General features: G+C 52.1%; 1 protein-coding gene and 1 long non-coding RNA gene across 11 annotated transcripts, besides 6 other annotated features; one reads left to right on the forward strand and one right to left on the reverse strand.

Moving 5' to 3' along the window:
• Nucleotides 48,596-48,915: a silencer, noted in NCBI's record as "silent region_264". NCBI's record gives its function as "represses an Ori minimal core promoter by ATAC-STARR-seq in GM12878 lymphoblastoid cells {active_cell/tissue: GM12878}" and the evidence as "EXISTENCE:reporter gene assay evidence [ECO:0000049][PMID:35858748]".
• DISP3 (dispatched RND transporter family member 3) lies at nt 49,009-107,405 on the forward strand. Of its 10 annotated transcripts, NM_020780.2 has the most exons (21): nt 49,009-49,226; nt 70,844-71,942; nt 72,532-72,751; nt 84,244-84,380; nt 85,223-85,357; nt 85,855-86,015; nt 87,317-87,456; nt 89,209-89,357; nt 89,573-89,734; nt 90,541-90,702; nt 93,796-93,909; nt 95,030-95,166; nt 96,505-96,689; nt 99,410-99,540; nt 99,641-99,813; nt 100,761-100,887; nt 101,419-101,564; nt 104,235-104,394; nt 104,865-104,978; nt 105,332-105,498; nt 106,178-107,405. In NM_020780.2, the coding sequence occupies exons 2-21, from the start codon at nt 70,847-70,849 to the stop codon at nt 106,538-106,540; spliced, it is 4,179 nt and encodes a 1,392-aa protein (NP_065831.1). In that variant the 5' UTR covers nt 49,009-49,226; nt 70,844-70,846; the 3' UTR covers nt 106,541-107,405. The 10 variants fall into 10 exon arrangements, with proteins under 10 accessions (NP_065831.1, XP_047282091.1, XP_011540132.1 ...); XM_011541828.4 differs by lacking the exon at nt 49,009-49,226 and having other exon boundaries at nt 70,770-71,942; XM_011541829.2 differs by lacking the exons at nt 49,009-49,226; nt 70,844-71,942 and adding an exon at nt 71,949-72,157.
• Nucleotides 49,560-50,161: an enhancer, noted in NCBI's record as "H3K27ac-H3K4me1 hESC enhancer chr1:11539763-11540364 (GRCh37/hg19 assembly coordinates)". NCBI's record gives its function as "activates a minimal SCP1, AML or CMV promoter by ChIP-STARR-seq in primed H9 embryonic stem cells {active_cell/tissue: H9 hESC(primed)}" and the evidence as "EXISTENCE:reporter gene assay evidence [ECO:0000049][PMID:30033119]".
• LOC124903842 (uncharacterized) lies at nt 65,802-69,328 on the reverse strand. The gene is made up of 2 exons (XR_007065460.1): nt 69,241-69,328; nt 65,802-68,548 (listed from the first exon to the last, which is right to left on the reverse strand). It is a non-coding gene; the product is annotated as an uncharacterized LOC124903842 (long non-coding RNA).
• Nucleotides 71,301-71,868: an enhancer, noted in NCBI's record as "H3K27ac-H3K4me1 hESC enhancer chr1:11561504-11562071 (GRCh37/hg19 assembly coordinates)". NCBI's record gives its function as "activates a minimal SCP1, AML or CMV promoter by ChIP-STARR-seq in primed H9 embryonic stem cells {active_cell/tissue: H9 hESC(primed)}" and the evidence as "EXISTENCE:reporter gene assay evidence [ECO:0000049][PMID:30033119]".
• Nucleotides 85,092-85,719: an enhancer, noted in NCBI's record as "H3K27ac-H3K4me1 hESC enhancer chr1:11575295-11575922 (GRCh37/hg19 assembly coordinates)". NCBI's record gives its function as "activates a minimal SCP1, AML or CMV promoter by ChIP-STARR-seq in primed H9 embryonic stem cells {active_cell/tissue: H9 hESC(primed)}" and the evidence as "EXISTENCE:reporter gene assay evidence [ECO:0000049][PMID:30033119]".
• Nucleotides 129,324-129,825: an enhancer, noted in NCBI's record as "H3K4me1 hESC enhancer chr1:11619527-11620028 (GRCh37/hg19 assembly coordinates)". NCBI's record gives its function as "activates a minimal SCP1, AML or CMV promoter by ChIP-STARR-seq in naive H9 embryonic stem cells {active_cell/tissue: H9 hESC(naive)}" and the evidence as "EXISTENCE:reporter gene assay evidence [ECO:0000049][PMID:30033119]".
• Nucleotides 137,486-137,780: a silencer, noted in NCBI's record as "tiled region #3841; K562 Repressive non-DNase unmatched - State 20:ReprD". NCBI's record gives its function as "represses a minimal TATA promoter and a strong SV40 promoter by Sharpr-MPRA in K562 cells {active_cell/tissue: K562}" and the evidence as "EXISTENCE:reporter gene assay evidence [ECO:0000049][PMID:27701403]".

A 140,780-nucleotide genomic window follows, 5' to 3' on the forward strand; every position in this document is an offset into this window, starting at 1 on the left:
AGCAAGCCTCAGTTTCTCCATCTGCAAAATGGGGATAACACTATCTACCGTCTATCATTCTAATGAGGATGAAAAGGGAAAAATGCATAGAAAGCGCTTAGCAAGGTGCTGGGGCCATGCATGTTCCTGGAACGTTGTAAACAATCCCTGCGCTCTATGTTGTGAGTAGCCACCTGACCACTTGTCAGTCCCTTCATGCAAACAACCTGGTAGCTTGCAGTTCCTGCTCCATGCTCTGCCCTGGGCAATGAGCTGTGGAAGGCAGGGACCAGGTCCTGGGGGCATTTTGTGTCCCCCACAGTGCCTACCCCATGCTCTGCTTCAACACTCGATACCGACTCATCAGATGCTTGTCTGGATTCCTGAAGTTGCCTCCCGACCCTTCTCCTGCTCCTCCGACCTTCCTCCCCGCAGCTGGACAGGACACAGCAGCCGGGGACCTCTTGGTAAAACACACATCGGCTCACGACTTCCCTCTGCTCGAAACCTCCTGCGCATTCCCATCTCCGAGTGAAAGTTCCAGCCGTGCTATGGCCTCTGTAGGAGACGTGGTGGCTTCAAACAACAGAATGTATCCTCTCCCAGTTTTGGAGCCCAGAGGTCCAAAATCAAGGTGTCAGTGAGGTAGGTTAGATAGGTAGTGTGGTCACAGCCCCCGTTAGAGGGGAACAAACTTGCCAAAGAGATGGAGAGAACAAACTGCCCAACAGTGCATCAGCTGTATCCTGGGCTCGTGGTTAGGACATCCTGAGGCAAGGAAGGAGAGGAGCAGCGGGGGAAATCCTCACATTCACACAAGCCCAGAAACCCATGATTAGTGTCCTTGGGCTGACCTGTGCTCATGTTTTTTTTTTTTTTTTTTTTTTTTTTTTTGAGACAGAGTTTCACTCTGTCACCCAGGCTAGAGTGCAGTGGCGCGATCTCGGCTCACTGCAAACTCTGCCTCCCGGGTTCAAGTGATTCTCCTGCCTCAGTCTCCCAAGTAGCTGGGACTACAGGCACCTGCCACCTCGCCAGCTAATTTTTGTATATTTAGTAGAAATGGGGTTTCACCATGTTGGCCACGCTGGTCTCGAACTCCTGGATTCAAGTGATCCACCCACCTCAGCCTCCCAAAGTGCTGAGATTACAGGCGTGAGCTGCCGCGCCTGGCCCCTATGCTCATTTTAATAGCAAAAAGCACACACCTGGATGGAGTTGTTTTCTTTCTTTCTTTTTTTTTTTTTTTTTGAGATGGATTTTCCCTCTGTGGCCCAGGCTAGAGTGCAATGGTGCAATCTCGGTTCACTGCTGCAACCTCCACCTCCTGGGTTCAAGCAATTCTGCTACCTCAGCCTCCTGAGTAGCTGGGATTACAGGTGCCCACCACCACGCCTGGCTAATTTTTGTATTTTTAATAGAGACGGGGTTTCATCACATTAGCCAGGCTGGTCTCAAACTCCTGCCCTCAGGTGATCCACCCACCTCAGCCTCCCAAAGTGCTGAGATTACAGGCATGAACCACCGCGCCTGGCCCCTGTGCTCATTTTAATAGCAAAAAGCACACCGCTGGATGGAGTTGTTTTCTTTCTTTCTTTCTTTCTTTCTTTCTTTCTTTCTTTCTTTCTTTCTTTCTTTCTTTCTTTCTTTCTTTCTTTTTTTTTGAGATGGATTCTCCCTCTGTGGCCCAGGCTAGAGTGCAATGGTGCAATCTCGGCTCACTGCTGCAACCTCCACCTCCTGGGTTCAAGCAATTCTGCTACCTCAGCCTCCTGAGTAGCTGGGATTACAGATGCCCGCCACCACACCTGGCTAATTTTTGTATTTTTAATAGAGACAGGGTTTCACCACATTATCCAGGCTGGTCTTGAACTCCTGCCCTCAGGTGATCCGCCCGCCTCGGCCTCCCAAAGTGCTGAGATTACAGGCGTGAGTCACTGTGCCCGGCCCTGGATGGAGATTTAAGATGTGAATGAGACATGCCGTGTATGTGCTAGCATGCATATCAGTAGGGCATGCGCCTCCAGGGGTCACCCAGAACGTGCCTAACAGCAAAGCCCGTTCCCGCTGCTTCAGGAATAATCACGTAAGACTCCCATAAAAGGACTTTCTCCAGTGTCACCAGGGCTGTCTTGCTCCCCAGCAGCCCACTCTCACCCAGCTCTGAGTGCACTTTCACTTTACAATAAACTTTTCCCACTTACTTTCTTCTCTTTTCCTTTTTTCTTTTCTTTTCTTTTTTTTTTTTTTTTTTTGAGACGGGGTCTCGTTCTGTCACCCAGGCTGGAGTGCAGTGGCATGAGGTGTGATCATGGCGTGACGTCAAGTGATCCTCCCACCTCAGCCTCCCTAGTTGCTGGGACTACATTCATGCACCCCCGCACCCAGCTAATTTTTGTATTTTTTGTAGAGACAGGGTTTTGCCATGTTGCCCAGGCTGGTCTCGAACTCCTGGGCCCAAGCAATCTGCCTGCCTCGGCCTCTCAAAGTGCTGGGATTACAGGCATGAGCCACTGCCTACTTTTATTTTGGACTTGCTCTCAAATGAAGTCAGGAGCCTGAATGGGCCCTTGGCATCAGCAGGGCTGCACCCTCTCCATAGGGGAGGATCCTTCCTGGCCTCCTCCCACTCCTGGTAGCTGTTGTGCTCCTGGGCTTGTGGCTGCATCATGCTCTCTGTGCTCACATGGCTGTCCCCTCGGTGCGCCTGTGCCTTCTCTTTATTCTACCTCTGATCTCCCTCTGCCTCTCTCTGTTAAGGACCTTTGTCATTGGGCTTAGGGCCCACTCAGGTCATCCAGGATGATCTCATCTTAGAATCCTTAATTTAATCACACTTGCAAAGACTCTTTTTCCCAATAAGGTCACAGTAATTGGTTCTGAGGATGAGGACCTGGACATATCATTTGGGAGCCACTGTTCAGCCCACTACAGCCTGGTAGAAGTTCCGCCCCTTCCCACCTCCTTTCTCCCCCTTGTGCGCTCCAGCCAAAGTAGTCTCCATGCAGTTCCCTAAACAATACCACCTCAGGGTGCCTTCAGATAAACCCATAGCCCATGTCCTTATTTCTTTCGAGTATTTGCTCCTATATCACCTGTCCAGTGAGGACTTCTTAGCCACCCTACTGAACTCCATGGAACACCCGATTGCAACTCCTCTTCCTTTCCTGCTTTATTTTTCTCCACAGCATCTACTGCCTTTAACATCTATCATTTTACTTATTGCTTTTTATTTATGTCTTTTTTTGAGACAGGGTCTCACTCTGTCACCCAGGCTGGAGCGCAGTGGCGCGGATCTCGGCTCACTGCAGCCTCGACATCCCGGGCTCAAGCGATTTTCTCACCTCAGCCTCCTAAGTAGCTGGGATTTAGGAGTAGTAGGTGCACACCGCCATGCTTGGCTAGTTTTTGTACTTTTTTGTAGAGACAGAGTCTTTCCATGTTGCCCAGGATGGTCTCAAACTCCTGAGCTCAAGCTATCTGCCCACCTCAGCTTCCCAAAGTGCTGGGACTTATAAGCGTGAACCATTGTGCTCAGCCCATTTTACTTATGTGTTTATCATTGCCCACCAAAAATGAACCTCCATGCAGGCAGGGACTTTGTTTTGTTCATTGGTCTATTATCCCCTGCGTCTAAAATTGTGCCTAATACAGTAGGTGCTCAAAATCCACTTGCTGACTACACGAGTAAATGGGCAAAGCACTGTGCTATGCTGGGAATAGAGCAGTGGCCAACTGAATGCACCCCCTGCACCCTCAGAACTTACCTGGTTGGGAGGCAGTTGGAATCTCGATGTCTGCCTTGCTGTCCTCTCCTTCAGAGGAGATGATCAATGGAGAAGGCCATGCATTGGCCGAGGCCAGGGAGATGAGTTTCCGTCATCTTGAGCAAGAACTATTGGGAGCACCTCCTGTGTGCCAGGCCGGAAGCCAGCAGGTAAATGAGATGGGACCCAGGAGGGCCACTGTCCTGTCTGCCTTGCTCCTCATTGTAGCCCTAGCACCCAGTGCATCTTAGGTGCTCAGCAGAGATGTCTTGAATGAATGAGTCACTTCTGCCCTAAATATGAGACGATGCATGGGATAAATCAAGGTAAGTGCCCAGTACTGGCCCAGAATTGAAGTCCTCGGTCTGTAACAAGAGTGTGCTGCACAAAGGGGTCCCTCGCCTAGGTACGAGGTGACACACAGGGACACCATCAATGTGTCTCAGCAGCAAACCCTCCTGAGAAGCAGCTGTTCCACCAGCTGATGTTGCCCCCTTGGCTTTGCGGACCCCTGGGCCAGTATCCCAGGCTGCTGTGGAGGGGCCCTCTGGCTGGCGGTGGGCCTCCCCCTGAGGGAGGCCTTAGAACTCTCCGGTGGAGGGAGCAATTCTCCGCTCATGATCACCGGGATGCTGAGCCTAGAACAACGGACTGAAGGGCATGTCACCCATTAAGGGCTGAACCTCTCACCCAGGAAATCACAAATCACTGCCTCATCTGTTGTCCCCTCTGCCACCTGCAGTTCCAACCTGGCCCTGCTGCTGGCTGCCAGCTGCACCCAGCTCCCCAGGGGCTGTCTTCAGCAGCTCATAGAGGCTGCTCGGAGCCTGTTCCAGCCTGTAAGGGAGAAGAGAGCAGGTGGCTGGGGCCTGGCCATGGTGTTCCCAAGGCTGCTTGCAGAACACACTTTCTCTGTCCTCTTCCAGGCCCATGCCTGACATCAGTGCCCACGAAGAGTGACACAGGCCCATTCACCTGCAGCACCTGGGACCAGAGATCTAGAGCCAGGCCAGGCTCCCACTCCTGGGGGACAACTGGGCAGGGGATCCCAGTCAGCTATTTGCTCTCACACACCCTCAGGCTTGGAGTCTGTCTGGGGAAAGAAAGCTGACATCCGCATCTGGCTTCTTAGCAGCAGGTAGGGCCCGGGCCTCACAGGCAGCTTCCCCGCCACTGTCTCCCATCGTCTGTCCTACCCAAGGGAGGCCAGGCTCCGTGTCTCCCACAGGCAGGATGTGAAGGACAAGCTGCCCGCCTGCCCGCTGCAGCCTGGCAGGCTTGTCAAAGGCAGTAATTGTCGGGAGAAATTTGCCAGTGGAGTGAAATAAAGAGTCTTGAAGGCATAAAGCATCGGAGCCGCCGATAAGAAGCTGTTTTATATACACTTTCTTTCCCTGGGGTGGAACCAGAACACAGGGACTTTTTTTTCTGGTCATTTGAGCCAATGCTTTTATGCCCGAAGAAGGCCAGTTTGGGTGTGAGGGAGATTAATGGTGGAACAGCCAGCCACCACGGAAGCCTTGTGGGTGTGGGGGGTGTCTGTCTGCCCAGGGCCCCCATGGTGGCCGGAGGGTTTCCTGCCCTCTTTGCCTGCCTCTGAGAGCACCCTCAGAGCTACCCGAAGCCCGGAGCCCTCTGGTCCCCAGCTTCCCTGCTGCACCATTTCCTGTGATCATCTCCACCCACCCAGCTCCAGAACTAGGGGCTGGGCCAGGCAGGTCCAGGGGCTTCACTTCTGCTTCCCCTAGTAGGGTACGAGGGAAGATGAATGGATTCCCTACTGCGCCCTGTAGTTCCCCATCTTTTCCACCTTGAGGGCCCCTCTCCTTTTATATAATTTGGTTTAGGTGATGCAGGTTCATGGTGGAATTATTATTATTATTTTTTTTTGAGATGGAGTCTCGCTCTGTAGCCCAGGCCGGAGTGCAGTGGCACAATCTCGGCTCACTGCAAACTCCGCTTCCCAGGTTCAAGTGATTCTCCTGCCTTAGCCTCCTGAGTAGCTGAGATTACAGGTGCCTGCCACCACACCTGGCTAATTTTTGTATTTTTAGTAGACATGGGGTTTTGCCATATTGGCCAGGCTAGTCTTGAACTCCTGACCTTCAGGGATCTGCCTGTCTCGGCTTCCCAAAGTGCTGGGATTACAGGTGTGAGCCACTGTGCCCGGCCCATGGTGGAATATTGAGAAAAGGTATGAGCACAAAGGAAAAAAATTAAAATTGCTATAAACCTTTTCACTATTGTGGGCTGTGGTTTTCCTGGGCTTTCTTCCTATATCTTTACAAACACGGGCTTTGCTATACCTGTTTCTTTGTGAGCTGCTCCTGCCCACCGCCTAACACGATGATGAGCATCGTCTGTGAAGCCTCCTCCATTCGGCGTCCATCTGGTCCATGGGGCCCCACATGACATTAGCTGTGCTTTCTCATTCATTGATTGAGAACATTCAATATGATGGCAGCGACTATGAATCCAGCCAACATGCATACATCAACTTTCCCTTCGTGAATCACAACAGCATCTTAATGCCCTTGAAAATGCTCTTATGTAGATGAGCGAGGCACATTATTTATTTCATCTGTAGGCAATCGTGACTGTGTGTGTAGTAGACCCCTTGTAATCAGTTGGTCACCTCTTGGGCTCCGTGGACACCCTGGGTTGAGAGGAGCTGGAGAAAGTGCCCAGTGTGTGTGGTGGGGTTTGGGAAGGGATGGGCTTGGACCTGCAGAGTGGCCCACATATAGATGGGTTCACTTGAAACGCGATTTGTGGTTTGCTGTTATTTGCTTCCAAATTCCCTCTTCTCCTAGTCTGAGTTCCTTGGGGGAAGGTGGTGTTTCTGGACCTCTCTCCCAGCCCCCTTCCTCTCCACTCCAGGAATGACCTGGGGCAGGTAACCTACTAACCAACTCCTGGTGATCCACTCCCTTCAACATCAGCATAGACAGCTGGCTGGACAGTCAGGGAGGGAGACGCAAGACAGGGCAGTTTGGTGGGTGAGAGAGTTGAAAAGGCTGTGGGCATGGAGGACCTAGGAGGGTCGGCTAGGTGGGGCACTACAGGGGGGGCCAGAGGACAGCCTTCGAAATGGAAGGAGGAGAATCCCCAGGTAGAAATTTCCAGAAGTGGAGGTGGGAAGACACTGAGATCCAGCCTTTTTCAGGGTTTGACCAGTAGCCAGCAAGAATATAGAATCTCCACGCTGGGCTCAGAAACTCCTTAACTCCTCCCTAGGGAAAGAAGTCTCCTCTGTCAGGCCCACAGCAGAGAGTGATCCAGCTGCTGCTGAAGATCTTTCTAGAACAAATCAGACCCCACCACTCCCCTCCAATGGCTTCCATTGCTCCTAGACTCAAATAAACTCCTAATGACAGTTCATGGGACCCAACAGATTCGGCCCCTGCCTGCCTCTTCCACCTTACTCTGTATCTCTTCTCCTCCCCTATATCCCAGCCCCAGGGACCTCTTTGCTGTCCCTCAAACCCTCGAACCCTGAGCCCTGTCCTGCCCCAGGCCCATTGCACCAGCTGTTCAAACCTCTGTCAAGAACACTCTTTCTGGCCAGGCATGGTGGCTTACTCCTGTAATCACAGCAATTTGGGAGGCCTAGGCGGGTGGATCACTTGAGGTCAGATGTTCAATACCAGCCTGGCCAACATGGTGAAGCCCCATCTCTACTAAAAATACAAAAATTAACTGGGTGCAGTGGTGCGTGCCTGTAATCCCAGCTACTCAGGAGGCTGAGGCACAAGAATTGCTTGAGCCTGGAAGGCAGAGGTTGCAGTGAGCTGAAATCGCGCCACTGCACTCCTGCCTGTGTGACAGAGAAAGATTCTTCCCCTTCAAAAAAAGAATGCTCTTTCCCTAGACCTCTGGGTGACCACTTCCTTCTCATTTTTGGGATACCTCCTTATACGCCACTTCCTTGTGTTTAGGCCGGTCCTGTCCACCATGGTAGAGCAGCCAGCCTGTCCTTTCTTCTCAGCTCACTCTACTTTCACTGTCTGTGCCACTATTTATTAAAAACCATTTGGTTTTTAACTTGTTTACACATTGATCATACATCTCTTTCTCTACTATAAGATCCACAAGAACTGCTGGAGCCATAGCACAGTGTCCAGAATATAGTAGGTGCTGAATAAATACCTGTGGAATGAATGGATAAACATGTGAGGCAGCCCATTGTGCTTTGGGAAACTTGTTTGTTGGAACAGACATAGATGGGAGGGAGAGGTGTCATTTCAAGTGCTGGGGCCACTTGATTGGTAGGGGCTGCCTAGAGCACTAGGCTGAAAAAGGGTTTGAGGTCACAGTTGGCCTCTGTGAGAGAGAGGACTGTGATCAATTAGTAATGCCTGCCATGGGCATACAGTCAGGAACAATGGCACATGTGCCACATATCTGACACATCAGGATTAGACTGGAAGCCCCCTGGAAAGAAAGTACAGCCTTCTTATTCTTCTTTGTGGCACCCTAGCAGCGGGCATGAGCTAGGTGCTTGGCCATGACTGAGGCTGGCTGATTGGCCAACTGAGACTTACTCAACTTTGAGGCCTGGGCTCCTGAAGAGACAGGAGAAAACATCTAAGCCAGTGGTTTTCAATTTTTAAAAAAACCTGCAGTGTTCTTTCTTCAAAGGACATTTTACATGAAGCTCAAGATATTAGCAGATGAAAGCAAAGCTACTCTGGCTGAAGCTGGGTTTGGGGCCCAGAGCCCTGCCTGCTTGCTCCACCCCTGCCCAAACAAAGCCATCTCTGAGATACCTTCAAGGAACCTGATGGCTTCCCAGAGCCCAGTCTGAGAACCACGGATGAGGAAACCAAGATCCAGAGCGGGGAAATGACTAACCCAAGGTCACACTGCAACTAGAACTGAAAATTGAGTGGCTTTTCCAGACTCCCAGCTTAGTGCTCTTTCTACCACATCTCCGGGGTCTCACCCAGGGCAGGTGGCCTCAGCTGTGGGCTGGGCTTTGGGGCCAAGAAAGGACATCCCCCACCTCCTTGGGGCTCGGTAGTCACCTGGCCAGCCATCTCTCCCCAGACCCTGAGACAGAGAGCACCTGCCCCTCCCAGCACGGCCCCAGCCGGGGTGGTGGGCATCTGCTTTTTTGATCTTGCTCCCGGAGCCCTGGGGTGTGTTGGAAAACAGCTCTCTCTCCCCGACAGTGCTTTATTAATTAAAGCATTTCCCCTCTTTGGTAGCAGCTGCTTCAAAAGAGATCAGTGAATGTTTAATTCATTGGTTCCGAGCTGCTCCCCCAAACTCCCCCCAACACCTCCTTCCTTCAAAGTGCTTTCATGGGAAACCCTCCCAGCACGAGGGCTGTTTCCCTGCTTTTCCGCAGAGCTGCCAAGCTGCCTCTCCCGCCACGCTCCTCCTCAGCTAGCTGAAAATGATTTGTTATTCAGCTCAAGAAATCTATAAGGAACAAGCAAGGCTGGGTGCAAGCCCAGGTTCCCCTCCTTGAGATAGTTTAAAAGGCTGTGATTTGTCAAATTACTACATGAGTATTTAACGATCATCTTCCTTGGCCACTTAGAGGCAAAAAATGAGGCCATTGATTACCAACGATTCTGATTAGAGGCTGTGGCTCTCCAAGGTGTGTGTGTGTGTGGGGCGGGTGCTGCCGGCATGAGGGCATCTCTGGGAGGGAACCTCCATCCTCTCACAGCTGTGGCCAGCAGAATAGAAGGGCCCTGTTACCCTGGGCCAAGCTGTGGGCTCATCTCCAGCAGGGTCGCATGGGGCCAGTGAAGGGGTGATCACTTTCTGTGGGAGCTTGCAGACCACACTGGGTTTGTCTGCACACCTGTACACACGCTGGGGTTCCCATCCCCACCTCAACTTCGTGAGCTCTTGAAAGATCCAGTTTGAGTTGGGTGGCTGGGTGTGCAGAAACCCTGTCAAGACTGGGACACGTGAGCCCATTTTCTACTGCCTATGTGAGCTCTGCTGCGTAAACTTGAGGATGGGGAGAGACCCGGTCCATAGGAGCCACGTTCAGCCCTTCCCACCTTTTGATCCTCCTTGGACACCCCTACCCCCAATTCATGGTGTTCCCTTGAACTATGCCTTCCATGGGTATGTCCCAGGATTATGTCCAATTCCTCTTTCTCTACCGCCCATTGTGGAATGTGTACAGTAGTGACACCGTAATGTCAACCAACTTTATAACCAGAAGCAAATCCCATGCAACTCTAACCCTAACAACCCTAACCCTAACCCTAACCCCAACAACCCTAACCCTAACCCTAACCCTAAGTTTAGGGTTACCATGGGCAGACCACCAGGGGCATACCTCACCATGGATGGGGACAAAACAGGGGCCTCAACCCTGGGGTTGGGACCCACTGAATCAGTTGGGGGAGCTCCATGGTCCCACCACATGGACTCCTCAGTCAGTACATTCCATCTACCCACTGGCCTGGTCATCCCACCAAGCAGAAAACCCGGTCGGTGGCCCTGCCACACCCAAAACCTTGGAAGGTATTCATGAGAATCTTAGAAAAGGTAGCAAGAGGAACCAGTATCCACTGGGCACTTAGCATATGTAGTTGCTGTGCACAGCGGGTGACAGTCATTAGCTCACTGAGTCCTTGCCCAACCCTGGGAGGCAGGTGCCACTTGGTGGCTGAGTGAACTCAGGCAGGTTGAGACTTTGTAACTGCTCAGCCACTCAGGATAGGGAGGCAAGCCTGGATTGGCACCCACGTCTGTCTGACCCCACGCAGGGCTGCTAACAAGGATTGCTTCATCAGACCTGGCAGGGCAGCTTCATGCCAACACCAGCCACACAGGGTGGGACGCAAGCTTGTCATTCTGGGCAGCATCAGGCTGGGTAAGGGCACAGTTCCGGGATCAGGCAGATTGGGTTCAGATCCTGGGCCCGACACCTAACAACAGCCGTGTGGCCCTGTGCCAGTTACTAAACTGCTTTCTGCCTCAGTTTCCTCCACTGTCAAAGATACCGCCAGGGCTCACCGCCTAAGGTCACCATGAAGATTCCTTTACTCAGGCAATACATATTCAGCAAGTGCCCAATATGTTCTAGAAGGATCCCTGCCTTGGCCTGGTGGTGGGAGGTGAACAACATGCATATTAAGTAAGTGGACGATGAGATGGGTTAAAAGGGAGAGCAGAAGAGGGCAGAACTAGGATTCCGAATGCTGGAGGCAGGGCAGGGTCATGTGTGTGTGTGTGTGTGCGCACGCACACGCGGGCGTGTGCTTGTCCTGTTCACTGGGGATGGAGCAGCCATGTCCCAGAATCAAAGCAGGGAGGTCAGGCCACAGGGAGAAGGAGAGAGCCAGCCCAGTGGGTCAAGCAGACATCCGTGGAAAGAGTGGCCCAGCCAGAGGGAACAGCCAGTGCAAAGCCTGAAGGAGCATGCCCCGGGTGTTTGAGGTCAGCGTGGCTGGAGCAGAGAGCGTGAGAGCATCCCATGAAATAAGCAAACCAGGGAACATCAGGGGTCTTTGTAAGGACCTTGGCTTTACTCTGAGTGGAACTGAGGCGACGAGCCTAGGTGAAGTGCTGCGTGCAGCGCCTGGCACAAGGAGTGCTGGTAAATATTAGTTACTCTTTATTAATCCTTTTCAGTAATTCTCTTTTGTGTAAAGGGACTGGGTGAGATGCCAGTGCAGCCTTGCAGAGAAGTTCCCCTCTTGCTCCTGGAAGCAAATCGACCAATTAGAGGCTTGTCCCATTGTGTGGGAGTTTATTTTCCTGTTCTTGGAATAGAGAGTGGCTTCTTGGTTCAGCTTCCCACTGACAACAAGTGGATTTAATAAAGTGAGGGCTCTCCGCACTGGGCAGGAGAGGTGGGTGAGCAAGGAGGAGGAGGGAAGGGGGAAGGAGAGGAGGAGAAGAAGGAAGGAGATGAGGAGAAGGGAGGAGAGGAGAAAGAGGGAAGAAAGAGGCAGAGGAAGAGAAAGAGGAAGAGAGGAGACAGGAGGAGAGAGGAGGAGGAAGATGAGGGAGGAGGAGGAAAATGAGGGAGGAGGAGAGGGAAGGAGGAGTGGGGAAGGGAGAAGAGGAAACGCCATAGAAGAGCTGAGATGTCACGCAGCCCCCTCAGCTTGGGGATCCCCACATGGCTCCCTCCCTGTGGGGCTCTGCATGAGTTTCAAAGAGGTGGTTATTTTGGGTGGCAGCGTGATTGGGAGCTTGGAAAGCAGGAAATTGAGTGGTGATTAAGGTTGTAATAAGTTGACAACACCAAATATCATTACTCTGAGAACATGCAAATGATCACGTCTTTACTCGGGATTTGCCATGCAAATACCAATTAACTGGGAATGTATTTGCCTTGATATGGGGAGGCTGGTTCTCCTTCCAATGCCCCCCTACTGTCCCCACAAGAGAGTAAACAAACAGAAGGGGCATCGTGGCAGCATGGAGGAAGGGGGCCACAGTGAATGTCACCAGCAGAGGAGAATGAAGAGCCAGGGGCCCCACCTAGCCAGGGTCGGGTGACTGCTGGCCTTATGGAAGGCTGCCAGAAACTCTGGCCTAGAAGTCCCCTGTCCCAGGCTCTGCCTTCCACGCTGGTCTCTGGGGCTGATAGGAGCCCCTGGAGCTTCTTGTCTCTGTCCCAGGCCATGTCCCTGCTGCATGCCAACCTGTGTGGCTTTTGTAGCCGAGCTCACTTTCTGCAGCTTGGAGGCACGTAGCTGATGATGCCCCATGGAGGAGGAATCTGGAATGAGACACGTGGCAGTTCTGAGCCATGGCCTAAGGGTCCTCACACTACTATGTCTTGGGGACCCTCTGAAAGGTCCTGGACAAATGGCAGGGAGGCCGTGGACAGGAGCCCCGACATTTCCTTCTCCTGGCCAGAGATTTGCCACTGCTTCTGCTCCCCACAAACCTTGCACAAAGAAGCACCATTGCCTATACTGCGATGGATATGGCATGCTGCCTGCCCTCAGGAGCTTCCAGTCTCATTTGTTAAGCAGAAGTAACAGTGGCCGGGGACAGCAGATGATAGGTGTGAGCTGAGTGGTGCCCACAGGAATGGCCTAGGCTGCTGGAGGGATGAACTTGCTTTTTGCTCTGGTTGCATAAGGTGGTACAAGAGTTTGGCTGAGCCCTGAGTGGGGAGTGAGAAAAAGGGAGAGGTGGAGGGAGGGGGCTCTCAGTGGGAAGAATGGCAAAGGCAAGATTTGGAGGTTAGGGAATTCATGCTGTGCTCTAGGGCCAATGAGTCCCACATCCATTCATCCTATCCAACCACCCAGCTATCCAGTCCTAATCTACCCAAACCAACACACCAACCCCTTTACCCAACCACCTTCCCACATACCACCCAACCCACCCATCCAAGCCACCAGCCTAACCCAACCCCACATCTGTCATCAACCCACCAGCTCACCTCACCAGCATGAGCCAGCTCTTCCACCCACCACCCAACCCACCAGCCCAGGGGAAGAGCATGAACTCCGGGGTAGATGGCTGGGGTTCAATTCTTGACTCTGTCACTTTCTGCTGTGGAGTCTTAGGCAACTTTCTTAACATTTCTGTGTCTCAGAGTTGTTGTCTTTGAAATGAGGGTGATGATCATATGTGAGTTATTGTAAGGAGCTGATGGCATCTTGGGCCAACGCACAGCATCCCAGGCACAGCATCTGGGAGGTAGCGAGTACTCACTCTACAGTCGCACTTGCTGTGTAGCTTGATGTGATTTATTTCAAAGCTGGTGGGGCCCATTAGGGAGGGGAGCACTGGGGCTGAAGCTGAGCTGGAGAAAGTTAAGCCATAGGGAACTTTAAAAAGGTTAAGCAGAAGGATCAGATGCCTGGGCTGGGGGCCCACCAGGCCATTTGTCTGGGCCCAAATCTGGTAGCGGGGAGATGGATACCTGGAGGCTCTCCCATCATCCCACCCCTCCTGGTGGGCCTCCTTGGGAAGCTGGGCATCCGGCGTTTGTCAGCCAGGAACTCATTCTCATATCTAAACCTCTCCCTTGTATCTAAACATTTTGCTGATGGGCACAGCCCCAGCCAACCAGCCTGGGCAGGGCAGCGGGGAGCAGCCCCGCTCAAGTCTGTAGATCTTTCTTCCCTCTCTGAGACCCCAGCTGGCCCAACCCTCTTCCACCCCATATCCCATCAGGCTCCTGCAGAAGGAAAGGAAGGTTTCCTGCAGCCCATATCCAGCCAGAAGCCTCCAGTGGCTCCCATCTAGCTGCCTCAAGAAATGCTTTTGATCATCTAAATCCAGGTTGTATTAATTCAACAAATCCCTTAAATTCCCAGAGATTTTCTCTGATGTCTAAAGGAGGTCCCTTCCCCGGCTCCTTGGGCGTCTTCCTCTGAGGCTTCCCAGCATCCTCCTGGCTCTGCAGCCACTCAGGCCAAGGAAGGTCGGTGACTGGAGAGAAGCTTCCCTGGGGTAGGAACCAGGCAGCCATGGCTGCCCGGTTTGGGGGTTATAGTGCCCACCCCACAGCTCTTGGACGGGTGGGGGCTGACCCTGTGGGTTATTAGCCCCAGGCTGCCTGGCTGGCAGAGCTATTACAAGGCACAGTGCAATTTCATGCCCTGTTTCCTCCTTCCTTGGTCTGCAGTTTCTGCTCTATTTGTCCAAAATGAACAGAGATGAAGTGGAATGAATTACAGTCTCTCCTTCTCCTCTCTGCTGTCTTCCTTCCCTTCCTCTCTCTGCCTCCTTGGTACTCCCAGCCAGTCCCTCGGCCCCCGCTCCCTCTCCTCTGCTCAATCTTCTTTTCCTCATGCTCCCTCCCTCCTGGATCGGTTAAAATCCGTGACTCTGCCCCGCACTCTCCCACTCACTCATGGAACCACTCAGCAAACATTCACTGAGCCACACATCAGGGTCCCTGCCATCCCCTTTGCCATCCCACCTGCCTGGGCAGAGGGCTGCCTGGGCCCACGTCAGGCCATGAGGGTGCTGATGTCTCCAGGAGCCCCCATATGCCCCACTGACTCCCCTGGAAGGTGGGGGTGACACTCTCTCTAGCTCTGAGTGCCGCATCCCTATGTCAACTCTGATAGTCATGGCTGGACAGCTGGCCCTAGGGTACCCTAGGTATGCCAGGGTCACTGCCAGCCAAATCCTGGCCTCCAATGCTAACCACCAGTCAGGGGCTAGCGCTGGCCCCCAACCACAGCCTCTCAAGCCCTTGGAGTAGATACATCTGGGGGTTGGCCCAGCCCAGCCCGTCCTCTCTGCGAACTGTGCCGTCACCTGAGTGCTAAGTCCCTCAGGAGGGTGTGCTTTGCCCGGCCTCGGAGGTGAGCCAGATCAGGAGTGTGTGTACCAGTCCAGGCAGGCCCCACAGCCTCCTTACAGAGGTGGGCAGTCAGGCCCCGGGAGGTTCTGCTCTGTCTCTGAAGGGCAGACTGGGGTGAACTGGGGTGCAGTGCAAAGCTGAGACTTTGGTGACCTCATCTGACTCTCAGCTTGGGACAAAGGGCAGGCTAGTGGGTGGAGAGAAGGCACAAAACCGAGTGGGCAAGGGGTCAGAGGAGAGGGATGCTCTGCGAGCTGAGGGGCAGGAGAGCACAAGACAGAGAGGGAGGGAGACAGAGAGTCAGAGAGACAGACAGAGACAGAGAGTCAGAGACAGAGAGAGAGTCAAAGAGTCAGAGATAGAGAGTCAGAGAGACAGAGACAGAGAGACAGAGAGTCAGAGACAGAGAGAGAGTCAGAGACAGAGAGACAGAGAGTCAGAGATAGACACGGAGTCAGAGAGACAGAGAGTCAGAGAGACAGAGACAGAGAGTCAGGGGGACAGAGATAAGAGACAGAGGGTCAGAGAGACAGAGTCAGAGATAGAGACAGACAGAGAGACAGAGACAGAGAGACAGAGAGTCAGAGACAGAGAGACAGAGTCAGAGAGAGACAGAGAGACAGAGAGTCAGAGAGGCAGAGACAGAGAGAGACATAGAGACTGACAGACAGAAGGAGCATGAGGGCCCAGTGACGGGGACCGGGAGAGACAGGCTGACAGCACAGAGAGATTCACATAAAAGGCAGAACTACAGAACTGGGGACAAGGGGTGGGTGGGTTCGTCCTGCTGTTCTGCCGTTCAGCCCCCACCCCCTACCTCCACTCCTGCCCTTGGTCCCATGAGGCACCTTTAAAACTGCCTAATAAATTCTCCTTTTGCACAGGTGGGCACAGGTGGGTTTCTGTCCCTGGCAACCACAGGTATCTTGCTGTGAACCTGATTCCTTTGAGCCTGTATGGGGCACGCAGCACAGCCCCTGCTCCTGGGACCCCTCCTGTCCTCTTGTCCCGAGCTCCTCTCTCCACCACCTCTCACACTCTCTCTGTCACCCCCACCCCAGCTCAGCCTCTCCTCCGCTACCCTGGTATTTCTTGGGTTCGCACGACGCCTTTATTCTTCTGACTTGAGCTAAGCAGATCCTGTCCGGCATGTGCTGAGCACCTGCACCATGCTGAATGCTGGGCCTGGGGTTTAATTCATTCCTTCCAGCACCTCTGTGATGCTGGCACCATTTCTGTCACTTACAGATTAGGAAAACAGGCTCAGAAAAGTTAACTTGCCTGAGCTCATACAGCTGGCAAAAGGAGAAGCAGAGATTTGCTTCCTGTTCTCACTCTAACTCCAGAGCTTTTCTCTGCTGCACTCAAACCCCTTCCATAGATGGCACATTGTGTTGGACCCCACAGAGCCCCTTTCTTAGGAGAGTGTTGGGTGACCTTCCATCTGAGTGGCCTCAGCCCTGGGTGAAGTGGTCAAGCAGATGCATTTGTCCAGATGAGCAGTTTAGGCAGCCACAGGACCTTTCCAGGGTCACCCAACAGCTGCCCCCATCCAAGGGCCATGGCTCTCACACTTCATGGAGGTAGGGAGGCTTTGGCATGATGGCAGTGGTGGTAGCAAGTTAGGGGCAGAATAACCCTTGAAAATGCCCGCAAGACTCAAGACTCCTCACCCCGCCCCTCTCTCCAGGTGGCCTCTGGTGGGGAGGCTCCATTTCTGGAGCCTTTTTGGTGTTGGCCAAGATCCATGCCAAGGAGGTTAGTAATGGGCAGGACAGGGGAATATAGGTGCCACTCCTCCCCCAGGCATGCCCCTTCTCCTAGATCAAGAGCTAGTGTCCTTCTGGGGTTCCTGGGTCCTAGTTCTTAGCTCTGCAGTTCCAACCTTCTTTATTTCTAATCTTTCCAAATTCCGAACCAGGAGCTGCACCTTCCACTGCCTTTGGGGCCCAGACAGCTGCAGCAAATGGGCAAAGTGGGCTGGGTGTGGTACAATAGGGAGTGGTGAGGACTGTGGTAAGCTGGAGGTGGATGCCTGTCTCCAGGGGATAGCTGCTACTCAGGACAGCCCACTGATACCCTGTGGGACTGTGGCCCAGCATGGCTTCAGGTCCCTGTTGTTCAAGAGAAATTATAAATCTAGGTTTATACACATCTATTTTTTGTTGTTTTTTAAATGGCTCGCAGGCCAACTTTTTAATTTTTATTTATTTATTATTTATTTATTTATTTATTTTGGCGAAGTTTTGTTCTTGTAGCCTAGGCTGGAGTGCAAAGGTGTGATCTTGGCTCACTGCAATCTCCACCTCCCGGATTCAAGTGATTCTCCTGCCTCAGCCTCCCGAGTAGCCGGGATTACAGGCGCCCACCACAACATCTGGCTAATTTTTGTATTTTTAGTAGAGATGGGGTTTCACCACGTTGGCCAGGCTGGTCTCGAACTCCTGGCCTCAAGTGATCCGCCTGCCTCAGCCTCCCAAAGTGCTGGGATTGCAGACATGAGCCACTACGCCCTGCCAGACCAATATTTCAAAACAGGTATGTGGGCCAGGTTGGGGCCACAGGCTGCCCATTTGTAATCATTGTTCTAAATGCCCCGAGTTCTAAGTGCTCCAGAACTCTCCGGAATGCTAAACTCTCCTGCTGCACATCACCATTGAGGATGGATGGATCCCATTTGCTGGGCTAAAACTGTTTCCAAACCACTGCCTTCGACAGAAGGGGTAGTAATTACACTCTGACATTAATATTTAAACTACAAACGAGTTAGCGTGCTAATACTGGCCCCGAAGGCTTCGGACTCGGTTGGGTTTTATCCTTGTGAGACCTAATTATTGTCAGCAATGAATCCTGTAAGACTGCAGGATTAAGGCCAGGGAGGAGGAGGTAGGCAGATCCCTGGGGCCAGTGGCATATGGGGCCTGGACACAGGGCGGCCTGAGGGCTGGGGGCCACGCCCCCTGGTCAACTTGGGCCATCTGAGAGGCCACAGAGACAGCCAATGGTTTGCTGTGCCTCCCAACCGTCCCCAGAATTAGGGATTTTGCTCCTAAGACGTGCCCCATGAGGACTGAGGCATCCATGCCTCATCGGCAGGAAATTCACAACAGTCTCTGATCTTTGATCCCTTGACCCAACCTCATGAGAGATCCTCCCAATTCAGGAGAGATCTCAAGAGGGAAATTGGCAGTCTGTGCTTCTGTGCTTGTCCTGGAAAACAAAAAGGGTTGTGTTGGGGTTGTGGGGTGGAGCAAAAAGGGCTGGTGTGTGGTGTGCAGAGGGGACTGAAGCGGGCTTCTCAGAGACTAGTTCTAGAAGCTTCCCCGGCTTCTGCTGGATTACGTAATCGGTGGATTACGTTGGACTGACGAGGCTTCTGCCTTGCTCACTGTGATTGTGCCCGGCCCCACAGCTGAGGCTCACAGCTGTGTGGCTGTGATAAGCAAGGAGACCCACGAAAAACCATCCAGAAACTTCCATCCCCATCTGCAGTTGGGTTTGGCCTTGAGAAAGTGGTCTGGGTGGGGGGAAGGAAAAACTAAATAACCCTAGAAGCAGAATTCAGGTTTCTGGTTTTCGCTCCCTTGTAGAAAAGGGGCTGGGAGCTGAGGTTTAGAGCCAGGGAGGCCTGGGTTCAAATCCCACCTCTGCCCTTTATCACCCGTGTGGCCTTGGTGAGTCAGCCTTGCCAGACGTCGTTTCTTCCTCTGTAAAAGGGGATCATTTCGGGGGTGCAGGGCTTGAGGGAGGCTGAAGCGAGAACATGTAAATATAGAGTCTGGCACACCGCGAGAGCTCGGCAGGTGGTGGCTGCTAAGTTTATTTCATTGCCAGTTGGCTCTCCGAGGGGCTCACAGTCTGCCGAGGACATCTGCCTGGGAGCAGAGCAGGTGGACGGGGCCCATCCCCATCACAGCACAGAGCCCTATCAGCCACCCTGTCCCAGGTCTCAACCCACAATGTCCTGACCGTCTCCGCAGGACTCTCCCTCCCTAGGCCTTACTTCCAGACCTGCAATGCCCGCCGCTCCCGCCTTGCCTTGGAGAATGGCAGGCTGTGAATTTTCTCAGTTTATCTCAGGGAAAGAAAGGCCCAAGATAAATACCCTTGGACGAATCCGCTAGAGGAACGAATGAGGCCATAACTCAGCCAGGGCCTCCGTGGCAGATGGAGGATCCCTGGGCTGCAGGCCTGCGGTGTTGGGGTGGCTGGGGGGCTGAGAAACCTGAGGGCTAACGGGTGAGGGGCCTGAGCCTCTTCCCAGCCTGGTCTTCTAGCTTGGGGACAAGAGTCAGAGAGCTTTCAAGGATCCATGTCACTGAGGACAGCAGATGCGGTGTCACCTGCTTGCTCCCCTCAAACCCAGGGAGAAGCTGGGGGAAGCGAAGCCTGGCTCAGCTCCTTAGTCCCTCTGCCCTCTCCCCAAAGCTGTTACCTGCCCCCAAAGCACCACGGGGGAGGTGTGCGTCCGCAGCAACCTCATTGGAGGGTGATTCGATGTACCTCTTGGGACTAAAAAGGCACACACTCCCTTTGATCCAGCACGTCCTCTCCAAGAAGCCCGCCCTGCAGAGACCCTCACCCGTGCTCAGAGAGCCACGTGCCTGAGCATAGCAGCTCTCACAAGAGCAGGGGGACTGGAGATGACATGATGCCCGTGGACAGGGACTGTCACGCCGCAGGGAAATGAGGTTGAAGGAGTGAGGCGGCCTCACTTGTGCAGGAGGGAAGAATCACCCTGATCCTCTGCGACGGGAAAGAGACAAGGGGGACTGAAGGGCACACGGGGACCCGGGCAGAGCGGAGGCAGTATTGCAGAAGGACAGATACTGTCTGATTCCATTCTTATGAGGTCCCTAGAGGAGTCAAGTTCACAGAGACAGACAGAGACAGTGGGTGCCAGGGGCTGGGAGAGAGAATAGAGAGTGAGTGTTCAATGGGGAGAGGGTTTCAGTTTGGAAAGATGAGAAAATTCTGGTGGTGGATGACAGCGAAGGTTGCCCGATGGTGTGAATGTTCTCAATGCCACTGAACTGTATGCTTAAAAATGGTTAAAGCAGTAAATTTTATGTTACATCTAATTTACCACAGTAAAAAGAAGAAGGAGACAGGGACAGGGTTCGCGGGAAGATCACTTATCTGCTTTCTTTTACACTGCTTGAGTTTTAAAAAATCATATACATCTATTACAAAGGGCATAGTTACATCACGGAGACCCCTCTTCTGCCCCCACACACCTCACCCAGGTTTGGGGTGCTGGAAGATGCAGACAGGTCAGTGTTCCAGGGGTGGGTTTGGCATGGCGCTGCTGTTTCCGGGTCTCAAGACATTTGCTGTGTGAGTCGAGGGAGAGCTACGGTGTCTCTGGTCTTCTCTGGGTTTCAGTCAACATCCCATCCATGCAGAGAGGAGGCTGTATCCAGTCCTGCCCTCACTGGCCTCTGGCTTTCAGACCTCAGTTAGGGGCCTCCAGGGCACAGCTGAGCAGGCCAAGTATCTAAGGACAGCAGCTTGGCTGGGCACAGTACCCTCAGCAGGGCTGGGTGAGCTACCTCTGCATTTCAGGTGGGCAGCAGCCCTCGGGCGGCTGCTTTAATGAGGAGCGGGGACAGCCAGAGCCATCTGGTGCAGCCTCTGCCAGTGCCTGCTCCCGGCAAGCTGGCCGCTCCTGCCCTCTGAGCACGCCCCAGCTCCTGCCACCCTCACCTGCCCCCATCCCCTACATCAGAGGCTGTGCTGGAAGTGAGTCTCTCTGCTTTCCAAAGTGGCAACTTTCACTGTTAGCCTCGCGGGGGCTCCTCAGGGCTGGTCAAGGCTATTACCAGCATATGTGGCACCTTTGAGCAAAGTAGGAGCAGGTGAATTCCATGGACCTGGTGTTGCGGGGGGACGAGTTTCCTCCATTGTATAGATGGGGTGACTGGAGCCCTGGGAGTGAAGCCATTTGTCCTATGTGGCCCAGCTCTGGAGCAATGATGAGCAGAGACTGGGCTCTGCACCCTCCCAGCCAGGACAAGCCTCTGCTGGACAGTGACTGAGTGGGTAGAGCAAAGAGGCTAGGGGACCAGGGCAGACCATGGCACTGTCCCAGGAGAGTCCGAGAGCCTGGGCTGGGGCTGGGGCTGGGGAAGCGGGAGGGTGGTGTAGGGGAGGAAAGATCTAAAAGACACGGCCAGGCACAGTGGCTCACGCCTATAATCCCAGTACTTTGGGAGGCTGAGGCGGGCGGATCACCAGAGGTCAGGAGTTCGAGACCAGCCTGGCCAACATGGTGAAACCCCATCTGTACTAAAAATACAAAAATTAGCCAGATGTGGTGGCGGGTGCCTGTAATCCCAGCTACTCAGGAGGCTGAGGCAGGAGGATCGCTTGAACCTGGGAGATGAGGTTGCAGTGAGCTGAGATCATGCCACTGCACTCCAGTCTGGACAAAAGAGCGAGACTCCATCTCAAAATAATAAAATAAATACAAATAAAACAACAAAAAAAAGACTCATCACCAGGTGAGAGAAGAAGGCCGGGAGTTGTAGGTGCTGTGAGAAGGGCCCCCCTAGGTGATGGGGAGCCAGCTCTGGAGCCAGGTGGGCCTGGGTGCAAATCCCCAGCTCTGCCTCACAGGGAGGCTCTTCTCTGAGCCTCAATTTCCTTCTCTGCAAACTGGCAGCAAAGTCACATCTACCAGTTCAGCGGTGTGAGAATGAAAGGACATGATTGTCCAAAACACCTGGCACCGTGCCTGTTCACCCTTCGGCCTGTGCGTGCTTGGGGAGGGGAGCTGTTATTACTACTGCTGTTGTTAACCTTGACAATGGGTGTTTCCATCTTGAACACCTGGAAGATTGTTTTTGGGAGGCGCATTTGGAGAAAAAGGGAGCACAGAAGCGAAGAGTTGGCTGTACTGGGGCTGGGGCTGGGCAGGGGTAACTGTAGAGCAGAAGCAGGCTGGGAGGAGGATGATGAATTTGGCTCTGGACTCAAGAGCAGGAGCTAAAAAAATGGGACACAGGAACCCCACCCTCCTGGAGTGCCCACCGTTGGTCTTCCCAGCTGCCCCCCTCCCCCAACCCTGCCATCACCTCGCCCCGATTTGCTCCCTTCCTTCCTGGGACTCATTCATTCCTAGGGCACCTGCTCAGCATTCCCTGGGAAGGGTTTAAATTGGAGCAAGAATTAATTGCAAGGGAGAAATGCTGCCCCATGGGCTCAGGGAGGAGCTGGCTTCGGGACAAGCTGATGGCTGAGTGTGGACACTGTGCTTGGGATTCACCAAGCACCTGGCTGCCTTTCACCTCCACATGTTCCAACTCAATTGCAACAGAGAGAAAATCGAGGCCCAGAAAGACAGGGGACCTGGCTCGACGGGGAATGAAGAACCACAGTCAGCCCAAGCCCCATGAGCAAAGCAAGTGCATCGTGGGCTGACGGAGGAGAAGCGAGCCCTATCCAGGTGGCTCAAACCGTGAGTCCTGAGCACCTCTTGTCATTTCTCTGCAACGATGAGATTTTCAGTGATTGGGACATGTGTCTTGGGTGCTGCTGACCAAATCCTCATGAAAAAGGGAAGGGTTACACGGTGAACTCCACTAACATCTCAGACTCTGTATTGAATGAACTCATGAATTAAACTGAATCCCAGAAAATGGTTGAGGGCTCGGGTGCAAAATGTCACACTGGTAGGTGTGACATTGCCTGCAAATCTGAGCATAGCTGACGCTTGCTGAGCGCTTGCTGCGTGCCTGGCCCCTGCGGGACTTGATGCGGAGGAATTATCCTCCCTGAACATGAAGGCATCACAGGCTCAGGCAAGCAATGGGCAAGCCTGAGTTCCAGTCTCCGCTCTGTCACCTGTAGCAAGGCCCAGGACAGGTCATTCTGCAGGGAGTTGGTGGCCTCATCATCACCAGCCTCATTTCCAGCCAGGGAAACTGAGGCTCTGAGGAGCTGATGGCTTGTCCAAAGGGCCACATCAGTGGGAAAGCTGGAACTTGAACCCTGGTTCATCTGACTCCAGAGGCTGAAGACAGCTGGTGATGTCTTTGGCAGAATACAAAGGGTAGGGTGGTCCCTGAGCCAGAGCCAAATTCATCACTGTATCCCCAACCTGCCCCTGCTCCACCGTCGCCTCTGCCCCAGCCCAGCCCCCAGCCAGCCTCTGTACTTCCCCTGATGTGGAACAAGCTTTGATCTGGGAGACTGCCAGTCACCCCAGGCTCCAGTTCAGGCTGCAACCATGACATTGTGCAAGCTGCTCCCCTTTTATGGCCTCAGTCTTCTCATCTGGGAAGTGGGGATCTGCCCTCTACTCAAGTGGGATGATAGCAGTGAGCACTATGGAAGGAAAATGACTGAAAGACACCACCAGCCACTGTCAATGGCTGAGAGACTCAAAGCCAAGGCTGTGGGTGATGGGAGGGGAGAGGGACCCATGGATATTCCTCCGCCTTACAAGTAGCTCTCAGCTCTGCACACAAGGAGGGGAGCTGGGATGCAGACCATGCCTGGACAGCCCATCATTTCAGCTGAGCCTTAGGATGCATTCTGCTGTCATTTTTAACACCGGAGTTACTCCAAATGCTACAGGCTCAGGAGCCTGCCTTCCATGAACCAGTCATGGGAGAAATTGGAACAGGAACAGGCTAGGGAGGTCAATGCAGGCCCACCTGGTGTACCGGGGAGGGGCTCAGTGGACCTAAAGGGAGGAATATGGGGCTCAGCTCCCGTTCGGCCTCAAATTTCACTGGGCAAGTCCCTTCCCCTCTCTGCTGTCCTGGGTCTATGCCAAGGGCTCTCTCTGTCTGCTCTGTCCAGCCTGGGCACGTACCCTGACCGAGCCTGCGTATAGCAGGCTCCATGCCGCCTAGCTCACGGCTGCAACCCCTATACCTGGTGCTCCGTAAAGTCCCATCCTCTCTTTGCCTCTTGTCTTCCCCCTCTCCTCCCCACTTCCCCGTCCCATCACGCGCTTCCCACCTGGCCCAGGGCTCATCTGCACCCTCGTGTGGTCCCAGCAGAGAAGACGAGGCACCGTGCTTCTCAGGACTCCATCCTCGGCAGGCTGAGCCGTGCAGCTGGATGGTGACAGCAGGAGGACCAGACGACCTTACCCAGAGCCTCGCAGGCTGCAGAGCTTTAATTTATTTAATCAATTCTGGTCCCCAGGCTGGGGAAGGAAAACGGCAGGATATTAAATCTGTCGCTCTCACCAATCTGTCATAGGGTTGTCAGCGCACATTGATTCTCCTCCTCCCGCCTTTATTAACTATCTCCTCCGGGAGCTGCCGGCTCCGCCAGTCCCAGCCTGGACCCTGCCCTCGAGCAGGAAGCAGATTGCAGGTGGAAAGAAGAGGAGGGGAGTTGGGGGTGGGGCATGAAGCCCTTATGAGGGACAATTATAAGAAGAAAACGTTTAGAGTTGGGAGGCAGGGACCCTGAAGAGCATTTGTAATCCAAACTCTTTAGTTTCCAGATGGGCAAACTGAGTCCAGAGAGCAGAGGGGATGCCTCAGTAGCACAGCCTGTTGGGAACAAGGTTGAAACTAGACTCCAAGACTCCTGATGCCCAGGCCAGTTATTTTTATCCATGTAATCAACATGTTTTCCTTGAGTGACTATTTAGAGGCGATAGTGGTGATTGTCCATCGTCTTACCATTGCTCTAACAATGACCACAAGCTTGGTGTTTTAAAACAACACACATTTACTACCCTACAGTTCTGGGGGTGAGAAGTGTGAAATGGGTCTCACTCCAACTGAAGTCAAGGTGTGAGCAGGGCCGTGTTCCTTCCTGCAGGCTCCAGGGGACAATTGATCTCTGTGCCTTTCCCAGTCTCTAGAGGCTGCCACATTCTTCAGCCACAGTCCCCTTCCATGTTCAAAGCCAGCAACACCAGTCGGGTTGCTCACACCACATCATTCTGACATGGACTCTCCTGCCTCCCTCTTCCACTTACATTCCCCTTGTGATGACACTAGGCCACCCAGATAATCTCTCCATTTCAAGGCCGGTCACTGGATCAGCAACCTTCATTCCATCCGCAACCTGGATCCCCCCCTTCCCACGCAAGGCGCCATATTCACAGGTTCTGGAGGTTTGAACATGGACGTCTTTGGGGGGCCGTTATTCTGCTGGCCCCGGGAGCATTCCCATGGATCATGCACGGGAGCAGGCATCTCACTTCCCACTCACAACAACTCAAGGAAATCAGTACTAGCTTACTCCATTATATAGAGGGGGAAACTGAGGCCCAGGGAGGTCTAGGCTTGCTGAAGCCAGTGGTGGAGCTTGGAGTCAGACTCAGGCCCAGTTCAGCTCAGAGACCAAGCTCCTCTGCTCGGCTGCACCGGGCGGTGGTGGGGCAGGGGTGTCCCCATGTGCAGCCATCGGGGAGGGGCAGCCCGAATCACCTGCTGTGGATCCAGGGAAGACGGATGACAGCTTGCAAGAGGTCTGTCCCCTGCCTCGCCCCAAGGAGCAAGGTGAAGGAGCCATGCTTTTATAAAGGGGGGAAATTGGACAGCCCGCAGAGGTGGGGAGATACTATCTGCTCTAAATAGTTGTGCACCCCACCCCGCCACCCTCTCCCTAGCCCATTTGCCCTCATACGATTTATTTGCTCATAGAATTGAAGGCCTTCTTTTCTGGCACCATTTTCTGTTCTGCTTAGACAAATATTTAGCAGCCAGGCCTGACCTTAATTTCCTTAAATATCAGGGGCCCTGGAAGCTGAAGAGCCTGCCCAGTGGGTGAGGACACGGTGCACCTGGGGTGCCGAGGATGGCTGGGACGCTGCTACCCTTCCCTTGGTGAGGCCTACCTCTCCCCAGGACCTACCAAGTAGCCCTGCAAACTGTCAGGTCTCCCCACTGTTGAGGGTGTAACAAGAGGTAGGGTGCAGATGGCAGGATTCCAGTGACTCAGTGCCCAACGGAGCTGCATGCTGGCCAGGGCCTCTCTGCTGGGGGTGATGGGCTGAGCAGTGATGGAGCCTCCCCCCGTCTCCCAGGGCTCCCTCCCTTGTAGGGTGTGGACTGGCCTGCATATGGAGGGAAGGCAGAGGCAGGAGTGGCGGGGATGCCGGTCATGTGGGGGCTGCCGGGGCTGCTGACTCTGTCATTGGCTCTGTCTCCCACGTGGTCATTCGTGAACTCATTTCATTCATTGCTTCATTGAGAAACATTCAGTCTCGTGCTAGCCTAGGGATCGGAAATAAAGTCCACAGCTGCCTTGCAGGAGCTGTGTCCTGGAAATTGGCCAGCGAGAGGAGGGGCATAGAGTCTTGGGCAAAGGCTGGGGTAGAGGAGATAGAGATCGGGACTGTCCTCATAAAAGAGTGACCAAGATGAGTTTTGGAGCATGAGTGAAACAAGCTCCCTGCAAAAGACTGGCTATCTGGAGGAAGCAGGACAGGCCATCCTAGGGGTGCTGCTGGGAAGAGGAATGGTTGGTGTCTTCAGGAGGCAGGGACCCTTGGGTTCTATTCTCAGATCCTGCCTCTGAAGTCAGCTCCAAAGTTCTTGGCTCTCCTATCTGTCCCTTGCCCCTGCCTGTCCCTGCATTTTGTCCTCCCTGTTTGTGTAAGTGGGGCCACTGCCATTTTCCCAGCCACTCAATTGGAAACCACCATTTTCTCAGACTAATACCAGCTACTGCCCTCAAGGCTTTAAGAACATAACCTCATCTCATTCGCACCGCAGCCTAGGAAGTAGGCACGTGAGTTATCTCCATTTTGTGGAAACGGAGGTCTAGAGACATCATCACTCCTCCAGGGTCACCCAGCCAGCATGTTGTAAAGCTGAGAGTTTGCAAAGAAGACAGGAACAGGGAGAAGACATTCCTGGCAGGGCACAGCCTGTGCGAAGTCCCAGAGGGGAGGGAGAGCATGGCACAGGACAGTGGGTGGTGGGTGCAGCTGGGTGTGCCAGCGAGAGTCGGGGGAGAGGTGTGGTTGTGATTGGATCTCAAGTGTTTTAGAAGTGGCAACATTTCCTGGGTGTTAGGTTCCAAACCACCTTCACATCTGTCATCTTATTTGATCCTGTTCAGTTGCTGTTGCAGTAAGCAGCTCAGAGAGGTGAAGAGGTACCCGAGGATGCATAGCTAGGAAGTGGCAGAGCTGGGCCCCAGCCCTGCTGTCATGTCCCCAGCACCTTTGGGGGATGGCCAAGACCACCAGGGCACTCTCTAGGGAACAGGGTTGGACCAGGACCCCTTTGATGGGGAAGGGATGGAAGAAGGGAGAGTGGGGGCCAGGGCTCCTGTCTTGTTTTGCCCCAAGATGCAGAGACTGGAGCCGCCACACTCAGCCCTCAACACTGTGACCTTGGACTTGTCCTCCCGTCCTCTGGGCCTCTGTCTCCCTGTCTGTAAAATGACAATCTCCTACTCACACTCCAAATCTCTGTTACGGCAGCATCTCCTCCAGGAAGACCCCCTAGCCTCTGCCTCCGCATCACCTCCTCCAGGAAGCCACCATGGCCTCTCCAACCGCATTGCATGCCTTTACTAAATGCTCTTAGTGCTCCGGACTGCCATACTCTATATCCCTCACCTCACAGCGTGACTCTGTGTAATATCTTCCTAGGTCTGGATCTCGATTTGGGACCTGCCCACATTTTAGCTACTTGTCTCTGAGCCTCAATTTTCTCATCAATAAAATGGGGAAGTAACAGTGCCTACCTCATATTTCTGTTATGACGATCCAATCAGAGAGCTCATGAATAGCAGAGTGCTGGGCAGCAAATAAGCCGTCAGGAAATGTTAATAGTTTCTTAAGAGTCAAATTGTGTCCCCCAAAAAGATATGCTGGTGTCCTAACTTCCCAGGACCTGAGAATGTGACCTTACTTAGAAACAGGGTCTTTGGGCCAGGATCGGTGGCTCACGCCTGTAATTCCAGCACTTTGGGAGGCCGAGACGGGTGGATCACTTAAGATCAGGGTTCAATACCAGCCTGGCCAACATGGTGAAACCCTGTCTCTACTAAAATTACAAAAATTAGCCAGGTGTGGTGGTGCATGTCTGTAATCCCAGCTACTACTTAGGAGGCTGAGGCAGGAGAATCACTTGAACCTGGGAGGCAGAGATCGCAGTGAGCCGAGATCGCGCCACTGCACTCCAGTCTCCATTGGATGAATCCAATGACTGTTGTCTTCATAAGAGAGAAATCTGGACACAGACGTAGACAGACGGAGAACAGCACATGATGATGTGACAGAGCTTGGGGCGACGCATCTACAAGCCGGGGACCCCACGATTGCCACCACCAGAAGCTGGAGACACTCCTGGAACGGAATTTCCCTCAGGGCCTCCAGAAGGAGGCAACCCTGTCCATACCTTGACTTTGGACTTGTAGCTTACAGAACAGTAATAGAATAAATTTCTGTTGTCTACTGTTTGTGTTAACTTGTTCCAGCAGCCCTAAGAAACGAATACACTGTTATTTCAACGCAGCAAAGCGAGCGCGGTTCTGGGTATACAGTGGTGCCCAATAAGCTCCACTCCCTCATTGCTGACCCTCTGCCTTCACTATCCTCCACCCCCACTCCCCTCCCCACTGGCTTCTCAGGCCAGGTCAGTCTGGGCTGGGGGGCACCTGCTGGGCCAGGCAGGCAGAGCAATTCCTGTGCCCTGGCTGAGGCCTGCGGCACCTCATTACCAGGCAGAATGTACCTCGATTTCACCCATGACTGGCACTGAAAAGCAGCCCTGGCTGGTGTCATGGATGGGCCAGAAGCTGCTCCGGGCGCCTCCTGCCCCCTCCTGGGCCTGGCAAATCTCTGAAGCACCCAGAAGCTGGCAGGCAGCACGCTCCACAGCTGAGCCACACAGATAAACCTCAACAGGCGCTGGGCTGTTCGGTCCTGGAGCAAACATCAGGAAATTAATAGGCCTTTCTGTGGGCAGCGCCTGGCCTGGCCCCCACTTCCCCCTCACTCCCGCCTGCCCCCCTCCCCTCATCCCAGGCTTTGTTTCCTTTTTCCCTTTGTTTCCTGTTTGCGATAAACACGATTCATGCCAGTCCAGCCGGGCCCCGTCACCAGCTCAAGGCCAGCCGTATTTCTCAGCAATGAGCCCCGAGCTGGCTGCAGTGAGGATCTGGGCCATGGACACAGGCGTGAGGAAGGGGCACTGTGGGCAGAGACAGGGCTGATGTGGGGGCGCCAGCAGGGAGCAGGGTGCCGGGTCTCTGTGAAGTGCCGCTGAGCACTGGGCACTGAGGGGAACTCAGAGAAGCCACCATGGCCAGACCCTCCCTATCTGGGCACAGCTGTGCCCACCCTTCCTACATGGACATAGCTTCCTGAGGCTGCTGTAACAAAGTGTCACACACCAGGCGGCTTAGAGCAACAGATATGTATTCTCTCGCAGGTCCGGAAGCCAAAAGTCCAAGCTCAAGGTGTCAGCAGGGCCATTCTGTCTCTGAAGGCCCAAGGGAAAGCTCCCTCTGGCCTCTTCCAGCTCCTGGTGGCAGCGGCCACCCTTGGCATTCCATGCCTGTGTGGCTCCAGCCTCCGCCTCTGTCTTCACACAGCCTTCTCTTCCCTGCGTCCCTCCCCTTCTTGTAAGGACTCCAGTCGTATTAGGACCTAATCTTAACCAATGTTAAGTAAGACCTAATCTTAACTAATGACATCTGCAACGATCCCATTTCCAAATAAAGGTCACATTCACAGGTACTGGGGGTCAGGAGTTCAATACATTTCTTTTTGGGGACAGAATGCAATGCATCCCAGCTGCTGAGGCTCCTGGTGGCATCTCTCATCACCGCCTGTCACACCTCAGCCATCCAGCCATCCTGGGCACCTGCAGCTTCCTAGTTGTGACTGGCTCTTCCTGGTCTCTGGGCCTCCGTCTGTGCTGTCATCCTCCCTGGATGCCTGACCCTACCATTGTCCAGTTGGTATACGACCCCTCATCTATCAAGATTAAGCTTTGCTGGCTGGGCGCGGTGGCTCATGCCTGTGATCCCAGTACTTTGTGAGGCTGAGGCGGTGGGTCACCTGAGGTCAGGAGTTAGAGACCAGTCTGGCCAACATGGCGAAACCCTATCTCTACTAAAAATACAAAAATTAGCCAGGCGTGGTGGCAGGTGCCTGTAATCCCAGCTACTCAGGTGGCTGAGGCATGAGAATTGCTTGAACCCGGGACGGGGAGGTTGCAGTGAGCCGAGATCACACCACTGCACTCCAGCCTGGGCAACAGAGCGAGATTCTATCTCAAAAAAAAGAAAAAAAAAGATTAAGCTTTGCCGTCTCTCCTGGGAGCCGTCACTGACCCCTGGCCTCCAGGCCCCTAAATGCCCGGTGCTCACCTGCACTGCAGCTCACACCTGCACAAGGGTCTTTACCCATTTCCCATGCCTCCCCAGGCCCTAAGCACACGAGCTCCAGGCAGGCAGGGTCCATGGCTCCCCTCTGCCTCCCCAGCATGGGATGCACATACTTGCCCAGTAAACGAATTCTCGGATGAAGAATAATTGAGCACTTCCTGTGTCCCCATGCCAGCCACTGTTCTAAACCCTTTACCTGCCTTAACTCATTTAATCCCAATATTAATCCTATCAAGTGGGTGCCATTGTTAATTCCATTTTACAGATGAACAAACCAAGCTCGGAGTGGTTAAGCAACTTGTTCAAGGTCTAGTGATTGATAAACTGTAGAGGCTGTGATTTGAATCTGGCAGCGTGAAGGATTCCTCAAAGGGCCACGCACTGAGGGGCAGAGAGAGCTTCCCTAGTGTCCCGGATCCATGCTCCAGGGCCCAAAGTGAGGCTCAGAGCGTCGGTGCTGTGGGAAGCCAGGGTCTAGAGATGTGGTCCTGGACTAAGGAGATGGCGTGGTCTTGCATGTCACCATGCTGGGGCCCTTCATCTTATCCCTGAGACTGTAACCTCCCTGGGGGCAGGGGAGGACCATGATTCCTCCTGCATCTATCTCCCCACCCAGTTCTGGCAGAGCCCTGCCCATAGTAGGCAGAGCCTGGCATCTCCAGGTAGGAATCCTAATCCTGGTTCTGCTGCAAGCTGTGTGATCTAGGAGTCACTTCTCTCTGGACCTCTGGGTTCTTCTCTGTCACTCTAGAGTAGCCATCAGTGGGGCTCAAGAGGAGACAGCCTAAAAATGCTCTAACTCAGCACGGGAAGGAGGAAAGCTCGGCTTTGGGGTTGGACCAACTGGTCTTTGAGTTCCAATGCTGTGTGACCTTGGCCCAGAACTCTCTGGGCTCTCTTTTTCTCATGTATAAGATGGGGCAGACAATGAAGGATACTATGCCAGACAAGTGGGGAGCAAGTCCAAAAAGCCAGCAGGCAGTCGCTAGTAGCCACGATACCTCCTGGCCTCTTCCTCCCATGGTGCTCAATACTGTCCTCCATGGGATGATGGGCGCAGTGCTCCTCATTTCCTTTGCATGTAACTCACTTACTTAAATTTTAACTTTTTTTTAAAGAAATGAAGGAAAACACAGTTAAACAGCCATTTAGAATCATGACTCCATAATCCAGGAATTCTCTTTCCAACACAATCTGTTCAACAATTATTTTGTGAAGTGGGAGGGAGAGCACCACACTAAGTATGGTGTGCAGATTCCCCTGGGAGGGTGAAAATGCAGCTCCTCCAGATTGCTTCTCTCCCCAGAAATGTCAGTGTGTGTCCCAGTTTGGAAATATAACGTATCGAGTTTTGCTGTGCTCCAGGGGAGGGGTTCCTGCCTGCCAAGTCAGCGGCTAGTGGGGATGGGGTGAGGGCAGCCACGTTGGGAAGAAGGTTTTGGTTTTCTGCTGTTAAAATATCTTGTTGTCCTCTGGGGCCAGCCATGTTCCAGGGCCTGGAATTGGGCTGTGTCATTCACCCGATGGCCTTGGGAAGAGCTGGGCTTAGGGTCAAGCTCCAGCTTTGTCACCTGCTGGCTACGTGGCTTCAGGAAAGTCTCTTAGTCTCCCAAGCTGGGCCTTTGTCGAGGAGGAACGGGATTCCTGTAGAGGAGGGAGACAAAGGCACAGAAACCCATTTTCTAAGCTCCCTGGAAGGACTGGTATAAGGTTTCTCCCACAGGACTTTGTATACAACAGGCGTTCAACCCATGCTCTCCTCTCTCAGGGCCAGGTGCTTTGTGGATATGCAATGTACTCAGCCCCACAGGGCTCAGCACACAGTAGGTGCTCAAGTGGAGAAAGTGGATTCTCCTTTCTCAGGGCCCAGTGCCAGGAGTATGAAATACACATCCCTTCCCCAAACAGGGCTCAGCACATAGTAGTACATGCTCAGGTGGAGAAACTGGATTCTCCTCTCTCAGGGCCAGTGCAGGGGGTATGCGATACACACCCCCTCACAGGGCTCAGCACACAGTAGGTGCTCTATGCACTTCCTTTCGCTCAAGGATTGGCACGCCGTCGGTGCTGGATGCATGTTCCCCTCTCGCAGGGCTCGATACATAGTTATGTTCAATACATACCAGCATCCTTCCCCTGCTCATTCCCCTCTGAGAGCAGAGACTGCGTCTTTCCTGGATGCCCCACTGCACTGCACTTGTGGCTGAATGCACAGCACGTGTACAGTTCATACAGACTGAACGGGCCCTCCTCCTTCCCAGCTGGGGTGAGCACAGCGAATGAAGACCATGTAGGCACGCGGAGAGAGGACAGCTGCTCCACATCCGTGAACTGGACCCGATGTGTGAACACAGTCACAGTCCCGGCGCCCCTTCCCCAGCCCTCTGGGATCATTTGTTTTGTTTTGTTTTGAGACAAAGTCTCACTCTGTCCAGCCGAGGCTGGAGTGCAGTGGCGTGATCTCTGCTCACTGTAACATCTGCCTCCTGCGTTCAAGCGATTCTCCTGCCTCAGCCTCCCGAGTAGTTGGGGTTATAGGTGCCCGGCACCACGCTCAGCCAATTTTTGTATTTTTAGTAGAGACAGGGTTTCGCCATGTTGGCCAGGCTGGTCTGAAACTCCTGATCTCAGGTGATCCACCTGCCTTGGCCTCACAAAGTGCTGGGATTACAGGCATGATGGGGTCAATACTCTGACTGCAGTCACTGCCTGGCTAACCTGCTTGTGGGCTCCTTGCTGGTGATCGCAGGTATGCAGCCACCACCTGCCTCTCTCTCCCTCCCCGCCACTTTCCTGGGAAGCAACCAGGCCAGACAGGCTGTGCAGGGCACCCTGGCAGCTTCCAGGCTCCACATTTCTCAGTCTGTGCCAGGACCAGGGCTGGACTCTGTGTGATGGAGGATTGGCAAGTGGGAAGTCAGCCAATATGCCTTTCAAAGGAAGCACAGGAGGCACCATGACCCGGAGGGTGCTGGAGCCCATGAGGACACCTCACGCCCTCCCCACCACTAGGAGTCTGGGTGCTTCATCCAATCTCATTTGTCTTGAGCACTACCTCTGCCACACTCAGAGCTTGGTGCTAGGGATCCTGAGGTCCCTGATCTCCAGGAGCCACAGTACCCTGGGGGAGGTGGATTACAACAGAGATGTCACAACGCAGGTAGGAAGTGCTTCTGTCTCCAAGGAAGCTCCGATGTCCCTGCCTGGAGTCATCGGCGGGGCTTCAGGAGAAGGTAATATTTGAGTTGGGGCTTGGTGGCTGCTGAAGATTACTCCAGAGGAGGAGGTGAAGAAGAGGACATCAAGTAGTGAGAAAGTGTACTGAGAGAGGCTCTTGGGTCAATCCAGGGAGCAGTGGGAAGCGGTGCTGTGATGGATTAGCCATGTCTGCCATGGGAGCACCCTGGGAGGGAGGCACCCCGATCTGGTTGCCCATGTCCCCCTCATTTTACACATGGAGAAAGCCCAGAGAGGGTGAATCATTTGCCCAAGGACACACAGAGTGAGGGAGAGAAGCCAGATCTCCTTTCCCAACCCAGGGCTCTTTCTATGATACCAGAGGTTCTCAAATCTGAGCATGCATCAGAATCACCCACAGGACCTGTTAAAACACAGACACTGGGTCCCATGTCTGATTCAGAGGCGCTGATTCAGAAACCTGCATTTCTTTCTTTTGGGTTTTTCTTTTGATATAGGGTCTTGCTCTGTCACCCAGTCTAGAGTGCAGTGGCACAAACGCAGCTCACTGCAGCCTCAACCTCCTGGGCTCAAGTGATTTTCCCACCTCAGCCTCCCAAGTAGCTGGGAACACAGGTGCATGTCACCACAGCCAGTTAATTTTTTTTTTTTTTGTATGGATGGGGGTTTTGCCATGTTGCTGGTCTCAAACTCCTGGCCTCAAGTGATCCTTCCACCTCAGTCTCCTAAAGTGTTGGGATTACAGTTGTGAGCCACATGCCTAGCCTAGAAGTCTGCATTTCTATTAAGCTCCGAGGTGATGCTGCTGCTGATGGTCTGGGGACCTCACTTTGAGAACTGCTGCTGTACATCAACCTGCTGGGAGTAGAGGGCCTCAATTTTCTTTTCTGAAAAATGGGGATAACCATTTACCCTCCTGAGCTCCTAGGGGTGTATAAGGGCTTATGAGGCAAAGTTTGGGAATATACTCTGTGAAGTTAAAGCAGTGGTCCTCACCTTGGCTCATACCTGCTTGACTTTAAAATCCTGATGCTCAGGCGGTAGTTCAGACCAATTAAACCAGAATCTCTGGGGGTACATCTAGGCTTCAGTGTTTTCTAAACTGCCCAGGGTGATTCTAACATGCAGCCCAACTTGAGAAACAGTGGAGGATCATGTTAAAAATGCAGATTCAGCCGGGCGCAGTGGCTCATGCCTGTAATCCCAGAACTTTGGGAGGCTGAGGCAGGTGGATCACCTGAGGTCGGAAGTTCGAGACCGGCCTGACCAACATGGAGAAACGCTGTCTCTACTAAAAATACAAAAATTAGCCGGGTATGGTGGTGCATGCCTGTAATCCCAGCTACTCAGGAGGCTGAAGCAGGAGAATCAATTGAACCTGGGAGGTGGAGGTTGTGGTGAGCTGAGATTGCGCCATTGCACTCCAGCCTGGGCAACAAGAGGGAAACTCCATCTCAACAAGAAAGAAAGAAAGAAAGAAAGAAAGAAAGAAAGAAAGAAAGAAAGAAAGAAAGAGAGAGAGAGAGAGAGAGAGAGAGAGAGAGAGAGAGAGAGAGAGAGAGAGAGAGAAAGAAAGACAGAAAGAAAGAAAGAGAAAGAAAGAAGGACAGAAAGAAAGAAAGAGAAAGAAAGAAGGAAAGAAAGAAAAGAAAAGAATGCAGATTCACATTCAGCAGGTCTGGGAGGGGCCCTGGAACCTGCATTTTTGACAAATGTGTATGGGCCAATTCTGCTGGTCCATGGACCATGCTTTGAGAAGCAAGGTCCCAGAGGAGAGAAAGAAGCTGCTGGTATCATTGTCAGTACTCGGCACATTTCGAGATTTTTTTTTTTTTAAAGAATTGGGGTCTTGCTACTTTGCCCAGGCTGGACTTGAACTCCCGGGCTCAAGCGATTCTCCCATCTCCAAATAGCTGAGATTACAGGCAAATCCACCCGCCCCCGCCCTGCTGCCCTGTGCCCAGCTCAAGATGCTTCAACTAGGCATTAAGTGTTCATTCTCATATTGCAAACCCTCCTTCCTGTTCCCAGTGTTCCCAACATGCTTCGCTGACTGCAGTATTCCCACCCTTTCCCAGCCCTGACTGGGGGACCTGGGGACCACTCTGAAGTTCACTGTACAAGCGCAGCCCCTGCAGGCCCCAAGCTGCTTGTCAGACAGGAGCCAAGCACACCATCCGCCACTGCTCATTTCCCTCATCTCCATTCTGATCTTTAGCAAATAGCGTCAGATATGATAGATTTTTTTTGTTTGTTTGCAAACCCAGCCTCAAGGCTGGAAATTGACGTCTCCTTTTCTCCTGATGCATCCTTTGCATCACCCTGTCTTTTTGCCCATGATTCCTCCTTGTCAGTGCCCCCCCCCCAAGTTATTTCAGCCAATTCACACATTCATTGAGCATCTACTATGTGCAAGGGGGATGACAGTGTGCTCTGTGACTGTGAGCAAGTCTGTTACTCACCCCAACTGGGCAGCATGTGGGTCGGGACCTTGTTTAATCACCTTGGTATCCAGCACAGTGGCTGGAAAATTAGTGAGTGCTCAACAATATTTGCTAAATAAATGCTGTTGAAGGAAGTCATGAGCTTAAAGAGATTTGGTTTCTTTGCTTGTAGAATAGGGAGTAGAGCAAAGGCCTATTTCATGTGTTTAGTGAGGCATACCATTATTGGAGAGGGCTCCAAGTTACGCAAGTAGCAAGTCATCAGAGAAAGTGGAATTAGAACCCACGTCTATTACATTCAGGAACCTCCATTGAAGGCAAAAAAGTCCTTTGCCTTCTGAGGCAGAGTGGCTAGGTCAGCAGTACTGCTGGGTCTGGGAGCTGAAGCCAAGCAGGAAGCTCTGTGGGCTGGTTGGAAACAGAGCCAGTGGCAGCCCCGGCCCTGGCAGAGGAAAGTGGTCCAGGAGCCAGGTCAGTCATTGGCACCTTCAAAGATTGTCTGTGCAGGTGGAAAAACCAGAGCAAGGTAGGAGCCTTCATTCTCTTTCCTGGAATATCTGCTCAGAAAAGTCAGCCAGCAGGAGCCGGTGATGATGCCAAGCTGGAGGTTGGCTTGCTGGGACCAGTGCTTGGCTCAGAGGAGTCTGGTTTGGGGCAGCCTTCCCTGCAGGCCAAATGCAACCCTGTGGAGGGGCGACCTCACTGCCCACTTCTCTCTCAGAGCTGCCCTTGTGCTTCCCAGTCCCCTGCTTGAAGGAGTCTCTCCTACCAACATTGGCCAGTGTCCCAGACCAGCTTAGACCACATCTCCTCCTTGGATGAGAGGGTGGCATCTAGGAACACAACCATGGAGGGCTGCAAGTAGGTGCCATGGCCCAGACAATGAGCTGGGATTACGAATCTCACTGTATCCGGCTCATCTAGGCTGATCTGCAGACAAGGGCCTGGCCCTGCTGGACTTTCTGGTCCAGGACAAATGTGCCGGCACTAGTGGGGGTACATAAAGGCATGTGGTTCTTCCACATTCATAGCTTTGGGCCCCTCCGCTTGTTCCCTGAGTCAGGCTTAATCTCTAAGAAATTCCAACTCTGAGAGTCAACACATTTATGATTCTAAGCATCCTTGGCTCTAGGAATCTAAAATTTTATTATTAAAGGATTCTAAGTTTAGTTGTAAGAAACAGAAAATATGTTCTGCCTGGTCTCATAGTCATAGAAAAGTCCAAAAGTAGAACTAGGACTTCAGGTATAGCTTGATCCAGGAGTTCAAGTCATGCCTCCCTGTCCTTCAGTTCATGGTTATTTTATTCTTGGCATTGATGTTGTGGCATGATGGCTGCTGGTAACACAAAGCCTATACCCTCTCAGGTTCAAGTCCTGCAGGAAAAATGGTCTCTTCCCCAGCAATTTCACAAAAAGTTCACAACTGAGTTCTCATTGGCCTGGATTTGCCATGAGTCTATCCCTGAACCCATCACTGCGGTCAAGGGGATGATGGGATACTCTGATTGGCTTAGGCCTGAGTCACGTGTGCATGCACCCCACCCAAATCACATGGCCTGAAGCAGGAGGGTAGTTCTTTGGAAATTGAGGGGCTGCTGTTAGAAGAAAGGTGAACAGATGCAGGAAGGAAAACATAAAAACTGCATCCTGACATTCTGAGGCTACAGAGAGCAGTGATCCTATGAGAACTTGACTCAAAGCTCTGAGGGATTCCTAAAGTTAATCTCTCAGATTTGGGACAATGGACAGTGTTGGAAGCTGGGGATGAAGGGAGATCTCCTTCACTGCCCTTCCAGAGTTAAACAGACCACGTGTCCTTCACTCTTCCTTTATACCCAACTCTTGGAGCCCGAGTGTCCTCTTTACCTTCCTTCTCTGTTGTCATCTTGCAGTCAGCATGGCTAGTTTCAGATGGGGATGGTGGGGAGTGAGCCACAGTCTCTGCAAGTAGTGGCTGCAGGGAAGGGAACTGGGGGGCTTTGTCTAGTGGCTTTGGGGGACAGCCAGCTGTCAACCTGAATCTGTAAGAAAGAAAGTGGAAGCATAAATGCAGCATAGAAGACTGAATTATCGGGCTCCATTCTTCACTCTCCTGGAGTAGTATTTCACGTTCACATCCTTGCCAAGGCCACACAGTGAGCCTAGTCTACTTCCTCACCACTTGACTCTGGGCTTGGTCAGGTGTCTTGCTTTGGACAATGAGATGGTAGCAGGTATAATGAGGGAAGAACCTTGAGATGTGTTGGCGTGGTTCTGCTTGCCCTCTCATTCTCCTGCTGTAGCCAGAAAAGGAACTTGACCAGGGTAGCCTTGGCCCCTAATATGACAAGTGGAGCAGACTTGAGCTACCTACAGCCTGAAGCAGAGCTCCCTGCTAGCTTCTAGACCTGTGAGCAAATTATTGGTGTTAATTGTTAAATGCTGCTGAGATTCAGAAGCACAGCCTGTTGTGGCAATAGCTGATGAGGAGGATTAGAGGTTCTGGTATGGATCAGCCCAGCCCTGAAACTGGGACTTTGGGAGCCCTGCAGGATTAGGAGTTGGAAGCCTAGGTTCAGCCATCCCCCAGGAAGCACCATATGATCATGAGAGAGTCGTTCCTCCATTGTCCCATCTCTAAAATGAGAAGAATATGGTCTGACCCCAGCTTCAGACCTATGAGCCAGGTCCTGGAGTAGATGGGCCTGGCTCTGCTGCTTATGATCTGCCTCCCCCGTACCCCAGCCCTGGCCTGGGGAGTGGCCCCCCTAGAGAGTCATCATGCACCCTCACGCTTAGACAACAGACTGTATATAGAAAACACATCAGCCTATGATAAATGCAGAAATAGATGTGTGAAATTGTTCCAGGAGCAAAGAGGAGAGAGAATTGAAGGCTCTCTGGGGGAAAGAGTAGGGTAGGGCGTGGGGGTGGCTTCCCCATGGAAAGGATGTGCTGGGCCCTAAGGATGAGTAATATTCCCACTGGTAGGGAAGAAGGGAAGGAGCACTCCAGGTAGAGGGAGTGGTGTGGGGAAGGGCTGGGAGGCAGGAAGGAGCCGGCATGTTTGAGCAACAATCAAGCCAGGCGGGTCGGGGCTGCTGGGGGTGTGGACAGGGACTGCCAATTAATGGGGTCAGAGAGACGTCATTGAGGAGGAGCAGACCTTGAGTGCCATGTTCAATGTCAGGGCTGTGTCTGTCCCTCAGGCAGTGGGGTGGGGGACATGCAGTGCTTGGAGCAACAGACACTCCCCAAGTGACCGGCAGGAGTGGCTGGAGTGTCTTAGGTCTCCTATGAGCCCAGTGGGGAGCAAGACTTGAATTTGGGGTTTCTACAGGCACCCATGCCGTGGGAACCCTGCAAAGTGAGCAAGTTTCAAGCGTAGGAAGCCCCAAGGCACTCAGCTGGAGTTAAGGAGGAGTGTGTTTTAGAAATAAACAATTCAGTAAGAAAGGGCAAGCTTCCAGCTGAGGCAGGTACAAGAGAAAGCATGAGAGTGGGAAGAGGAGCTCACCTGGGTTGTGGCATTGGAGGAGACTGGCTGAGCCACAGGTGGGACCCATGAACCTTAGAGACATGAGGCTGCAGCGGGAAACCCTTAGGCCTGGGAACCAGTCAGACCCCAGTTCAAAGGGCTTTGCCATTTACTAGCTGTGTGACCTTGGACTTATGACTTAACCTCACTTTCCAAGATTATTGTGGAGACAAAACAATAATATGGCTGGGCTGGGTGCAGTGGCTCATGCCTGTAATCCCAGCACTTTGGGAGGCCGAGGCAGGTGGATCACTTGAGGTCAGGAGTTCAAGACCAGCCTGGCCAACATGGCGAAACCCCATCTCTACTAGAATTACAAAAATTAGCCAGGTGTGGTGGCGGGTACCTGTAATCCCAGCTACTTGGGAGGCTGAGGCAGGAGAATTGGTTGAACCCAGAAGATGGGGGTTGCAGTAGGCCAAGATCGTGCCATTGCACTCCATCCTCAGTGACAGAGTAAGACTCCATCTCAAAATAATAAAATAATAATAATAATAATAATACAGCTGAGGCCAGGTGTGGTCTCATACCTGTAATCCCAATGTTTTGGAAAGCTGAGGTGGGAGGATTACTTGAGCCCAGGAATTTGAGGTTGCAGTGAGCTATGAAGGCACCACTGTACTCCAGCCTGGACCAAAGAACAAGACTCTGTCTCTAAAAATATAATAATAATAATAATAATGATAACGGCTGACATTCACTGAGCACTTCTTATGTCTGGGCATCGATCTCACAACTTTCCAGGCACCCCCTAACTTCTTAGCACAGCATCGAGATGTAGGCACTTCTATTAGCCCCTTTTACAATGAGGAAATTGATGCACAGAAAGGTTAGGTGACTGTCCAAAGTCACACAGCTAGTAAGCGACGGAGCTGGGATTTGAACCCAGATCATTGGTTTCCAGGGCTTGTGCTCTGAACCTACATGCTCTATATATGATATGAGCAATTTGCACATCACACAAAGGGCACATAGAAAAATGTTGGCTATTACCTTGTAATCTAAATCCTACCAAATATTTGGCAGAGGAAACAACTCCTAGGAAATGAGTCTTCAGGGGCCCCCACGGGCTGGAAGGAATATGTTTTTCCAAGTTATTTAGATCCACAATGAGATGGAGTAGGGCAATCACATTACCTGGGGACAGCTATGTGCTGGTCACACTATACACACAGACTTATTTGATCCTCACAGCTGCTCTTTGAGGCAGGTGTTGTCTCCATTTTACAGGTGAGGAAACAGGCTCAGAGAGTTGAGGCGACTTGGCCAACATCACCCAGCCAGTAAGTGACACAGCTATGAATAGACTGAAGTATGTCTGTCCACAAACTCCATATTCTGAGCCACCTGCTCTGCACGCCCCTTTGATTGGATTGAAAATGATGACAACCACAACATCCTTGGGGACAGGGGAAGTCCTCTGAACTTAGGTCCCACATGTGATGGTCTGGTTCCACTTTCCTGAGTCAGTGGAATGTTGACCATCAGCTGACCCCTGGCTGTGTGTACACACATTGGGAAGTAGAGGTTGAGAAGGAACAGAGAATGAAGCACACTAGGGGTGGGGATGAAATCAGCTTAGAGTTTTAAATAAAAATTAAAAGAAAAAAAGGCGTCTGCCAAACAACACATCCAAGATCAAAAGAGAATGGATGGCACCATCTCTGGTCTTTTTGCCCCATGTGTGATGAAGTGCTACTGTCCCCCAAAGAGCAAAGGAGCAGGAGAGTGTGGGATCGAAGTCAGCTGGGCTATACAAACCCTGACCTCTCTGACCTATATTTTCCTCATCTGTGAAAGAGAGATGATTATTCTCCAAGGGTTGTTATGAAGATTAAAGAAGATGGTACAGGCCTTGTCACACAGTAAGTACTCAGTAAATGTTTACTGTCATCATTATCAAAGCAAGGAATGATTGTAAAGGAAAGAAGGCAGGGAGTTTGGGAGTGTGGGAGAGAGACAGGAAAGAAGACAAGGAGAAGGAAGAGGAGAAGGGGTGGAGAAGGAGGAAAAAGAGGTGGAGGAGGAGGAAAAAGAGAAGGAGGAGGAGGAGTAGAGGAGGAGGACTTGCTGCCAGCCCAGCTCTCCAAGCACAGCCAGCTGTGCTGTCCTGGCCTGGGCTGCTCCCCATGTGGCCATTTAGGCCACTCATGCATTCCTTCTGCATCCTGCTGCCAGATGTGGCCCTAGATGCCAGCAAGAACAGCTGTCCTTTGTCGTGCCCAGCTGCAAAATGAGAATGCAGGGATGTTGGGAAGGGCGCAGAGGCTTGGAGGGGTGGCCAAAAGGACAGTACTGTCAGGAGGAAACCACACCACCATGCTCACCCGCCCTGGGCCTCAGTCTCCCCATTTGTGAAATGATAGGCTAGGCGATGACTTGGCATTTTGTGCCAGGTGATGCCAATCCCACGGTGTGTTTACAGCTAGTGGCCCTGGCCCCTGCATCTTGTCCTGGAAGTATGGGCATGACTCGGCCCTCCTGGGTCCTGGAAACTACCCTGCCAGTTTGCAGGATGGCATGACTCTGCTGGTTTCCAGGGAAGAATCTCATCAAATGAAGCCATTCTCAAGTTGGAATGTGAGCTCTGCCTTAGAAAGTTTCCCTTGGTAGATTGGGCTCAGAGAGAGGCTGTGACTTCCCTAAGGATGAACAGGGAGATGAGTTTAGTTGTGATTAGACTTAGGGTGAGACCTCAGTGCCACAGTAGGGAGTGCTGAGAGTGGGCACCCAACAGGGACTTAGTTCCATGGAGAGCAGAAGAGTAGAGCAGATAAACAGTATCTACCGCATCAGCAACGTTGGGTTCAAATCCTCTCCATTACTGTGACCCTCACCATGTCTTTCAACCTCTCTGACCCTCAGTTTTTCCAACTGTAAAATGGGAAGAATAATGTCATATAGAACTTGGGCTATAGTCAAACTGCCTGGGTGGGTTTGACTGGGTTGCTACCTGCTGTAGCAACTTACTACTCTCTGTACCTCAATTTCCTCATTTGGAAATGAGGATGATAAGAGGACTTGCTTCATGGGGTGGTTGTGAGTTTGAAGGAAATAATACATACATAGGATCTGGCAATCAAGAAATGGCAGCCATTAATGATTATTGTTGCTGATGTTGTTAGTAGCATCCCTTGCTGCATAAAAAAGTATTTTAACTGCCAGGACACTGATGATCTGCCTACCAGCCCTACATGTCAGTTCAGGGGTCCTGGCACTGAACAGGCTCCACCCTGCCTACACTGAAAGTGCCGGAATAGGAGCTGGCACTGAGGCAGCCCATCAGAGCTGCACAGATTCCTGACTGGGACGATGCCAGAAAAGCTCTTTCTTGCTGTCACTGCTGAGGCTCAGATGGGATTTGGTGGCCAGGGTTAAAGCTGACCTGGCTCCTGGCACCAGTGGGCCAGCCAGGCTGACTGGGGTGGTCAAAGGCACTGGGCAACTTGTGCCGGGAAACCAAAGCCAGAGAGACAGAGGAGCAGGGCAGAGTGGGGAGGTGGGGCTGGGATTCTGTGCTGAGTCACGAAGAGCCCGTACACAGGTAGGTGCACCAGGAACCTTAGATATTCCTAGGAGGGGGCACAGAGGAAGACCCCTACCCTCTGAAGGTTTAAGCAACCCCACTGGGCACTCAAAAGTCAGGTGTGTCCTGGTGTGGTGGCTCATGACTGTACTCCTAGCACTTTGGGAGGCCAAGGTCTCTAAAACTCTGTCTCTAAAAATATAATAATAATAATAATAATGGCTGACATTTACTGAGCACTTCTTATGTCTGGGCATCAATCTTTGGAAGGCCGAGGTGGAACATTGCTTGAGCCCAGGAGTTTGAGACCAGCCTGGGCAACATGGCAAAACCCCATCTCTACGGAAGAAAAAATTAGTTGGGCATGGTGGCCCATGCCTGTAGCCCTAGCTACTCAGGAGGCTGAGAAAATTACCTAAGCCCAGGAAGATCGAGGCTGCTGTGAGTCGTGATCACACCACTGCACCCCAGCCTGGGTGACAGAGAGAGACCTCATAAAAAAAAAAAGCCAGTTGTAACTGCTATTCTTGAACCTGGACCTGCTCAACATCACTCACCCTGAACATCATACTGCCTCCGAGTACTCAACTCGGTGGCTGAGTTCTTGCCCCTCATCCCTTCGCCCTCATCTCCACCCCAGCTGCCAGCAGCCACTGTCCATGGTTCTGAAACACCCCAGGGACAAGGCCTGTGCTGGGACTTCTACTCAGCCTTTCCCAGGAGTTCTGAACAAGATGATGACTTTTATTTTCTGTTTTGATAAAAGATATGTGGTTTCTTTTACCACCGCAGAACCAACAAATGTGTGACTGTGGCTTAACTATTTATGTGCCTGCCTTCACACACTTTTGGCGGTTCCATCACATTGACCACTGCTCCCGTTTACCTCCTTGGAAAATCGGGGATTGCATATTCCCTGTGGCCTCCTACCCAGTCTGAACTCATTCTGTCTTCCCATATTCTCCTGGAAGATCACAGTCAGAGGGGCCCTGGAGCACATCTAGCTCATGTACTCATCTGTCAAATAGAAACAAGAGGCCAAAGATGGAAGGTCACCAAGACCACAGAGCATGTTAGAGCAAATCTAGGGTCAGCATCCTGGCCTCCTAACTGCCCATCTGCCTTGTTCCCCATCACCCTATACTTCTCTGGGGGTCAGGAGATCTCCTTCTGGAGCTTTTTCTGGATCAAACACAAGCACAGCCATTTATTCCAGCCCACTCTGTACCATTCACTGTACTGCTATGTGCCCCTGCAAAGCATGTCCCTTAATCCTCCTCCATGGGAAGGGGTGGCCACTGCCCCCAGCTTACAGGTCAGGACATGAGCTCAGAGATGCAAAGGGCTTCTCCAGAAACCACAAAGCTGGTATGTGACTGAGCTGGGATTAAAACTAGAACTTTTTGGGTATTTATGACCTCCTTTCAGGCCGGTTCTATCAATAAGAACCCTCAGGGTATCCACGTAAAACCCTCAACCTGGAGGTTATAATCTCTCCCCAACAATGGGACTGTCTTTGGCTAATGTCACACTGTCCAGATCTTTGGCAGGATCCTGCTCTTCCCTGCCAATGCCTTGGCTCTGCTATGCTAATAGCCCCTCGGGTCTAACCCCTCCAGTGACTTTTCCTCTTGAAGAACTCAGCAATATTTAGTCTTCTCCAGATGTTGGGGTCAGAGCAAAGACCCCTAGAAATGTGGATGGGGGACAAGGGGGCCGTCTTGTTGGAAGAGGATTATGCGACAGCGTGAATATTGATGAAGCTGTAATTGGCTCCCTCTCTCAGAGCCTGGGTGTCTGCAGGCCCAGGCGCTGGGGCTAATTGTTGCAGGCAATTAATAACTTGGATTGTACTCACTCTGGCACAGGATGCCTGCTCTCTTGGAGGAGGCAGGCAAGGCTGAGAAAGGAGTGCTAGGCCTGGCTGTTTGCAGAATTCTGGGGGAGGCAGGAGGGGAGAGCTGCCATCTGTCCAGCCTCCCCCAGGCCGTGTCTGCAATACCCCTGCCCTAAGCCTAGCCCTGTCAGCCTTCCTCAGGCCCTTCTTCAGAGCTCTCTCTGTTCTCTTTAATTATGAGACCCTCTAATGTTTTCCCCAACCATAAGCTCATGCTCATCTCCTGAACAGAGCTTCAGGGAGGAAGGCGCTGGGGAGAGGAAGGATGGTGTTTCTGGAAGCTGGGAGAACTGGAGTCCAACCCAAGCTCTTCCACTAAGTTTCTATGTGACTTGGAGTCAGAAATTCATTCACCAGGAACTTGGGCAAGCTCCTTGAGTTTTTTTGTGTCTATTATGTCACATGAAGTGCAATCAACCCTGAAAATAATGGAAACAGGGATTAATCATCCTATTATCACTTCCTATATATAGTTATAACTATATCTAGAACTAATTATCAAATGGCTACCTATAAATCTGTGTTCTACTTTAGCTGAAGAGACTATTAAGCAGGAATATTTTTGGCAGTGGTCATTATGACTCCCACTTTGCAGATGAGGAAACTAAGTCTCAGAGAAATGCAGTGACTTGCCCAAGGTCATACTAATAAAAGACACACATAAAAATCAAACCCAGTTTCCTAAATCTAGAGCTCTTTCCAGCATACCCCAGCCTACCTGACTCTGCCCAGTGGCTTCCTGGAGAAGGTGAGATTGGGGCTGGGGGCCAAGAGCGCCAAAGTCAATGCCTTAGCAGATTGAAGAGGGGATTACTTATAAATCCATTTATTCTATTCCCTGGTGCTGGGACAGTGCCTTAATACCATATTTTAAAAGATAAACACTCCCAACCCTCCCCATATGCTCAACCCTCAGCTGCTCACCCATCTGGTGGGAGGACTTGATTTGCATACAACCCCCCTTCACGGGGCGGTGTGGAGGGGTGTCACAAAAAGTGAGATGTGTTATGGTCAGCACTTGCCAAGTAAGCGGTAACAATATGATGAAGAAACTGCTAATGTGTATTTAGTGCTTAATGTGTGCCACAAACTGTGCTAAATGCAATTTTTGCACAGAGATGATCTCATTTATAACTATAACCACTGCAATGAGACAGATATTCTTACCATCCCCACTTTATAGATGAGACAACTGGGGCTCAGCAAGGTGAAGTGACTTTCCCAAGGTCACGCAGCTGGTAAGGGGCAGAACAGAAATATGGCTTTACTGGGAGAGGTAGAATCAGAAGCTCAGCTCAGAGGCTCTGCTTCAGACCTAGTTGGAGAGAAAATAGAAGTAGAAATAAAGGGATAGGAAGAGAGGACAAAGCAGCCCTTTATAGCTCATATCCCTTGCAAAGAAGGCTTTTCAATTAGTTGTGAAGACAGAGTATAAGGGGAGCAGCTTATCGGCACCATGAGGCATTTAAATCAGACCCAGGAAGAACTTCCACCAGACAGCACTGGAACAAGGAGCCAGAGGGGACACAGAATCTTAATCTCTGCAGCCTTTCAGCTGGGTGGATCATTATCCACCAGAGTCATCTTTACTACTCACCTGGAGGTACAGGAGGCTTCAGGGAAGTACCCTGTGGCTGGGCAGGGATGTGTGAGGCCAGCATCCCCAGGCCCCTGTAGTAAACACGCTTCCTGCAAGCAGGCGCGGGCAGGGGAAGGGGAGGAAACCTGGGGATGAACCCCAGGAGGAGGATTCTCATGACTTTCCACACCTGCACCAGCTCCACTGCCACCACCGGTTCCCCTTTATGGCAGGCATATTTCAAAGGCCTGGTTCCATTTGCATTTTTAAAACCTCACTGATGGCCTGGGAAAATTGCATCCTTCCAGTGTTCCTGGATACCACACCGTGCACCTCCTCTCCCCCTCCACAGGCCTCTGCCTCTGCACCCTCCCTTCATAGAAAATCCCCCACCAAGGGCAGAGCAAGCCCAGCCCCACTGGAGATCCTCTGGAAGTCTCCAGAGGCCAGAGAGGGTTCTGAGGAGGGTGTGGCCAAGGTGGCCACAGCTATGGCCAGCTAGGCAACATGAAGCAGGACCCCTTTGAAGGTGGTGAGAATTTCATCAAGGACCTATATCAAACCCACTAAATCTATTTCCCAGCAGAGTGGCAGCTGTATCCCCAGGCATGGACTGAGGGTGGCACAGCACCATGGGGCACACCAATGGGATGGCCGGTGGATTTGTCAGACTGAGAGGAACAGTGCTGGAGCCTTGGAGAACTTTGAGGAGGCTCCTAGAAGCAGCCTTAAAACAAACGGAAAATAATCAAGCCATTCTCCCAGCCAAGAAAACCCTTTGCTCTCAGCTGGGCTTGGGAACACACTTTGTGTCTCTCTATTGCTCCCTTAAAAACAAATCTTTTCCTTGTTCTCCCTCCTCCCACCCTCTCACATGGCTCCTCATTCTCTGCCCTCCCTCTAGGATATGGCAAATGGGACTAGAAGTTTGCAGGGTGGTGCCAAGTCTGGTCCTCTGTACTCATATCAGATTTGGCCTCTGGTCCTGGGACAGCAATTTTCACACCCTCTACTTCTCGGGAGAGATCTCCTGTCTCTTTCTCCCCTTACAGCTCACAGTGGCACCCTTCACCCCAGGAACTGCCCCCAACTCTAATGTCTTTAAGGCCAGATGGAGCCATTGGGAGTCTTCTGACAGACTTGGCCAACCTGGCAATGGCTCTCTTGAGACCTTGAGCACATGGGGAGTGAGTGCCAGGGCAGGGACACTGGCTCAGGCCATTTGCTTCTGCATAGATAAGCTCTCAGGGCACCCAGAGTCATAAATACCAATGCGTCTAGTTGACAGCCAGTCAGTGGGTACAGCTTCCAGCCAGGGACTGTACAGCAGAGAGACAGAGCAGGAGCAGCAGGTGAACAGCACAGGAGATCCACTCAGCACCCTGACATTTAGAGGTGCGTCTCACCCAGTTTTCCTCTTTTAAAAATAAGGGCTGGGGATGGGGAGGGGCTGCTGTGGGTTCAGCATCAGTGTGTTGGCTGGCCGGGTTTGTTATATTTCATTCATAACTCTCCCATATTCTTCTCTCTCCCATAAGCCGGAAACCTCCTGAAGGCAAGGATTGTGTCTCACCATTGCCCTATCTTCCCAGGTCCTTGGTCGGCACACACCCAGGACAAATGACAAGCTCATGGCTCACCCTCACACAGCATGGCAATGGCCTCCCTCCTTTCTGGCTTCCGTCACTGACATCCCTCCACCCTGCAGCTGGGGGCTGGCAGCTGGCCCCCTTTTGAGGGGTCCCACTTCACTCTCCCTGGGCAACACCAATGCCAATGCTCTCTGAGCCCTGATGGAGAGAAATGGGCCAGGGTACTGGCCTGCCCCCCTCCCCCAGGCTCTTTCTCCTTGTGGCCCTTTGGCTAGGGGTGTCAGGCAGGTCATGTGCTAGAGCTGGAGGGATGCCCGGTCCCAGGGGCTGGTATGGCTCCGGGTTCTGGTGCCAGAGGGGTAAATGAAGAACAAACGAGGAAGGGACGGCGCCAGGAGCCTGGGCTTGGCAGCTCCCTCCGGAGGGCGCCCGGGGATGCCCGCGAGTGTCCAGGAGGCTGGTGACCTGCCAAGGCTGGGCGGGCTGGCTGGAGAGGAGCGGGAGCGCGGGCCCGGGAGAGACTTGGGTATCAGGAAACTCGGAGGCGGGGCTGGGGGGTGGTGCCTGGCCCGGACCGTCTGCAGGGGCGGGGACCGACCCCCAGGGGTCGCTGCGCCTTGCGCTTCCCCCGCCCGCGGGCGCCAGGGCCGGGCTGAACCACCGCGCGGATCGGCAGGGGGAGCGGCGGCGAAGACAGCGCCAGACAGCGGGTCCCAGAGACCGCAGCGCGCGGCGTGGCGCAGGGTCTCGCCGGCCACTGATTCAAGGCGCGGCGGCGCGGAGCCCGAGAGGCGCCAGGGATTGGGCGGCAGCGCGGCTCCGGAGCCTGGCTCGGACACCCCCGCGACCCGTGGTAGGAGCCCGGACCCAAACAAAGGCGGGCGGCGAATAAAAGGCGGCGGCGGAGCGGAGTGCTCGGGTTGCGAGCTGAGGACTGGGATTCGCGCGCAGCTTCCCGCGGTCTGCTTGCCCTGGAGCGGAGGGGGAGCCCCAGCCTCCTGCGGCTCCGAGAAGCTTCCCCCTGCGACTTCCGCGAGGAGACGAGTCTGCGCAGCGTGGTGGCCGCCGCCCCCCGACCCTCTGCGCACTCTCTCCCGCGCCGGCGGCTCAGCCTAGCCCCGTTCGGCCGGCCGAGGTGAGTGCACGGCCGCGGGGCGCCATCCGGGCTTGGTCTCGGGGCTGGGGGATGCATTGCTAGGAGGAGGGGGAAGTCCTCCGCGCCGTCCGCACCCCGACCTGCTTGGCGCCGCGCGCGAAGTTCTCTCGCTCTCCAGCCAGCCCGGGATGCGGGCCTCGGAGCCCCCCGGGAAAGACGGTCAGGGGTGGACAGAACCCAAGCTTGCCCTCTACGACCGGGCCCCAGCTCCGCACCATCTCCCCGCGGGACTGCAGCATTCTTGGTCGGCCAAGGGGAGTTGGATGTTGGATGTCCAGGAACGGCAAGGCTTCCGACCTCTGGCCCCTGCTTGTCCCCTCTGAGGGATATCTGGGTCCATAAAAGTTGAGCGTCAGTCTGAAGCCGCCCTTGGATCGGGCTCTCGCCCATGCTAGAGCGGAGGGAGGGGACAGAGTAAGGCTAATGACCCCCTCCACCCACTCCCTACCTAGCGTACTCGTGCTCTCGGAGGGACATTTCCCCGATTAACCTGGCTGCAGGTCCGGCCGGGGAGGGCGCGTGGGGGCTTGGGGCGGGCCGGGCCAGCGATGGATCCGCGCGCGCGAGGGTCCCCAGGCTCTGCCGAGAACGCGAACGAGGGTGGAGGTGGAGTGGGCAGCCGGGCAGTGGCGGCGCTGAGGGTCGGGAAAGATTCCCAGCGCAAGGGGCGCCAAGTCCCGGGAGCCAACCCCACCGCCGGGAGAACTTTTCCCAACTCCCTGGGGAGGCCGGCAGCAGGGCTGGGAAGGCGCCTCCTTGGGGGCTTCTCTTCTCGGCCTCTGCTCCACGGCCGGCGCCAGCTTCCCGCTGTCCCCCACTCACTGCGAGACTGCGCGCAGGTCTCCGTCAGCCCACTCCCCGGGTCAGCACCGCGGACAGCGCCTCGCGGCCGCCCTAGAAACTCAGAAGCCCGCGCACACCCACAGTCCACGCGCACACTCACACCCATCCATGCGCACACACATATCTACAGACCACTGGAAAACAGTCCACACACATACACTCGCGCAAGTACACACCCACCCACAATCCTCAGGCGCACACAATCCACGCAGACCCACGGTTCACACGCACGTGGGCGGACAGATCTCACAAGCACACACGTTCGTGGACCTGGGCAGCATCTTCGCCCCCGCTCTGCACTCGAGGTTGCTGTCTCCGGACTCACTGACTAAGCCCCAGATTCCAGAGCCCACCACCTGGTGTTCTCACCGATGCCCAGTGACTCACAAAGCCACTCAGACTCCCAAGCACAGACACACTTCCACCCCCAGCGCGCGCGTGCACACACACACACACACACACACACACACACACACACTGTCCTGCTCCTATGGGCGAAGCATGGGGATTTAGAGCAAACACCCCCTCCCCACCTCCTACTACTACACCTGCCAGGGGACCAGGGGATCTTCTGGAGGGAGGGAGGAGGCTGTGGCTCGGTGGAAGCTCCAGGCAGAAGCCCAGCCTGGACAGGTGCCTTACAGAATCTCCATTTTCAGCCCAGGGTCCATTTTGCTTGGCTCTCTACCTCAATACTCACTCCTCTTTCTCTAACCTTAGTCCAGACACACACATGTACAATCAGGGTCCGCATTCTTTGCTTGTACCCTCTGTTTCCCTGCTCTGTTCCCTCCCCCAGGTTTCTCTCTCTCTCTCTCTCTCTCTCTCACACACATACACACACACACACGCACATGCACCCTCTTTTTTTGGTCTTTCCAGTCATCCTTCCCCACTGTCTTCACTTCTCTCCCCAACTTTCCTTAGGCTGGGTCTGACCCAGTCTTTGCTGGGATGTGGGCACAGCTGACCCTTAGGGGGAGCTGACTCCATTCTCTCAGACTTGCCTTCTTCACTGCAGGTTCCATGTCCCCGTTACTCTCTCTTTGGAAATCTGACGACCCTCCACCGTGGCCTCAGCAGCTTCTGTTCCCCTCCCCAGGAAGTTTTCTAGGGCCAGATGCCACAGAGCCCCAGTGATCTCTCCAAGGGGCCAAGAACTTTGGGTGAAGCATTCTGGAACCCCCCTCGAGATCTGGCTAGCCATGAGATCTGGTAGCCATGACCTGGCTTGCCCTTTGACACCTCTCCTGCTGTTGTCCTTCAAATCCAGAAACTGGGTTGAAAGAAGAGTAGTCCCAGCATGGTGTGGTGGAAGGAGCACTGGACTGGAAGTGAGGGGACCTGGATCCTAGTCCGAGCTTAACCACAGACTCCCAGTTTGCCCTTGGGCAAACTACTTCCCTTCTCTGAGCTTCAGGTTTCCCGTCTGTTAAAGGACTGCCTGAGGTGACCTGTAGGGTCACTTTCTGGCCCTAATAATCTGGAACATTGACTCTCTAGTGAGTCTCTTGAGTGTGGGTGGGATTGAAAATTGTGATTCTAACCCCAAAGATTACCCTACCTTTCCCCTTCCTTAGAGCACCCACCACTAGTGAAGTCATCCTGTTCCCTGAGTGAGGGATGTTTAGATGATTTCCTTAATAGGACCAGAGATGTCAAGTAATTTTCTTGAGGTCATACTGCTGAAGTGCAATCTTCATTGGGGCAGGCATTACTTCTACTGTCTATATATCCTCTGCATATACCACTGGTTCTGCTGGTAGATGTGTGGTGAATGAATGAATGAATGGACAAATGAATGAATAGAAGATTTAAACCTGGATCTCATGATCGCCAGGTCCTTGGATGGTTTAAGCCCCTTTCTCTGCTAGTATAGACATACTTCCCTCGTCTCCCCATCCTCCCCATCCCCTATTCCCCTAGTCCTCAAAGGCGGTGGATGGAATTGTCTGAGTTAAGGTCCTTCCTCCCAAGTGGCAGACACTGGGCTGGTTGTAAATGGCCACAGAGAAGGGAACAGCTGAGAGCAGCTTTAGAGGTCCTGCCCAGTGAGTAGGGGCTTTGCAATCAGCCTCATGTCCTTGGACCCAAGCAAGTAGACTGCCCATGGGCAGTTGGTTGCTGGCCAGGCTCTGATGCCAAGAGGGAAGATGGCCATCACCACCATGTGGCTAAGCAGCCTCTTTTCATAGCCCTATGAGCTGGGGATGGCAAAAATAGCCTTCACAGATGAGCCAAATGAGATGCTGAGCAAGGAGGTGGTGTCCCTAAGGGCCATCAGTCAGCCCACTGCCAGCAATAAAAGTAGGCACCCCAAAATGGTGGGGTGGTAGTAGTGATGGTTGACAATAACAATACTATAGGTGTTGATAATGATGTTAGCATTGTTAAAATCGAGAGCTCAGTGATTAGCCTTTTTGGTTCCCTTCCCCCTCTTTGAAATGGTTTCCCCACCTGAACCCCTCTTATACTCCTCCCCACACCCAAATGTGGAGAAACGGAGGGCTGGGACAGTGAGGCAGGGGTGTGGGATTGTCCATCAGTCCTAGCCAAGGAAGAGGGCTTGTCGTTTGAAATCGTCTTCTTCTCTGTCTGCCCTCCCCCTACCCAAGCATGGTGTCTTGCCAAAGGAGCTGGGAGAGGTGTCAAAGTCTGTCAAAACACCCTTCCAAGCTAGATTCCAAAGCATCGAAGCCCAGGGAAAATAAATAAAGAGAGCAGTGTCGGCCCAAAATAGAAACATGCTCCAACTCACAAATATGTATGTTTTCCAAAAGTCGCATTTCACGGGCAGACAGTGCGGCTCACGCTGCAGCTGCCCAACAAAGGCCGGAGGCATGGATGCTGCGGGACCAGTCCAGGGATGGCGGCAGAGCCTCCCCCAGTGAGCTCACTCTCTGCCTGGCCGCTGGGAGACCAGACAGCCGCACTCCACTCTGCACCAGCTGGAAGGTACACGGGCGGGAGGATTGAGAGGAATATGTGTCTGTGTGTTGTCAAAGCTCTTTGGAAACGGGCACCAGACATGGCTGATGGCCTCAGGTCCTCCGCCTTATGATGGGAGGCTGGTGATAACAATACCAACCAATCATAGCTGCCATGTGTTAAATACCTACTATGTGCCAGGTGCTAAGCATTTACATGGACTGTCTCACTTAAGCCTTGCCACCATCTCATGTCACATGAATTGTCATCCTCACTTAATGTGTGGGAAAAACAAAGTTCAGAGAAGTGAAGAGACTTGCCCAAGGTCACACAGCGAGAAGAGGCCAAGCTGGGATCAGATTTTGATCTGAATGAAGCAAAAACCCCCATTTTGCCAAGTACCCTGTATTGTTTTGGTTACTGTCATTCAATAAATATTTTCTTGTCGAGAAACCTGTTTATATGATGGGTTTCAAAAGAATGTAAATTCCTCTGCCAGACAGGCCAGAAGTGAAGGGCGGTACCCTCACCTGCGTTCATCAGTCAGTGGCCTGGGCTGGGTACTCAAGGCTTCTGAGCCATGGCTGGGCCGGAGCTGAGTCCCCGTGAGAGTCTGGAATGGGACTCAAGCTGTGAACCTTGGAGTGTGAAAGACAACTTAACTCTGTAAGAGGTCAAGGATATGAGAAGCCTCTGCAGATGGGGAAGTTACTTCAGAGAGGGCAAGTGAGTTGCCCAGCATCACACAGCATGTTGGTAGCAGAGCCTGAGTCTCAGAATCCCAGGCCAGGGATCTTCCCAGGCAGCCGGACTGGCTTCCTTGGGTGTGTGGGAATTGTCCAAACCACACCAGGGAAGGGGACCTAACTGATGCAGCCAGTAAACCTAACAACTTCCTTCCAAGTGCAGAGGTGAAATGCTGCTTGCTGTCATCGCTCCAGTCCTCTCCGCTGCACCCCCTCTGACATTAGCCAAATGCCAGGCAGTGTGCTAAATGCTTCCTGGACCTTAACTGATGTAATCCCCATAACCACTCAAGAGGGAGGTGCTCTGATTCCATTTCACAATGGAAAGGCCTGAGGCTAGAGAGGTCAAGTCACCCGCTCAAGGTCACACTGCTGGTGAGGAGGCAGGTGGAGCCCAGCAGAGCCCCGCTGGCTGGTTCTCTCTGGGGGAGAAGAAGGTGAAGGTTTGGAACTAATGCCAAGGGGGCGGAGGAGCTGATGGGCAGCGGCAGGCTATTTATATTACACCTCCAGGCTGGTCACGCTTGCTGGCATGTGTACCAGCAGAGGCTGTGTGTCTGCCAAAACCTGGAAGGAAGAACCCGGTGCAGCATCCTGGGGCCATCCCCTGAGGGCATTAGTGAAGTGTAAGGTCTGGGTATGTTTCTCCCTGAACTCAGGGGAGAGAAGATGCTGGAGAGGGTCTCGTCTGCAGAACTCCCGGCATGCCCTTGATCTTGGCAATTTACTTCCTCCCATCCGTTCCTCCCTCTGAGCAAACCAGATGGGGAACCTGCCAGTTTGGAAAAGGCTGTTGGGTGGCAGGTTATGGTGTTTCTGTATACAGTGAGCTTGACCTGGGAACAAGGGGGTGGTAAGGACAGTGGGAAGGATTGGCATGGATTTAGATTCTAGCAGGTACCATTTACAGGGGCACTTCTTGGAACCACAGAGTGATGTCCTGGGAGATAGTGTCCAGGGACCTCAACCTCCTTTGCCAGAAAAGGCCTTCTCCATTATTTCCCATCTCACAAGCATCTGCCTGAGTAGTCCTACTGTGTGCCAGGTGTGGGCTTGTAGAAGTGTTAGGTTGGTGCAAAAGTATAATTGTGATTTTTGCCATTGAAAGTAATGGCAAAACCCCCAATTCCTTTTGCACCAACCTAATGGAAAGGTCTCTGTCTCTGTCCCTGTAGAGCTCATCAGAGTCCCCATTCCCACCCCCCAGGACCTCTAGCTGAAGGAGCAGAGGTGATAGATGATTAATGGTGTCTCAGCCAGGCCCCCCACCACAGTAGAAGAGGGACCCAGCTGTCCCCTGGGGCTGAGACGGCATGATCCAGTCAAGTGGTCTCTCCAGGGTCAGGAGGAAGGTTTCCTGTAGGTGTTGCCCCCAGTGCAACTAGACTGTCCATGAGCTTGATGTCTTGGTAGGAGGAGGGTGCAGTGGAGAAGGCTCACTCCGCCCAGCCATCTGCTCGGGGCATCCAGCACATACACTGGCACCTGGATGATGTGTCCTTTGCCAAGCCTTGTTAATAGAGGAGACGTGACTGCCAGCTGGAAGCCACTCCTGTCGTGAAGGAGGATGTGGTGATCTTGTCTCTGGGGAAGGCAGCTTCAACGGGGGTCAGGGTGGGGAAGGTTGTGGCAAATTGGTGTTCCTGGGAGGTTTGGGAAAAGTATGTGTCCCCCACACCCTGCAACTGCATTGACCTTTGCACTGTCCTGGGAGATCTCTCTGTTCTTCGTTGGGGAGCTCTGCAGGGCAATCACCCTGATGATAATGATCATGATAATAACAGTCAACATATTTTGAATGTTTACTACCTGCCGGGCCCTGGCTTAGAACTTTACAGATATGATCTCATTTCATCCTCATACCTGCTCAGCAAGGGGGATAGCACTGTTATCTCCATGTTAAGGATGAGAAATGTGAAGTGCAGAGAGTCTAAGCAGCTTACTAATAAGCAGTGGAGATGGGACCCAGCTGCCATGCGCACAAGGACTGAGCCCCACACTCTGGCCTTTACTTTCACTTGATTTGGGCCTTTGAGGATGAGTATGATTGAAGCCAAAGTACCTTATGAGTCCTTCAGTAATCTGGGTAATTGTGCATAGGGACTCGGGCTCTGTGTTCTGATGGATAGGGTGATGTGGGCTGACCATTTGCTTCTCGACTGCTAAGCCACCGAACAGATCACTTTTTGAATGTCCAGATGTGGGCAGCATCTGGCAGAGTGGCAGGACGTTGCTGGCTTTCATCCAGATGTTTCCCCCTTTTCCTTCCATGTAGACACAGCTGAGACTTGCACCCCTCTGGACATGATCGTGTGTGGGGACGCCCAGGTTGAAAAGTATTTGTTGGTTTTAAGGCATCATCTTGTGACTTCACAAAGGCAGGATGTTGGTTTTTGTTCCTCCCTGCAATCCAGGCCTGGGAGACATTAGAGAGGAATCAGGCTTTGGAGAAGTGTCAGCAGCCGGAAGAGAACCCCCGCCCCCTTCCCTTCTTTAGCCGGGGAAGCTGGGAAAAGGCTGGCTGAGAGTGTGCATTACAAGCTAGTAGCTGCTGTGGGTTCCCTCCAAGGGTTTCTGACTTTCTGACCTGGTGCTCCAGAGACTTCCAGCAGATGATCCCAGAGTAACAGAGCCAGGAATCTGCAATGAACAGGGACATGTCAGCCAACTGGCGTTCTTGGGAGTTAATGAACATGCGAATAGATCTGGGGTGAAAAGGTTCATGGAGCCTTCAGGAGGAAAGGAGTTGAAGACATCACTAAGTTAAGATTAAGATTTTTTTTTTTTTTAAGATAAGCTCTCTGTCATCCAGGCTGGAGTGCAGTGCTGCAATCACAGCTCACTGCAGCCTCAAATGCCTGAGCTCAAGCAATCCTCCCCCGTCAGCCTCCTGAGTAATTGGGACTACGGGTGCGCATGACCACGCGCCGGATAAGTTTTTTACTTTTAGTAGAGACAAGGTCTCCCTATGTTGCCCAGGCTGGTCTTGAACTCCTGGGCTCAAGTGATCTGCCTGCCTTGGCCTCCCACTGTGCTGGGGTGGCAGGTGTTAGCCACCACACCCAGCCAGATTATGATGATTTAACAGAAAGTCCTCATTTTATATAGCAAGCACCAATAAGTGAATGAAGTTAGAATGAGTGAATGAATTGGTAAATGTATGAATTGGGGAATGGGGCTGAGGGACTTTGACAGTCAGGGCTTTGATTTGGCAGGGCCTGACCCCAAGTATGGACAAAGGGAAGGGTCCTTCTCTTGTCCTCATCCCCCCAGTCTTGAAAGAATGTCCCCCACCCCAGGAAAAGCTGAGAAGCCACCCTGGTCGGCAGCAGAGTGCCCTGAGTCGGAGGAGCCTGGGGAGGGGGAGAGGGAGCTTTGGCTCTGGATTGGAGAGAGTCATGGATGTCCTCCCTTCCTGAGGGGACATGGAGAACGGGCAGCTACATGGAGAATGGGCAGCTGAGCCCAGCTCTGGGGTAATGGGGCGGCTGCCACCGCTACCCCTGCTCAGAAGTTGCTCTGAGGCTCAGCAGGTGCGCTTGGAGGTGATTGCTTCGGGAAAAGGAGGCTTCTGCCTTCCCTGCCACCACCTTGCCTGGGACAGCACTTGAATAGAAATCAATTTGCATCATTCCCGCTGTCACCAGCCTAAAAGACTAAGTAGCTTAAGTAGCTTATTTCTCCCTCTGCAGACCTACTCTCAGAGCATTCCCAGGCTTCACCTCCTCCAGCTGCTTCCCCCGTCCTGGAGTAATGAGGGGCCCAGAACACCCTTGGCTCAGGTTCAGTAGAGAGACTGACTCCCTGAGCGTTGCCCTCTCACTGCCTGCCCCACCCTCATCCCATTCTGCAGGACCCTCTGGTCTTGGGATGTCTCTGGCTTCTGGCTGTGGCATGGATTGGAACCCAGGAGGCTGAAAGCGGATGGAAGCTGCTGCCTCAGGACCCCAAGGACCCTATAACACTTTTGACCTTCTCAACTGGTTCCCCAGCCCTAAATTACCCCATCCTCTCTCCTGTGTCACACTCCTGTGTCCTGGCCCTCTATCATGGAATAGACGGAGCCCCGTTATCATGGAATAACTGGTGCGTGGGGAGGGGCGTTCCCATTAAACTTTGGATAACACTCCACCATTGAGCAGGGTGGGGGTGTGAGGGAAGCAGTCTGAGATTTTTGAGCCCAGGTAGCTTCGCTGGGTCTCTCCTGGCCTTTGGGGCTGGGAGCAGCAGTTCTTAGTTCCTGGGGCCCTGAGCCTCCCAAGCATTTTATGAGAAAGGCAGCAGAGTTGGAGGGGGTCAGTACTTGAGGGGCCACTTTCCATCCCCAGCCCTAGAGGCTGAGCACCAGCCCCGGACTCCTGTCTCCGTAGGCAGCTGCATCATTGTGGAGGGGGTGCTGAGGCTGAGACCAGTGTCAGACTCCCCCCACCCCACAGCAAGGGCCTCTGTGCTGGTCCCAGGGGCTGAGGGGTACTGAGCCCATCTCCTGGATGGACACCTGCTCCCCACTATCCATGCCTGAGCTGTCACTCACCAAGGGAGCCAGGAAGCCTTCCCTGGAGCCACTGACCTGGGTGGGCACCGAAGGTGAGATTCCACCTGGGCACCCGTGGTGGGGAACTTGAAGGTCAGTCTCTCATGTCTCCACCCTCCTCCCTTCCGTGGGACCCACAGTCCAGCCAGCGCTGTACCTAAGCTGTGACCAGAACGGCTGAGGGCAGATGCTCTGTGTGTGTGTGTGTGTGTGTGTGTGTGTGTTTGCAGACACGTGCGTGCATGCATGCACAGACACCCAAGTGGGGGTTGGGAGGACTGATTCTAGGACCCTGAGATTTTCAAACATGTAAGACTCAAATAAAATCTACCACAGTGAGAAGGGTACTGAGCTCATCAGAAATCAGGTTCAAATAAGTCCCTTCACTTCCTTAGCCTCAGTTTTCTTGTCTGCAAATTGGAAATAATTCCTAGGAGGAGAAAACCTACGCAAAAATGACCTGGAAGCTGGAATTTGCTGCGTGGATGCAACATGATTCAGTCCCACCGCCTCCCCCGCGATGAGAGGATTGAGGATGGGAAGAGAAAGGGCTCTGGCTCAGGAACACAAGGGCAGCCTCCACCATCTCCTCACTGTGCCCCTTTCATCTGCTGCTGGTCTCCTCAGCCCTTCACAGGCCCAGGCAGCAGGGGACGGGGGAGCCCCAAGTTCTCAGAGGGAAAGAGATTTGCCCTAAGGTTCTCTGTTCCTTCCCAGGCAGTGAGGCTGCGGGTACAGCCCTCTCCCAGAGCTCCATCCCGAGTGCCTCATGGCGGCCCCTCAGCAGGTTTGAGCACGTTTAGCTTCTGATGTATCCTCCAGCTTCTCTTTGGGCGCTATGGGGCAAAGAAGAGTTTTGCAACATCTCTGGACCCACAGATTGTGGTCTGGGCGGGCTGGGGCTGTAGGAGGGATTGCAGTCTCCCAAGCCTTCCGCAGAGCTAGGAACTGGCAGGTGACCACCTGCTGTGTCCCAGCAAAGCTGATGGCACCCAGTACGTGGCTATTGGCTATTCAGCTGTTCTTGCCACTTGGCCAGGCCCCTGTGCGTGCTCCCCTCCAAAGACAGCAGGATCCCTGCATGCTGCCCCCTCCAGTTATTCTGCAGAGAGGTGACGGGGAGCCTCTCCCAGCATCCAGCCCCCCTTGCTCTGCCTCAGTCTGATTCTCTGACTGAGAATCAGAGGCAGAAGATTTAGAGAGCATCTCTTCCCGCTCCCCATCTGGCAGACGGAGAAACTACCTATCCAGAGATGTTAAGTGACTTGTTCTAGGTCACACAGGCGAGTGGCCAGGCAGGTTCCAACCCCAAGTCCTTGGGGCCACTTCTGCTGCCCCAGGCACAGATCCCCTGCTTCCTCCACCTCCCTTGCCCCCAAGCTTGAACTTGCAGCAAGATCCCAAGATGAGATGCTGAGAGAATTGTTTTACATATTTGTTAATCACGTCTCAGAATGAAAAGGGCCCTGAGCTCATCAGCCAGGAAGAAAGCCAATTTGGCTTTCATGGCCGTAGTTATTGGTCATATATCGTTGGGATCTTTTTATCTTTTATTAACCCAGCAGTCTAGATGCTGGGGTGCTGGACTGGCTGCTGGGCCCAGAGGTTCCTCTGTACTTGGCAGCTGTGATCTCCAGCCTCATACACCCAGGACTTGGGACTGAGGGTGGGAGAGATGTCGGGGGTGGGGGTGGTCTGGACGGATTGGCCAAGGCCTGCAGTGAGAGTTTCCAGGAACCTGCTGACCCGTCAGGCCAGGGGCATCTGGGAACCTGGTCATATTTCACAGGTTCTGTAAGTGTTGCTGGGGTTTTTTGTTTTTGTTTTTGTTTTTGTTTTTGGGATGATGTTTCGCTCTTGTTGCCCAGGCTAGAGTGCAGTGGCATGATCTTGGCTCACTGCAACCTCTGCCTCCTGGGTACAAGCAATTCTTCTGCCTCAGCCTCCCAAGTAGCTGGGATTACAGGCACCCGCCACCATGCCTGGCTAATTTTTTGTATTTTTAGTAGAAACGGGGTTTCATCATGTTGGCCAGGCTGATATCAAACTCCTGACCTCGGGTGATCTGCCCGCGTTGGCCTCCCAAAGTGCTGGGATTACAGGCGTGAGCCACCGTGACCGGCCATGTTGGTGATTTTATTAAGCTTCCATTGTCTTTTCCTCATTGATGCCAAGGCTGCTTTGTGGGCTCCAGGCTCCAGTGCTGATGGGTCTTGGAGGTGAGGCCTGAGTTGTGCAGGCAGGGGCAGGAGGTGGCCAGAGAGGGTTAGTCGGGTGGAATTCCTTTTGGCATCAGGGCACGGTGGCTAAAAGGATGGGCTCTGACATTACCTCCAGAGGCTCCAATCCAGCTCAGCTCTGTAAGCAGCCTTGTAGGGTGGGGGTTGGATCAGACGTGATATAAATAAATAAAGCACCTCCCATGTGCCAGACACACAGTAGTGCTCAATGGATGGTAAACTCCCCACCTAGTCCCCTTTTAAGGGGCCTGGCAGATAGTAAGCCCTTGGACTTCTAGTTCCTTTTACTGTCTGGCCCTACCAAGAAGAGCTATTTGGCAGATCTGGGTGTGCTGTTTGTATCCCCCTGTCTGGCTGGCCCAAATGCCATCATTTCTTCCCTCCCCATGGATGGAGGAAAAGACACCCTGAGGAGTGAGCCTTGGCTAGAGATACAGCAGCCTGAGTCCATACCCCGGACCTCCAGGGACACATGTGAGCCACGGTGGAGGGATGTGGGGAGGCCAAGGCTAAATCAGTTGCTGGAGGGAGCCACTGGGAACAGGGGAGGATGACCAGGGCAGCAGGGGTTTTCCAAGAATGCTTCTGGACCGCCTGTATCAGAATCACCTGGGGAGGTGGTTTAAATACAGATTCCAGGTTGGGCATGGTGGCTGACACCTACTGTAATTCCAACAGTTTGGGAGACTGGGGCAGAAAGATTGCTTGAGTTTGAGATCAGCCTGGGCAACCTAGCAAAACGCCATCTTTACAAAAAATTAAAAACAAAAAACAAAAACAGCCAGGTGTGGTGGCATGCACCTGTAGTCTCAGCTACTTGGGAGGCTGAGCGGGGAGGACCACTCGAGCCCGGGAGGTCGAGGCTGCAGTGAACCATCATAGTGTCACTGCACTCCAGCCTGGGTGACAGAGTGAGATCCCATCTCAAAACAAACAAACAAAACAAAACAAAACCCGGATTCCTGGGCCCCACCTCCTCTGACCTGGAATCTGACCTAGAGTTTGCACTTTAACGAGTATGCCTAGTGACTCCGATTCACGTAAAAGTCCAAGGATCTTTGGGGCAGAGAATAAGGGAGTCCGCTCCAGTTGACTTGGGGACCTGCCTACAGCAGGGGCCAGTCCTGGGCTCTGGCTGGCTAAGAAGTTAATAATTGGCCGGGCGCGGTGGCTCACGCCTGTAATCCCAGCACTTTGGGAGGCCGAGGCGGGCGGATCACGAGGTCAGGAGATCGAGACCATCCCGGCTAAAACGGTGAAACCCCGTCTCTACTAAAAATACAAAAAATTAGCCGGGCGTAGTGGCGGGCGCCTGTAGTCCCAGCTACTTGGGAGGCTGAGGCAGGAGAATGGCGTGAACCCGGGAGGCGGAGCTTGCAGTGAGCCGAGATCCCGCCACTGCACTCCAGCCTGGGCGACAGAGCGAGACTCCGTCTCAAAAAAAAAAAAAAAAAAAAAAAGAAGTTAATAATCGTACTAGCTGCTCTGGTTCAGCAGGGGAGCAGTATCACCATCCCCATTTTACAGATTTCCCTCTTGGTGTTAGGGGGTCGGGTTCTGTCCCACTGAGCCCACTAGAGAGGGGACACCAGAACAGGAAAAGTGATAGTGGCTGTTGTGCCCATGAACGTTGGATCCCTCTGGTGTTGGCTGGGACGTTTCCTCAGGTGATATATTGACCCAGGCAAAGCTTGTTTGCCTGATAAATATTGAGCCATTGGGTTTTTCGAGTCAGCGCCCATAGTTTCCTCACCAGCTGTCAGCCCCAGGAGGCCAGTCATCCTTCATCCACTCCATCTGTGCAGCCTGACCTTCTCTGAGAAATGGGGGGCTTGGACAGGCTCGCCACAGAGCCCCCACCCGATTCCTCTCCCCACCCCCACCTGGGCTTCTAATAATAAGCCCAGATTTTCTTTGCAGAGAGGAATGGTCATTTGTACCCCCTCTGAATTTCCGGCTGGCAAATTGAGCCAACAAAGATCGTGTTTCTTAGGGGGCAGCAGGGGTGATGGGGAGTAGAGGTAGGTGCTTGCTTCAGCTGCAGCCACAAAGCCAGGTTTCCCTGGGGCTGGGGCAGGAGATATGGGGTGATAGATTCAGGATCTTCTTGCTGGGGAAAGAGCTCAGACAAGTGTGGAAAGTCACTCAGCCATACCCCTTCCTCTATGGATCTGGAAGGCATTCCCTGGCTCTGTTGCCGTGTTCATTTGAGATTCTAGGTAGGACTTGGAACATCTTCAGAGAAGACTCTGGGAGGGCCCTAGGATCCAGCTGCTAGGATGGGGCTCCCTGCTTCACTCCTACTTTCTCTCTGGGATGCTTCACGGCCCCATTGTATTAGGGTTCTCCAGAAGAAAATAACCAATAGCATATATATATCAGAGAGAGATTTATTAGAAGGAATTGGCTTATGTGATTATGGAGGCTGAGAAGCCCCAAGATCTGCAGGCAGCAAGCTGGAGACCCAGGAGAGCTGATGGTATAGTTGCAGTTTGAGACTGAAGGCCTGAGAACCAGGAGGGCCAATGGTGTAAGTTCTAGTCTGATAGCTGGCAGGCTGAAGACCCAAGAAGAGCTGATATTTCAGCTTGAGTCCAAAGGCCAGAAAAGACCAATGTCCAAGCTCTAGCAGTCAACAAAAACAATTTCCTCTTAGCCTTTTCATTCTATTCAGATCTTCAACTGATTCGTTGAGGCCCACCCTCATTAGTGAGAACCATCTGCTTTACTCTGTGTACTGATGCTGATCTTATCTGGAGGCTGGGCTTGGTGGCTCACTCCTGTAATCCTAGCACTTTGGGAGGCGGAGGTGGGCGGATCACTTGAGGTAGGAGTTCAAGACCAGCCTGGCCAACATGGCGAAACCCCGTCTCTACTAAAAATACAAAAATTAGCCAGGCATGGTGGCATGCACCTGTAATCCCAGCTACTTGGGAGGCTGAGACAGGAGAATCATTTGAACCTCAGAGGTGGAGGTTGCAGTGAGCTGAGATCATGCCACCACACTCAAGCCTGGGCAACAGAGCAAGACTCCATCTCAAAAAAAAAAAAATCTTATCTGGAAACACACTCTCTCTCTCACACACACACCCAGAATCATGTTTGGCCAAATATCTGGGCACCCCATAGTCCAGTCAAGTTGACACATAGAATTAACCATCACACCCATGACCCATTGAAGGGAAAGCCAAGCTTCTGAGGTTGGTGGGAGACTTCCTTTACATCATGCCCTGAGTTGCCACCTGCTGAAAGCAGAATTGCCAGGCCCCGAGTGATCTGTGGTCTTATGGGGATGGGGCAAACTTGCTAAAAGGCAATGGGTTTCTTCAACAAGTACTGACATATCAGCTCTCAAAGAGCTCATAGGCTACCTGGTATGGCCAAAAGAGCCTGGGCTTTAGGATCAATAGACCTGGGGTTCAAACTCCAGTTCTGCCCCTTAGTAGCTGTGTGACCACCAGGGAGTCACTTAACCTCTCTGATTCTGATTTTGCTTCTGTAAAAAGTGAATGCTCATAATGCCTTCCCTAGCGTCCTTGCAGGGCTGATGTGAGGATGACAGAGGATGGATAAGGAGTACTGGCACGTGGTAGATGCAGAGTTAATTATTATGATGGTCTTAATGGGTGTCAGAGTTTCTGCATTGAACTAGCTGGGCTGAACTAGCTGGGCTTTTGACTGCACTCCATGTGTGTGATTTTGCCCGTTTCACCACCACATCTCCAGTGCCTCTCCAGCCTCCTGGCCTAGGTGGAGTGTCCAGGTCTCGGGGAAAGGTTTGGGATTCTGATGACTGGCACATAGCCAGGACATCCGGAGAGCGGTGGATTCTCAGAAGACGGAGTATCAGGACGTAGGACAGTGATGCCTGGGAGGCACCAAGGCCTCCTCTTTTCTTTCCTCCCTTCTCTGGAGCTGTTCAACTCAAAATAACTCATTTTGAGCTTCTGCCCAAAACTCTCGACCCAAGGGTAAGAGAATCAAAGACCTCAAGATGTTCAAGGACCAGAGCTGAACCAGGGAAGGCAAAACATCCTGAGCCAGGAAGAAAAAGCTGATTAGCTCCTAATTGCCGTTAAATTGTATATACATATACGTAGTTTAAGTCAAATCTCCATGTCTAATGTGATTTTTTTATTACATTTTAATAGTCTGGCTGGTATGGGGGAGTGGAGAAGGAAGGGTTCTGTCATCCTTTGCCAGAGGAGGGAAGTTATAAACAGGACCACAGGGAGGCTCTGGCATGGGTTCACATCCCTGGGAGCCCCATCTGCTCTGGAGAGGAGTGAGGCCTGGCAGGGGCCTGGGGGTGTTTTTGAGGCAACACCACCTCCCACCAAAGCCCCATTCTGTCCAAATGGGGAAGTCCATCTGGCCTGTGACTTGAAGATTGGCTTTTCTCTTCAACTTCAAAAATGGCTCTCCCAACTGGGTGTGGCGGCTCACACCTGTAATCTCAACACTTTGGGAGGCCAAGGCGGGCAGATCGCTTGTCAGGAGTTCGAGACCAGCCTGGCCAACATGGTGAAACCCTATCTCTACTAAAAAATACAAAAATTAGCCAGGCGTGGTGGTGCATGCCTGTAGTCCCAGCTACTCAGGAGGCTGAGGCACGAGAATCGCTTGAACCCGGGAGGTGGAGGTTGCAGTGAGCTGAGATCGCACCATTGCACTCCAGCCTGGGTGACAGAGCGAGACTCTGTCTCAAAAAACAAAACAAAACAAAAACAAAAATAGCTCTCCTATTTTGGCATTTTGAGTCCAGAAGCCATCTCACCCCAGGTCTGGTTGTTTCCTGGGGCTGCCAAAAACTGCCCCCAGAATCTGGGGATGGAGTAGAGTGAAAACTTCATCCAGGAATCCTGGTCCTGCCACTGATAAGATGATCTTGGGTTAGTCCCTTCTCCTTGACTGGACCTGGGGTCTCAGTTTCCCCATGTGTAAAATGAAGGCATTGGACAAGGTATACTCAGGTCTCTTCTGGGTCCAGTGGGCCATTAGCTACTTCCTGCTCATTGAACGATCCCTCTCCCCATCTCAGGGGAATAGGTGATTCCACACTCACCCACAGGGCATTTGCCAGCTCCCCCTGTCCAAGGTCCTTCTGCTTTCTCACTGGGCGCTGTCCTGCTACAACCTAAGCCAACTCTCCTTGGTTTCTCTCCTCGGAGGGCAGAGCCCTCCTCCCCTGCCTATTACAGTAATTCTTCAAAGAGTTGAAGGCTGTTAGCAAAATCCCTTCCCCACACATACACACATATTCTATTTTTAAATAACATTTATTTCTGATTCTAAAAGTAAGGATATACCTGATCATTGCAGAAAAATTAGAAACAGACAAGTACAAAGGAGAAAATAAAAATCACCCATAATCCTCCCAAACAGGTTACTGCTATTAATGGGTTTTTAAATGCATATAGATGTGCGTTTTTTTTTTCTGTTATAAAGCTGGGATTTGACTGCAGATATGGCTTTGGATTTCCACAAGCCTGGGCTTGAAAGTGGGTGAAGTCTTTCCTTATGAGGCTCCCTAGGGCCTGTTCTCTTTTAAGCAGCTGCCTCGGTTGCCTTTCCCAAGAGGAGGATGGTTGGTTTCGTGGATATGCATCCACCTTGATTCATGGGCCCCGGCAAGGCCCAGAGTTTAATTTTTGACTACCTCTGAGTGTGCCTGTATGTGTGAGAGAGAGACAGAGACAGAGGCAGAGAGAAAGGGCATTGGTCACTGAGAAGAACATTCCCAGGGCCCAGAAAGGCCTGATCACAGCCCCTACTCTACCCCACCTCACTCCACCCCCATGGCCACAGTCCTCCTAGTCCTACTCCGGGCTTTGTCTGAATCAATGACAGCTACTACAGGAACCACCTTGGTTCCTTTCCACGGAGCAGCTGGAGCTCCTTGCTAAGCTAATCAATTCCCATCATTTGAGGAAGGAAAACAAATTTACAATTTGCTGCCCATCCTACCAGCTGTGGAGGGGCCTGCGGAGGGAGGTGCTGGCTGAGGCATTCGTGTTCCACCCTTACCAGCCCAGCCTCAGTTTGGTGCGAGGGACTCTCAGATGGCTCTTGCCCTACTCGGGCTGCAGACTGGGAGGTGGGAAGGGCTAGCTGGGGTTTCTTGGAGACTCCAGGGGTGGCACAGCTGGAAGGACCTGGGCTTTTACCATCCCGCTCTGAGATAGGGGAGACAGAGCCCCAAGAAGGGCAGGACATACCCAGGGCCACCCAGAAAGCTGGTGGCTGGGCCAGGCCTGGAGACACGTGGGTTGACCACCAGTCTGGTGTGATGCCCTTGTGGCACTTTTCATGTTGGGGGCAGACTGAGAAGGCAGGCACGGGGTGGGGAGGGTGCATGATAGACCAAGAACTCATCAAATCCACTTCCTGCCTTGTCCATTTCACACTCTTCCAGATCCTTCCCAACCCGGAGGAAGCTATATCCCCTGCCTATGCTTATGTGGCTTGGGATCTGACTGCCCTTTCTGTCCAGGGGAAAGTTCTTTTTTTAAAAAAAATTAAAATTTTAAAAAATTTTTCCATAGGTTATTGGGGTACAGGTGGTACTTGGTTACATAAGTTCTTTAGTGCTGATTTGTGAGATTTTGGTGTACCCATCACCCAAGCAGTATACACTGCACCCTATTTGTAGTCTTTTATCCCTTGCCCCCTCACCCTTCCCCCCAAGTCCCCAAAATCCATTGTATCATTCTTTTTTTTAGACGGAGTCTTGCTCTGTCGTCGCCCAGGCTGGAGTGCAGTGGTGCGATCTGGGCTCACTGCAAGCTCCGCCTCCCAGGTTCAGGCCATTCTCTTGCCTCAGCCCCCCGAGTAGCTGGGACTACAGGCGCCTGCAACCACGCCCAGCTAATTTTTTGTATTTTTAGTAGAGACGGGGTTTCACTGTGTCAGCCAGGACGGTCTCGATCTCCTGACCTCGTGATCCGCCCACCTCGGCCTCCCAGAGTGCCGGGATTACAGGCATGAGCCACCGCACCCGGCCCATTGTATCATTCTTATGCTTTTGCGTCCTCATAGCTTAGCTCCCACGTATCAGTGAGAACATACGATGCTTGGTTTTCCATTTCTGAGTTACTTCACTCAGAATAATAGTCTCTAATCTCATCCAGGTTGCTGTGAATGCTGTTAATTCATTTGTCCAGGGGAAAGTTCTATTGAATACCTCACCCAAGTTCATCGGAGACTCCTTTTCCTTCTTTGTCTCAACAAATATCTGACTGCCCCCCCTCCCCAAGGGTGTTTTAGGCCACGAGAAGCCAGCAGGGAATATGACAGCCAAGTAAGTCCCTGCTCCCTTAAAGCTCACATCTACCCGCCTGTGGGGCTCTCACTGGGAGGTGGAGTGGCTGGGCCCAATTTTCTGGTCACTTAAATCCAGCAAATGCTGTCTGCAGGGTATGGAGCCACACATACAGAACAAGGCTTCACTGCAATTGTTGCAGTTGCTATTGCTATGTAACAAAACATCCCAGAGTGCAGAGATGTATAATAACTATCGTGCATTCCGCGGGTCAGGACAGGGCACAGGAGAGGATGGCTGAGCTCTACTCTGTGGTATCTGGGCCTCGGCTGGAAAGACTTCAAGGCTAGTGGTTACTCAATGACCGGGGGCTGGAATTGTCTGCAGCAGCGTCGCTCACATGCTCACATCACATGGTGGTTGATGCTGGCTGTCAGGTTGGTTGTCAGCAGGAAGTCCTACGAGTGATCTCTCTGCATGGGCTAGTTTGGACATTCTCGTAACACAGTGGCTGATCCCAAGGATGAGCGTCCGAAGAGAGCCAGAAGGAAGCTGCATCTTCCTTTATTTCCTAATGCCTGCATTCCTTCCCCTTGAATCTGGGTGGGCTGGTGATTTTGGCAGCCTTGCCTGCTTGATGGGAGGAGTGTCAAAGTCACATCATGAGATAAGCATGTGAGATGGCAGATATTGTTGCAGCCATCTTTGGAAAACACAGCCAGGTACATGTATCTGTTAGGGGTTCCAGCCTTTGGAGGGAAGTAGCATATGAAAGAATAGTAGCTGTCATTTCCCAAGCACTTATACCTACCAGGCACCGTACTCAGTCTGTTGTGTACGCCATCCTTCTGACAGTTTCTGCGGTGAGTACTGTTATACCCGTTCTGCAGATGGGGAGACTGAAGCTCATCAAAGTTACACTGCCTGCCCTAAATCTTACAATTGGGATTTGCACCCAAGTCTGTCTGCCTCCAAAGCCGTAGCTCTTAACACGCTGCTACACTGCCTCTCCCTCCCTTCCCCGCAGTAATTTTTACCAGGCAAAATCTAGTGAGGATGGCGAGAAGCTTAGACAGGAAGCTGGGGGGTTCAGATCTGGGAAAGCTTCTTGGAAGAGGTAACGCTTGAGCAAGGACTTGCATGATGAATTCAATGTGGACCCCTAGGGGACGGGGATGGCATTCCTGGTGGAATAGCAATGGGATCAAGGGGCCTTCAGATCACCCAAGGAGTGTTGCTGTGACCCAGAATCCTGGCCTTTGACCCCCTGCAACACCAACACACTGTAAACTGTACTCCCCACAAGGCAGGCTGAGGCACGGGCAGGATGGATGGGTTTAGTTCCCAGAAAACTGCAAACACGGCCCCTCCCCTCTCCACCTTATTCCCATCAGCTTTCTTCTTCTAAGGCCAAGAATCGGGCAGAGGCTCCCACACTCACCTCCACATGCAGACTTGGTTTTTCCCTTTGGAGATGGGGTGAGTCTGAGCTGCCTCCAGTGCGAATACAAATCGGGACTCAGAGCAGTTACCATCCCCTCGGCAAGCTGGCAGGCTCGTGTTAGGGCGTTGCAAATGGGAAGTTTAATTATTTCATTAATACGAATCTTGCATATTACAGGAGCAATTCCCACCCCTTCCAGGCCTCTCTCCTGCAAGTCTTCCGCTGCGCACCCCTCCTCTCCCCCACATCCTCAGTCATTCTTCCTTTCTGTTTCTTCTTTTGTTTCCCTATTTGCATCTCAGTCTCTCCCTCATCCCCCACCATTCCACTCTCCCTTCGGTCTCTCTCCTCTTTTCCTCTGTCTCTGTCTCTGTTTCCCTCCTTCCGTCACCTCCTCTTGCTTACTTTCTCTGGACTGACGACAGCCTCTCTTCCTGGACAGATCATCTAATTGAAATGGAGCACTCCAAAGAATGTTAATAGGAAAGGCAGCATTAATTAGCTAGCGCTAGCACAATTAGCTTCCTCCTCTTACCGCCTAGCATCTAACTGGATAATGAGTCTCTCTCTGTCCAGAGGGCAGGCAGGACAAAGGGGATAGGCCATGCCGGGGATGCCGGAAAGCCTCCTCTCTTTGGGCCACCCCGCTGGAGTCCTCGGGCTGCCCAGCCCTGCCCTCTCCTGCCAGGCCCTCCTGCTGCTGCACTCAAGTCTCTGGGAGGCAGATGCCTGGCCCCTGCCCATGCCCAAAGGTTTGATGTTGCTGGAGCTGCATATTAAGTGGCCCGAGCCTGACAAACAGTGCTGCAGCTGCAGCACCCCATAGAAGGGGTGGGAAGCTACTGAGGGTTCTCCAGGAGAGCCGTGACAGGCACCTAGCCCTGGCACAGTTCCTGGGCAATGGCTGAGCATGTTACAGTCCCCAGCCGGGAGCAGGGAAATCTGCTTACGTGACTGATAACTAACATACTACACAGACTGCAGAGTACTTCCACCTTTGACTCCACAGTCGTACGAGGCAGCAATGGCCACTTCTATTTTATAGATGAGGACTCTGAAGTTCAGGGAGGCTCACTGCCTTGCTGATACTCATACTGCCAGGATCCAAATCAGGGTCTGCCTGATTCCAAAGATCATGCTCTTTCCCTTGCACCCTGATACTTCCTAGAAGTACTTTACAGCTGCTCATTAAATGAGAGTGGTTGCAGTGGAGTTACATCTTACATTGGCCTTGAGTTCTAAAGTCAGAGGATGCAGCAAGCATTAGAAAATTGTGTAGTCAGATTTTTTTTTTAAATCCCTCACCCCAGGAGAAACATCTTTTCTGTTTGCAATTGTTCTGCGATTTTCCTTTTTTCTGTGGCCTCAAAAGCCAAGACCCAAAAGGGAGAAGTGATGGGCAAATAACAGGAATTTTCTCTGTATTTTTTACCGGTGGTTTAATTCAGTTGTGTTGATGCATGCTTGATGCAATTCCATTGCAGTATTAGTATTTGGTTATGAGTGGACAGGGTTGGTACCTAGGGCTGGGCGAACTGCACCACAGGGCACCTTCCCCTCACTGTCTCTCTAGCCTGCTGACCCTCTCCCTCTCCTGCAGACTATGGACACGGAGGATGACCCCTTGCTGCAGGATGTGTGGCTAGAGGAGGAGCAGGAGGAGGAAGAAGCAACGGGTGAAACCTTTTTAGGGGCCCAGAAGCCAGGGCCCCAACCTGGGGCAGGGGGACAGTGTTGCTGGCGGCACTGGCCCCTGGCTTCCCGACCCCCAGCTTCGGGCTTCTGGAGTACCCTGGGCTGGGCCTTCACCAATCCGTGCTGTGCTGGGCTGGTGCTCTTCCTGGGCTGCAGCATCCCCATGGCCCTGTCAGCCTTCATGTTCCTTTACTACCCACCGCTGGACATTGACATCTCCTACAACGCCTTTGAGATCCGCAACCACGAGGCCTCACAGCGTTTCGACGCTCTCACTCTGGCGCTTAAGTCCCAGTTTGGATCCTGGGGGCGGAACCGGCGCGATTTGGCCGACTTCACCTCCGAGACGCTTCAGCGCCTTATCTCAGAGCAGCTGCAGCAGCTGCATCTCGGCAACCGCTCGCGGCAAGCCTCCCGAGCCCCCCGCGTCATCCCCGCGGCCTCACTCGGTGGCCCAGGCCCTTACCGGGACACTTCCGCGGCTCAAAAGCCCACAGCCAATCGGAGCGGGCGACTTCGGCGTGAGACCCCGCCCCTGGAGGATCTGGCAGCCAACCAGAGTGAAGACCCGCGAAACCAGCGGCTGAGCAAGAATGGGCGGTACCAGCCCAGCATCCCGCCCCACGCGGCAGTCGCGGCCAATCAGAGCCGTGCCCGCCGAGGCGCCTCGCGCTGGGACTACTCGCGCGCCTATGTGAGTGCCAACACTCAGACGCACGCGCACTGGCGCATCGAGCTCATCTTCCTGGCGCGCGGCGACGCGGAGCGCAACATTTTCACCAGTGAGCGCCTGGTCACGATCCATGAGATCGAGCGCAAGATCATGGACCACCCAGGCTTCCGGGAGTTCTGCTGGAAGCCCCACGAGGTGCTCAAGGATCTGCCGCTGGGCTCCTACTCCTACTGCTCGCCCCCCAGCTCGCTCATGACCTACTTTTTTCCCACCGAGAGGGGCGGCAAGATCTACTATGACGGCATGGGCCAGGACCTGGCGGACATCCGGGGTGAGCCGCCGGGATGCTGGGAGGGGGCGTAGGTCCAGGTTTCATACAGCTCTTTATGGAGATTTGGCCCAGGCCAGGCCCAGGCCCAGGCCCAGGCCCAGTCAGTCTGGAACTGAGTCCTGGGCATGGCCGGAGGGCAAGGTGAAAAGGGCTGGGCTCAGGTGTGAGATGAGCGTAAGAGGGAACTGAAGAGGGAAGCTTGGACGCAGACCCAGGTGAAGGATGGTGGGGGGTTCTGCTGTGGTCAGAGGTAGAGAAATCGTGGGGTGGGCCTCGGGTGTGAGGCTGGTTAAGAAAAGGGCCAGGATGTGGTTATACAGAACCAGAAATCTGGCCATAGGAAGGCAGGAGAAATGATTGGGGTTGAAGAAGACTGAGATAGGGTTCGTTTTAGGTAAATTAGGGATGGGGCTTGAGGAAGGGTGGGGCAGGGTCAGAGAGAGGTTGTGGGGCCTGGGGTGGAGTTTTGGTGGATATGGACAGGGGGAATCCTGGGAGGCAGGGCTGCAATGAGACTGGATGACCTTGAGGGAGGGTTGGTGGGAGCTGACCAGCTGAACTCTTGGGGCCCCCACCCCTGTCCTTGCAGGCTCCCTGGAGCTGGCCATGACTCACCCTGAGTTCTACTGGTATGTGGATGAGGGCCTCTCTGCAGACAATCTGAAGAGCTCCCTCCTGCGCAGTGAGATCCTGTTTGGAGCACCCCTGCCCAACTACTACTCAGTAGATGACCGCTGGGAGGAACAACGGGCTAAGTTTCAGAGCTTCGTGGTCACCTACGTGGCCATGCTGGCCAAGCAGTCTACCAGGTAGGAAGTCCAGCTGCATCCTGTGTGTGCATGCCCATTTTTGATTTCCAATTGCCTCTTACTCTTAAACCCCATATCCCTTTCCCTATAATCTTTTCCTTTGGAAGTCTTTCTTTCCAAATTGGGGCAGAACCAAGTACATCCTTGCAGTCTCTCTGACAAATGGAAGTACGCTTTGCTTGATCAGTGCTAATAGTTGGTGAACATGACAGCTTTGGGCCAGGTAGGAAATCCTAGACTCTGCCCTGGAGGTCTTGGGTATTGATTTTTCTCCTGAGATGGTGCTCGAGGTCTTTCTGGAAAGAGTATTGGCCAGGGAATAAGGAGTTCCTCACTGTATTAGTCAGGGTTCTCAAGAGAGATGGAACCAGTAGGATAGATAGAGAGAGGGATATGTGAGAGGAGATTTATTAGAGGAATTGGCTCATGCAATTATGAAGGCTAAGTCTCATGACATACCATCTGCAAGATGCTGCAAGACCTTTGGATGCTGGTAGTATAGCTCAGTCCAAATTTGAAGGCCTCAGAACTAGGGAAACTAATGGTGTAATTCTTCGTTCAAGACCAAAGGCCTGGGAACCCCAGGGACTGCTGGCATAAGTCCTGGAGTCCGAAGGCCAGAGAGCGTAGAGTTTTGATGTCCAGGGGCAGGAGAAGAGTGTCCCAGCTCCAGGGGGGAAAGAGAGAGAGGAAATCACCTTTCTGCCCTTTCATTCTATCCTGGCCCCCATCCAGTTGGACAGTGCCCACCCCAGCCACTGAGATGCCAGTCTCCTCTGGGAAAACCCACACAGACACACCCAGAGGCAATGCTTTATGAGTTCTCTCCATATTCCTTAATCCAACCACATTGACACCTAAAATTAACCACACTTCCTGCCTCTAATACCCAGGGAGGTAATGGGCAAGTCACGTCACTTCTCTGGGTGTCAGTGTTCCTATCGTTAAAATGGAGAACACGATTCTGGCTGCCCTCTGGAGTCACTAAGAGATGAGCTAACAGATGTGACGGTGCTTTGGGGTGGAAGGTGCTTGGGGATGGTGTGCCCAGGAGTACAACTGGGTCCCTCCCCACCAGAACAGAGCAGCAGTCCTTCTGGGCAGTAACTGTAGTGCTTTCCCAGTCCCCCACCCTGATAGGCCAGTCCCAGGCACAGGAGGAATCATCTGCCTGAAACACCCTCATTCCTTCCACTGCTTATCCTTTATATTGAGCAACTGCTGGAATAATCAGAGCTAATGTTTATTGAGCACTTACACTGTGCCACACACTGTTCGAAACCCTTTATACATACCAGCTCATTTAATTCTCACACCAACCCAATGAGGTGAGTGCTGTTATGATTATCTCCATTTTATAGTTGAGGAAACTGAGACATGGCAATTAGGTAAGTTGTCCACAATTTTAAAGCTCATCAGTGGTGGAATGAGATTCAAATCCAGACCCTCACCCTTTGTGTTTTTGTGCCAGTTATTGCACTGGGAGCCTTCTCCCTGCCTTATTTCTTTGTCAGGCAAGCTCCTATTCATCTATTAAGATCCAGCTTGGGCAGCATTGCCCAGAGGCTGGACTAAATGCCCACTACCTGCTATGGTTTGGATATGCTTTGTCCCCCGCAAAACTCAGTGCAGCTGTGTTGAGAGGTGGGGCCTAGTGGAAGATGTTTGGGTCATGGGGGTGGATCCTTCATAAATAGATTAATGCCATCTTGTGGGAGTGAGCTAGTTCTCACTCTTGCAGGAATGGATTAGTTCCTGAGAGAGCAGGTTGTTATAAAGCGAGGTTCCTCCTCTTTTTTGGTCCCTTTTGCCTGTTCCCCCTTTGACCTTCCTTCGTGTTATGATGCAGCACAAAAGCCTTCACCAGAAGCCAATGCCATGCTGTTGAACTTCCCAGCCTGCAGAACCATGAACTAAATAAACCTCTTTTCTTTATAAATTACCCAGTCTCAGGTATTCTGTTATAGCAACATAAATCAGACTGAGACACTACCTGTTTCCACAGTCCCCTTTCTTCTCCTTAAGGGAGGCAGGAAAGAGCATACACAGACTTTGGAGTCAGATATATCTTGGGTCCGATCCCAGTTATTCAAATTATTGTGAGTTTTAGTGAGCTTTTTCACCCCTCTGAGCTACAGTTTTATCACAGTGCTTCTCACTCTGTCTTTTAATTGTAACTCACAGTACATTCCTCCAGTCAACAACATCGGCATCACCTAGGGGCTTGTTAGAAATGCAGAAGCTCAAGTTCTGTCCCAGACCTGGCAGTATTTTCAGGTGATTTGTTTGCACATTTAAGTTTGAGAGAGTCTGGTTTAATTATCTGTCTCTACAGAATGTGAGTTTGTTGAAGACTGGGATTGTTGCTGGTTCAGTTTCTATGGGCCAAGCCCCAGCACAAGGCCAGTTACCCATTAGTAAGGATTTGTCAGGGGAGTGAATGAATAAATGAATGGAGATGCCTCAAGGAAAGGTACTTGGCTGGGTTGGGAAACTGAGAGGTGATGACTATAGAAGGACTTTCACGGTTTTAGGTACCAGTATTAACTCTGCCCAGATGTTTAGCTGCTGAGACAAATCCCTTGCCCTTAGGGAAAAAGCCACTCTTTTCTGTTTTCTCCCATTAGAGCGTCACAGCAGTGGTGACAATCCTGTAGACTTGACTTAAGCGCTTTTGGATGAACAAAATTCTTAAAATTACTCTGTTATTGGTTACCCAAGAGATGGCAACATGTACCTTGACTTATAACAGAATAATATAAATGATCACTTTTATTGCTTTTAATACTGGAATCTTAGAATGTGCTCACTGCATTTATTGAGCTTCAATTTTTTGCATTTATGTTGCATGCATTTTAATTCTTAATACATTTAAGCCCCAGAAGACATGACATCATTATTTTACAGAGTCTGTGTTCATTTATATTTATTCACATATTTACCGTTTCTGTTGGTGTTCAATACTTTGTATAATTTCATGTTTCCCTCTGGGATCATTTTCCTTGTGTCTAAAGAATTCTTTAGCATTTCTTTCAGTACAGGTTTGCTGGTGATAAATTCTCTGTTTTGTTTGCCTAGTAGACATCTTTATTTTACTTTCATTTTTGAAGCATATTTTTGCTGGTATAGAATTATAAATTGGCACTTATTTTCTTTTAATACTTTACCTGAAGATGTCACTCCATTGTCTTCTGACTTCCATCATTTCTGTAGAAAAGTAGGCTGTAAATCTTTTTTGTTGTGCCATTAAAAATTCTCTTTTTTCTGCTTTTAAGATTTCTTTGTCTTTGTTTTCACCAGTCTTACTGTGACGTATCTTAGTGTGTTTTCTTTGTGTTTGTTCTGTTTGGGGACACAGAGCTTCTTGAAGCTGTAGGTTGATGACCATAATCAGTTTTAAGAATGTCCTAGCTATTATCTCTTCAGATTTGCTTCTATCTTGTCTCTGTTTCCTCTTTTTTGCACTCTGATTACACAAATGTTAGATCTTTTCACTGAGCCCCATATGTTTTCAATGCTTTTTTTCTGGGTTTTATTTTTTTATTTTTTTTTCTATGCTTTGGTTTAGATATTCTAATTCACTGATCCTGCTTTCTATTTGTTGTCTCTAATCTGCCATTTAATGTCTATTGAGGTTTTAATGTTATTGTTCGGTTTTTCCTTTTTGAGAATTTCCATTTGAATCTCTTATAGATCTAAATCACTGGTGCAATTATTTTATTCATCATTTAGTTAATTTTGTCCACATTTTCCTCTCTGTTCTTAAACATATTAATTATAGTGTTTTAAAATTCTTACCAACTTTTAATATATGGATAACCTGCAGATTTGTTTCTGTAGTCTGTTCTTTCACTTGGTTTGGGATCCTGTGTTCCTGCCTGTGGGTATACCTGGTAATTTTTATGTTTTTATTTTTATCTTTTTGAGACAAGGTGTCACTCTCATTAAGGCTGAAGTGCAGTGGCATGGTTATAGCTCACTGCAGCCTGAAACTCCTGGGCTCAGGTAATCCTCCCATCTCAGCCTCCTGAGTAGCTAGGTCTACAGGCATGTGCCACCATGCCCAGCTAGTTTTTTGTTTTTGTTTTTGTTTTGAGACAGCGTTTCACTATGTTGCCCACACTGGTCTCAAACTCCTGGCCTCAAGTGGTCCTCCCACCTTGGCCTCTCAAAGTGTGACTTTTATTCAGTGATGAACATTATGTGAAAAAAACACACACACACAGAGGTCCAGACGATGTTATTTCCTCCAGAGAAAATTTATCCTTCACTTCAGAAGGCACATAGAGTCGTGGCTGATTACCTTAAACGGGCAGTGACCACACTGAGAGTTGAGGATGGTTTGCAATCCTGGAAAGTCTCAGTCTACCTCTAGTTTGCCCTAGATTCTCTAGGATTTTCAACTGAGAGCTTGGTGTATTCTACAGAGTCCTTTCCCCTGATAGGTTCCAAACTCTAATCTTTTATCTCTCAAAAGCTGCTAAAAAAAATCACAACAAAGACAAAAATTCCACTCTGCTTTTTCCGAGGCTTTCTGCTTAGGTTTTTTTGGCTTCAGGCCCCACACAGCCCCAGACTTCTGCAGAAGTGCTGAGGGAAAACCTGGCCATGTGTTCTGCTGATCTGCAAGTGTCTGCCCAAAGCTCTGCTAGCTTATCTGACTCCCAGCCAAGTTTTTCAGCCTTCTGCCCATGTTTAGAATCAGCAAATGCCTCCAGGGTAAAAATGGCTGTAGAAGGGCAGCTTACCTTTCCTAGGTTCTTTCCTTTCTGGAGTCTTAGCCCTCTAATTCGATTACTTCAGCAGCTCTCTACTGTCATCACAGATAGTTTCTGAATTTTAGCAGACATTTTAGTAGTTTTAGGTAAGGATACTGGTCTTCCATGAGCTATTTCTTTCAACTTGAGAGTAAAAGTATGGGCCTATGTCTTTTTATAATCAGCATCTAGTACAGGACCCAGAATCTAGAAGATACTCTATAAATGCTTTTCAAATTAATGTGTGAATGAATAAATGATTGATTTTCTACTCTAACAAAAGGATAGTTAACCTATTTAATTCAACAAAGTAGATAATCCAGAGATCCTTTCAACTTGGCTTTTTAAAGTCCTGTTTACATTTTTAACAACTTTATTGAGGCATAGTTGACATACAACCAACTTCACATACTTTACAATTTGATTAGTTTTGACATGTGTGTATACACTGGGAAACCCTCACCACCATCAAGACAGTGAACACTAGCAGGGTACCGTAGTTCATGCCTATAATCCCAGCTACTTGGAAGGCTGAGGCAGGAGGATCCTTGAGGCCAGGAGGTTAAGACCAGCCGGGGAAACAGCAAGACCCTCTCTGTAAAAACACACAAAAATTAGCCAGGCATGGTGACACATGCCTGTAGTCCTTGCTACTTTGGAGGCTGAGGTTGGAGGATCCCTTGAGCTGAGGAGTTCAAGGCTGCAGTGAACTATGATTGGGCTACTGCACTGTAGCCTGGGTGGCAGAGCAAGACCCTGTCTCTTAAAAAAAAAAAAGAATTGTCAAATTTGTTGGTATAAAATAATTTATAATATTTCCCTATTATCTTTTTAATGTTTGTAGAAATTGTAGTGGTGTCACCTTCCGTGTGTCTTCTTTTTTTTCATGATCAGTCTGGCTAGAAGCTTATCAGTTTTATTGATGTCAAAGAACTAGCTTTTGGTTTCATTGATTTTCTTTTTTAAGAATTAGATTTATTTATTTTTATTTTTAATTTTCATGAGCACATAGTAGGTGTATATATTTATGGGGTACATGAGATGTTTCAATAGAGGCCTGCAATGTGAGGTAAGCACATCAATGGGGAATGGGCTTTCCATCCCCTCAAGCATTTATCCTTTGAGTTATAGACAATCCAATTACACTCTTATTTTAAAATGTACAATTAACTTATTATTGACTGTAGTTACCCTATTGTGCTACCCATTTCAATGATTTTCTCCATTGCTTTTCTGTTTTCTATTTCCTTGATTTCTGCTCTGATCTTTATTATTTTCTTTCTTTGGTTTATGCTACATTTCATTTTCTCTTGTACTACTTTCTTAAAGTAGAAGCTAAGGCCATCGATTTGAAACTTTTCTTTCCTAATAGAAGTGTTTAATGCTATAAAATTCCCCTTAAGTATGACTATTTTAGCACATTTCAAAATTTTGATGTGTTGTTTTCATTTTCATTCAGTTCAAAATACTTTCTATTTTTCCTTTTGATCTCTTCTTTGACCCGTGTATAACTTAAAAGTGTGTTATTTAGTTTTCGAATATTTGGGAATTTTTCAGGCTTTTTGTTGCTAATTTTTAATTTAATTTCATGATGGTTAGAGAACATATTTTGTGTGATATAAGTTCTTTTAAATTTATTGAGTCTTGTTTTATGGTTCAGTATGTGGTCTTTCTTGCTGAATGTTCCCTGTATACTTGAAAAAAAAAAGTTCTGTTTTTGCATGAAATGTTCTATAAGTCTTAATTAGATCAAGTTCATTGATTGTGTTGTTCATGGTCTTCTATATCCTTACTGATTTTCTGTCTAATTTTTCTAGCAATATTGAGAGAGAGAGATATTGAAATATCTATCTACAATCGGGGCATTGTCTATTTCTTTTTTCAGTTCTGTTAGTTTTTACTTCATGTATTTTAAAACTCTGTTATTAGCTATAAAAACATTTAGGATTGTAGTTTTGATGATCATTTTGAAATTATCTTCTTTGCCCCTAGTTATATTCTTTCCTCTGAAATTTACTTTATTTTTTATGAATATAACCAATCCAGCTTCTTTTTTGGTTCATGTTAGCATGGTATATCATTTTCTATCCCTTTGCTTTTATCCTATTCGTGTCCTTATATTTAAAGTGGGTTTCTTGTAGTCAGCTAGGTCTTGACTTTTTTAAAGGTCTCCAGGTGGCTCACGCCTGTAATCCTAGCACTTTGGGAGGCCGAGGCAGGTGGATCCCAAGGTCAGGAAATCGAGACCAACATGGCTAACATGGTGAAACCCATGTTACTAAAAAATACAAAAAATTAGCTGGGCGTGGTGGTGGGTGCCTGTAGTCCAAGCTATTGGGGAGGCTGAGGGAGGAGAATGGCGTGAACCCGGGAGGTGGAGCTTTCAGTGAGCTGAGATCGTGCCACTGCACTCCAGCCTGGGTGACAGAGTGAGACTCTGTCTCAAAAAATAAATAAATAAATAAATAAAGGTCTCTGATACTTTCTGCCTTTTACTTGGGGTCTTTAAGCCATTTACAGTTAATGCAATTATTAATATGGTTAGACTTAAGTATATTTTATTCTATTTCTCCCATATGCTTCTTGTTTCCCCTTTCCTGTATTTTGCCTCTTTTGAACTATTGAATGTTTTTTATGATTCTATTTTATCTCCTTTGTTGGCTTTTATGTTGTAACTCTTTTAGTAGTTGCTTTAGGGTTTATAGTATACATCTTTAAATTATTACAGTGTATCTTCAAATGATAGTATATCATTTCATATGTAGTATAAGAGCTTTACAATAATATACTACTATTTCTTCCCTCCTGGCCTTTATGTTATTGTGGTTATGCATTTTATTTTAATGTATATTATAAACCCCACCCTACATTATTTTTGTTTAAACTGTCAATTATCTTTTAAAGAGATTTAAATAAATAAGAAAATTGTATGTATTTATTTATGTCATTACCATTTTTGTATAGACCCATATTTCCCTATTTCCATCTGTTACCATTTTCCTTCTTCCTGAGGACTTCCTTTAACATCTCTTATAGGCCGAGCACAGTGGCTAACACCTGTAATCCCACTTTAGGAGGCCAAAGTGGGAGGATTGCTTGAGGCCAGGAGTTCAAGACCAGCCTGGGCAACATAATGAGACCCCATCTGTATTAGTTCCTTTTCACACTGCTGATAAAGACATACCTGAAACTCGGAGAGAAAAAAAAAGAGATTTAATTGGACTTTCAGTTCCACATGGCTGGGGAGGACTCAGAATCATGGCAGGAGGCAAAAGGCACTTCTTAGATGGCGACAGCAAGAGAAAATGAGGAAAAAGCAAAAGCAGAAACACCTGATAAACCCATCATATCTCATGAGACTTATTCACTACCATGAGAATAGCATGGTAAAGACCAGCCGCCATGATTCAATTACCTCCTCTTGGGTCCCTCCCACAACACATGGGAATTCTGGGAGATGCAATTCAAGTTGAGATTTAGGTCAGGACACAGCCAAATCATATCATTCCACCCTGGCCCCTCCAATTCTCATGTCCTCACATTTTAAAACCAATCATGCCTTCCCAACATCCTCCAAAGTCTTAACTCATTTCAGCATTAACCCAAAAGTCCACAGTCCAAAGTCTCATCTGAGACAAGGCAAGTCCCTTCTGCCTATAAGCCTATAAAATCAGAAGCAAGCTAGTTACTTCCTAGATACAATGGGGGTACTGGTATTCGTTAAATACAACCATTCCAAATGGGAGAAATTGGCCAAAACAAAGGGGTTACAGGGCCCATGCAAGTTTGAAATCCAGCAGGGCAGTCAAATTTTAAAGCTCCAAAATCATCTCCATTGACTCCAGGTCTCACATCCTCACATCCAGGTCACACGGATGCAAGAGGTGGGTTTCCATGGTCTTGGGCAGCTTTGCCCCTGTGGCTTTACAGGGTACAGCCTCCTTCCTAGGTGCTTTCATGGGCTGGCATTGAGTGTCTGCAGCTTTTCCAGGCACATGGTGCAAGCTGTCAGTGGATCTACAATTCTGGAGTCTGGAGGACAATGACCCTCTTCTCACAGCTCCACTAGGCAGTGGCCCAGTAGGGACTCTGTGTGGGGACTCTGACCCCACATTTCCCTTCCATACTCCCCTAGCAGAGGTTCTCCATCAGGGCTTCACCCCTGCAGCAAACTTTTGTGTGGGCATTCAGACGTTTCCATATATCTTCTGAAATGTAGGTGGAGGTTCCCAAATCTCAATTCTTGACTTCTTTGCATCCACAGACTCAACACCATGTGGAAGCTGCCAAAGCTTGGGGCTTCCACCCTCTGAAGCCACAGCCTGAGCTGTACATTGACCCATTTCAGCCACAGCTGGAGCGGCTGGGACACAGGGCACCAAGTCCCTAGGCTGCACACAGCGTGGGGACCCTGGGCCTGACCCATGAAACCAATTCTTCCTCCTGGGCCTTCAGGCCTCTGATGGGAGGGGCTGCCATGAAATTCTCTGAAATTCTCCATTGCAGAGAATGTTAATCCCCATGGTCTTGGGGATTAACATTAGGCTCCTTGCTACTTATGCAAATTTCTGCAGCTGGCTTGAATTTCTCCCCAGAAAATGGGTTTTTTTTTTCCATTGCATTGTCAGGCTGCAAATTTTCCAAACTTTTATGCTCTACTTCCCTTATAAAACTGAATGCCTTTAACAGCACCCAAGTCACCTCTCAAATGCTTTGCTGCTTAGAAATTTCTTCTGCCAGATACCCTGAATCATCTCTCTCAAGTTCAAAGTTCCACAGATCTCTAGGGCAGTAGCAAAATGCCACCAGTCTCTTTGCTAAAACATAACAAGAGTCACCTTTGCTCCAGTTCCCAACAAATTCCTCATCTCCATCTGAGACCACCTCAGCCTGAATTTTATTGTCCATATCACTATCAGCATTTTGCACAAAGCCATTCAACAAGTCTCTAGGAAGTTCCAAACTTTCCCACATTTTCCTGTCTTCTTTTGAGCCCTTCAAACTGTTCCAATCTCTGCCTGTTACCCAGTTCCAAAGTTGCTTCCACATTTTCAGGTATCTTTTCAGCAGAGCCCCACTCTACTGGTACCAATTTACTGTATTAGTCCGTTTTCATGCTGCTGATAAAGACATAACTGAAACTGAGAACAAAAAGAGGTTTAATCAGACTTACAGTTCCGCATGGCTGGGGAGGACTCAGAATCATGGCAGGAGGCAAAAGGCACTTCTTACATGGGGACGGCAGGAGAAAATGAGGAAAAAGCAAAAGCGGAAACCCCAGATAAACCCATCAGATCTCGTGAGACTTATTCACTATCATGAATAAGTCTAGCACGGGAAAGACCGGCCCCCATGATTCAATTACCTCCCCCTGGGTCCCTCCCACAACACATGGGAATTCTGGGAGATACAAGTCAAGTTGAGATTTGGGTGGGGACACAGCCAAAGCCTATCACCATCTCTACTAAAAAATAAAAAAAATCGGCCAGGCATGGTGGCATGCATCTGTAGTCTAGCTACTCAGGAGGCTGAGGTGGAAGGATTGTTTGAGCCCAGGAGTTAGAGGCCATAGTGAGCTATGATCATGCCATTGCAGTCAAGCCTGGGTGACAAAGTGAGACCCTGGCTCAAAAAATAAATAAATAAATAAAATCTCTTTTAGTACAAGTATACTGGATATGAATTATTTCAGTTTTTGTCTATCTAAAAAAGTTTTCTATTTTGCCTTTGTTTTTTAAATGTATTTTTGCTGGGTATAGAATCCTGGGCTGACTGTTTTCCCCACTGTCTGCAAAGGATGTTGATCCCCTGCCTTCCCACGTACCCTGTTTTTAATGGGAAGTCTGCTGTCAGCCTTGTCTTTGTTCCTATGTGTCTTTTTCTCAGGCTGCTTTTTAAGATTTTCTTTTGGTCACTATTTTTGAGCAATTTGGTTATGATGTGCATTGCAGTTTTTTTGTGCTGGGGCTTCATTGCTGAAGCTTCCTGTATCAGTGGGTTTATAGTTTTCATCAAGTTTGGAAATTTTTCAGCCTCCTTTGGGGAGTCCAATATCTCATATTTTAGGCTGCACTGAGGACTGGAAACTCTCAAAGCACTAAGCCAGGATAAGCATAGGACTCATTTTGTTTCTCATCTCTCAGGGATCGTCATCCTTGGTTGCCTTGTTTCATACATTTTTGTTAGTTCCAGTGAGAAGATAAATATGGACTCCATCTTGTTACTCCATCTTGGCCAGAAGCAGATGTCACTTATGTTTGTATTTTAAGACACAGTTTGACCAGCCTGGTTATGTTTTTTTTTTTTTTTAATTAAAAATAACTTGTGTTAAGGACACATTGAATAGCAGTGTAAAACTGGATATCTAGCAGCCAGTTTGAATTTAGAACTTGGCCATAGATATGGAGAATTGGAAGATGACATAGAAGCTGATTATAATTGATCACAATCTGCGTAGAGCAGTGGTTCTCAACCTTGACCCTACATTTGAATCACCTGAGAGAGTTAAAGAGCACTGATGATTCAGACCCACCCCAGCAGTTCTGATCTAATTTGTCTGGAGCCTGGCCTGGACATCAGGATTATTGGAAGCCCCCAGGTGATTTTGATATCCAACCAAGGTAGAGTCACAGGTGAAGTGGACAGCTCCTGATACTCCTCTACATGTTCACATGTTCACAGCCATCTCTAATCCTCTTCCTGTCATTCTTTTCTCCACGTCCTCCCTTCCCCCAGCAAAGTCCAGGTTCTCTATGGGGGGACAGACCTGTTTGACTATGAAGTGCGCAGGACGTTCAACAATGACATGCTCCTGGCCTTCATCAGCAGCAGCTGCATTGCTGCCCTGGTCTACATCCTCACCTCCTGCTCAGGTAGGGCTTCTCTCAAGCCAGCCCCCTCCTCCCCTCCCAGGGTGCTCCTGTCTGCCCAGAGCCTGCCTTCTCAAGAATGCTGCAATACTCTTGAGCCCAGCATGTCAGAGCTGGGGACACAGGGATATGCACACAAATCATCTTCCAACCCCAAACAGGCAGACTGAGGCCTGGAGGCAGGTTGGGCTGTACCAGCCCGGGTCACACCCTCTACCCTGGGCCCCTGCACAGTTGGACCTTTTGCCTGTTGACCATCTTTCTCCTATTGATAGCCTTGTGCTGGGGAGTCTGGGGTATTGTATTCCTTTGTGGATTACTTTGTAGCCTATTTTGGAGTCCCAAGTCAACTGCCATCTGCCCCCCGATCACTTTTTCACCTCCGTGTGCCCCTGGATACTAGCTGCTGCTTACTCCTGTCTGTATACAGTAGGCACACTCTACTGCCCAAGCAGACAAGACAATGGTAATACTTTCCAAAATGGAAAAGACATTCATTCGTCCATACAACAGATATTTACTGGGCACCAAACTATATGCCAGATGCTGTAAGGTGCCAGGGATCCAGACACAGTTCCTACCCCCAGGTAATATGTAATGTTCACAAGGCTCTTGAGGTAAGGTCTGCAAAGAGGAGGACAGTCTGCCACTTGGGCCTCCTGCCCGGTGCCCTTTTTGGGTGTGGAAAACAGAATTGGCCCTGTGCCTGTGCTGGGAACAGAGTGGTGAATGGTGACCAGGGTTGGGGAGAAGAGACAGGACCCAGCTGAGGTCAGGGACTCTAGTGGGGTTTGTGTCCCATGAGGGTCCCCCCACCGTCTCCCTGTGTCTCTTACCCTGCCCAGTGTTCCTGTCCTTCTTTGGGATTGCCAGCATTGGTCTCAGCTGCCTGGTGGCCCTCTTCCTGTACCACGTGGTCTTTGGTATCCAGTACTTGGGCATCCTGAATGGGGTGGCCGCCTTCGTGATCGTGGGCATTGGTGAGTCGCCTCTGTTGTCATGGCAGTGCGCCTCCCACATGGGAAGTCTGCCCCATCCCCTTTCTCCCTGGATACAAAGCCTGGCTTCCCTGGGGGCTCTACACAGCGCCTGCTGAGGCCTAGAGCCTTGGAGTGCAGGGTTAGAATGTGGGTGGTGGGCGGATCCTTGGCATAGGGTGAGTGGAGAGAGCAGGAAGGTTTGCTGGATGGAGGTGAGGATGGTGGGAAAGGCCCAGGAAGTGTGGGAAGGAGGTCAGGATGTGGGGGAAGGCGCCTAGCTCTGGGTGAGGTTGGGGCCAAGGAGTGTGGTGGGTGGGGCTTGAACTCTTGGTGGGAGGAGCCAATCAGAGGGGTCTCTCCAAACTGTAAGCTCAGAAGCAGGACTCCTGCAGCCTGACCTCCCAGGAGGCCACTCACACTTGGTCTAGGGCCAGGTTGGGCCTAATCCTGGAGACAGCAGAATAATCCTGAGCCTGGCTGGGGACTCCCTCCCACAGGTGTGGACGATGTCTTTGTGTTCATCAACACCTACCGCCAGGCCACCCACCTGGAAGACCCACAGCTGCGCATGATCCACACCGTCCAAACTGCAGGCAAGGCCACCTTCTTCACCTCCCTGACCACAGCCGCCGCCTACGCAGCTAACGTCTTCTCCCAGGTGCGGACCTGTCCTCCATTCCTGTCCTGGCCTCCCACACGCTCATGCATACCTAGCCGCTGGTCTCTGCCCTTCCCACCACCGCTTGAGTGGCCATATAGCCTTCACCTCAAGGTACTTGCCCTGGCTCTAGAGTTCATTTTTGTCACGAATCACCCATTACCCAAACTTAACAAGTGGGAATATTATAATAATCCAGACAGCATGCATTAGGGATCCTCAGTAGTAGTAATCCAGCCTCCACCCTGGAGGACATTTGGCAGTTTCCAAAGCTCTTTCTCGTTTAATCTTCATTACCACGGTAATTGACAAAGGTACAATTACCATCCTATTTTCCAAAAAAGAAACTTGGCCCCTGAGAGGTAAAGTGACTTCCTCAGGATCACACAGCAGATAAGTGAGAAGCCTGACCAAGTCCATAGTGATTCCCCTTCTGCCTGCTTCTGGCTGCATTTTCCTCCCTTGTGCTGACTTCCTCTTGCTGCCTCTGAGTGGGGCTTAGGAGAAGGCATTGAGCCCAGGCTGGGTCCTTGGTACAGAAAGACAGTGAATTGGCCCAAGTCTTTGAGAAACTTTACGACCTGGGCTGAGTAGCCCCTCTGGAAACCAGTAGATGCTTTAGGATTATCCAGGTCCTTCTAGAGAATCACTTCTAGAAGGTAGGCAGAGCTGGGTTCAGCTTCTGCAGTGTGACCTTGGGCAGGCTGTGTGACCTCTCTGAGCCTCGCTTTCCTCATGTGTGGATTATCCAGGGACTGAGATGCGAGGATGATTGTGAAAGTGTTTCACAGAGTGTAGGCTGCTCTGTTGGTGGCTACAGCTTCCTTCCAACTAGCACCTCCCTGTGTGGTCCCTGTCATACTTCTGGAACATACCCATTGCTCCTAGTCCCCAGGGTCCCTGCCTCCGTCATGTGGCAGCATTCTCTCCCTCCCCCTCACTAGCACATGGCCTGGTCTAGCGGGATGTGTCTTCCTCTGTCCCCCATTCATTCGCGTAATGACAGCTACTGACCACTGCCTCTGTGCCAGGCACTGTTCTGGGCAGTGGACTGCAGATAGACAAGAGCCTCCACTTGAGGTGGGGACCCTTCCTGTGCTGCTGTGTCCTCTGACACCAGCCCTTGGCTCCTGGTGTCCTGTGAGGCTAGTGCCTGGCATTCTGGCAGCCTGGGCCTCCTCCTACTGCCTCAGTCTGGGCCAGATCTGGGGTCCTGAGTGTCTCTGGCTGCAGGGGGCACCCAGGCCCCCTGACTGCAGGTCCAACCTGTCCCACATCCCTCTCTTCCTTTCCATCACCAGATCCCAGCCGTCCACGACTTTGGCCTGTTCATGTCTCTCATCGTGTCCTGTTGCTGGCTGGCCGTGCTTGTCACCATGCCTGCAGCTCTGGGCCTCTGGAGCCTCTACCTGGCACCACTGGAGAGCTCCTGCCAGACCAGGTAAGTCGGGCAGGGCCTCCACCCACAGCAGGGTATCCACAACAGGCCTCTATGAGCCACTCAGTGCAGCAACCTCTCTTCCAAAAGCCTTCTGTATGACCAGTCCTTTGCTAGGCAGGGAACAGGGAAGGAGAAGATGCTTCCATCCAATAACTGCAATTTGGGATCACCAGTGTCACCAGGAAGTGAGCAAAGCACTTGTGTCCAAGATCTTATGACATCACCATTCACTTCCCAAAGAACCCTGGGAGCTGGGTTCTCTTGCTGTGCCCATTTTACAGATAGAAAACAATGACTCAGGGAGGTTGGGCAGCTTTTTCAAGGTCACCTATTTAGTAGGCAGTAGAGCCTGGATTTAAACCCAAGAACTCTGCTTCCAGATCCCATGCTCTTAGCCACCATGTTAAGTGTCCTCAGGTTCTCATCTTTAGATGTAGTGAGACGTGTGCAGAGTTGAACGGGTCAGTTCAGAGTTGCTGCTGGAGGTTTAGGGGGAAAGACCTTGTGGGCCTGGTGGTTGGGAAGATGGAGGTGGATGGTGGTGGAGTTGAATCAGGCCTGGGTGGCTGCCTGGGGTTGGGAGGATGGAGGGTCTCTGGGCTTGGAACAGGGCCCACTCATTGTGATAAAGGCCTTGGTCAGTCGTGTTCAGGGACCCATGACAATGTCCGCTCGCCCATGGTGAGCCCCAGAGGGGCTGGAGGGAGAGAAGGGCCCAGCGAGGAGCTTAGACTTGGGCCTGAGATGGACTCCTCAGCTCTCCCCACTCACATCTTCACCCTTCAGGACCCCGCTGTGGTGGTGCAGGTTGGCACTGCACACAGGTGCCCCGGCGGAGGCACTGCTCTGTGTACCATGGGTGCTCAGATTTGACTGTTTTCCGTGACAGTTTCATGATATAGAAGCAGCGTCATGGGGAAAGGGCGCCTTTTCTGATCTCTACAGAGATGCAAAATAAGCCCCACGTCTGCCCCCCGGCCTGGGGCTGTCTCCCCAGTGGTCCTATTGGGCACAGTCGTCTTCCCAGTCAGTCAGATGTGGGCTTCAAGCCCAGCCTCCTCCCTCGGCAGCCATGAAACCCTGGACAGGTGACTTCACCTCTGCATCTCAGTTTCCTTTTCTGTGAAATGGTTGTGATGTCAGCAGCACTGTGATACCTGGGTTCATCTGTGTGTGAGTCCCATGAGGATTAAGTGAGATAATCCACGCAGGGCTCCCAGCTCACTGCTGGCACGTGGCAGTGGTATTAGCCACACACACAGCGCTCGTATCAGCCGTGAGGATTATTCTGGTGCCCAGTCCCTAGGTTGAGCTGCGTCTCTCATGTGTTCACTCCAGCTGAGACCTCGGCCACGCAGCTACACCCTCAGCCCAGCCCTGTTCCCTCCTCCTGGCTCCCCTGAGTATTAAGTTGGAGGCAGAGCCCCTGGGCCACACAGCAGCAGAGGAATGAGTCCCCTGATTTGATCACCTTAGTGCCCGGGCCACTGTGTGTTGTCATCCCCTCTTCCTGGGTAATGTTTGCTGTCACCATTTGTCTCTCTGGAGGAAGACTGGCACCTGAGGGCCCTGGGGTAGATGGTACTAGAAAGAAACCAGGTGACCAGCTCCCAGAAGTCTGGGGTGCTCATCCTGTGTGTGACGTCAGCAGCACTGTGATACCTGGGTTCATCTGATCCTCAGGGCCCTGCCCCACCCTCCCTGGGTACCCAGGACCCTCTGGTTCACCCCTGTCCCCTACTCTCTCCACAGCTGCCACCAGAATTGCAGCCGGAAGACCTCCCTGCACTTCCCCGGAGACGTGTTTGCCGCTCCCGAGCAGGTTGGAGGCAGCCCTGCCCAGGGCCCCATACCCTACCTGGATGATGACATCCCCTTGCTGGAGGTCGAGGAAGAGCCAGGTGAGAGCTGGCACAGGCCTGCCCTACTGACCCCAGTGAGACCCAGCGCTGCCTCTGCCAGGGGAGTAACACTTGACAAGTTGGTCCTGAGGCTGGGGGCCGGACAAGATGGCCTGTGGGCTTCCTCACCAGGCATCTGGGCTTCCCTGGAAGCGAGCGTGGACCACAGTGGGCTTTGATTCAGGCTCTGACGGGCCACTGCTCTGCCCTGGCAGTGTCACTGGAGCTGGGAGACGTGTCCCTGGTGTCTGTGTCCCCCGAGGGTCTGCAGCCAGCCTCCAACACGGGCAGCCGCGGCCATCTCATCGTGCAGCTGCAGGAGCTGCTGCACCACTGGGTCCTGTGGTCAGCCGTCAAGAGCCGCTGGGTGATTGTGGGTAAGTGGGCCCTCCGGCCCTGCCCCCTGTCTCACAGCTCCACCCCCAAAACACACAGGAACTGGGAGCCCACCCCCTCTCGCAGATGCCCCAGGGTCAGAGGCCTGGGCTGGGGTCTCTCCCTCTCTGACCCCCCCTCTTTCCTGTGCAGAATGAAGCCGGTCATGGCGGCTGTTACTCATTGGCCCCTGCTGTGTGCCAGCCACTCACACTGGGCAGTAGCACAGAGCATGCCACACATGGGCCCTGGAGTTAGACCCACTTGAGTCTGAGTCCCAGTTTGGCCGCGTCCTAGCTGTGTGAATTTGGCTATTCCAGTCCGTTTAGCACTCAGTTCCTATTCTGTAATTGAGGATGAGAACGGTGGCTAGGAAGGCAGCTGTCAGTGGAGAGTATGTATAAAGACCTCAGCCCAGCGCGTGGCGTGCGGTAAGTGCTCAGTGAATGTCAAGTGCTATTATCATTGTCATCTTCGACACTATTTCAGAGTTGTGTGAGATCAAGTAGTGCACCAGCTCGTCATAAACTATGAGGTGCTCTGAGGTGGTGGCCGCCTCTTGTCCAGGAGTATTAGATTATAGCTTATAGTCAAACCCCATGGGACACCACAAAGCAACTGATCCCTGGCCCTGTAGGACCATCCCCAGCAAGCTTTGCCCACGGGCTGGCATGCAGGGCCTTCCCCCGCACCCTTAGGACACCCGCCCCCCAACAACCAGAGCAGTTGTCTCCCGGCACTTTGGAGCCCCACTGGGAACAGACCAGCTGGGCCCAGCCCCGCCTGGTGTAGCGCCCTTTCCTCACAGGGCTGTTCGTCTCCATCCTCATCTTGTCCCTGGTGTTCGCCAGCCGGCTCCGCCCCGCCAGCCGGGCCCCGCTACTCTTCCGGCCTGATACCAACATCCAGGTGCTGCTGGACCTCAAGTACAACCTGAGCGCCGAGGGCATCTCCTGCATCACCTGTTCAGGTGAGGCTTCTAGCCAGGCTGTCCCTGGCCCGCTCAGGTGTCCGGGTCCCAAAGACTGTTGGTCTGAGAGATGCAGGATCCAGGGTCCCCATCAATGCCAGACCTCAGGCAAATCCCACTCCCCTCTGAGCCCCCATGTTCCCACAGTTCATTCAACAGATGCCTGCTGGGTGCCTGCTGGGTGCTGGCTCTGGGGAGGTACTGTGGGCGGGAGGCATAGGCTTCCCAAGCTCAGGGAGTTCACATTCCAGCTCTAGGGCCCGGTCACTGTAATAGTAGATCTGAGCTTTGGCGGAGGAAGAATAGGGTGTCTTAGAGGCCCACGTCATGGAAGGCTTCCTGGAGGAAGTAACGTCTAGGCCACAACTCACAAGAATTGGGAGGAGTTAGCCAGGCTGGGAGGGGAGAGGAGGAAAGAAGAGGGGTCAACCAGGTGGGGAGGGGAAAGGAGGGAAGGGGTGGGGTTAACCAGGCTGGGAGGAGAAAGGAGGGAAGAGGAGGGGTTAGCCAGGTGAGGAGGGGAGAGGAGAGAAGGGGTGGGGTTAGCCAGGCTGGGAGGGGAGAGGAGGGAAGGGGTTAGCCAGGCTGGGAGGGGAGAGGAGGGAAAAGGAGGAGTTAGCCAGGTGAGGAGGGGAGAGGAGGGAAAGGGTGGGGTTAGCCAGGCTGGGAGGGGAGAGGAGAGAAGAGGAGAGGTTAACCAGGCGGGGAGGGGAGAGGAGGGAAGAGGAGGAGTTAGCCAGTTGAGGAGGGGAGAGAGGGAAGGGGTGGGGTTAGCCAGGCTGGGAGGGGAGAGGAGGGAAGGGGTTAGCCAGGCTGGGAGGGGAGAGGAGAGAAGAGGAGAGGTTAACCAGGCTGGGAGGGGAGAGGAGGCAGGAGTCTAGGCAGAGGAGAGCACCAGAGGTGGGAAAGACCAATGCCACATTTGAGAGAGGCAGCTGCAGGAACTAAGTCTGGCCCAGTGGACTGGGATAGGGCAGATGGGCTGAAGTGAGGGGTCTGGATTTTATTCTGATTGTCACTGGAAGCTAGTCACGTGGTTTAAGTGGAGAAGCGGGGTGAGGGAGTCTCCCAGGTGCTGTGTGGAGGTGGACTAGGGCACTGGGGTGGAAGCTAGCTGGGAGGCTGAGAGCTGGTGGTGCTGGGACCAGCATGCTGATGGCAGCGATGGTGGAGTCAAGAGGTTTTTAGGAGGTGGTTTCCATAGGACTTGGTGACGGAGTGGGAGTCGGGAATGAGCCAGGAGGGAAGACAGAGATGGCTCCTTGATTTTGAGGTAGCTGGCCCAGGCCGCATTTTACAGAGGGGGAGCAGGCGAAGTCAACCCAAGGTCATCTGACTTTGCCAGGGCAGTTAGAAACCAAATGAGAAGACGCCTGGGTGAGTGCTTCCAGCTCACAGGAGCAGATCTGCTGGTGCTGTCATTACCTTTATTTAATTAGGGCGGTGCTGAGATCAACCTGGCCTTCCCCTTGGTAATGGCAGCCAAATGCGTGATAATCCACTGCAGCTCCGAGAGGCACCAGAAGAGCCCCTCACACTTCGGAGCCAGCCCTGGCCACGTCCCCAGCTCCTCTACCCCACTGCCAGGATGTGGCATTGCTCCCCATCATCACCGCCGCCACAGGCCTCCTGCCCACAGATGGACAAACCCCGAAGCTCCCTGACAACATCTGGGGCCAGGACCCAGCCAGAGCCCAGCCAGGACCCAGCCAGAGCCCAGCCAGGACCCAGCCAAGACCCAGCCAGGACCCAGCCAGAGCCCAGCCAGGACCCAGCCAGAGCCCAGCCAGAGCCCAGCCAGGGCCCAGCCAGAGCCCAGCCAGGACCCAGCCAGAGCCCAGCCAGGGCCCAGCCAGGACCCAGCCAGGGCCCAGCCAGGGCCCAGCCAGGGCCCAGCCAGGACCCAGCCAGGACCCAGCCAGGACCCAGCCAGGGCCCAGCCAGAGCCCAGCCAGGACCCAGCCAGGACCCAGCCAGAGCCCAGCCAGGACCCAGCCAGAGCCCAGCCAGGACCCAGCCAGAGCCCAGCCAGAGCCCAGCCAGGACCCAGCCAGAGCCCAGCCAGGACCCAGCAAGGACCCAGCCAGGACCCAGCCAGAGCCCAACCAGGACCCAGCCAGGACCCAGCCGGAGCCCAGCCAGAGCCCAGCCCCTACTCCCTGTGCCTCTTCCTCTGGGAACTGCCTCTTGGAGGGACCCCTTCAGAGTACAGCAGAGTGCTTCGGCTTTACAAAGGGCAGGCGAGGCCAGAACCCAGCGGGGCTGCAAGTCCCTCCCTGGGCAGGTCCTTTCACCTCTGCTTTCCACTCCATCAAGTGGGGTTCATGGGAACAGCCTCAGGATGGCTGTGAGGATTAAAACTTTGAAGGTGTAGTTCTCTCATTTCTAATTTAAAAAACCCAAAGGAAGGGCTAACACACAACGCTTGAGGCAAAACAGGAATATATGTCTCCCACCATGTCTGCCAGCTGATGACCTTGGGTCACTCTAACAGTCACTCCTGTTAATTGGATGCAGAGGATGTGATGTCCCACCCCCGAGGGAAGTGTGGCATCATCTCCACCCGACAGAGGCGGCAGAGTGGCACAGAGAGGGTGAGCACGGGGGCAGAGTGGCACAGAGAGGGCAAGCGGGGGCAGAGTGGCACAGAGACAGCAAGCAGGGGGCAGAGTGGCACAGAGAGGGCGAGCAGGGGGCAGAGTGGCACAGAGAGGGCGAGCAGGGGGCAGAGTGGCACAGAGATGGCAAGCAGGGGGCAGAGTGGCACAGAGACGGCGAGCAGGGGGCAGAGTGGCACAGAGACAGCAAGCAGGGGGCAGAGTGGCACAGAGAGGGCGAGCAGGGAGCGTTTCAGTGTTTTTCTCTGGGCAGGCTGATGGTGCCTTTCTCTGGGCCTAAAATTCCTATAAATTTGGTATTTGATTTTTTAAAAGTTCTTTCTAGTTTCTTTCTGACCCCTGACACCCACCCCCTCCAGTCCCTGGGCCCCAGTTCCTGAGACTGTCTCAGATCCCAGCCTCTTCCCTCTGCCCATCGGGCCCAGGCCAGGATGTCCTGCTGTCCTGCTGTCCTTGACATGGCGCTGGGGGGCAGGTCTGTTCCAGGAGAAGCCCCACAGCCTGCAGAACAACATCCGGACGTCCCTGGAGAAGAAGAGGCGAGGCTCAGGGGTCCCCTGGGCTAGCCGGCCTGAGGCCACCCTGCAGGGTGAGCACTGGGGGTGGAGGGTGGGGAAATCCTCCCTGGTGCTAGGGTTGAAGGCCCTGTAAGGAGAGCAGATAAAATTCCTTCTGGATTCTCCTTCAAGAAGGAGATTGTGTGTTCCTGGTCACTGCAGAGGAGCTGGGGATGGGGGGTGAATTTGGGGCCCTCACCTCCCATCCCGCCAGGACAGTAGGCTCCCGCGACACCCTGGTCTGTGGTGCCCCCAGAGCCTCCCTGTGCACCAAAGCCACCCTGAGTGTCCAGGGGCAGAGGTGGGCATCCTGGGCCCTGAACACTGGCTTGTCCCTGCTGGAGTCTCCCTCAGAGGTGGGTGCTGGGTCAAGTGTACTGGGGGAATGAATGCCCCATCAGGCAGCTGTGTCTGTCCCTGTCACCCTATGGCACTGTTGCCACCTCTCTCCTACTACTGTCACTCCCAGCACCAGCCCTGTACCAACACTAGCACATTTTCAGCAGGATGCCCTCCATCACTGTCACCTCCGCTATCTAGTCCACCCCATCCCAGTGACTACCACCTCCCCCACCATCCCTACCACCCCATCCAGTGCCCACGACCTCCCCCACCATCCCTCCTACCCCATCCCTGTGCCCACCATCCCTGCCACCCCATCCCAGTGACTACCACCTCCCCCACCATCCCTGCCACCCCATCCCTGTGCCTACCATCTCCCCCACCATCCCTGCCACCCCATCCCTGTGCCTACCATCTCCCCCATCATCCCTGCCACCCCATCCCTGTGCCTACCATCTCCCCCATCATCCCTGCCACCCCATCCCTGTGCCTATCTCCCCCACCATCTCTGCCACCCCATCCCCGTGCCCACTATCTCCCCCACCATCCCTGCCACCCCATCTCTGTGCCCACTATCTCCCTCACCACCTCCCCCACCATCCCTGCCACCCCATCCTGTGCCCACCACCTCCCCCACTATTATTGCCATGGACCTGGTCCAGTAGAGAGGGGCACAGCCAGCATTTTGAGATGAGCCCAAGGCCAGGACTGAGCTCGTTAGTCGACAGAGCTGAGGGTGGGCTGCTCCAGGGTCAGGAGAAGCCAGTCGAGGTCAAGTCCACCCCTCTTTCATCCCTTATTTGTCCGTAGATTTCCCAGGCACCGTGTACATCTCTAAAGTGAAGAGTCAAGGCCACCCCGCTGTCTACAGGCTCTCCCTCAATGCCAGCCTGCCTGCTCCTTGGCAGGCTGTGTCGCCTGGGGATGGAGAGGTGCCCTCCTTCCAGGTGAGCCTGGGCTGTCGTGAAGTGAGCCGCCACCACTGTGGGTGGTGGGGGGCTCTCAGGGCCACACTGGTGGGCAGCCCTGGCCAATAGGGAGGGAGAAGCAGCTTTGAGGATGAAGACCCCCCTCCCCTAAACCAGCCATGTCTGTGACAGGGACCTGCCGAGTGGTAGCAGCGTGGGCTTCTGAGTCAGCCAGGCCTGGATTCAAATCCTGGCTCTGCCATTTATTAACTGTGTGTCTTTAGGCAGATTACTTACTCTCTGAGCCTCAGTTTCCTCATCTGTGACATGGGGATGCAACAAGCACCAGCCAGCATTGTTGGAGGGGTGTGAGGTGAGGCCTGTGCCGTGCAGAACGCCTGGGTGCAGTCCCTCCTCAGGCAGTGGCGGCCAGGAATCTTGCTGTCCTTGGTAGCTGCTCCAGCGCTGCAGAAAGGAGTCCCCGAGCCCAGACTTGAGTTTTCCCCTTCATGGGAGTCATTTGTGTTTCTTTTCTTTTTCTTGGGGGTGGGGGGAGGACAGGGGCTTGCTCTGTCACCCAGGCTGGAGTGCAGTGGCATGATCATAGCTCACTGCAGCCTCGACCTCCTGGGCTCAAGCGATCCTCTCTCATCAGCCTCCTGAGTAGCTGTGACCACAGGCACACACCACCATGCCAGCTAATTTTATCTTTTATTTTTTGTAGAGACAGGGTCTCTCTGTGTAGCCCAGGCTCATTTGTGTTTCTTTAACGTGGTACACACCCTCCATGGTGACAGGGACACGCGCCAATTCATTTGTTCAGGATTTATATTTCCATTTGGAAGATGAGGTCTCTGAGGCTTTTCCTGCCTCTAAGCCTCGCATGTGCAGTTCCCACTGCCTGAAAAGCTTTTCCTTCAGCTTCGTGCGTGGCTGACTCCTAGGTGCTCGTTCAGGTCTCAACATGCCTGTTGGTCCCCACAGAGCCCTGCCCCGGCGCCTTTCTCGCCTTGCCCTCCTCTCCCTGCCATTTATCCTGTCTTGTCTTCCTTATTCTTGGAAGCCATCATCATTGCCAGCTCCAAGAGGTCAGGGACCGTGCCCCTCAGAGCCTGGCACAGTGCCTGGCATGGGACAGACACTCAGTGAATGATTGTTGAAGGAAGAAACAAGGCTCAGAGAGGGAGGAAGGGATTTGCCCAAGTGCTGAACTCAAACCCAGGCCTCCCAAGCCTCTGCCCAGGGCTCTGTCCCCAACTCCGAGGACTGGGACAGGGTGAACTATGCCGAGGAGGGAGGGGACGGAGCCTGAGGCTGGCCCAGGCCGAGGCAGCCCCCCCGAGTCATGTGTCTTGTCTCTGTCAACCCACTGCTTAGGTGTATAGAGCGCCTTTTGGTAACTTCACCAAGAAGCTGACCGCTTGTATGTCTACAGTAGGGCTGCTCCAGGCGGCGAGCCCCTCCCGCAAGTGGATGCTGACGACCTTGGCCTGTGATGCCAAGCGGGGCTGGAAGTTTGACTTCAGCTTCTACGTGGCCACCAAGGAGCAGCAGCACACCCGGTAACAGAGCCTGGCAGACAAGCCGGTGCCCATCAGCCCGGCTGCTTCTTTGCCCTTTTCTCTCTTTTCTCTCTCTTTTCACATGAGGGATGCCAGCAGGCCCCCTCACTTTTTTTTTTTTTTCTTACTCTGTTGCCCAGGCTGGAGTGCAGTGGCACAATCTTGGCTCACTGTAACCTCTGCCTCCCAGGTTCAAGTGATTCTTCTGCCTCATCCTCCTGAGTAGCTGGGATTACAGACATGCACCACCACTGGTACCTGCTTAATTTTTGTATTTTTAGTAGAGATGGGGTTTTGCCATGTTGGCCAGGCTGGTCTTAAACTCCTGAGCTCAGGTGATTCACCTGCCTTGGCCTCCCAAAGTGCTGGGATTACAGGCGTGAGCCACTGCACCCAGCCCTGAGGGATGCCAGCAGACTCCTTTAAGAAACTGCTGGCCAGGTGCGGTGGCTCATGCCTGTAATCCCACCTCGGGAGGCCGAGGTGGGCGGATCACGAGGTCAGCCGATCGAGACCATCCTGGCTAACACAGTGAAACTCCTTCTCTACTAAAAATACAAAAAATTAGCCAGGCATGGTGGCACGCACCTGTAATCCCAGCTACTCAGGAGGCTGAGGCAGGAGAATCACTTGAACCCAGAGGCAGAGGTTGCAGTGAGCCGAGATCGCGCCTCTGCACTCCAGCCTGGGCAACAGAGCGAGACTCCATCTCAAAAAAAAAAAAAAAGAGAAAAAGAAACTGCTGTCCATTTCCACCTACCTGCTCAGATGGGTCTCTGCCCAGGGCTGGGGAGTGGAGAACATTGGCAAAGAGACGGGCCCGGGAGCTGCTCCCCACCTTGATAGCTCCTCAGGGGTTGCAGTGGCCACCTGGCTGTCCCTCTGGCATACCAGGCCCCTTTCCATCTCAGGCCCTTTGCATTTACTGCTCTCTGTGCCTAGAATGCTTTTCCCAGCTCCTCAAGTGTGAGACAACTTCTCAAGATTCAAGTCCCTGTCCAAAAGTCACCTCTTGGGAGAGGCTGTCCCTCTCCAAGTGCCACATCCAGCCTCTCTCCATACGTCACCCACTGCTCTCCTGGCCCCATTGCCACCTGCCACCATGCTGACCTGCAGTGTTACCTGTCTTCCCACAGGAGCACACAGGCATCCTGTGGTAGCACCTTGGCCGTCTCATTTGGTGCCGCCTCCCCAGCACCTGTCACGGGTGTCTGGCGTAGTAGGTACAAATAAGTACTTGCTGAATGAATGAATGAGTACACTCCACACTTCCTTGACAAGGCACTCACCCACACTCTAAATATATCATTAATTCAGAAAATGTTTATTTAATGCCCCTGCCCCTTCTGCTGGAAGGAGAGCGAGGGGAGGGCCCCTGTTGTATTCACTTGCCACAGGCCCAGTCCCTGCTAGCACCCAGTGTGAAGTCGGGTCCCTACTACATGCCGAGTCAGAGGCTGCATTCTGTGCTCTCGGGATCTCCACGCCATCCAGGGGCACCTTTTCTGGGGTTTCATTCCCCATGTTGTAAACACAGCCCTGCATCCATTTATCTGTGGAGGCCATATTAGCCAAAGGTCTCCTCTCTCTGCCGTTCACTGATTTAACAAACTGTGGGCTTCAACTGTGCTGGCACTGTGCTAGGGATATGGTAGTGACAAAGACAGATGTGACTCCTGCCCTCGAGCTGTCTAGTGGGAGACAGGCCACTAACAAGTAAACAGCGATATCATTACAAACTATGATACGTGCTCTGAAAGAAATAGCCCCACTGTCATTGTGGAGAACAGTGGTACAAGGCCATGCTCGGTGACACACAGGGACTGTGGTCTCTGACAGAACTCGGTGATACGCGGGGACTGTGGTCTCTGACGGGGCTCGGTGACACACAGGCACTGTGGTCTCTGACAGAACTTGGTGATGCACGGGGACTGTGGTCTCCGATGGGGCTCAGTGACACATGGAGACTGGTCTCTGACGGGGCTAGCTTTGGAGTGTCAAACACCCACAGGAGCCTGAACTCTGCATGGGGCTGAGGGCTGCAGCTTGGAGGCCAGGGAATGGCAGGACAGCCACCCACTGGGTCCCTTCCAGCCTGGGACCCTGACTCGGGGGTGGGGGCCCCTCTGCCTGTCCTCCCCTGAGCCCCAGGCTGGGCTCACTCTGCACAGACACATCAGTGGGCCAGGGGTCAGGCAGGCTGCCTGGATGAGCTGGAAACATTCTAGAAAGAACTTTGAGCTGCACTGGGTCTAGTGGTTAGCCAGCTGTTGACACTGGAGCCCTTCCTTCCTATAGAATCTAGAGACTCCCTAACTGTTGGGGTTGAGGCAAGGCTGGGGGCTTCTGAGCGAGGACCACTAGGGTTGGCCCTGGGGGTCCCTCCTGAACCCTCGTACCCCCGGGGGACAGTTTGAAAGCTGCTGGTCTTCTCCACCCTTCATGACTCCTATGGGGAGACTGAGACCCAGAGGGGCAGGGCCTTTACTAGGTTCCCATAGTCAGCCTTGGCAGGGGCAGGGCTAGAACAGCCTCCAGACCCCCAGCCCAGGGCACATCCCCCAGCCCTCAACCTGAGAACAAATCCCCATGCCGGGGCAGAGCCCGAGTCCAGACCCCATGACACCCCAGCCCCAGTCCCAACCCTGGCCTGCTGGCCTCACCTCCCCTGACTCCTCCTAGCCTTTCCGGCCTCAGCCCAGCCTCCATTCCCTCCACAGGAAGCTGTACTTCGCCCAGTCCCACAAGCCCCCCTTCCACGGGCGCGTATGCATGGCACCCCCTGGCTGCCTGCTTAGCTCCAGCCCCGATGGGCCTACCAAAGGCTTCTTCTTCGTGCCTAGTGAGAAAGGTACGGCAAGGGCACACAGGTGGGGACCTCAAGAGCTGAGACCTCGGGGCTCAGGAGCTGGACCCTGCCTTCCCTTACAGCTGTGACTCCCTGTTCGCAGTGCCCAAGGCCCGTCTCTCAGCCACCTTCGGCTTCAACCCCTGCGTGAACACGGGCTGCGGGAAGCCGGCGGTGCGGCCACTAGTGGATACCGGGGCCATGGTCTTTGTGGTCTTCGGCATTATTGGCGTCAACCGCACTCGGCAGGTGGACAACCACGTCATTGGAGACCCGGTACGGGGCATGCGTCGGGCAGATGCCGAGGGCCCCAGCTGCAACAGTCTTGCAAATAAGCACCTGTCCAGGGAACCATGTCCAGCTCCTCACACCCCCTCTTGGCTCCTCAATGGCTCCTCTAACCCAGACAGAACCCCTATGGGCCCCTGGGGGTCCGGTTTTTCTTGAGGACTCAATGGCGTTGACCTCTTAGATTCACCCAGGAATCTGGGTTTAGGGCCCAAGCTGGATGCCTGTGAGGGACTGGAATGGAGAGAGGGCAATCCAGGTGGACACCTCCGTGCCCTCCTCCTTGCCCTCCCCCTTCCTCTGAGCTCGGCCGTGGCTTTCTCTCTGAGGCCTCCCTCCCTCACATGCACTCCTGTCCAATGTGGGGCTCTTCAGTTTTTGAAAGCACTGCTTGAGCCGGGACTGTTCTGGGCACGTAGTGGGTGCTAAGGATTCCTAGGAGGAAGGACAGGTGGGTGTCCTTTGCCTTTATTAGTCACAGCCCAGCGGGGTACACGGGAATGGCAGCCATGGAGTAAGTCGGGGGCAAGGTGGAGTCGGAGGAGATCTGTGTGTTCAGTCCACACTGGGTGTCTGCAGGCGCTCGGAGCAGGGGTGGGGGGACCAGGCAGGTTCTGCAGGACAGTGAGGATGTGGCTGTCTGGGAGGGTGGGGAGAAAAGCAAGAAGTCCAGGTGAGAAGGTGGTGAGGGAAGGGGAGGAGGTGAAACAGAGGGTCCTGTGTGGGGTGGGCAGTGATGGGAGCAGATGTTGCTGGCGGGGGCAGGGCAGAGGGTTAGGGTGGAGCAGTGGGTGAGCAGTTGCAGGCTGCCAACATGAGGGTGACAGGTAGCAGGAAGCTGCTGGAGGTTCTGCCCCAGGGTTGGGGGTGAGCACCCAGGACTGAGTCCCCGTCTCACTGAGCGGCCCGGGCCGGCTTGTTTCTCCTTGGGAAAGGGTAGTGTTGTCTACGACAGCAGCTTTGACCTCTTCAAGGAAATTGGGCACCTGTGTCACCTCTGCAAGGCCATCGCAGCCAACTCCGAGCTGGTGAAGCCGGGTGGGGCCCAGTGCCTGCCTTCAGGTGCGTGGGGTGTGGGGAGCTGGTTCCTCCGAGGGAGGATGGACTGACTGGGGAGGCACAGAGGCCGTGGTCCAAGGTAGACAGCCCGAAGGACAGTGTCTGGCATGTGGGGGTCTTTTGCAGATGTGTATCTGTGCTGAGCATGTCCACACCAGGGTGGGGTGTGTGCCGGCAGTCGAGGGTTTTTGGATGTGAGCAGGCTTGTGTGTGAACAGGACTGGTGCAGAGGTGCATGTGTGTGGGATGGGGGCACATCTGCGGGAGTAGCTTTTCCAAAATTAGGGGGCGGGGCCAGGGGCTGGCCCCACAGCCAATGTGGATGAGGTCACCACCGGGGTGTCCCTGGGAGGGGCCCACAGGTCATGTTCCACCCCGATGGCAAATGCATGTTGTAGGTTTCCCAATGCCGTTGCCAATGGTTACAAGCACTCTAAGCCTCAGAGGTATGTGAGTGCGTGGGCACAGGTGTGATGCAGGGGGACAGGCTCTTCCAGGGCCACCACGCACTCCCTTTCTTGCCTCTCCCCGCAGGCTACAGCATCTCCTCCTTCCTGCAGATGTTGCACCCTGAGTGCAAGGAGCTGCCCGAGCCCAACCTGCTCCCGGGGCAGCTGTCCCACGGGGCAGTGGGCGTCAGGGAGGGCCGCGTGCAGTGGATCTCCATGGCTTTCGAGTCGGTGAGCCCAGGCAGCCTCACTGGGTGCCATGCTGCGTACTTGCCCGGGGTGTGCCACCTCTGATCCCAGCCCTCTTCCCAGATCGGGGGGGAGATGCTGAGGCCCAGAGAGGTGGAGTGACTTGCCTGAGGTCACATAGTTAGTGGGTGTCAGTGTCGAGTGTGAAACCAGACCGCCTAACTGCAGAGCTCTGCCCTTTCTTCCCCATGGGCGGCCTGCCAGTTCCCTTCCACCCACCTTTCCCCTTCCCTCCCTCTCCACCAACTGGGGGTCCACGGTATTTTTTAGTCTCTGGTCTGTAGGGGCCGGTGGAAGTCCAGGATGCCCCCCTCTGCCACTGTGGGAGGCCAGGTTGGGGCCCCAGACCCTGGCAGCCTCCCTTAGGGTGGCCAGGAGTCCGGCCATCCCCCGTACCTCCCTGCTGCCTGTCACCTCTGGACGCTCGCTGGGCTCTGCCCAAGGAGGCATAGGCACACATGTGTGCACATACCCACACATGCACACACTCCTGACCTGGGCACTGTGGGGACTCTCGGCCCTGGCACATGGCTCTCCCAAGCTTGGCAAGTCCGTCCCTGCTGCCTCCGTGCAGAGACCTGGGCTCAATCGTTGCTGGGATCCTGGTGTGCTCTGTGTCCCTGAGCAAGTTACTCGTCCCCTCTGGCCTCATCTGTAGAAGAGCCCCTCTGGCAGGTGTGGAGATAAGAACACATGGGAAAGTCTGGGGACTAAGAATCAATGTGACGGCTTAACTGGGGAGGTGATTCTCCTCTGGCCCCCCACCCTGACTTCCTTCCCACTATTTATTTGTGTTACTCATTGCACAACCAACAAAACCAGCCATGAACCAGGAGGGCCTCAGAGCCCTCAGCGAGCCCCCAGGCAAATGCAGACACCAGTTCAAAGCCCCAGATGGGTCTTTTTAGGTTATGTTTTTTTTGCTGTGGTAAAATATACATAAGGTAAAATTGACCATCTTAACCGGTTTTTTTGTTTGTTTGTTTGTTTTGAGTCAGAGTCTCTGTCCCCCAGGCTGGAGTGCAGTGGCACGATCTTGGCTCACTGCAACCTCCACCTCCCGGGTTCAAGCACTTCTCCCACCTCAGCCTCCCCAGTAGCTGGGACTACAGGTGCACACCATCACACCTAGCTAATTTTTTTAATTTTTATTTTTTGGTAGAGACGGGGTTTCACCATATTGGCCAGGCGGGTCTCGAACTCCTGACCTCAGGTGATCCACCCACCTCGGCCTCCCAAAGTGCTGGGATTACAGGCATGAGCCACTGCATCTGGCCTGAACCATTTTTAAGCATACGACTCTGTGGCATTAAGTATGTTCACACTGTTATGCAACCATTACCATCATCTACTTGCAGAACTTTGTCTTTCCAAACTGAAGCTCTGTCCCTAGTAAACACTAACTCCCCCTCTCCCCCTCCCACAGCCACTGGCACCCACCATTCTACTTTCTCCATGAATTTGACAACTCTGGGGGCCTCATGTGAATGGAATCATATGGTGTTTGTCCTTTGGTGACTGTTTCTTTTTTTTTTTTTTTTTTTTTTAATGGAGTTTCACTCTGTCACCCAGGCTGGAGTGCAGTTGCGCAATCTTGGCTCCCTGCAACCTCCGCCTCCCAGGTTCAAGTGATTCTCCTGCCTCAGCCTCCCAAGTAGCTGGGATTACAAGTGTGCGCCACCACACCTGGCTAATTTTTTGTATTTTCAGTAGAGACAGGGTTTCACCATGTTGGCCAGGCTGGTCTCGAACTCCTGATCTCAGGTGATCCGCCTGCCTCAGCCTCCCAAAGTGCGGGGATTATAGGCGTGAGCCACTGCGCCCAGCCGGTGACTGGCTCATTTTACTCAGTGCAAGGTTCACCATGTTGCAGCAAGTGTCAGAACTCACCTCCCTCTGCAGACTGAAGCCCCAGGCAGTTCCAGGGAGGAGAGAAGTCCCCACTCAGGCTCACCACACGGCAAGGTGCCCGCTTCCAAGCTGACCCCACCAGCACTCAGACACGCATGCACACACACACGCAGACCTACTATGAACTGGCTTGTGCTCAGCAAGAGCAGAATTGATGAGCAGATACCTTAAGAATCTTTTAGAGCAGGGTGAGTGCCTATTTCTCTCATTCATCATCCATGAGCACCTCTCGGGACTGGGCACTGTGGGCCAGCCAGGCTGCTCCTGCCCTTGCAATTCACAGTCCCACCTGCCAGGGCCAGGCAGGTTGCCAGGCAGTGACAAGAGCAGGGGAAGCACTGAGGGTTTGGAGACACTAAGGAGGCCCACCTTGGGGCATCAAGGAAGGCTTCCTGGAGGAGATGGAACCCCAGAAAGCCCTGAAGGATGAGCAGGAACTGGCTGAGCAGGCAGAGGGAACAGCATGCACTCTGTGTGGACAGGAGAGCATGGGGAGCCCTAGGAGCTGAAGGGAGTTCTGGTGGGCAGGGACTGTGGTTGCATGTGGATCAGTGCTGCTGTCACAACCACATGATGCCTCCAGAAGCTGGTGGGGACTCATTTTGGATTGAATCGTTGTTCACACCCTCCCCAACACACGCACCACTCCATTGGTGGCCGCAGAACAGACCAGCCATGCCTGGGAAGGGCGGGTGGGCCACAGTCCCTGCCTGTCTCACTAGCTCACATCTCTCCCCACAGACCACGTACAAGGGCAAATCCTCCTTCCAGACCTACTCGGACTACCTGCGCTGGGAGAGCTTCCTCCAGCAGCAGCTGCAGGCCTTGCCCGAGGGCTCAGTCCTGCGCCGGGGCTTCCAGACCTGCGAGCACTGGAAGCAGATATTCATGGAAATCGTAGGCAAGCGGCAGCCTCGCCCCTCCATCCTGGGTGGGCAGGAGGCAGAGGGACCTGGGGCCGGGAGGGCACAGAGCGGCCTGAGTCACAATCTCCATCCTGGCCAAGAGCCCTGAGGAAACCGGGTGGCACGGTGGCTGGGACATTGATCAGAGGCTGGAGTTTGGGTCCTCTCCTGTCGGGGGCATCTGGCCACGTTCTCTGATCTGGACTTTGGCCACCTAAAAAGTAACAGTCATGACCATGATGGCAGCTGCCAGTTACCAGCCCCTCCTAGGTGCCTAGGCTCCGGGCTGAGGGCCTGACCTGTGTTCTCTTCAACTCCAAACAAGGCCGGTAGGGTAGGTCCTGTTATGACCCCATTTTACAGACTGGGAGTCGGAGTCTCAGAGAGGTCAAGGGCTCACCCCAGCAGCACAGCTTGCTGCGACCGCCCACACAGCAGCGCACTGAGGCCCTGTCCTCCCTTGCAGGGGTGCAGAGCGCCCTGTGCGGCCTGGTGCTATCCCTGCTCATCTGCGTGGCCGCGGTGGCCGTGTTCACCACCCACATCCTGCTCCTGCTGCCCGTGCTCCTCAGCATCTTGGGTACGTGGGCGAGGGGCTGGCAGGCACCCTGCTGGTAGGGACGGGAACAGACAGTCTCCCCGGTGGCCCCAGGTAGCCTCCAGGCCTCTGAACCTTTCACTGTCACATCTCAGCGGAGGCTCATAGGACTGTCTCTCCTGCATGTCTGTGCTCCTGAGCAGAGCCGGGGTACCCAGGTAGTAGCCCTCAGCTCAGTGATGTGTTACTGCACCTGTCCCCTCCCTCAGGGGTCCCCTCGGTGTGCCTTGTTTCTCCTGTCACCTGAGGGTGGGGGCTGGACTCCAGACCTCCCTGTTCCTCTGAGGCCTCCAGGGCGGGGGATCCGAGCTGCCCCCCCTGCTGTCTCCTTGCAGGCATCGTGTGCCTGGTGGTGACCATCATGTACTGGAGCGGCTGGGAGATGGGGGCTGTGGAAGCCATCTCCCTGTCCATCCTCGTTGGCTCCTCCGTGGATTACTGCGTCCACCTGGTCGAGGGCTACCTGCTGGCTGGAGAGAACCTGCCCCCCCACCAGGCCGAGGTGCGCACCCTGCCCGCCTTACCCACTTCCCACCACATTGGGTCTTCTCCCACCTGGGTGCAGCTGAGGGACCCTCAAGGGCAGCTGAACATCCCAGCACCAGGACCCCCATGCAGGCTGTGTTCTAGAAACTAAGGTTTCCCAAAGCTGATCCCCAAGCCCCAGGGACTCAAGTTCTAAGGTCCACACCTCCCAGCCTCAGTCTTCCCAAGTGAACAATGAGAGGGTTGGACAGACGCAGGATTCCAAGGGGGCCCTCCTGCTTCACACTGCCCCAGGTCCATGACTCATTCTCCTTCCAGCCACGACCCAGAGGCCACAAGTCTGCTCCAGCCCCTGGTGGCTTGGTGAGGACATGTTCACATACTCAGTGCCAAAACCGGCTCTGGGCCTAGTAACGATTTTTTTCTTTAGTTTGGAATTGCGTTGGTGTGAAAACATTCACAAATGTGTAAAGATCAACTCAGTTACACAGGACCTACTGTGCAGACCCTCGCGTCCTGTTGCCATAGCAACACCTACCTGGTTCCTACCCTCCCAACCCTGGGAGGCCACTTGCAGCTCTCATCCCAGTAACAGAGCAGGAACCTGGCGTGGGGTGGGGGTGCGTGATTCCCCAGGTGCTGGCCAGAGGGGTCCCGCAGGCAGGCTGGGCTCCCAGCTCTCCTCTTGCCCCCAGGACGCCCGAACGCAGCGCCAGTGGCGTACGCTGGAGGCCGTGCGGCACGTGGGCGTGGCCATCGTCTCCAGTGCCCTCACCACGGTCATCGCCACAGTGCCCCTCTTCTTCTGCATCATCGCCCCATTTGCCAAGTTCGGCAAGATTGTGGCACTCAACACGGGCGTGTCCATCCTCTACACGCTGACCGTCAGCACCGCCCTGCTGGGCATCATGGCGCCCAGCTCTTTCACTCGGACCCGGACTTCCTTCCTCAAGGCCCTGGGTGCCGTGCTGCTGGCAGGGGCCCTGGGGCTGGGTGCCTGCCTCGTGCTCCTGCAGAGCGGCTATAAGATTCCCCTGCCCGCAGGGGCCTCCCTATAGCCCGGGACGGGCTCTGGACACTTGCACCTTTGGTCCCATGGGTGGGGGACAGGAGCTGCTTCCCAGCTCGACTTCAGCTAGCTGTGTCCCCAGGCCTGGGCCCAGGGCGCCCTGCGGGCCAGCGTGGAGGCTGACACCCACACAGATGGTGTGGACCATGCTGCCTTGTGGAGCTGGGAGTTGGAGACAGCCGCCACCCCACAGGCCGGGCTACTGGCAGCCACACTCGGCTTTTTGCCCAGTGGCAGAAGAGACCAGCCCTCCTCCCATGCCCGGTCACCATGGGGGTCAGGTTATTTTTGTAGGGGGTCTCCCTCTCACACTGCCTCAGTGCTCACAACCTTCCAGTGTGGATGTTACAGGGTGGCCCCCATTCTACCGATGTGAAAACTGAGGCGCCAGGACACAGTGGCTGCCCTGTCGCTGGATCAGTAGCAGAGCCAGAGCTGCCTCCGAGCGCCATGCCGCCCTCGGGAATCATACAGGAAGAGCACAGTGGATCCAGGGTGGGGGCCTCTCACCCCCTAACCCCGCCCCCCCGCAACCCTCCCCTTCAGCTTTACGGCGGCCAGTGCTGAATGGCCCTGTGGCCCTCCCTGGGCCTTTTGGTCTTGGCCAGAGAAGACAGAAGGACCCGGCTTGGGCTTCTGCATGTCCTACCCCTGACCCCAGCCTCAAGGGGCCCCTCAAAGGCCCTCTCTGGGGGCTCTGGGGCTCAGCACAGCTTTCCTCATGGATCTAAGCCCCTGTCTTTCCCACCTGACTCTGAGTGGATGTTTTGGGGGATGGCCCCTGTGGGGAGGAGCTGCCATGCCGGCCGCCTGCTCACGGCAGAAGGTTGCTATTAAAATGACATAGGATTGCAGACTGCTGCTGTTAATACGAGCATTTTAAGCACTGCTGTCTCTACCGCTTTTCTCAAGTTGAAGTGACCTTGTGCGCTGCCCAGCCTGAACGTGGCGCAAAGGCTGGGGCTGGTGCCAGAGGGAGAGGTGAGTGGGCTGGAGGGTGACCGACCCTCCTGGAACAGGTCACAGGGCACCCTAGGGGAGGTGGGGTTCAAGAGATGCTTCTCTCTTTAAGGGGTCCAACTGGCTCCACAGAGGGGGCATTTTGAGGATGCCTTTGGTGTGCTGAGTATTGTGCTGGGCACTGAGCTCTTTCCCTGGAGACAGACATTGCCACCAGGCTTCATGAGTGTGGACTCAGATTGAGCTGGAATGAATCCCTGAGGGTGGGAAAGACATCAAAGGGGGTTTCCAGGCCAGCCCTCCTGGCCTTCTGTAAATATTAACTGGGGGCCTGGGGATGCAAGACAGATGTACACCATTGTGTCCTCCACTTAGCGAGTGTTTGTTGAGGGACTGTCAGACCTTGGCCCACCGTGCAAAGTGAAGACAGACATCAAACAAGCAATGAGTGAGGCTAGCAGGCGGCACTGACTGTGCCAGAGGCTCTCCTCAGAGTTCGTGTCCGTGTCCCGGGGCTGCCACGAAAAAGCTCCACGCACTGTGTGACTTCCACAACAGAAGTTTATTCTCACAGTTCCGGAGGCTGGAAGTCCAAAAGCAAGGTGTTGGCAGCGTTGGTTCCTCCTGCAGGCTTTCAGGGAGTCCGTCTCCTGCTTTTCTGGCTTCTGCAGGTTGGTAGCAAACCAGCCTTCCTGTTCCTTGTCTCCAAGAGGCGTCACTCCAGCTTCTGCCTCTGTCCTCACGTGACTTCCTTATCTGTTTCTCTGTTTAGGTCACCTTCTTTCTAAGAGGGGTACCAGGCATACTGGATTAGGCCCCACCTTAATGACTTCATTTTAACTTGATCATCTACAAAGAGCCTGTTTCCAAATCTCGTATTCACAGGTATCCAGGAGTTAGGACTTCAACATCTTTCCAGGGACACAGCAGGGTTCCCATGTGTGAGCTCACTTGTGAACCATAAGGAATAGGTGTTGTCACACCCATTTTGCACACAGGGCAGCCAAGGAACTGAGATTGACTTGCTTGGATCACGCAGCTACTGAATGGTGGAGCCAGGTGCCGAGCCCCACCAGCCTGTCCCCAGGGTGTTTCCTCAGCCATTAAGATTCACAGCCTCTCAATACAGTCTAACAAAGGCTGATGGTGGTTACAGGGTTGTCTGAGGTTGGTGGTCAGATCAAGAGGCCTGTTCTTAGAAAATCTGGAATGATAACCCTTGTGTTTGTACAATGCTTCATACCTGAGCATCTTCCCATCCAACATCTGGAAAACCTGGACCCTTGGAGGCCCAGCCAAGAGCGCGGTGGCTGAGGGGAAGGACCATGGCCCGAAGCACACAGCCCTGAAGGGCCTGTTCAGGGCACAGGCTGGGCTCTGACCTGGGGCCCACTGGCGGCGGTCCCCAGATGTGCAGGAGGCCACATCTGCAGGGTCAGTCCTCGTCCGAGCGACCACCCATGCAGGGGAAATGGGGCAGGCTGGTGGGAGGAGGCCCGGTAGGAGCAGAGGGGAGGGGAGGGGCTGGCAAATTGACAGGATGCCCCAGAAGGTGCTTAGAAAAAGGATCTACATCTCCAAGTGCTTGTCCTGAGACCTTCCCAAAAGCTTAGTTTTAATATGGTGATAGAATCATTTGCATATCATTTGCATGCAGTTCAAATAATGCCCATTTGGCCAGGCGCAGTGGCTTGAGCCTATAATCCCAGCATTCTGGGAGGCCGAGGCAGGTGGATCACACGAAGTGAAGAGTCCAAAACCAACCTGGTCAACGTGGCAAATCCCCGTCTCTACTAAAAATAACAAAAATTAGCCGGGCATGGTGGAACACATTGGTAATCCCAGCTAGTTGGGAGACTGAGGCCCAAGAATCACTTGAACCTGGAAGGTGGAGATTGCAGTGAGCCGAGACTGGGCCTGGGAGACAGAGTGAGACTGTCTCAAATTAATTAATTAATTATAATAATAATAATAATAATAATGCCCATTTGTAAAGAAACCCTCACCTCGCCCATCTCCTTTTGTGGTACAGCTCTTCTTCCTTCCCCTGGCCTCTGTCTTTTCAGCGTGTTGTGGGGGTTTGGGGCAGGCAGGTCCAGGGTGGAGGAGCCAGGCCCTATGTCACTGTCATCTCCCCCAGGGTGGCGAGGGCTCCGTGGCACATGTACACCTCTGATGTAACCCTCATGCTCCTGTGAGTGGAGTTCCCATTTCACAGATGAGCACTCAGAGGCCCAGAGAGGGGAAAGAGCACACACCCAGCATGCTGCCAGGCAGCTTCCCTCCCCGCCGGCCTCTGGCCAGGGTCACCCCTGGGGATGGCATTCTCAACTTCAGGTCTGCGTCTCATCAAAGCTGACCTGTCTGGCCCTCGTCTGGCCCTGTTTGATGCCTGATCTGTCCAGCTCTCAGTGGGTGGTAGTTCCTCCAGGAGCGGGGCCACGGCCAGGCTGGGGAAAGGCTGTGAGTGTTTGGGAGTTTCCGAGAACTCGGGCCACACAACCAGTTGCCTACTTACCTCCAAATAGATCCCCCTTCATCTTGTTTGTGAATACTGGCGCCACAGGGTCCCAGAGGCACTAACTCCCACGAAAAGAACCTTGACCTTCCTTTGCCACTGAGGCACAGCTCATGGTCTTAATGCGCTTTGCTGAGCGTTAATGAGATGCTTTGTTAGCTCAGGCACAGCAGGTAGCCCAAGGTCTATGAGGATGTGCAGACATTTAGCGTGCCAAGGTGGCAGCGCATGGCACAGAGGAGGGGCTAAGGGCATGAGGAGAGTGAGAGGAGAGGGACCCTTACCCCCTGCCAAGGTTCCCTGAGCCCCCGCTTCTCTCTCCTTCCTCTTGGAGACCAAGAGGTATCAATGTGTGCTTGTGTGTATGGAGCGCCTGCCTTGCCTGGACAAGAATCTGTGCATTCTCGGGAATCTTTAGAGCACTGGTCAGAGGGAATGCTTTTGCCCTATTTCACTGCTAAGCAACTGAAGCCCAGAGACATGAGCTGTGCCCAGGTCCACCCCACCAGCTGACAAGGGGCCTTGAGGAAGGGCAAGGCTGTGCCGACTCCCATGTCCACCCAAGGAAGCTGGACTTTACCCTGGAGGGAATGGAAATTACAATGAAAGGTTTTTAACAACAGAAGACCATTTTACGTTTATCCATTCGGTAAGGATCTACAAGGTTGATAGCACGCTGCTGGCCGGGCTAAGGGGACACGGGCTGCCACGCGTTGCTGGTGGGCATGTAACAGATTCCACTGGAGTGGAGGGTAATTTGGCAGTCACTATCAAAATTACAATCTCACAGTTCTTTTGATTGAGCAATCCTGCTTCTGAGAGTCTATCCTGCAGCTAAACTTCCTACGCTGGCCAAGTGCAGAAGTTATTCACTAGAGGCTTGTCCAGTGCAGCAAAGGGCTGTGAGCCCCCCACATCCATTGGCACGGGCGGTGGAACGTTCTGTAGCCGTATTAAGAACAAGGAAGCATTCTATGTAACAACATGAAAAAAAATTGCCAAGAGATATTACTACAGAAATGTATTATCTAGATGATATTTTGTAAGCAGGGGAGAGACGTGGCTGTCATTTGCTCCTTAGAAACCTCTGGCTGCAGGGCTGAGGGTGGAGGGGAGGCAGAGAGAGCAGGGAGGAAGGAGAGAAGGAGCTCACCCTCTTCAGAAGGCATTGGCAAATGTCAACTGACTTGCTCTGCCCTGGAGGCATCGCCAGGAGATGCTGGCACCAGCGCCAGCCACCCTCCCTGCCTTCCCTGAGTAAGGACGCAGCGGGACTGCCCTGGCCTGCTCCAGAGCCAGAGTCCCAGTCAGAGGCTTTGGAGCATTGAGCAGCATGACATTGCCTGATGCTGCTCCCTTGCCCACCCTTGAAGTTGAGCAGAGGGGGTGCTTGGGAGGGGGCCACACAGGGTAACAGAAAGAGGCCGGAGTTCGGATACAGCCATCCTGCGGTGCAGTCACGGAACCCTTCCTCACCCTGCCTCTGTCAACTGTGTGAATGTAGGCAAGTCACATTCCCCATCTTAACCTGTTTGCCCATCCATTCAATAGAGTGATACCCATCGTGCGTGATCGTGTTTTAATAAGATGATGTTTGCCAAGGGCTTGGCCACAGTGATACCTCTAAAACCATCATCCCGACATCATCGTTGTTATGAAACAGATTTCTCCCAACTCAGGACAGCATTTATGCACTTGGAATTGCAAAGCACTTCGATAAATAGGAACTATTCTGTCCCTGGCTGGTCCCTCTCCAACTGCTGGTGGTATATGTTTTCTTGTCCTATTGACGTGGGGCCCAGCCGTGTGATTTTTGTTGTCCCTGGGGATCTTGTCAAGAGCGAGGCCAGTGCAGGCTTGTAGTTCCTGTCCAAGGGGACCTCCCTGTGCTTCTGTGCCTCCCTGGGAAGAGCAAGCACCAGCGAGCCCACTGGTTCCAGCAGGTTGAGAGACACATGGAACTCACTTCAGCCAACGTGTGGCCTGGAGCCAGGTTGCGCTGGTCCTTGTATAGGTCAACTGACTCCCAGCTGACACCAACAAGTAACCGTCATGCAAAGCCATGGAGTGTGAGGGGTTTGTTTCTCAGCTTTACTGCAGCAATAATTGCCTGAAGCATTGCCTGTTGCCTCCAGAATCAAATTGAAGTTACTTCACCCAGCCTTCCAGGTCCATTAGGGTCTCAGTGACTTCTGTGTCTTTATCTCATGTCACTGCCTCCACGTTGCACCTCAGGCCTCAGCAGAACCAACTTTTCAGTTCCTCAGTTGTGCCGAGCTGTGGCTCCATCGCTGCCTAAACACTCCTCCTGCACCTGCTACACCTCCATAGCCTCCCCTTCTCCTTCAGGACGCAGCTTCCTCCAGGAAGCCTTCATTGGTGCCCAAGTCTGGGTTCGTCGTCCCGGTATATGAACACACAGCGCTGTACTTCCTCTGCCCTGTGTTGTTCATGACCTGGTAATTGGCTCTGTCCCCGCACTAGGGGGAGAAGTCATGAAGTCTCCATGAAGACAAAGACTGGGTATCCCCAGTTCCTGGCGTATAGTCTATTCATCATAAATATCCATTAACTGGACACATTTTCTATCCCTTCAAGCCTCAATCTGCCTTTCTGTAAAATGGGAACAATCTCATCAAAACTGGGGCAGAGCAGTGTCCTGGCCTGTCCTTGCTGCAGCGGGAGGAGCCAGCACCACACCTTTCACTCTCCAGCCGCCTCTGCCCACCCATCCCTGCTTCCCATCCTCCTCCTGCCTCTTCTCCAAGGAACTCCAGGTGAAGATGCGGATTGTCAGCAGAAGATGAATGCCCAGGTCTACCTGACGGGACGCTGCTTGTACTTACCTGGTTTGCATGGGGAGGAGAGAAGAGCTTCCTCCCGGGCTGTCCCCAGTCACTCCACTCTGCCTGCCCGAGCGCCTTCAGGGTTGATCTGCCTTGCCTCGTTGGTGAGGACAGGCAGAAGCCAGGGCACCAGGGAAAGAGGGTGGGAGGGAGGGAAGCTGAGCTGTAACTGAGTCCCTTCCACAGGCCTCCTCTCCACCTAAGCTCACTTCCTCCCCAATACCCACCCCGCGAAAAAGGTGCACCCCCATTTCTCAGAGAGGAAAGTGACCCACCCACCTTCATCGAGTGGTGGGATTGGAACCCAGGCCAGCTGACTTCAAGGACAGTTTGCACTACGTATGAATGCCTCACAGGGAGCAATGGCTCGGAGGGCCTCAGTGAGGCAGGCAGCATCAGAGGAGAGAGAGGGCATCTGTGACACTATTACAATAAGAAGAGAGACTATGTACCTCACAAGAGGCTGGCTCGTTCAGAACCTCACCAGCTCCTCACAACTTTGCGAGGCAGGCATGTTACCACCCCATTCTACAGATGAGAAAACCGAGGCTTAGCAAGGTGGAGTGACTTCTCCCAGGGGCTCACAGCAAATGATGAAGCTGAGGCAAGACTCTTCCCATCTCGTCCCCTGGATCACTGAATTCCAGAGGTCCCACCTAGGGGATCCCTTGTCCCAGGGACACTTTGGCAGAACCTGATACCTTGGGACATATCCTGTCCCTCTGGTGTGGTGATGAGACCATGCCTCCCTACATTCCACCCATAGCTGTGTGACCTGTACAAGCCTCCTGATCTCTCTGAGCCTCTGAGTATCAATGATCTCTTGCTGCCTAACAAACCACTTCAACAACTAGTGGCTTAAGACAGCCATGTATTTAGCTCATGATTCTGTCACAAAAGTAGCTGGGCTCATCTGGGAGGTTCTGGCCCTGGCAGGGCTCCCTGGTGTGTCCGCAGTCAGCTGTTCTGCAGTCAGCTGTAGGTTCACTGGTGGTTCTGCTTTGGGGACTTAGCTGGCTGTCAGGCTGGAGGCAGGGGTCACAGGGTCATATGCCACTCACCACCCAGCAAATTAGCTTGGGCTTGTTCACAGGGCAATGCCAGGGTTCCTGGAGAATGACTGGAAAGGCCCATGGCCTTCGTTATGGGCTTAATTTTATTTCCCCAAAAAAGTGTGTTGGGCCGGGCGTGATGGCTCACACCTGTAATCCCAGCATTTTGGGAGGCCGAGGCGGGTGGATTGCTTGAGGTCAGGAGTTCAAGACCAGTCTGACCAACATAGTGAAACCCTGTCTCTACTAAAAATAAAAATAAAAATAAAAATGGCGTGGTGGCAGGCACCGGTAATCCCAGCTACTCGGGAGGCTGAGGCAGGAGAATCACTTGAACCTGGGAGGCAGAGGTTGCAGTGAGCCAAGATCACACCATTGTACTCCAGCCTGGGTGACAGAGATAGACTACATCTAAAAAAAAAAAAAAAAAGAAAGAAAAGAAAGAAAAAATAAAAAAAAAAAAAAGCATGTTGAAGTTCTAACCCCAGTATCTCAGGATGTGATCTTATTTGGAAACAGGGTTTTTACAGATTGAACCAAGTTAAGATGAGCTCATTAGCATGGGCCTTCATCCCAGCATGACTGGGATTATCCACTGAATTGTGTCACTCCACTGCAAAATTTGTATCTTGATGCCCTAATCCCCAGAACATCAGGATATGACTGTATTTAGAATAAGGTTCTTAAAGGGGTGATGAAGTTAAAACAAGGCCATTGAGATGGGCTGCGATCCAGTCTGACTGCTGTTCTTATGAGAAGAGAAGATTAGGACACCCAGAGAGACACTAGTGGCCTGTAAGCATGGACTGACAGCCACGTGCACAGGTGGCAAGAGGGTGGCTGTGTGCAAGCCCAGGAGAGAGACCCAGGAGAAACCAACGCTGCCCACACCTTGATCTTGGACTTCCAGCCTCCAGAACTGTGGGAGAAAACCTTTCTGGGTTGTTTAAGCCCCCAGTCTGTGGCACGTGTTATGCCAGCCCCAGCAAACTAACACAGCTGGTATCCTGATAAAAAGAGGGAATTTGGGCACAGACACAGCTGAAGGAAGACGAGGTGAAGACACTGGGACAAAATGCCATGTAAGGATGGAGAATAGGTTGGTGCACCCACAAGCCAGGGACAGCCAGCAGAGCGTCAGAGGCTACGGAGAAGCAAGGAAGGAATCCCGCCCCACCAGGTTTCAGAGGGACATGGAAACTATCAGCACCTTGGTTTCAGAGTCTAGCATCCGGGACTGTAAGATGAGACATTTCTGTTGTTTAAGCCACCTGGTTACGCTACAGAGTTATGGCAGCCTTCAGGAACTAGCACCCTCCCCAGGCCTGGCATCAGAGCTGGCACAACATCACTTCTGCCGCCTTTGGCTGTCAAGGTGAGTCCCGGGTCAGCCCAAGTTCAAATGGTGGAGGAATAGGCGCTACCTCTTAATGGGAGGAAATATGAAATGATATTACAAAGGCGTGGGGACACAGGAAGGGGAATTTGTGCAAACAATCAACCACTCACCGTTACTTCATCCATCAGAAAGGACCAAAGATGCACCTAACTCAGTGTTCCGGTAAGGATTCAATATGGCAAGGTTGGGAGGCACTTGGCACAGAGCAAAGGCTCCATAAAAGCAAATGAGATTTAGCAACATAGCTATTTTTGAGGGCAGGGTCCTTGCTCATGTTTGACCCCCAGTTTTATTACAATGCCTGGCATGGAACAGAGGCTCAGGAAGAATCTTACAAATTCGAGCCGGTTTGGTATCGAGAGTCCCTGCATGCCGCAAGGGCCGACCCAGTGCCGCCTCATATCTGAAGCTGCCCAGTCCACCACGTCAAAGCTGCTGCTGAAGCCAACAACCTTGTTCCCATGGCAGTGGCTGCAAAGAACATACAGGCCTGTTAGCCACTCCGAGCTCACTCATCCTGGGAAGCTGCCTCTGGGGCACATGTTCCTGTCTCCTGGTCCAGACAGAGGAAGTGACCCACAGAGAAGAGGGCACAGCCACCTCCCACTCTGAGCCAAGCAGAGCCAGCTCGGAGACAGGTCGGCTCCTCCAGGCTCCCTCCTCTGCTCCACCCTCCTCCCTGAGCTGTCACTGATGCATAGGTGGGTCACAGGTGTGCAAGCTCTTTGCAGCATCCTTCCTGCCCTAATTACTTCAAACACCAAAGACTTTTGAGTAGCTAAAGATCACAAGCTCAGACCACAAGACAGGTGATCAAACCTTTTTTTTACAAAAAGGGAGAAGGCATGAGTTGAGGGGAGAGGAAGGACACACACGCTCACATTTGCCAACCCAAAAATGCAATTTATAAAATGAAAATCTGGTGTCACGTTCAACTAAATTAACAATTTGTAGATAATTCACAATGCTCATGCCATTAAGCAAATGCACTTTAAATTGATTTCAAATTAGCGGGCTAATGATTCCCCCCAAGTCCAGTCTCTGCCAGCCCCCAGTGCAGTGTTTTTAATAAGAGGTAGGTGTGCAGTAGCAGCCTGTTTATTCCATAATTGAAGCCGTAATTGAACCTGAGGTCATAGCCAAGGGCCCTATTGATCTGCATAGAGAGGAAAAGTGCTGACAGTGACCATCATCAGGCCAGAGGGGCTGGTGGGCCATGGGAGGCTCCTGCAGTTGTGTTGCATTTTGAGCTCATTTCCTGTATGACCTGAAGGTAGCTGTGATGGCTAACGGGGGAGCTAAATAACCTTGAGACACGCAGAACTCTGATTCCCAGTCCTGCAGATTGTACTCAGAACTGCCCTAAAAGCATGTCAAAGATCTATGTGATCCTCTAATATTCCTAGGGCCCCAGAATGAACTCTCTGTACCTTCTCTTTGCTTACCATGCCTGCCTGGCCTCTAAGTCTCCAGGACAAGGAAATCCAAGCCAAAGTACACCACAAATGTGTACTCTCCCTCCTCATCCTAAGTTTGGAGTCCTTTATCCTTTAACCCTCAGCCAAAAGCTCTCTTGACCCCAACTCAGAAAGGCAGGGTGAAAGGTCTATGCTCCTGTTGGCATAGCCCTGATTGCTCCCATCTCTCAAAGCGTAAAACATTACCCATCTTTACTGCTGCCTCTACAAGGGCTACGAGAACCTTTAGCTCCATCTGAGGAGGACACAGGAGCCTCATTTTATTCTACACCAGCTACTTTGGCTGTTCTGAATTGAGAGCTCTTTTCTCCAAAGAGTATAGCAGAGAAGAGGAAGTGGGAGGAGAAGATGACAGGGATAAAGAGAGGTCCAGGGATAAGGAGCAAGGAGGATGATAGACCTGGTGTTCAAAAGACAGAGAGTGGCTGGGCAGGGTGGCTCATACCTGTAATCCAAGCACTTTGGGAGCCTGAAGCAGGAGGATCATTTGAGCCCAGGAATTCAAGGCTACAGTTAGCTATGATTGCATCCCTATACTCTGGCCTGGGTGACAGAGCGAGATCCCATCTAAAAAAAGAAAAAGGACAGTGAGAGACAGAGACAAAGGGACAGAAACATGCAGAGAGACAGAGACAGAGAAACAGAGACAGAAATAAAGACAGAGGCAGAGAGAGAGAGAGAGAGAGGGAGAGAGAGACACAGACAGAGAGACAGAGAGCTAGAAACAGACAGGCAGAGATACAGACAGAGAGAGGCAGAGACACACACAGATTGATTTTACAGAGGAGTCAGTGTGTGATTAGAAATCTTGTGACCCCAGCATCAGAGAGGATAGCAGCAGGATGAGGCAAACTCAGCACTGGGTGCTGTAATGAACGGATCAATGTCTAGGACAGTCTATAAAGTACTCCATGTGTGCCCCTGGGATTGTTGAGCTGTCTATAAAACAGTCCCAGTTTGACAGTTTGAGCCTAAAGTTATCTAAACACTATACACAAACTGGGAGTAGATATGTTGCCCCAAATCTCACAGAATCTAAGGAAAATGTGAGGAGGGAGAACAAAGGAGGAGTTTGCTCTTTTTCCTGCTAATTGCCCACTCCTCTTCTTGGAGCAAAGAGCTCCTTGCAGATTGATTTGTTTTGTTTGTTTGTTTGTTTTTGAGATGGAGTCTGGCTCTGTCACCCAGGCTGGAGTGCAGTGGCACGATCTCGGCTCACTGCAAGCTCTGCCTCCCAGGTTCACGCCATTCTCCTGCCTCAGCCTCCCGAGTAGCTGGGACTACAGGTGCCCGCCACCATGCCCAGCTAATTTTTTTATTTTTTTTTATTTTTAGTAGAGACAGAGTTTCACTGTGTTAGCCAGGATGGTCTCGATCTCCTGACCTTGTGATCCGCCCACCTCAGCCTCCCAAAGTGCTGAGATTATAGGCATGAGCCACCGCGCCTGGCCGATTTTTTTTTTTTTTTTGAGACAGGGTCTCACTCTGTTGCCCAGACTGGAGTGCAGTGGCATGATCTTGGCTCACTGCAGTCTTGACCTCCTCAGTTCAAGTGATCCTCCCACCTCAGCCTCCTGAGTAGCTGGGACAACAGGCATGTGCCACCATATCCAACTAATTTTTAAAATTTATTGTAGACGTGGGGTCTCCCTATGTTGCCCAGGCTGGTCTTGAACTCCTGGGCTCAAGCAATCCTCCAGCCTCCCAAAGTGCTGGGATTACAGGCGTGAGTCATTGCGCTCAGCCTCCTTGCAGATTTTTGATTGTCCTTTGCCTATCCGGAGCTCTAGGACTCATCTAGGGTAGCGGGGATGAAGACCACACTCCTGGCTCTCCTTGGCTGGAGTCTTCTCTCAGGCACATTCTAGCCTGAGGTGTGGAAGAAGAAAAGCAGGTGATTTATTCTAAACTCTGCACCATCTCACTCAGATTCCATTACAGGAGTCAGTCATGGTAATAGCCAAAGAGAAGAAAGATGTGAGAGGAGAATAGTTTCCAGGGAGGGATTAGTAGGGAATAGTCATCTAATCAATATTGATCAATAGAGTGACCTAGAAAACTCTAAGGCCACAACTATTGAAACAGAGCCTCCCCCTAGAACATCTCCACTGATCAAGAGAAGACAGAAAAGTTAAAATCAGAAAGGAGAAATTAATTTTTTTCAAGCAATGGCTGTAGACTGATACAACCACTTTGAAAACATAGGTATATGCCACGACCCAGCAATTTCACTCCTGGGTATGTATTCAACAAAAACAAGTGCTCTGTTCATCAAGAGACACGCACAAAAGTGTTCAAAATTCATTCATCATAGACTCAAACTGGGAATAACCCAAATATTCATCAACAGTAGAATGGATAGATAAAATGTGATTTATTCACACAAAAGAATATTAAACAGCAGAGGAAAAAGAATGAACTGCTGATACACAGCAGCATGGATGAATCTGAAGACATAATGTTGAATGAAAGAAGTCAAACTTAGAAGACTGCATATGGAGTAATCCCATTTACATGAAGTTTGAGAACAGGAAAAACTAATCTATGGTGACAGATATAAGAAAAGTAGTTATCTTTGGTGGAAAATGCTTCCTGTTAGGTAGCACAAGGCAGGAGGCATGCTGGAAATGTTATGTGTTTATATCTGGATAGTGGTTACACGCACACATGCATACACACAAATTCTTTTCTTTTTTTTTTGAGACAGAGTCTCGCTCTGTCACCAAGGCTGGAGTGCAGTGGCACGATCTCGGCTCACTGAAAGCTCCGCCTCCCGGGTTCACGCCATTCTCCTGCCTCAGCCTCCCGAGTAGCTGGGACCACAGGCACCTGCCACCACGCCCGGCTAATTTTTTGTATTTTTAGTGGAGATGGGGTTTCACCGTGTTAGCCAGGATGGTCTCGATCTCCTGACCTTGTGATCCGCCCGCCTCGGCCTCCCAAAGTGCTGGGATAACAGGCGTGAGCCACCGTGCCCGGCCCACAAATTCTTTAAGCTGTGCACTTAAGATTTGTGTACTTTATGTTATATCTCAAAATTTTTAAAAAATTTTATGAGAGGGAGTCTCACTCTGTTACCCAGGCTGGAGTGCAGTGGCAATCTCAGCTCACTGCAGCCTCCACCTCCTGGGTTCAAGGGATTCTCCTGCCTCAGCCTTCCGAGTAGCTGGGACTGCAGGTGCGCACCACCAGGCCCGGCTATTTTTGTAATTTTACTAGAGACAGGGTTTCACCATGTTGGCCAGGCTGGTCTTGAACTCCTGGCCTCAGCTGATTCACCTGCCTCAGCCTCCCAAAGTGCTGGGATTACAGGCGTGAGCCACCGTGCCCAGCCAACAAATATTTTTAAATGGTCACCCTGTCACTACAAAATCTAAGTCATTATCTGTCACTTACTTCTTGTGGGCCACAAGATTTACAGAGCTTATTCCTTCCTTCCATCTTGAGGTAAATGGAAACATAGCTGCCCATTGGACACATGGACTCCTGCAGAGGTACCACTGCAGACTAGGCAATCTAAGGCTGAACTGGCAGGTGTCATACTAAGAGGAGATGGTGAACCGAGATCTGTGGACTTTCTGCCCTTTCTCATGGCATTACTGATGGGTTCACAACACCTGAGGCTGGACACACCCCATGGAGCTGCCAAAAGGGCTTAGAATCCCATAGCCCCTCTCCCTAGAGCAGAACAGAACGGCTGTAGCAGTAGCACCTCGATGAGTTTCAAGAGATTCCAAATGAGGATGGAATTATAGTCCAGCCTTGTGATTTCCAGCAGCTATCATTGCAGCTTGACCCAGCAATGGCAGGACGCAGTGACCACGCACTTCTGGGCAGCTCCATGAGAGCGAGGAGAAGGTGAAGGGGAGGGAGTTCCAGCACCTCGGACAGAGGTGTCCCCCTCCCGAAGCCCAGGCGTCCGGCCGATTCAATTGTTTCAGCACCAGGGACAGGGACTCACACATTAAATGGCTATGGAAATAGACTGGGTTGATAAAAAAAAAAAGTACTTGAGGACAGCGGTCTTCCCACGATTTGCTATTTACACACAACGCTACTGCTTCCAGCTTTGTATAACAAATTCAATTTTGACAGCATTAAAAATGTATGTGTGATGAGAAGATTGGTTTGGAAAACACCCAACATTTACCTCCCTTCTACTGCCACCTCCTTCTTCCAATCCAGGTGCTTCCCAAAGGACCCACACTTCAAGGAATGCCCAGGTAAATGGGGTTTCTCATAGTTAGAGTTGTCAGCCCAGCACATGGGTAGAAGAACAGAACCCCTGGGACCCACCTTATTTTCTGAAACATAGACACAAAAAGTCTTTCCTCTCTAAGAGGGTGAAGAGAAGCTATTTTATAATCTCTCCTTTAAAATCTGTGCCACCATCAATTAACTAATTCATTCAACTGCTATTTGCTTAAAACCTACTCTGCAGAAGGAGCTGGAATTATAAGAATGAGCCAAATAAATCCTCTGCTCTCATGGAGTTTACATTCTAGTGGGAGGGGAAGACCATGAACAATAAACATCCGTAACTAGGATAATTTCAGTTTGTTCTAGGTGCTGTGAAGAAAATTAGCAGAGTGATGGGCTCTATGGTGACTGAGTGAGAATTACTTTAGCTAGGATGGTAAGGGAAGGCCTCTCTGAGGAGGCGATGTTTGAGTTGACTTGAACAATGAGGAGGAGCCAGATTTGTGAAGATCTAGCAGAAATGCATCCTGCAAAAGGGGCAGCAACTGCAGTAGCACTGAGATGGAAAGAAATGTGGCATCAGAAGATGGGAAGGGCCAGGCATGGTGGCTCAAACCTGTAATCCCAGCACTTTGGGAGGTCGAGGTGGGAGAAGTGTTTGAGCCCAGGAGATTGAGATCACCCTGGGCAATATAGGGAGACTCCGTCTCCTCACACAAAAAAATAAAATTAGCTGGGTGTGGTGGTGCTCACCTGCAGTTCCAGCTACTCAGAAGGCTAACGTGGGAGAGTTGCTTGAGCCTGGGAGGTTGAGGCTGCAGTGAGCTGTGATTGTGCCACTGTACTCCAGCCTGGGCAAGACAGCAAGACCCTGTCTCAAAAAAAAAAAAAGATGGGAAGGAGGCCAGTATGGATGGAATGTAGTGAATGAAGGGAAGATGGAAGGGAAATAAAGTTGGAGAAGTGGGAGGGGTCCTTGTAGGTTATATAAGGTGTTTGGGTCTTAAGCATGGGGGTGATATGATTTGATTTATGTTTAAAACAAAAGTAACCATCACAGCAGTTTAAAAAGCTTTGACTGGGCCATGGGGTGCCGAAGCATCTGGTCAAACCTTAGTCTGGATGCTTCTGAATGAGATTAACATTTGAATCAGTAGACTGGGTACAGTAGATGGCCCTCCTTAATGTGGATGGATCCCATCCAATCGAAGTTCTGAATAGAACAAAAGGCTGCCCTCCCCACAAATAGGAGGAAGTTCCTCCCGCCTGATTGCCTTTCAGCTGGAACATAAGTTCTTTCTTGCTTTTGGACTTGAACTGAAATGGCTCCTCCTAGGTGTCGAGCCTACCAGCCCTCAGGTTGGAACTATACCATTGGCTGTCCTGGCTCTCAGATCTTTGGACTTGAACTGGAACTACACCATCAGCTCTCCTGGATCTCCAGCTTGCTAACTGTAAATCTTGGGACCAGTCAGCCTCCATAATCACACAGATAAATTCCTTATAATAAATTTATATATATATATATATATCCATAAATCAAAGATATGTGTATATATGTCCTATTGGTTCCGTTTCTCTAGAGAACCCTGACTAATAGAACTGCTCTGTGGAGAAGAGACTAGGGAGGCAGGAGGGGACGCTGGGAGACCAGTTTAGGCTGTTACAACGCTCCACTGAGATTATGGTGATGATAACCTCTCCTTGTCTCCCATCAGGAGCAATTTTTTCTCCAAAATTAACGATGCACTTTCCCAAGTCAACCATGCTCCTTTCCTCTGGTGTCTCTCATGACACCAGATGTAATGCGATGTGAGATATGGTGAGAGAAATTGAGTAGGGTCACATACGATGGTTTAGTTATTTATTGTTGAAAGAATTAATGAGTGGTAGCTTTGGAACCACCTGGCTCATCTAGAAATAGAATATATTGCCACTTCTATGCTGGTTCTTCTCAAGCCCTTTTAACTCATGGGCTACCAGTTGGTGAGGGAGGGCTGGCAGAGTGCTTAATCCACTCTTATCATCTAAGAAACAAACCTCACCACAGCCAGGGAAGTCTGGGCTCACACTGATGGGAGGCCAACAGGGAGACCATACACAATCAGTTATGCAGTGAACAAAAGCATCAATATACATGATAATTAAAGTATTAATAAAACAAGGGTATCACTTCCCAGACCACCCAGAGGACCCAAAGAGACCATCAGTGCATGGTGGGCAAGCCCATGAGACTCAGTGATGGAGGGCGGGTGAGCTCCCAAATTGGGGCTTAGCCCAGGAGGGTTCTTGGCTTTGCCCAGGAAAGAATTAAAGGGCAGGCTGGTGTTGTTAGACAGCAACTTCTATTGAAGTGGCAGTGCCCAGCAGCAACAGAGGCACTGCTCCTTGCAGAGCAGGGCTACCCCAGAGGCAGTGTGCCCACAGTAGAAGCTCAGAGGTACTTCTGCAGCCATATTTACACATACTTTTTATTATATGTAAATTAAGGGGCAGATTGTGCAGACATTTCTAGAAAAGGTGTGGTAACTTCTGGGTCATCAAGTCATTGCCATGGAAAGGGGTGGTAACTTCTGGGCGTCACGATAGCAACAGCACACTGACACGGCACACTGGTGGGTGTGTCTTATGGGGAGGTGCTCCCCTCCTGTCCCTGTTTTAGCTAGTCCTCAATCCAAGCCTGGCCTCTGGAGTTGAGTCCTGCCTTCTACTTCATCACCAGCCACAGGTGCCTTGGGGATCTGCACCAGATATGACTGCCAGGAAGGAAGCAAACTGAACAATGAAGGGAAAACAAGGATCACATGGCTTAGCGTCAGGGCTCCTCCTCCCTCACTAATTCATTCGAGGATACCAGGCAACGGCCTTCCTGTCCCTGGGCCTTATTCTTCTCAATTGTAAAACCAGGGGGTTGGTTTGAATTCCATGATCCTTCAGCTCCAACAGTCCGGAAGTCTGTCAGTGGCCCTAGCACCTGTACTTTCCACATCGCTTTTGCTTCCACACCTGAGTATCCCCACTGGTGCTCCTAAAACTGCCAGTAAGTATGAAAAGCCTGTATTGTTGTGCCCATTTCTCAGGATGAGACCTCAAGGTCACATGGGACTATTCACAAACTTACAAACTGCCTGAGCTAGCGAGAATAAAGATGCCATTACAACTCCACCAGGTAAACCCTTCCTTTCCCAGAGGGGACTACCAACAGCTCGTTCTGCAGGGCCTTCCTCATTTCACTCCCCAGATATTCCCTTCCATTCCTCCCAGCCCCCTTCTGTTACTTTCCTGTGAACTCTGGCTATTGTCAAGAGGTGTGAGGGGCTATGAAGATGGCTGTGCACCACACACACTCTCCGTATGTATCGCTATTTTAGTTTTAAGACCACTGTCAAACTTCACCATTGAGGTCCTTCCACTGGGCTTGTAATTGGAATCTGTCCGCTCATTAACATGAGGAAGGTGGGGAGGACGCTCTGGGCTTTATCCACCAGTCCTCATTTAGTAGGTGTTCCCTTTGCAGCTCCTGGGCCTTGGAGGAATCTGTGTCCTGCTGTGTGTGCCTGTTTGTTAAGGAAATTACCATTTGCCCACACATATAAATCTACAACACACCCTCTTATCATTTCCGATTGTTCCACAGGCAACACTGAGAAGCCTGGGCAGAGTTGAGGCTATTTTGGAGATGCCGACACCTCTTTGTGCTACCATCAAAGGAGTCTTAGCCACCCAAAGAGCTCGTGGAACAGCTTCCAGTCCTCATGAGTTCACTGTGTCCTCAGCACTGCTGTCAGGGATTCACATCCATCACCTCATTCAATCCTCAAATAACACCAATCTACATATTTTATATGAGAACACTGAGATTTAAGTGGCTTGCTCAGTATCACAGGAATGGGAAGCAGACACCCTTAATTACCCAACTTCTACATCATCTCCATGATTCTTGCAATCTTTGGCAAATAAGATCATCATGGGAGGAGAGGAAGAGATAGGGGTCACGTGCTTCATGGGGGTGGGGACTCCCCAAAGCATCTCTCACTATTTCTTCCCTGAAGATATTCTGCCTTCCCTCTGGAGGAAATTTCTCCTCCATAGAATGAGTCTTGGGGCTCCAAATCTTGGTTCTTTCACTACCTTTGTGGTCTAATTGGTCTAATCATCCCCCTGTCCCCTAGTCTGTTGGTAAGAATTCTCTTTTATGCCAGAAACATAAAAATCCTGGGCAGGACCACGTTAGGGACATGATGCTACCCAGAGGCTCAAGCAATGTGGTCAACCCCTGCCTGTCTCTCTCTAACTCCCAGCTCTGCGTGTGTCTGCTTGGAATCATTCTATAGGCAGGCTCGCCCTAGCTGGCAGCCGAGAGGGTCCCCAGCAGGCCCAGACATGTATCCTCCCAGAAAATTCCTTCCCCAAATCCATAGACCAACACCAGGAAAAATTCAAATGGTTCTGCTTGGGTCACATATCTAAACCTGAACATTTCACTGTGACAGATGGATGGGGTAATCTGATGAACCAGTGTAGACCAGGTGACCATTCCTGGAGGGGGACAGGGAACACTATAATAGGCAACCATGCCAAGACCACCAAAGGTATACGTATTTTTCAAAGATGGACCCCACAATATTTCCCATCCCACATGCTTTTCTTCCTTGTTTCATTGGCATTGCAGGACAGTTCTCTGGGTGGCTGTGGACCGACCCAGCCCTCCTTCCTTGTAGAATAACTATAGAATCCGTTGGGAATGCAATATCCTGAGATAAGGCTACTCTATAGAACTGCCTGAAACAGCTTGGGTCTTGTTCCAGTCCTTCCTAGGAAATGTAACATCTTGAGTTAGGGAGGAAGTGCCCGGGACAGCCCATGCTTGGTTCCTTTCTCCCCAGGAAGCAAGATGCCCTTCCAAGCTTTAGCCCAGTGAGTCTCACTGTCCTGATATATATAATAACCCAGGGTGGGCTGCCATTTGGAGTCACTCAGCTGTGGTGTAGGTAGGGCATGTGCACTTGAGGCACATCTGCCTCGGGCAGCTTTCTTGAGCCTTGGGAAACCAGCTCACAATGGATCCCAGTCTTCTGTCTGTGGGTAATAAATCTGCTTCATATACCTTGTGGTGTGTGGGGGAGTTCTGTCTCTCCAGACTCCGACAAGTTGGTAACCAGTGCAAAAGGAACCTGCTTTACATGCTCCTCCCATCTCATAGTTAAATTTATGCCCTTTTTGCTTGAAATTGGGTGGATCTTTTTGTCTTCCTCAACCAATAGAATATGGCAAAAGTAACATTCCCCTCATTTCTGGGCCCAGCCTCAGAAACTTGCAGCTTTCACTTTTTACCTTTTGAGACACTCAAAAGTTGCCCCAAAACCTCCTGAATAAGGACTCAGTCATCATGTAAGCAGAAACAAGCTGTCCCTGCTGTGCCCTTTCCCAGTTTCTGAGCCACAGAAATTGTGAGCATAACGGATTGGTTGTTTTAAGCCACTCGGTTTTGGGTAGCGTGTTATGTAGCAGAAGATAACTGGAAGAGTGTGTGTGTGTGTGTGTGTATGTGTGTGTGTGCCTGAAGGATAGTTTCCCGCAGAATCAAAAGGAGGATGGGGAAGCACACTAGGCAAACAGGCACTGGGTCTTACATCTGAAGAACCTATGGTGCCCGCTATTTTGAAATGTACCAACTTTCATTACTAGGAGGAGTGATTGTGCCATCCAGGCAATGCAGAAGTAGGTATGTTCCAGGTACGGAGCCTCACTTGCCCAGTTGGCTTGCCAGAGCATTAGAGCATTTATCAGGTTCTTCTGCATATGCCCTCTTCTTCTCTTATCCAGTGAGTTGTCTGCTCCTCCAAGTTAGGTCTCCATTCTACCCAAGTCCAGGGGCCACTTGTCACCTAGGCTTCCTGGTAAGTGGTGCCCCTTGAGCTGAGCTGTGCCATGTCCATGGCATTGGCCTAAGGTCCCCATGCCTTTTGCCTGCCAGACCCACCCCAGCCATTCTGGCGGCCCCTCCCTGGGCTCTTCTCCACTCCCTGCTCCCCTGCAGCCTCCTGGACCCTGACCCAGGAATACTCTGAACTCTGCTCCTCTTTTCTAGGCTGTTCCTTCCTTCCAGGCTCTCCAAAGCTGCCCTTCCTCTGAAGTCTTTCCTCCTTTCCGAATGCTTAGGTTCTCAAGAAGGATCCAGTTTCTCCATCCTCCTTTTCCCAGATCATCAATCCAACAGGAAGAAATGAAGATCCTCCTAGGCAAGTGGCACAGCACTGCGGGTAAGACAGTCCATGTCAGACCGCCTGGCTCAAACTCCCAGCTTTGCCACCTGCCAGCTGTGTGTCCTTCAGCACTTTTGCCAATCTCCTATTGTCTCATTGTCCTGTCTGTAAAAGAGAAATAACCATACAGGCTGCCTTGTGAGGCTGTTAGGATTAAACGAGATAACCCAGATAAAGAACTCAGCACTTCGATCGTGTTAAGTCAAATGAGACAAAGGTTCTCAAACTCCTTGTTTAAATAAGAATTCTAATAGAGACCTGGGTTTTTTTTTTTTTCCACCTCATTCCTGCAGAGAGAAGGCAGTGCCCATCCCCTCTGGTTTTACAAAGACTACTCACAAGTATGTATACCTTTCAGAAAACAGGAATGTCCATTTAAATACTATTACCAGAGTAATCAATTATTAAGTAAGACAATCAAACAGAATTATGGAGTTTTTTAAGGAGTAAAAGGTATTTACCATTGATCATTGCAACTGTTCTGAAGTCTCCAAAACTCTTGTTCAAAATAATATTTACAAGGATGGATTTTTTGATGCAGACCAGAATGTGTTTTCCTGTAGCTGCAGGGAGAGTGGAGATGTTTTTTAACTTTCTTATCTTGCTGAGATTTCTTTCTCCAGCAGTTTTTAAGGATCCGTGGTTTTAAGACCAAATATTGAAATTCTATTAGTCAGCACTGAGGGGGGAAAAGGCAGTCTGAGAAGGCCAAAACTTAGCATGTAAAGGAGGAAAAGGCAGAAGAGTTGCTGAGTGAAATGTGGGGTGTTTCATCATTTCTGTTTCTACCTAGTGAATAATAACATTCGGTGCCTGTTAGGTATTGTTTTTGTCTTTGTTCTTATGGCACATAACCTGACTAAAACCCGGGTCCACACAGTGTCACATGAAGACACACGGTCCAGCCACCAAAAAGTTAATGAAAATTATTTCAAAGTCTCCCACTGCATCTCTCAAACCTTTGGAGGCAGGCGCATAGTCGGAGGAACTTCCCCATTGCCTCGTCCTCTCCCACCCGCCTCCCTCTCACTTTGCAGAGTCCTCTAGTACCTCCTTCCTCCAAAACCCCCTAGCCCCGCCTTCATCTCAGCCCTAGATTTTCCTGTTACTCCCCCTATTCTACATCGCAGAGAGCCAAAGAGCCAGACTCATCTCAACAGGAGGGCACTCCCTGGAGGTGGGTGGGGGACTGGGGGGTCTGGAAGAACTGAATAGGCCATGCCAGAGCTCTCTTTAGCAAGCAGGGGAAGGGACAGGCTGGGGACACTCCCAGATGAATCCTTTTTGTCCTGTCAGACCCTCATCAGTGTGACAAGGACACTCGGTGGCCTTCATCCCCTTTCTTCCTGGCAGCATCAGCATCTCCACTTTGACATTTACATCGCCCAACCCCAGCCCACTCAGGGCTGCAGCCAGTCACAGAGTTGGGGGAGTTGGTGCAGAAGAAAGAAGCTTTTTGCTCCTCCCAGCCTGGGCTATCCACAGCACCAGGAAAACAGCCCAAAGATGCTTCCCCTCTCAATCCACAGTCTTGCTGCCAGCCCTACTACCAACTCCCAGGGCAAACTGGAATGAGTCCTTGGAGCCTGCACCTCCTCACCTGCCTGCCCTGTCTGGCTCAGATCCATGGGAGGCTCCAACAAGGTAGTAATTCGGAAGTCCCTCTTCTCCTTTCCCGAACGAGAGATCTCCTTCCCTGCTACGTACATGCTCCCAACATGCCCACCATTCAGCTTTCTCCTTTGGTTTAAGAAATTGCCTCTGAAATGTTCCCTGAGAGCTGCAAGCCTTTAGCACTGACTGTGAGCTTCTTGACCACAGGGACTTTGTCTAGCACATAGTAGGTGCTCAATAAATATCGGTCAATGAATAGATTAGTGGCCATGATGCAAGCACGTAGATTAGTTCAGACCATGTTACTAGCTGACACCTGGCAGAGAGTAAGCTTTTGAAGGAACAGGATGCAGAGATTACTCATTCATCCAGTTAGTAATACTAGTTAAACCTTCATGTTAGGACTTGTACTGGGCACTGGGGTGCAGGAGAATAGGGCATGAACTGTCCCTATCCCTGTAGGGTTGAAAGAAGCTGCCTCAGTTTGACAATCAGGACATCCCTTGCCCCCCCTCCCCAGAACGGAACTCATCCAGCCCCCTGGGCTTCTTCCCTAGAGAACCAGCTCTCTCCAGGCCCCCCACTGTACCCCACCCCATCCTATCTCTTCACTAATCCCCCAACCCCCACCCCAGAGGTGCAGCGATAAGCTCAAACAAGGAGGGAAGACCAGAGGTGAGGAGGCGGGAGTCACTGAGAACAGCCATTATCAGTTTAGACAAGTGCCAGGGCCTCCAGCCCCAGCTGGAGCACCGCCCACAGCCCCAGCTACCAATTTACCAGGATGCTAAAGCCTCATCCATGTTTCATTTCAGACACTGGGCTCCCTCAGCTGCCACCGCTCCCTTCTGTGGACCCATTTGACGCCTCTCTGCCTCAAACAAGACCCCAAACCAGAGGGGACACGCAGGCTCTGAGCTGCCAGTCCCTTCACCCAAAAGTGTTCATGCATGTGCACGCACGTGCATGTGCGCGCGCGCGCACACACACACACACACACACACACAAACACACATAACCGCATTCTATGATGAGTTCAGACCCCTCTCTGAGCCCAAGACCCCACCCTCCCCTCCCTCTGTGGCACCAGAAGAGCTACTCACCCCCCTCACCAGGGCGGGGACCCCGCTCTTTCATGCCTCCCGCTTGGGCATCCTCACCTCCCCCAGGGACCTGGTCCTTGTGCCTGACACAAATCTGAGGATGTCAGCAAATCCGCATGGGGTGGGGGATGCCATCTTGAATCCCTGCAGGCAGATCTGGGACAAGATCAGGGAATTTCAAGCATGAAAAGATCTCCTTCAGAGATAAAGGAGTTACTATTCATCGTCTCCTTCCAAAGGTGGAGTGATAGGCATTTGCCTTTTCCCCCTCCTTGCAAAACCAACTGGAAACTAAAGCAGCCGGAGGGCTCGGCGGGACCCTACAATCTATGGAAACTGCAGGATTTTATTAGCTTGGCTGTAGATAGGCAGGGGAACCAGGGCAGCAAACTCAACCGTGGGGAGACAGGTGGGGCAGAGGGTGGGGGGCTCACCCTACTTCTATCTGAGCACACAGCCCAACTGGGGCTTCAGCAGCAGGGGATGGGAGGGGACCATGAAGCTCTCGGACACAGGGACAGGATCTGGGGGAACAGGGGGATCGGGGGGCCATGTTCTATTTCAGCTCTACTCTGGAGACTTAGACAAGGCCCTTCTCCTTGGCTTTCATTCATGCAGCTGTAATATGATGGAATTGGATTAGATCAGTCAGTTTTCAAACTTCTCAAATCATGGGACCCTCTGTATAAACAGTCTTCAGTGGAAGTTCCGTATGTGAAATGGGTCTGGAAGGTGGTGGCTGGGAGGATCCAAAGTTCTGCCCATTGGCCCTGCAGAGACCCCTGAGGAACAGTGTGCAAACCTCTGGCCTCGACGGTCTCAGGGCTCTGCTGTCCCCGGATTTTCCAGGTGAGAGCAGGCAACGTCCTGCTCCAGAGCAGGTGGGGAGAAACAGGGTGGGCTTCTGGGCGGCCCTTGAAGCAAGCAGCAGGCAGCACTGGAGAGACTCAGTAGAGCATCCCAGACTGCAGGAGGTGCAAAGACCCGGAGGCAGGAACACAGGAGTCCTGGGAGAAGGCCACGGGAGGGCCCCAGCTGGCACAGGGAAGCCCTCTTGGGGATTGAGGAGTCGCCATCAGATGGGCATGGGGAGAGCTGAAGGAGTTGGCTTTGGGAGAATCTTGTTGACTCAGACTGTCCTGTTGCCCCCACCCAAACACTTGGCAGAACCCCTCCCCAGTGTTCCTTCTAGAGTCCCCAGACCTGCGAAATTCCCTCTGCAGGCAGAGGTCAGCTCCAGCACCTCCCTAGAAAGTTGTATATGGCCTGGGTCATCTTCCTTGGGGTGACTGCCCTCCCTCACAGGCTGTGCCAACCTCTGTGTCCCTCCGATTCCCCTCTGTGTCTCCGCGTTCCCGGAGAGTCACCCTGAGATGGAAAATCCAGGGCTTGGGGTGGCTCTAGTTGGAGGCTTGTCATGGCCTCTCTGGGACCTCTGAGATTTGAGTAATGGGACTTGCCAGGGGAGACACACTGCTAAACCTGCCTCCCTCCTGTCCTCAAAAGTGAGCCCTAAATGGGGAAAGAAGAGCCTCTTCAAGCAATGCAGGGACAGTTGGATACTTGTGAGCAAAACAAAAGAGTAGAGGCCAGGCATGGTGGCTTATTCCTGTAATCCCACCACTTGGGGGGCCATGGTAGGAGGATTGCTTGGGCCCATGAGTTCAAGACCAGCCCAGGCAACATGGCAAGACCCTGTCTCTACAGAGAAAGGAGAGAGAGAGAGAGAAAGGAGAGAGAGAGAAAGAAAGAAAGAGAGAAAGAGAAAGAAAGGGAGAAAGAGAGAAAGAAGGAAAGAGAGAAAGAGAGAGAGAGAGAAAGAGAGAGAGAGAAAGAAAGGAGAAAAGAAAGGAGAAAAGAAAAGAAAGCCAGCATGATGGTGTGCACCTTCAGTCCTAGCTGAGGCAGGAGGATCATTTGAGCCCAGGAGTTAGAGTTTGCAGTGATCTATGATCATACCACACTGTACTCCAGCCTAGGTGACAGACTGAGACTCTGTCTCTAAAAAAAATTTAAAAATAAAGGCATGAGATCCTTCCTCACACTGTACACAAACATTAACTCCAAATGACTCATAGGCCTAAATGTAAGAACTAAAATTATAAAACTATTAGAAGAAAACATAGCAGTAAATCTTCATGACCTTGGGTTAGGCAAAGCCTTCTCAGATACAACACCAAAAGCAAAAGTAACAAAATAACAAAACAGATAAATTGGACTTTAACAAAATTAAAAACTTCTGAACTTCTGGCCGGGGGTGGTGGCTCACGCCTGAAATCCCAGCACTTTGGGAGGCGAGGCAGGTGGATCACCTGAGGTCAAGAGTTCGACACCCGCCTGGCCAACATGCTGAAACCTCATCTCTACACAAATTAGCTGGGCGTGGTGGCGCTCGCCTGTAGTCCCAGCTGCTCAGGAGGTTGGGGCAGGAGAATCGTTTGAACCCGGGAGGCGGAGGTTGCAGTAAGCTGAGATGGCACCATTGCACTCCAGCCTGGGCAACAGAGCGAGATTCCATCTCAAAAAACAAAAACAAAAACAAAAACAAAAAAACCTTCTGAACTTCTAAGAACACTGTCAAGGAAGTAAAAAGACAATGTGCAACATGGGAGAAAACATTTGTGAATCATGTATCTGATAAGAGACTTGTATCCATGGCGTAGCAATGAGGGGAGAGGATTTGAATCCTATCCTCCTCCTACAGGCCATGTGACCTGGGGAAGTTATGCAACCTTGCTGGGCCTCAGTGTTCTCATCTGTAAAATGGGAGTGGAAATAAAAGGCCCCACGTCACAAAGTGCTGTGAGGATGAAAGGGGGGAATGTAAGATAACGCCTGGCCCAAGGCAAAGTGCGCCTTAAATGTGGTCGAGTACCTACTGTGCGCCAGGCCTCAAAGGGCTCCAAGCCTAACAGAGAGATGCAGTGTAAAGGGCCCATCCCACCCTGAATGGAGTGACATCAGGGCTCCTTAAAAGCACAGCAACCCCAAGCTCCAAGTGAGGAGGGGGCAATCCTGGGGTGCTGCCCAGAAAAGAGGGCTTCTGAACAAGCTTTGGGTGTGTCCCCGGCCTAGACCAGTGGTCCCCAAAGCATTTTGACAATCTAATCAGATGGGAGTCCCACCCAACCCACTGAGTCCCAATCTTTAGCCTCAGGAGCCTGGGAATCTGCATTTTCCAAAAGGTCCTCTGTTGAGTCTAGCCATGAACCAGGCTTACACACAGCTGGGAGGCTGGGGGACAGGGACAAGGAAGGTGGGGCAGGGACCCACTGAGGCTTCCAAAGCAATAAGCAATGGCATCTGAGGGCACAGGCTGTCTAAGGAGAGCCCCTGCCATCCCTCTGCCCCTTGGGCCTTTGTGTCCCCAGCAGGGAGAGCACATGCAGGGACTCACAGTCTCTGTCCCCGCCAGCCAGCGGGGCTGATACTGGCCGGCCATTATCTGCCTCCCTGAGGTTTCTTTGCTGTCGAGAGGCAGCTCTGCGAGCTCCTTGGAGGGTCCCCCTGGGGCACTGGAGTGTCTGTTTACAGTTCATTAGCTACTTGACAGAGAGGCTCTGAGAGGGAGAGACATAAAGAGGAAGTGTCAGGGCAGGGGCCCCGCAGATCCGTCAGAAATGAAGATAAAGCTGCTTGCAGATGAGGAGGTCTGACAGTGGCGACAGCTGGGCGCCAGGCCTTGCAGGTGGCCGGTGAATGCAGCTCAGCCAGCCTTCCAGACTCGTTGCCCCAGGCCTGCCCAGTCGGCCTGAGATCCCACACCGGGCCTCCACCAGTTTCCCTGCTGCTGGCTGCCAGCTCTGATGACTACTCATGTCCCAGAAACAACCACGAGGTCCAGCAAGAGGGGACTGGCTAGGGAAACGGCCCGGCACTCCCTCTGTGGGGTATTTCCCAGCCATTCAAGATGCTATTTATAAAGACTTGGGCATTACATGAGGAAATACTTATATGCCATAGGAGAAAGTGGAAAAAAGCAAGACACAAAATTATATCAACAGTATCAGGGTAGGTGCGGTGGCTCACGTCTGTAATCCTAGCACTTTGGGAGCCCAAGGAGGGAGGATTGCTTGAGCCTAGGAGTTCTAGGCTCTGTCTACAAAAAAGTCAAAAAATTAGCTGGACATGGCAGTGCATGCCTGTGGTCCCAGCTACTTAGGAGGCTGAGGTAGGAGGATTGCTTGAGCCCAGAAAGTCAAGGCTGCCCTGAGCTGTGCGGTGCACTGCGGTAGGAGGCAGGGCTCAACTCTGGAGGTGGGGCTCAGACATTGGACCAAATTGAGGATTGGCTAAAACAGGACGATGACAGGGGAAAGCAACTTTTCATAAGACATGCCACCAGTGTGCGATGTCAGTTTACTGTTGCTATGGAAACACCTGGAGTTACCGCCCCTTTCCATGGCAATGACCTAGTGACCCAAAAGTTACTATCCCTTACCTAGAAATTTTTGCATAAACTTCCCCTTAATCTGCATGTAATTAGAAATCAATATAAATATAACTCCAAAACTGCCCTGAGCTGCTACTCTCTGCCTGCAGGGAAGCCCTGCTCTGCAGGAGCAGTCACAGAGCTGTAGGACTGCCATTTCAATAAAGCTGTTTCCTTCTACTCTACCACCGGCTTGTCCTTGATTTCTTTCCTGGGAAAAGCCAAGAACCCTCATGGACTCAGCCCCACTTTGGGGCTCGCCTGCCCTGCATCAGTGCCACTGCACTCCAGCATGGGTGACCAGAGTGAGACCCCATATCAAAAAAAAAAAAAAAAAAAAAAAAACACCAGTTTGAACCCAGTGAAATGAAAATAACTCATAGAGAAAAAAAACAACAACACCTGGAAGGAAAGATAACCCAAAATGTTGATGGTTGCCCCTGGGTGGTAGAAACAAGAGTGATCTCTTTCTCTACTTTCTTCTTTTCTACAGTTCCCAAATTTTGCATACTGAACACGTCTGCTATTATAATAGCAGCAACAAAGTCTATTTTAAAAATAAATAGACTTTAAGTCTATTCATCATCTGAGTTCCTGCACCCACAGGGTTGCCTCCTGCACCCACAGGGCAAGGGCAGGCCTGGGGTGAGAACATGGGCTCACCAGTTCCAGCTTTCCCCACCTGGCCTCCTTGAGGCCCAAGCCCACATTTCCTGCCCTGAGCTGGGGGTCTGAGCCATTAGTCACCCGGATCTTTCAGGGGTATCCGAGGGAGTTTCCACACTCACCCCTCCAGCCACAATTTGGAGGCAAGGGGAGCTTCCTGAGAGCTGGGCAGCCCCTCGCAGCCCACCCCCTCACACCCAAGAACGAGCCTCCAGTACCCCATGTTCACAAATGCAGCGGAGCCTGCCGGAGGATCACGGAGGGTGGCAGAGCATCTGTCCCTCAGCCCTGAGACCCAGAGATGAAAAAGCAAGAGACAGAACTCAGATCTGAGTTTTCAAAAACAGAAGTTGGGCTGGGGGGACTGGGGTGTCTAGGGAGGCTGCTACAGAGGTTTTCAGCAAGTCCTTGATGATGACAGCAAAAACCACATCACTGGGCCCATTTTGTGGGCTGTAGTGGGTGGAACCGTGGCTCCCCAAAAGATGTGGCCACCCAGAGCCTGTGGCTGTAAATTTATTTGGGAAAATGGTCTTTGCAAACATAATTAAATTAAGGATCTCAAGATGAGATCCTCCTGGATTACTTGGGTGGTTCCTACATCCAATGACACCTGTCCTTGTAAGAGACAGAAGAGAGACACAGAGGTGAAAGTGATATGAAGATGGAGGCGGAGACGGGAGTGAAGTGTTCACAAGTCAAGGAATACCAAGCGGTTCTGGCAGCCACCAGAAGCTGCGGGAGAGGCACGGATCAGATTCTCCCTCAGCCTCCATAAGAAGCCAACACGGTGGTACCTTGATTTCCAACTTCCGGTCTCCAGAACTGTAAGAGAATAAATTTCCACTGTTCTCACCCATCTGGTTGGTGGTGATTTGTTACGGCAGCCCTGGGAAAGGAATCCACAGCTAAGCCCTGTGCACCACTTTGTCTAATGAGATAGGCTCTTTCATCATCCCCATCTTACAGACAGCGAAAATGAGGTCCAGAGAGGGTAAGTAACTTTCCCAAGGCTACACAGCAGTGATCATGAGGCTGCACCTGGGACCCAGGTCTGCCATCCTTAAGAGCGACTAGCGGTGCCAGGGATCACGCTAAGAGTTTTACACTCACGGTCCCCAGCTCTGGACTCAGGCTCTAGCTCCATCACTTATGGACCACGTGACCCCACACAAGTTACTTAACATTCCCAAGCCTCAGTTCCTTCACTTACAAATCGGAGAGAACATCAGAAACTACCAGTGGGGTTGTCTTGAGGATTTGAGATCTCGTGTCAAGCTGTGCACCAGGGAGCCTCCCCAGATTAGGGACACCCTCTGTACCCCATCTGCTCTCAAGCAGTCCTGCAATGGCAGACAGGAGCCCAGCCTCCCTCCGCCAGCACAGTGCAGACACTTGCAGCTTCCAGCAGGCCACGGCAGCACCAGCTCTAACAGCAACCACAAATTAGACTTGTAAATTAGGGTTTGGCTAATTGTGACTTTATGGACTAGTAGTAGATATTCCTTTAAAAACCCTGTCTGTAAACACACAGCGGCCCTGCTGAGCGAGTGCCTAGTTGTATAAAATTTCTTTTAGGCAGAAATATATGGGCTGTGCTAGCTGACCCTCCGGGACGGCATCTCATTCGTTATGTTTTTTTCTCCTCCCCGTGCCTTAAATGGTGCCGCGTGAAGCTAATCCACCAACGAGGTTGCCTCTCGCTTCACCCCATAAATCCTTGTCTTGCAGTTGCCCTGGGCACAGCCACCTGCCTGTGGCACAGTGACACGGTCACAACTGGGTGTCACCCCACTTCTCAAAAAGCTTAAGGCCTTGTCCTCCTGGGGTCAGGGGGCACCTGGACAGTGGGGAGCATGAAAGAAAAAGAACTCCGAGCCAGAAGGTGAGACCTCAGATTCTCTTTAGAACAAGCCTCACATCCCCCATTCCCCATCCTCACCTGGCGAGACTAGCACTGGGCTGGAGGGTTCAACTGTAGCACATGCATATTTAACAAGGTGGATGGGAGGTGGCAGGGAGGGCTGAGGGAAGGACATTACCCCTACCCTACCCTTCTGCAAGACAAAGAGCTCTGGCTTTGAGCTCAAACTGCCCTAGGCTTGTAGAGCACTGACTAATGGCACCAGGCACTTAGCTCGCCTGGCCGTCCTCACATAAACCTATGCAGGAGGTACTGAGCTCATCCCCATTCTGCAGATGAGAAGACTGAGGCACAAAGCAGTTATGAAATCTGTGCAGGGTCAGCTGGTAAGCTGGGGAGATGGGATCCAACCCCCATGTCCTTATCCCCCATGTCCTTATCCAAGCTCCAACCCCCATGTCCTTATCCACCATGACGTTTCATCTATTAGACCTCTACACGGCAAGTTAATCATCCTGAGCATCTGTGCACCAAATCCGGCCCACTGCCTGTTTTTGTAAATAAAGTTTTATTGGAACATGGTCATGTCCATTTGTTTACACATTGTCTATGGCACCTTTTCATGTGACAAGGACAGAGTTGAGTAGTTGCAACAGAGACTATACAGCCTGCCAAGCCTAAGCTGTTTAACTTTAGGCTCTTTACAGAAAAAGTCTGCTAACCCTTGATCCTGAACCTTGTTTTCTCATCTGCTCAATGACAGCAGTGGCGAGGCTCGCTCTTGAGGCTGTCGGGCAGATGAAATGAGATCACTTGCACACAGGTGCAGTGAGCGCCCAAACATAGCCAGCCTCAACAAGCATTATGCCTTTTTTTTTCCTTTTCTTTTTCTTTTGGGATGGAGTCTCGCTCTGTCACCCAGGCTGGAATGCAGTGGTCTTGGCTCACTGCAACCTCCACCTCCCGGGTTCACGTGATTCTCCTGCCTCAGCTGCCTGAGTAGCTGGGACTACAGGCACCTGCCACCAAGCCTGGATAATTTTTTTGTATTTTTAGTAGAGACGGGGTTTCACCATATTAGCCGGGATGGTCTCGATCTCCTGACCTCGTGATCCGCCCGCCTCGGCCTCCCAAAGTGCTGGGATTACAGGCGTGAGCCACCACGCCTGGCCGGTGTTACACCTTTTCTTTTCCCACTTGTCTTCATCTCCCGCTCCCATACACACGCATCCTTGACTGCCACTGCCCCCATCACAACATATTCACTGGGCACCAAAGGCACATAGCAGGAGAGGCTGATCTGGATTTAGGGACTCCAAGCTGTTAGGAAATCAAAAGAAGAGATTCTACTGTCCCTGCTTCTGCCTGCACCAGCAGGCCAGTTATGTTGAGTCCTGGCCTCAGCACTAAAGTCCTCACTTTTTTTTTTTTTTCCTTGAGATGGAGTTTCCCTCTTGTCCCCCACGCTGGAGAGCAGTGGTGTGATCGTGGCTCACTGCAATCTCCACCTCCCGGGTTCAAGAGATTCTCCTGCCTCAGCCTCCCTAGTAGCTGGGATTACAGGCACACACCACCACGCCCAGCTAATTTTTGTATTTTTAGTAGAGATGGGGTTTTACCATGTTGGCCAGGCTGGCCTCGGACTCCTGACCTCAAGTGATCCGCCTGCCGCAGCCTCCCGAAGAGCTAGGATTACAGGCATGAGCCACTGCACCTGGCCGGAAAAGGCGTCATTTTAAGAATAGAAAGATATTTTTAAAAAGGAATTTTGTTATTGCAACTCAACCACAGAATGAGTTAAGTCTCCACATGCAGCCACATACACTCGAGAAAAGTCACTAAATAAACAGTCCTTAATTTGCACAGGATCAAGCCCTGACCCATTTTTGGGTCTTGCCATTGTAAATAGCCTCTTGATGGTTGTCTATGTATCACCGACCCAGTTTTCTTCCCTGTGTACCAAAGGTTGGACTCTCTTCAGCCCCAGCAGATGCTCAGTTTATTTAAATTACTTCATTTACATATTTGAACATTTGAATTACATTTTGTTTATAACTATTGTCAGTTAATAAATATATGGTGCATGGAGGTTGTCATATACAGCTATGTAGGCTGTGCATTGCACAAATCTAGAAGACACTGATCACACTTTGTGTTCATAGATTTGTATATGAATTAGGATGACTATCTATGACTATCAGATGACAATAGAATATTTTGAGGAAGAGGCTCCGTTTTTGGATTTGCACAGAGGACCGTGAACTGGGTTCTGAGGAAAGAGCTGCAAACACAAAACCTGGAGTCGCTGTCCTCATGGAGTTCATAGTCTAGTAAGAAAATAAGATGAAGGAGCGGCAATAACAAGAGGGATGATGAGAGGACAGGGAGCTGGGGGTGCTCTGGGGACTCTGGGAGTGGCATGAGTGGGAGTCAGCTGGGTGGTGGGGCGGGAGGGAGAGAGGGCAGAATTGGGGGATGTTCTAGGCCAGGCAGCAGTGAGGGAATGGGTGACTTCTCTCTAAAGAAGGGTCCTGGCTGACTCACTTCTTAGTTGTCCGCCTCCTCAGAGGAGCGGGCTGTACTTTCTCCTGGACTTCCCCGGGAGCAGGGGTTTTGTGTCACACCTAATAAAGGAAGAAGGCAGAACATTCTGGCTCGTTCAGTGGTAACGGCCTGCGTGCCGGAACACGGCCGATGGATAAGTACACTTTGTGTTTAGGCACCCGGTGACCCGGAACACACTGTACCTGGGAGAATGAGCACAGGAGCCAGTGTGGCTTAGCAGGTGGCTCAGCCACGCAGCGAGCATCAGCGGAACCAGGGAGGGCCCAGGAGCTTGCTGAGCTGCTGCCCCTGGCAGGAACCAGGGCAGGGCCCCAGGACTCAGCCCCATCTTGTCCTGGCCTTGTCCTTGGTTTCTGTCGCTTTGGGCTCTTCCCAGCAGAGCAGCAGGCAAGGCCAGAGTAGTACTTATGAGCAGAGGTTGCCTGTGTTTGAATCCCATCTCTGCCATCTCTGAGCTGTGTGACCCTGGGCAAGTTACTAAACCTCTCTGAGCCTCTGTTTCCTAGCAAATGTCATAATAAGAGAAGCTAGCTCATAGGATCGTTCATTCATTCAATACTTATTAATGGAGTTTCTTCTGGAAGCAGGCAGCAGGACCCTGCCCTCAGGAAACTCACATGCAGGCATCCCGTGAAAATCCAGTAAGAAAATCTGTATTCAGGGCACAGCACAGAGCCTGGCTCCTGGGAGGGCTCGTGACAATCTGCTCAGCCACCTTCCTCTTCTGTCAGTGTGCTGTCCAGACAGAGGCAGAAGCAGCAGCAAATTTGTGGGTGGCCAGGGTGAGCGGAAATGAAGTTCCAGTAAATCATGGATGTAAGGCACAGAGCTCAGCTGTCCTGTGCAGGGAACCTGAGGGGCCACAGGTAGGGCTGAGAGATTTCAGGGCTTCCACTCCTGATGGGGTGGAGACGATTCACTCACCACTCCATCACCAAGGTGTCAGGATAATTTATTGTGATACTGACCTGTGTATGTGCGGTCTTTACACACGCACACAACACACACACACACACCAGGTAGCTGGGCTTAATTTTCCCTTGCCTGGGGTGGGGAGTGGTTTGCAGGGGGAGAAAACAGAAGCCCTCACACTTTGGGGAAATCTTCAACCCCCTGGAGAGATGCTATCTGAGAAAATGGGAGCCAGGGCCTTTGGAGCCAAGAGAGAGGGAGGAGCAGGAAGGAGCAGAACCTCTGCAGAGAGAAAGGGGATAAGGTACCCCGAAACCACTCACTCCTGCATGCTCCGCCCTCGTGCTGGGAAAA

Source organism: Homo sapiens, chromosome 1 (genome assembly GCF_000001405.40).
Source record: "Homo sapiens chromosome 1, GRCh38.p14 Primary Assembly".
Classification (NCBI taxonomy): Eukaryota; Metazoa; Chordata; class Mammalia; order Primates; family Hominidae; genus Homo; species Homo sapiens.

Coding starts and splice junctions, on each gene's coding strand:
- DISP3 (NM_020780.2), top strand. CDS start 70,847: ATGGACACGGAGGATGACCCCTTGCTGCAGGATGTGTGGCTAGAGGAG. Junction 87,457..89,208: donor GAGAGCTCCTGCCAGACCAG/GTAAGTCGGGCA, acceptor CTCTCTCCACAG/CTGCCACCAGAATTGCAGCC. Junction 89,735..90,540: donor GAGCCGCTGGGTGATTGTGG/GTAAGTGGGCCC, acceptor CTTTCCTCACAG/GGCTGTTCGTCTCCATCCTC.